General features: G+C 31.9%; 5 protein-coding genes across 27 annotated transcripts; 2 read left to right on the top strand and 3 right to left on the bottom strand.

The window, feature by feature from the left end:
- Positions 1 to 10,755: 10,755 nt before the first annotated feature.
- On the top strand, positions 10,756 to 17,163 carry LOC139512187 (retinoic acid receptor alpha-like). The gene is made up of 7 exons (XM_071299601.1): positions 10,756 to 10,824; positions 13,062 to 13,274; positions 13,857 to 14,010; positions 14,872 to 15,104; positions 15,564 to 15,786; positions 16,272 to 16,496; positions 16,840 to 17,163. Exons 2-7 carry the CDS (start codon positions 13,068 to 13,070, stop codon positions 17,088 to 17,090), a joined length of 1,293 nt encoding a protein of 430 aa, XP_071155702.1. The 5' UTR covers positions 10,756 to 10,824; positions 13,062 to 13,067; the 3' UTR covers positions 17,091 to 17,163.
- Positions 17,164 to 37,970: 20,807 nt separating this feature from the next.
- On the bottom strand, positions 37,971 to 92,024 carry LOC139512202 (proto-oncogene vav-like). 22 transcript variants are annotated; one of them, XR_011662191.1, is made up of 31 exons: positions 91,818 to 92,024; positions 89,476 to 89,592; positions 89,029 to 89,090; positions 83,747 to 83,842; positions 81,232 to 81,340; positions 78,951 to 79,052; positions 76,785 to 76,853; positions 75,825 to 76,025; positions 74,112 to 74,207; positions 71,577 to 71,648; positions 70,300 to 70,373; positions 69,846 to 69,864; positions 66,474 to 66,565; positions 65,949 to 65,994; positions 63,938 to 63,958; positions 60,372 to 60,464; positions 58,392 to 58,501; positions 57,673 to 57,768; positions 56,562 to 56,593; positions 56,076 to 56,135; positions 52,536 to 52,562; positions 51,848 to 51,877; positions 48,966 to 49,090; positions 48,382 to 48,441; positions 47,274 to 47,428; positions 46,544 to 46,666; positions 43,803 to 43,893; positions 42,431 to 42,533; positions 41,730 to 41,884; positions 40,538 to 41,379; positions 37,971 to 40,483 (listed from the first exon to the last, which is right to left on the bottom strand). XR_011662191.1 is itself a non-coding variant. In XM_071299618.1 (30 exons), exons 1-30 carry the CDS (start codon positions 92,022 to 92,024, stop codon positions 41,332 to 41,334), a joined length of 2,676 nt encoding a protein of 891 aa, XP_071155719.1. In that variant the 3' UTR covers positions 37,971 to 41,331. The 22 variants fall into 22 exon arrangements, 9 of the variants coding, with proteins under 9 accessions (XP_071155719.1, XP_071155716.1, XP_071155718.1 ...); XR_011662192.1 differs by having other exon boundaries at positions 37,971 to 40,285; positions 40,598 to 41,379; XR_011662194.1 differs by lacking the exon at positions 43,803 to 43,893 and adding an exon at positions 43,247 to 43,334.
- Positions 91,932 to 108,518, top strand: LOC139512204 (rab9 effector protein with kelch motifs-like). 2 transcript variants are annotated; one of them, XM_071299627.1, is made up of 4 exons: positions 91,932 to 92,060; positions 101,921 to 103,262; positions 105,964 to 106,284; positions 106,718 to 108,518. In XM_071299627.1, the coding sequence occupies exons 2-4, from the start codon at positions 102,437 to 102,439 to the stop codon at positions 106,927 to 106,929; spliced, it is 1,359 nt and encodes a 452-aa protein (XP_071155728.1). In that variant the 5' UTR covers positions 91,932 to 92,060; positions 101,921 to 102,436; the 3' UTR covers positions 106,930 to 108,518. The 2 variants fall into 2 exon arrangements, with proteins under 2 accessions (XP_071155728.1, XP_071155727.1); XM_071299626.1 differs by lacking the exon at positions 91,932 to 92,060 and adding an exon at positions 92,179 to 92,309.
- Positions 108,519 to 117,458: 8,940 nt separating this feature from the next.
- On the bottom strand, positions 117,459 to 125,596 carry LOC139512201 (potassium voltage-gated channel protein egl-36-like). Its single transcript, XM_071299614.1, has 2 exons — positions 125,032 to 125,596; positions 117,459 to 118,335 (listed from the first exon to the last, which is right to left on the bottom strand). The coding sequence occupies exons 1-2, from the start codon at positions 125,533 to 125,535 to the stop codon at positions 117,481 to 117,483; spliced, it is 1,359 nt and encodes a 452-aa protein (XP_071155715.1). The 5' UTR covers positions 125,536 to 125,596; the 3' UTR covers positions 117,459 to 117,480.
- Positions 125,597 to 130,143: 4,547 nt separating this feature from the next.
- Positions 130,144 to 139,750, bottom strand: LOC139512200 (uncharacterized). Its single transcript, XM_071299613.1, has 4 exons — positions 139,617 to 139,750; positions 138,251 to 138,679; positions 133,876 to 134,041; positions 130,144 to 131,126 (listed from the first exon to the last, which is right to left on the bottom strand). Exons 1-4 carry the CDS (start codon positions 139,617 to 139,619, stop codon positions 130,276 to 130,278), a joined length of 1,449 nt encoding a protein of 482 aa, XP_071155714.1. The 5' UTR covers positions 139,620 to 139,750; the 3' UTR covers positions 130,144 to 130,275.
- Positions 139,751 to 140,752: the final 1,002 nt, after the last annotated feature.

Here is a 140,752-nt window from a genome sequence, read left to right as displayed (position 1 = left end):
TTAACTAATTTCATTGAAAAATACTTATTGAGTGGTTCAGGGTGAATAAAATGCAAACAAATCCTGACAAATTTCAAGTTTTGGCTGTTGGCAAAAAGACATTTGAAAAAAACCCATCTATACATATTCAAAATTCGAACCTCACATGTGAAAAAACAGTAAAATTATCAGGCATTGAAATAGACTACCAGCTAAATTTTGATGTTCATATCAGCTCAATCTGTAGGAAAGCATCACAACAATTAAATGTTTTAAAACGTTTCGGCTCAGTTTTGGATAGACTTAGTAAACTTACTATATTTCATACTTTTATTCTTAGTAATTTTAATTTTTGCCCTCCGGCATGCCATTTTTACACTGAGAAAAATTCCAAAAAACTAGAAAAGGTGCAGGAAAGAGCACTCCGTTTTGTGTATGAGAATTTTACCAGCTCCTACGAGGACCTCTTACTTAAAGCTAAGGTGCCCTCCTTGCAGATCAGACGGATAAGAACAATGGCTCTAGAAACTTTTAAAATTATAAACAACATAGCTCATGTGTGCTTACAAAATTTGGTGAATGTCAAAAAATCTAAATATTCTTTCAGGTATGTAAATATTCTTGAAATTCCACAGGTAAAGTCAACGCGTTACGGTAAAAAATCGTTCAATTTTGCTGCTGCTACTTTATGGAACAGCCTTCCAAACCATTTCAGGACTGAAAACAGTTTTCACATCATTTTAAAAGTCTTGTTCAGTCCTGGAACGGTTTGGAATGTCGCTGTTCTGCTTGCAGATAATTCTAATTTCTTGAGCTGTTTATTATTAATGCTGCTTTAGGTTGCTCTGGTCAAGCATGTTTTTTATTTCATTTGAAAATTTGTTGCTTATTTTTATTGCATGCTATGTATGTGAGATTTCAACTTTGCATTACAGTTTGTTTTTAATTATGTCAAAATGCACAGTTTTTATGTTATTTATATGTTTCTATATTCGGTCAAAAGCTCCTTAGAGCTTGTGTTGCTTATTTTGTACTTATGCCGAATCAAAATAAAGTTTTCTTATCTTATCTTATCTTATCTTATTCATCAACATTTGAGATTGGACAATTAAATCTCACATCAACTTATCTCCACTTTAAACACACTCGCCCCCGTTTTGAAACAACTCGGCTCTACTTGGAAAATGACTTGCTCCGTGTGTTATATAGTAGTCTCAAGTCAGAACGAGTTATTCCGCAGGATGCAAACACTTGAATGTAGCCACAGATTCATATCGCAATCCGGCATAGTTTTTTCTGATGTAGCCTATGTCAATTAATGATACCAGAGACATATAATTGTAATATATATGTCTATGAAAAACCCGTGTACAATGATTTTGTTTAGCATAACACCGTATTATACGGGAGTCTCAATACACATGTATGCAACGTTGCCAGTTTTATATTTAATCAAAATTACTCTTCAGCTATCGTGTTACCAGTATGCTATGAAGATACACCCCTCTTATAAATAAATATACTACATTTTTGATTGTCACTCCAACATCAACAATCTTAATTGTTCGGTTGTCTATAGTAGGAATACCTTACCAGTAATATTCACACTAACAAATTAAATAGTCTTTGCTGGGATTTCGGTTATCATTTGCATTATTATTCATTTATATGTTAGTTATAACGCTCAGGATAAAATTCAAATATCACGGCCCAGGCCATGTGTAAATTTCCAACAATCTATGGCTTCCATGAATTATTTCTTTATTTACAGTTTGTATACCATATACAATATGAATACAAGGCTACATTAGTGTTAGATTATACTAAGAGACTGCAAAATATCAAAACAGAAAACAAGCAAACTTATATCTATAGGTCAACACACAGTATTCAACAGCGGATCGAATCATATTTATAATATTATTATACTAAAGCTCTGTAAAATTGTCACTTCTGACAAATTGTAAAAACAATAGACAATAAGCTAGTATCAAACAACATCAATTTCTCCAAAGAAAAAAAAACACATTTATGTCATTACCTCATTACCATCAAATTTATACGTATGTCGAATTACCGGTATTACAGACAAGGATATCTACTTTAGGTGTCTTGGTTTCTTACAGTATTTTTGTTGCCTTTTTTGTTGCCTTCTCATTAAAGCATATTACACTTCAACACGGATACCACATCGTACCCCAGTTTTTGGCTGGGTTCGTGTTGTTTTTTACTTGTGAGTTTGAAAGTCACTTTAAATTTAGATATATATGTCATTATCATATTATCATAAAATCTGTATACGTATTTCGAATTACCGTTAATTACAGACAATAATATCTGGATCTCTTTGTTCTTACAGCTTTTTTGTTGCCTTCTCATCAACGTAAATGACACTTCAACTCGGACGCCACATGTGGAGCATGCAGGATCTGTTAAATTACCTTTCCAAAGCACCTGAGATAACTCCAGTTTTTTTGGTGGGGTTCGTGTTGCTCAGACTTTAGTTTTCTCTGTTGTGTATTGTGTACTGTTTTTTGTCTTTTGTGTTGTTTTTTTTTTTGCTATGGCGTTGTCAGTTTATTATTTGATCTTCAACACGCGTGCCACATGCATGTGGACCAGCATCTACTTACCCTTCCAAAGCACATGAGATAACATCAGTTTTTGGTCTAGTTCGTGTTGTTCAGACTTTAGTTTTTTGTATTGTGTTTTGTTTTCTGTTGCTTGACCTTTAGTCTTTTTTATTTGCCATTTCCTTGTCAGCTAATTTTTGGCTTATATGTGTTTGAAAGTCACTTTGGTATCTTTCTCCTCTCTGTTTCTCCTTTTTTTCCAAATAGAAGATCGATACAGTTTAGTCATACTTTGATAGTGAAACAAGGGTTGCTCGTGCAGTTTTTATGCATTTTGAGGAAATTTAACTTAGGAGGTGTGAAGTGATTTTGAAATATTCAACTATCCTGCCATGCCAAGACGGAAATGTAATGGGTGCTTCAAGCGGGGATGTATCTACTACATAATATAAAAAAGAAGATGTGGTATGATTGCCAATGAGACAACTGCATGTCCACAAGAGACCAAAATGACACAGACATTAGCAACTATATATAGGTCACCGTACGGCCTTCAACAAAACAATGAGCAAAGCCCATACCGCATAGTCAGCTATAAAAGGCCCCGATATGACAATATAAAACAATTCAAACGAGAAAACTAACGGCCTTATCTATATAAAAAAAGAAAGGAAAAACAAATATGTAACACATAAACAAACGACAACCACTGAATTACAGGCTCCTGACTTGGGACAGGCACATACATAAATAATGTGGCGGAGTTAAACATGTTAGCGGGATCCCAACCCTCCCCCTAACCTGGGACAGTGGTAGAACAGTACAACATGAGAATGCATTTGCATTGATAACCCTACGGCTTTCAGCAATGCGTATTATCTACACTGTATAGTCAGTTATACAAAAGACACCGAAATGTCAAAACGTGTAACACTTCAAATGAGAAAACCAACGATTTGAAGTATGACAAAACAATAAACGAATAACCAATATGACAACACCGAATTATCTTGAATTTGGACAGCCTTACAGAATATGGCGGGGTTCATTATGTTTGTAAGCGCTTAAAACTGCTCTACTGATTGCGGCAAAACATAAGAACACACGTGTACAGTTGGATATGTCTGGACTCATCGGACATTCTGGGAGCACACAGCTCTATCAGCTACTTTTGCTATATATGAGCGTCGCGCGGATATATATATATATATAGTTGGTCGGGGTGAATAACATAATCTGCAATAATGCAAAACGCTAAGTCCACTCGCATTTATTATATAAATTCGTCAGATAAATATGAACATAAAAGTAGAACATTTAAGCGTCATATGTCAGTAAGTAAAGGTTGTATCTAATTAGATTGTGCAAAACGCTAAGTCCACTCGCATTTATTATATAAATTCGTCAGATAAATATGAACATAAAAGTAGAACATTTAAGCGTCATATGTCAGTAAGTAAAGGTTGTCGTCACAAGACAAATATAACTTATAGATAACAGCATATATATAAGGGTAAACAAAGGTTGACTTAGATATTGCAACCTGAAACAGGTTGTGGATTATCCCGAAAATGGGTCATGATATCTCAAACGGTAACCCAAGTGGATATAATATTTGTAACCCGTATGGGATATAATTTTGCTGTACAAAGAGTACACCCCAAAAGATTAAATTGAAACCATTCAGGGCCGTAACTACAGTGAGGCAAATCAGGCAAATGTCTCATGTTGGAAATTTAAAAAAAAAACTGAAACAAAAGATAGTCTACATTCTTCATATAAAATTGTTTTCATGGAAAGTGTCTTTCAAGAATTAAGCAAGTTTTTCTTACTCTCTGATGTCGCCCCTGCATGTTTTTCGTGATCCATGTTTCTATTTTAGTTATAGTTTTCAGAGTTGATGGTCTATTGTTTGTACTTCTGTGTCCCGGGTTTGTCTTTTGTTCATTTATTGTCCTACTTTATGACTATAGCCTGAGTGTTGATTTTCATTGGTAAACCTGTAGTTTTGCAATGTGACATGTCCATCAATGTCCAGACAATGTGTGATAAAATGTTTTAAGAATAAACGATGCTACTGACTACATAAAAAAAATGGTCGTTTCTGCGTGGAGAATTAAACTTGATATCAAAGAATACAAAGCTGGTATCAAATCTTCCATAAAAAAAACATTACATGTAATGTATTGCCATATGACCTTTTACATTGAAGGGTTAAACATGCATTAAGTCGGTAACACGATACCGAATGACGTTACGCCACGAGTTACCGTTCCTGACGTTATCGAATAACGTTCACACATACAAGCCAATGCAGCAGGTTCTGCAATCACAAAGTGATTACATAATAAAGAAAAAATATTTTTGATAATCATAACTATGTGACATTTTTAACGGTTACTTTTTCTAGATGCAGAGTGCTGAGAGTTTTGATGCAATACGTAACGGTTAACTTTTCGACATAGATTGTTTTATCGTTTTCCGGCAATTCTTCTGCTCATTGTTAACCTTTAAAAATGTATTACTTTACTTTTACTTTTAATTCATATTCTGTTTCTTTAATATTTTAGCATCTGCACGATTTATCTATATATGTTCTTATGCAAAATAGTTTTATCACTTTATTTTACTCTTAGTTTATTTTTGCAATAAAAACTTTTTCATGATGCACGCCGTATCCCAATGGAATTTTGTTTTGAAAATAGAAATCTTGTCTATAGAAACTTAATTAGGATGATGTGTAAAAAAACGGGGAATTGTACAACTATTAATTGGTGTTAAAATGGTCGTCAAAAACACCGCTCGGGCAAAATAGAAATAGAAAATTTATCTGGATGAGAATACGGATAGAATAAGGCAAAAAAGCACAATACAAGCAGACTTTGAAACTCATACAGAAAATAGTTTGTTAGTATGGAATGTAGAAAAGTGGTTTAACTTGGTTATTTTGCCGAATAACATTTCCTGTGTCCCAAGTGTAAACATTCTCATTGGCTGTACAGAGTAAATCTGATATAGTTTCGGAAACATTTTAAAAATAAAGTGCTAGCTTAGTAATATCATAGACCAAGTCTACACAGGACAGACAGCAACATCAGAATGAGGCCTGAGAAAGTTAACGTAGGCTGAGAAATACAATGGAACTTGATTCGGCAAAAATTAAAAAAAAATAAAACCAGGTCCCGTTAGAGTCTGATTAAAGCCAGTCCCAAGTATCCACTTGCATCTAGAAATATTTTTGTGTCATTTGAGTTGGAAATGATGTACATGTACAAGTTCGGAGACAAAATGACTGATAGATAATTAACATAGTTGCCTTTTTAGGTCATGGGTGGCATATTGCTCACATGATATACCCTCATTTTCCAGTGTCAGTCCAAATTTTCTCAACCATCTTCCCGGATCGCCTCTATTACAAAACCTATCTATTATTGTATTAATGTTAACTTGTTCTCGTCCTGAACATGCATGACATATTTGCCACTGGACGTTTAAGCAAACAACAATCAATCCTACAATTTACACCCGTCACTTGAAACTTCAGTTGTTAAAATTTAAATCATTGCCTCTATTTTTTTCAAAGAAATCGACAAAGTTTACGAATATTTACGCAAAAAGAAATATCTACGTTTCCGCTTGCTAAGTATGGAAGTGGGGTAACATGAAACTTTATTTGTAAAAGTACAAGTACAAATAAAATAAAAAAATATATGGAACATGTCATTTGTACAAAGAATGATAAATATAGACATGGGATTTGCAATTTATGAGATAGCAAGTATAATTATCACAGTAACATTTCAGTCTCCTAGTACATATGTGTTTAAGTCCTAAAACTTTTGTTCTTCTGGAGAAAATGTACTCGGAATTATTATAGAATGCTTTTTTCTCTCCGCGTCCGTTCTACCGTCAATCCTGCACTTGGTGTATATAGGGTTTACAGTCTTTTTGCTTCAGGTTTAAATTATGTACCTGGTGTTACTACTCATATTAAAAGTGCGCATATCGTCTGGATTTTCTTTATTTTTTGTTCATGACAGGTTGCTGGATTAGGCGTTTTGATAAAATATAAAAGGCACGCAGACTCCGGCTTACATCTCCTACATGTGGAATTTCAAGCTGAAACTTTTATATTTCGCATTTGCAGTTTGTCTCACTTATAAAGAATGCATATATGATCTCAAGATTTGTTTGTAAATAATTTTCCACAAATGACACTGTGAAATTTTGCATACAGTTTGCAAGGTGTGTCCGACTTGTTGAGCAGCCAACTCACACATTTACACCACGCTAAACCAATGTGTGTAGCAAGTCAAGAATATGACGGCTGTTTATCTATCATTCTTTTAATGTATTTGAGCTTATGATTTCGTCATTTGATAAGGGACTTTTAAGTTTTGAATTTTTTCTTGAGTTTTGTTATTTTATTTTTTAGAATGTGCATTTTATCAGGATCATTATTTTCCCTCATAATATTCACAACTAACAGAATGTTAAACCTTTTTTGACTGGTGCATCAAATGTGTCTTTTATTAACAACTGTTTTCAAAATTGTATTGTATCGTCCCGAACATGCATTAATTATTTGCCACTGAACGTTAAAGAACCATCAAAAAACGATCAATTATAAAACTATAAAAAACGATCAATTATAAAACTGTTAACTGAATCAAATTTTTAAAGTACTCTATTTCTGCATGGATGAATCAACGACACCACCATTGTCTTAAATGATGGAGTTAAAAACTCAGTAACTCAAATGAATCCCACGTGAAATTTTTCATGTTATTTTCACGTGAACTTTACAAAAATATGAAGGTATTTTTCATGATTTTAATTAATTTTTTTAATAATCTTATTTTGAAAATTTACGTGAATTCAACGTGTACCTGATTTATGCATGATTCACGTGGAACCAACCAGTTCAAGCAAGTTTCAAGTATACTAGAACACACCCGCGAAATCGCGGGAATTCAGAGCGTAGTTTAAAGTATCAGTATGTAAAGTGTTGTTGGAAGAATTTTGTTAAATACAGAATGACTGGAGAATTTCAGCAAAAGTATCATAAGTCATAGGTTATTGGGGACCCTCCACCTTTATTTCCAAAGTTCCCAATTTTTGGTTTTCTATCAATTTCAATATGAACATACATTTAGTATGTTATGAACATTTATTTAAGTAAGGAGCCTGTAATTCAGTGGTTGTCGTTTGTTTATGTGTTACATATTTGTTTTTCGTTCATTTTTTGTACATAAATAAGTCCGCTAGTTTTCTCGTTTGCATTGTTTTACATTGTCATTTCGGGGCCGTTTGAAGCTGAGTATGCGGTATGGGCTTTGCTTTTTGTTGAAGGCCGTACGGTAACCTATATTTGATAATTTCTGTGTCATTTTGGTCTCTTGTGGAGAGTTGTCTCAACATGGCAATCGTAACACATCTTCTTTTTTTTTTGTAATCAATGAATTTTGTAAAAGATTTAATGACTGGAGAATTCCAGAAAAAGTATCAAAAGTTCACATGAATAATTTTAGCGCTTATCTGTATATTATGAACATTCATTACTATATAAATAAAGCGTATTTACTTTCAATTCTAAGTTTACTAATCGATCCATGGTGATCATTGATATAGTATACAGACCCTCTCTATTTAATAAACTCTGTGACTGCTGTGGATAGTAAACTTGAAAATTATAGCAGATAAAATTCTGAAAATACACTTTATTCGTAGTATATGTATGTTCAAAGTATACAGAAAAACGCAAACCGGAAGTCTAATCTGACTTAAAATTTCGTACAATGACGGGACAATACCCGGATGCCTTTTTTCTCGTTTTTCTCCTAAAATAACTCAATCTGAATAATCATATGAATGGATGACAAATGCGACTATGCACTGTACCTATAGGACACAGAAACGTGTTGATTAATTTATTGTGGAAAGAAGAGAAGCGACACCAAAAATGAGGTCTTCTCGTTTAATAGTATAGAAGTTTACTAATCGATCCATGGTGATTATTGATATAGTATACAGACCCTCTCTCTATTTAATCGCGGGCATTCAGAGCGTAGTTTAAAGATGTAAAGTGTTGTTGGAAGAATTTTTGTGAAATATTGAATGACTGGAGAATTTCAGGAAAATTATCATAAATCATAGGTTATTGGGGACAGGAAAATGTTTTTTTTAATCCCTCCTCCTTTATTTCCAAAATTCCCAATGTGTGGTTTTCTATCAATTTCAATATGAATATATACATTTAGTATGTTATGAACATTTAAGTAAGGAGCCTGTACTTCAGTAGTTGTCGTTTGTTTATGCGTTACATATTTGTTTTTCGTTCATTTTTTGTACATAAATAAGGCCGATAGTTTTTTCGTTTGAATTGTTTTACATTTTCATTTCGGTGCCTTTTAAAGCTGAGTATGCGGTATGGTCTTTGCTCGTTGTTGAAGGCCGTACGATGACCTATAGTTGTTAATTTCTGTGTCATTTTGGTCTCTTGTGGAGAGTTGTCAACATGGCAATCATACCACATCTTCTTTTTTTGTAATCAATGAATTTTGTAAAAGATTTTATGACTGGAGAATTTCAGAAAAGGTATCAAAAGTGCACATGAATAATTTTAGCGCTTATCTGTATATTATGAACATTCACTATATAAATAAAGTGTATTTACTTTCAATTCTAAGTTTTCTAATCGATCCATGGTGGTCATTGATATAGTATACAGACCCTCTCTATTTAATAAACTCTGTGACCACCGTGGATAGTAAACTTGAAAGTGATAGCAGATAGAATTCTGAAAATACACTTTATTCGTAGTATATGTATGTTCAAAGTATACAGAAAAACGCAAACCGGAAGTATAATCTGACTTAAAATTTTGTCCAATGACGGGACAATATCCGGATGCCTTTTTTCTCGATTTTCTCCCAAAATAACTCAATCTGAATAATCATATGAATGGATGACAAATGCGCTTATGCACTGTACCTATAGGACACAGAGGCGTGTTGATTAATTTATTGTAGAAAGAAGAGAAGCGACACCAAAAATGAGGTCTTCTCGTTTAATAGTATAGATGCTCGTTATGAAAATCAGACGAGATTACTGTTAATTCATGTGAGTGAAATTTCCAGGTGCAGAACGAAATAAATTATATCAGCAGAATTGTGTATTTCATTACTAGGAAATTAACGAAACCCGACAGCGGAAATAAAAATGAAAATAAACACCATTCAGATCCCGACACATATTTTGTTTTCAATATCTCTGAGTAGTAATACCGTAACGTTACATTCTGTATTCAATAACGTCACACGTTTTCGGTCCAATTCTAATGGTATCAATCAACTTTGAAGCCATTTATCTCAAAAACAAGGATGGTGACATATGAGTTTCTATACGTGTATGGATTCAGTATGCAATTCTGGATATTATGTTAGTTTTTTGTTTTTCTCCGTATATAAGAACATAGCCATCCATTGGAAAATCTAAAAAGTTATGCCGAAAAAAGGCATTTCCCCTATATACCTAGGTAAATTTGTCGCCAAAATTGACGTTTTCCTATGAAAATACCAAGAAAACAAAAATGGTGACCCCCATTTTTTATTACATATTCCGATGTAACTCAATTCAAAGAACACGTGTGCCAAAAAGTTTGGAAATCGGGAGATATGCCATTCGGTATCGTGTTACCTTAACAGAAATTAAAGGAATATGGAGTAAACGTTCACTGTATCTAATCTCACACAAAGTCAATGCATGGAAAAACAATGATCAATGGTCAAAGTGTTTATTCCTGTTCTTCATATTGATAGTTGCTGGAGGGTCTTCAACAATAACAGAATAGTTATTACCGTAAAACAAGGTCAAGATGGTCCTTAGTGTCGACTTAAGCAGTACTAATACTCAAAGTATTATACTGCACTGTCACTATATTTAAAACTTGTCATAAAAAAAATTCACAGAAGTCATAAGCGCAAATCAATATCCAAAACGAAATTTCGAAAAGTAAGAAAAAAATAAACTAAAAATTGTAACGTTCTATGAAAAAATCAGGAACATATATATATTGATATATTGATATAGATAAACTGTTCCCAGAAAAGATGTACACACCATTTTTTGACAGCAAAATCAATGTATTGACGATCTCATTTGAGAAAATGAACTTGTATGTATTGAAGATCACGTGACAAAACAATATCAGTTTTACCTGGCACCACTGTCACGGTGTATTAATTGGATTTTAGACGTAAATTCGCTAAAGGTAAATTAGAAAAAGGTAAGACAGAAATACTTTCTTAATGTTACTCAATTGAAATGCAGCAATTTAACGTATAAAAATGTGATTTCAGTGAAAAAGTCGTGTTTCAAAAAGACCAAAATGTATTGTATATAACCCGACTACAAAATAACGATGACTAGTTTTAATAGTTCTTTACAAGAAGATACGTAAGTATACAGAAAATAGTGACGTGATAAAAAAATAGTTTTTTTACCTCTCACTAACAATAATATACAAAAACAAAAAAGCTGAAATTACACTTTCAAGACCCTCCCCCTTTTCCATAGCGTCATTTAATAGGACGTTGATTACATAAATAGACAATCTATCTCACGAAGTTTTAAATCCTTGTATTGTTAACTTGACGATTTAATCTATATCGGGGTCGGAAAGACTTACTTGTTAAATATTTAAATGTAAATGTTTACATAAATTATTTAAAAATGTTTAGTCAAGCCAAGCCGTACTGAATGTATTAGTAGAAAGATACGTGCTTATGTGGCTCGTGTTTTACAAAATGGTTGCACAAATAATTGGAAACATCTTTATTCTTTTTCGCAGTTTTTCGAATTATCTGATCTAATCTTCAATTCGCACGTAAGACATGTATATATCTTCTTAAATTCATATAAGACGATTGATATGTCAAACTCATATAAGAAAAACACAACATTACTAAACCCATACTAAGTAGTATATATAACAATATGTTCAAAATTAATGACAGTCAAGACTAAGAAACACCTTGGATATGAAACTAAGGGTTGAATGAAAGGTTAACCATCGAAAAATAGTTGCAAAAGCCGTGTTCCATGACATCGAGTGTCAAAACATGCAGGACTGTTTATGTATCAGCCAGCATTCATTTGCGCTAAATGCCGCTATAAATTACTGCTTTGAAAATATATCAAAAACCCAATTTACATGTAAAAGCGCCAAAATTTAACTATGAAAGCGCAAAGTACGATTAACATTTATTTCTATATGATTTGTAAGTAGTACTGTTAATTTATACTATTTCCTAACTAGCCCAACTATTATTTTACATCATTAAAACGGAAAATTTATCAACAACATATCATATTTAGTAAAAAATCTACATATTTGAAATGAGAGATTTCATAATTTCAAGACAACATTTTTCGCCAATTTCTGTTCTTTCTAACCGGCATTTTGGGAATAGACTATTTGGTTTTCACTTTTTTTTTTTAGTGTTTAAAAAAATTCAGCTGATGTTCTGTCTTATTTCATATAGATTACTTTTACCTTCTTAATGACCCCCCCCCCCCCTTAATGTGTTTTTTTTTTTCTCTTTTACATTATAAATTTTGACACTTATCTATTCATAATAAAATTTTAAAAACAGGGTAGTCCTTTCCCCAATCGCCTGTGAATCGAATCGGAGAATAAGAATTTGACAACTGAATACCCTTTTGATACCATTGTGGATCTCTTATTTTTACTTTTAATCAATCTGACGAAAATACAGTTCCTGTATCCCTGATATTCTTACAAGCCTTTGCTCATTGTTGAAGGCCATACGGTGACCTATAGTTGTTAATTTATGTGTCATGTTGGTCTCTTATGGAGATTTGTCTCATTGGCAATCATACCATATCTTTTATTTTATATTGTAAGCGAATAGTGGTCACATAATTATATATCTGTATTTGTCTTGAACAATTTATCTGATAAATTTTTATTTTCGTTTAAAATTTTTGTAACATCAATGTGATCGAATTCGCGGCTCTTTCGTATACCAATATTTACATTGTAATTTTGATGGAGATCATATTTCGTCGGCTAAATAGTTTATATAACAATTGGTCGACTTAATTCTTTATTTAGTTTTCCAATTAATCCAAACATGTTTCGTCAGAAAACTTATACGTACGTTATTAGAAAATTTAGAAATGTGAGACTAAGTTAGAAATTAATGAAATATAAACAGCAATATCTAAATGTTAGAAGAAAATCAATTAGCCAGGGTTAGTTTAGTACAATAGACTGAATGTAACACTTTTTGTAAATAAAGGGAAAAATTTCTATATATGCGGTTGCCATCCTCACTGACGAATAAACGATAATACGTGATTTTGTTCCTTTATTGTATGGTGGTAGTGTCATATTGACCTGTTGTCATTGTCTTACTGCATTCATAATATATTTGTATTGAACCTATTGACACGCATTCACACATATCATAACTACAATTGTAGATTACGATGGATTATCTAGATTATTCCGGATTTGAACCTGATTCCACAACATTTTACGATCAGAATTGTGAAAATTATGAAATAGAACCATGCGATAAAATTGAAGGAGAGCCTGAGTCAACATCTTCGCCAGCACTTTTACCCCCATGTAGAATTTGTACGAGGAAAGCTTCCGGGTTTCACTATGGCGTTAATACATGTGAAGCTTGCAAGGTACTTAGAAATCTTAAAAGTAAAATAGAACAGCAACATACAAAAGATGGACAATATTTATTTACACAGACGTTTACAATAAATGATTGCAGTTATTACAACATTAATATTACAATAAATAAAATTGATTAACTACATGCAACTACTGTTATCGAAATAAGAAGTTGTAGTACATCATCAACTAAGCATAATTTCTGAATCAAAACCATATATGCAAAGGTACAATAATATTAAACATTATGGTCTTGCATGCGATTGCGGTGGCAGAATGCAAACAAAAAGAGTATGTCCAGGCGACGGCGACAGCAATTTGCGCATACAGTATTTGTATAAAGCCTCACATTTGAGAAGGCAGAAGTCCTGGATGCCTAATTTACTAATACCTTGCATGCAGATGCCTTATGAAACGAATTTTTCGCTTGCCATATGTTCATTGTCTTTGACCTCATTTTCATGGTTCAGCGGCTGCATGCTTGAAAACAATATGTATGTTGTTTTGTCAGATTAGATTGAGAGTTGTTTCATTGGCATCACATCTTCTGATTGATATTACATTTGTTACTCATACGACTTTCTCTACAGGGATTTTATAGAAGGACAGTACAGAAACTGACTAGAGGGCTAACTCTGCCATATAAATGTGATCAGGACCAGAATTGTCCAATAGAAAAGGAAAGAAACATGTGTTCATACTGTAGATACCAAAGATGTGTAGACGTTGGCATGTCAAAACAAGGTAACAGATATATTTTATATAACCTCACAGTACACACATGTAGCTCAAATACTATAATTTTGGGCTTTTTGGATACATTTGACATAGTGTGAGATATGTTTCATATTAGAATTAGATTGTTAATTTCTTAAATCTTCTGTTTGAGTCATGCCACATCTTATTTCTGTATCTAAAATTCTCTTATGACACAAAATATGTTTAAAAATGTTGTAATTTGGTAGTGTTAGGGACGACACCAAAAGCTCAATGTAGGATGAGAAACTTAATACAAATAGTTGTGCTTATCTTACATCGATTTTCTGAATGCAACATATAGATTTGAGTTCGGCCATTTTACAATAAAAACAAAATATAAAACTTTCTTTGAATGGTGTTAATGCAAACTGAAATATAAATTAAAATCAAAATTTGAAAGTTCATATAGAGAATTTTGTATTTAGTTTAAAGCAATTATATATGAAACAATGAAATTTTATGTATTCCATTTGAGAAAAGAAACAAAAACATGCATTCAAAACCATAAACCCACTATTTATCCATGCCAATAGTGGGCGGATGAAAAACTCAAGAATCCATTTTTTGAGGCATACTTTAAATACTCATAACTTTTTCCCAATATTTTTTTAAAGTGATGTCCAAGTCAATATACAGAACAAACATATATTGTTGAGGAAAACCGGACCCATAGGTTGAAAAAAACTATATGAATTAACTTTTTATCCTACATTGAACTTTTAATGTCCCTTAAATAATTCTATGTTCTCAATGAAATTGAAAAGCATTTCAAAACTTTAATAATAATTGTGATAGTCATTTTTTAATTTACTTAAATTCTATGTTGGATATATTTTTTTTATTTAGCAATAAAACAAGGACGATATACTCATGCCCGTAGAGCCCAATATACCAAAGAGATCAAAGGGATACCGCTGGCAGATGTAAAAACAGAAGCAGTAGATTGTATACGAGTTGACGAAGGCCAACTCAATTGTTTGTTAAACAAATTAACGGAGGTCCAAGAAAAGTATATTCCTGGCCTTAGAAAACGATTTCCGAATCCTGAAGTATTCCATGCCACACATAAAGAAATTTACGTAAGTGTTTAAAGTTGTTCAATATCTTAATAGAAAACTGAAAGCTTCAATAATAAAAGCTTTGAAAACTCGGCATTTCAAAACCTAAGTTATGTATGCATTAGCACACGATGGGTGCCATATGTGGAACAGGATCTACATAACCCGGAGATCATAAGAGCACCCCCTGTTTTTGATAGGGGTTCGTGTTGCTCAGTCTTTAGTTTTTGTTTGTGGTGTTTTGTGCATGCACTGTTGTTTGTTAATTGTTTTTTTTTTACATGGCGTTGTCAGCTTAGTTTTGACTTATGATTTTGAATACTAGCAACCCTTTGATATCTTTCGCTTTTCTTTTTGTATGCAGAACATAACTGTGTATATATCTTTTTCACTCCCTCCATGTGCTTCTTAATTATGATTTTTTTCCCGATCTGCAAAATTTGTACTTGAATACGATTAGAATTGTGGTTTTTTTTCCAGGACAATCAATGTATATTTCGTGTTGACACAAATCTACCTTGTCAATTACCAAAATGTCTACCTTGTGAAAAGGTTGATTCAATAAATGAAGACGAAAAGAACATCATTAGTGAAATTATTACATCAGGACTTGATTCGTTAATACGTTTCCAGGTAGAATTTGTAAAATGCATTCCAGGATTTAAAGAGTTGTGCCTGGCTGATCAATCAGAACTCCTTAAAGGTATGTTAATGAAATCATTGCAGGGATGCTGAGTTCCAAATTTTTTGAACAGAAAGTCAAGATCCCAAAATTATAAAACGATTGCTGATGTGAATGGTCTCCCTTAAATAACGATTTTAAGCCAATTATAGCAAGTTTTCTTTTGTCTTTACACAAAAATCACAATAGATGTCTCGGACTTATGAACGTGTATGTATTTGTCAGACATTATCTTTGATATCTAAAAGAAACTGAGATGCTTTCGAATTGACGTTTTGGCAATTACCTATTTGTTTTTATATTGTTAGCCTCAGACACATGCAAAACATTGTTTCGAGTACAAATCATTTAACACAGTTCTCACACAAAGCCTTCTTTCCATGTATACCTACTAATATATTTGAAAATGATCATACGAATGCTGATGTTCTACTGGTATTCCTACATTGTATTAGAACAGTCCACAGAATCAATTCTCTTCCTTATACATTCTGCTTTTCTTGCAGCATCTTTTTGTGAATTCGGATATATTGGAGATACATGTATGTTTAATCCTGATATGAAAGTAATGCTTGGTCTTATTAATATGCCTGCTGACAAACTTCAAATGCATGACATGTGTGAACCAGAATTTATTGACAGCATGATGGAGTATGCTAGAAAAATGCAGAACATGAGATTGACTTTTGAAGAAATGACAATTTTAAGAGGAATTATAGTATTATCTACAGGTAATAGAGATTTATTAAATATTTAAGAAAGAACCAATATTTTGTGATAATTTGTTGATTGTCGATCATAGCCATGGTTACCAATAGAAGCATCAACAATAAGCATGTATACCTAAAGACCAGACCGGTTTTCAAAATAATTTTATGTAAAATGAGATGGCATGTCAGAGTTTACTATACAAAATTATGAATATGGTTATGCAGAAGAAGGGGGTCTCAAAGTCATAAGTCGAATTTGGACCGGCAAATAAAACACTTGAAAATATGTGAACTATTTGAATTAAGTTTTAAGTTAATAAAAAACTTGAACAATGTTTGGACGTAATTGATATTCAAATTTCAGATCGGTGTGAGTTGCAGAATCCAACCAAGGTCGAGGAAATACAGTGGACTCTTGTTCAATATCTACAATTTATGACACGGCATTCTAAAAGTAGATTGTGGACCCTTATTGGCCAGCTAACATCTCTACGCAGTTTAAGATTAGAACAAGTGGTAGGAAAACTACTAAACAACTTTAAACAAACTAGTCCATTTATGAATAGTTTTCCTGTTATAAAAGAAGTTATAGCAAGTGTAGACCCAAATTCCTAGTAGTGAATTGTCTAATAAATTCCTACATTTTTTACCGTATTGTTACTTTATATATATTAAATCCTTTTTTGTATCTTGTTGACTTTATCTTGCCTGACATACAGAATAAATACATTGCTGTGTATAATACTAGTATAATTAAGAATTGAATGCTGCTTTTTGTAAATTTATTGGGGTGTAAAAGCGTTGACCGAAGTACATTTTGTATGAAGCGCGGAAGCGCTTCATACTAAAAATGTGCGCACGGTCAACGCTTTTACAATCCTATAAAGTTACAAAAAGAAGCATTCAATACTTATAATTACATTTTTTAGCTAGTATCATGAAAACACGATTTTTATCAAGTTTTCATTTAATTTACCTGTGCACTTTATTGTGGGACCTCGTGTCATCATGACTGATAAATGTTATTGTCTAGTACAATTGTGTCAGGAATAGCACGTGATGTGCAGTTAGCCAATCAGAATAACGTATTATTATGAAACATACATCTAATGTAATTATGGAGTTATAAAATAGCAAAAAGAATAATACCATGTTATCGGTTAGTTTAAGGATAAGAAGATGTGATATGATTGCCATTGAGAAACAAGGCAACAAGAGAATCAGCAGTTTCACAGGCTAATCACCAGAGATATAAAATATAAAAAAAGAAGATGTGGTATGATTTTCAATGAGACAACTCTCCACCAGAGACCAAAATGACACAGAAAATTAACAACTACAGGTCACCGTACAGCCTTCAACAATGAGCAAAGCCCATACCGCATAGTCAGGCCCCGAAATGACAATGTAAAACAATTCAAACGAGAAAACTAACGGCCTAATTTATGTACAAAAAATGAACGAAAAACAAACATGTAACACATAAACAAACGACACCACTGAAATACAGACTCATAACTAGGGACAGACGCATACATACAGAATATGGCGGGTTAAACATGTTAGCAGGATCACAACCCTCCCCCTAACCTTGGACAGGGGTATACCAGTACAAAATAAGAACGAACTATAAAAATCAGTTGAAAAAGGCATAACTCATCAGATGGATGTGGACGGTTACTTGTACATCCCAACAACAAAAAGACACTTGGTACAGATCTGAGAGTACTCGCAGTTAACTGAAAGCTAAGACAATTTCACAGACATGGAGAGGCTATTTGTTGTTTGCGCGACATTTCAATGATCTAACATGTATATATATATATATAGGTATGCTAATTTTCTAACTGCTCCAAGGTCTTGCGTATTGTGTGCGTAATGAGAGTACAGATTGGTACATTTTGATGAAACGAAAGGAGAGCTTACAATGCGTATTTGCGATCAGACATTTTACAAATACAATGCAAATGACTTAGTTTACCACGATTTAACCAGCCTGATCAAACTGTTGTGTACTCGTCACATTCACACGAAGCAGAAAAAATGGTACCGTTTATGTAATCATTATCCCTTTCAAAGCTTCAGATAAGAAAATGGAGAATGTGTCAAAGAGACAACAACCCGATCAGAGAGCAGACAACAGCCGAAGGCCACCAATGTTTTTTCAATGTAGCCAGAAACTCCCGCACCGGAGGCGTGCTTAAGCTGGCCCCTAAACAAAAATGTATACCTATAATAGTTCAGCGATAATGTGACGATATACGGAATCTCCAAAGCGAACAAAAACGTTATCAAGTAAAAATATAGTCCAATTGACATATTTCTTACAAAATGACATAAAAGAACATCTGGGGGCGGGGGTTGTGTTTCCCCCCCCCCAAAAAAAATAAAATAAATATGATCCCCAATTTGATGAAAGAAAAGAAATTCTGTTCAAGCAGATGACAAAAAAATATATTCTGAAATAGAATATAAATGAATCCAGATTTTCTCTGTACCAATTTAAAAAAAAAAAAAAATTGATTGATAACGATGTAAAATTAAATAAGAAATGTCTAACTCAGACAGAACACCATACCCCTTTGAAGTTAAATGTTTTAAAAGTTTAAAATTTCCCTTTTGTTAATAAAGCACTCGGTGCTATCAACATGGGCAATATCCTTACTTTAAAAAACAGTCAGTAACTATATAGTTTCTATATATATATATATATATATATATATATACAAACCAATTGCAACGATTTTTTTTAATTACAACCAAGTGTTGCAGAATCTCAATATTGATGACTAAACTTACGCACCTATGCTTGCTAGAAGTCTGACGTTACGCACGGTACTCGGTATAAATGGATTTCGATAAAATTTGTACAGATGGGATATGATATGATCATATTTATTATGTTAAACGGTCACGATAAATATTCTGTCAATTCGCAATCTAGCAGCCATTTTCGAAATTTCATATAGCTGTAAGATTTGAAAATTCGAGTACACAAAAATGAAAGCTAACACTTCAATATTATAATATTTTCATATAAATAATAGGAAAAGTTCGCCACTTCTACATAAAAATGTGATTTTATTGAATTTTACAAAAATATTTTTATTTTTAACATAGCTTCTCCCATTTTATTTTTTTTCAGTATTTTCCGTGTCTCCGGCCGTAAATGTTACCATAAGGCCATTGTTCAAGATTTTTGAGTACGATGATAATTTAGGGTATTTTAGATTTGTGACAGACAAATGAACTATGCAAACAAATGTTATTACTGAAATGTGATTTTTTTTAAAGATTTGTTTAAGCCTTCAATGTTAAGGACACGCCAAATTTTTCACCAATTTCCATCAAGTTGTCCGCGTCTCCCGTAAATGTTACCACGTCCAAATTGAACGATTTTTGCACGGTACGTGAATGTAACGTTATCTTTATAATATATTATTGCATTTCCCATTTACTGAAAGTGTAGCATGTTGTCTCTTTAGCATTTGACACGTTATATGTTATGATATTATTTTGGGTATATTATTTGTTTTAATAATTATTTAAATCAACAAGAAAATTTGACTTCCATCAAAAATGTTAAGCCATTTGCTGATCGTAAAAGCGTCGGATAAATAAAAGTATCATGCAAAAGATTAGGTATTTTAATGCAAAAGAATTGCATTTTAAACCATGTGACACAGAAATTAACAACTGTAGGTCACCGTACGGCCTTCAACAATGAGCAAAGCGTAGACAGCTCTATTTAAGATAATGATAATACGAATAAAAAGACCCTGAAATTATATTCGCGAACTGTAGTTAGAAAACTAGTTGAAGGTGGGTTAATAACATTTATACTCTTGAAGCACAAAAAGCTTTGGTACTGGCTGTTTCCAATCGATATAAATGCCTAGTCCTAGATACTTGGGATGACGGAATTCTGAGAATCATAGAGGATATATAAATGCATTTTGCAACAATTGACATGCTTGGGCAGTGACAAATATTTGAAATATACACTTTCATATTGTTAAGAATATGATGTCAAAATATATACTAGTAATCAGTCATGTTAACATGTTGTTTTTTTAAAATAAATAGTTAAACATCAAAATGCAAGCCGTTTTATAAAAAGCTGCAAAGCTTTGACGTTTGGTACAGAAGTAGGATGAAATAATTGAAAAAAAAACGACGTCAACTAACGTTACCATTACTAAACCGAACACCGTGCGTAACGTCAATCGTTAAGCACGTTATTGCGTCAATGCCGTGAAATGCGACAGAGCAATTTGAAAAATAGCTCTTCTATGCAAACTAAATAGTTCAGCTTTATGAAATTTATATCCATAGATTAGGCAGGTATTACTGTTTCAAAAAATATAAAAAAAATATTCTTTAACTTTTCATAATAGTTTCAAATAATGATACAAATATTACCAAAACGTCAAAAATGTGCGTGTCAGACGTAACAAATTCTTTGCAAAATAACTTTTGCGGGAATTTTTGTGGTCTAATAAAAAGTTTAAAATCCGCGAAAATTCGCATGAATGATAAACGTCTAATATAATTTATGACGCCATTGCTGTTTTTTGTGTTGATCGAACGATAAAAGCTGATTTTTTTCAAAAATGAATAATCCTCGACATGGTCAGGTTTCTGAAAATGGTAAGTTATCAAAATTTATCGCTTTTTTAAATATCAGATGATATAAAATTTGTTTTCATAAATTATTCCTACAAATGTGCTTAGATAGACCATTTCAAATCCGGAATTTTACAGCACTCTCACCACAAATAAAAACGCATTGGCTTCGGAAAATGTCTTGCAAGATTGTCCAATGTCGAATTTCGCCGTTTTTTACAAAAAAAACTGTCAGTTTCAACGTCATTATATTAAGTACAGCTCTTTGTAAGAACCAGGCAGAGTGCGATACATGATGGTTTCAGATTTTTTCTATAATTGGCCTAGTAGTAGCAATAAATGAATCCTGCTAAAAAAAAAAATTTGAGTGGGAAAATATGAGTGGTTGCCATGGTAACGGACACACAATTTTTTGGTTGTTAAGCGCAGTAAAATCTTTCAAAAATCAGCTAAATCACCACAATTCAGAGCCTGATTATGAATAGAACCATGCATGTTTCATTAATTTTCATATGTAACATTGATAGAACATGGTTTAAGCTTCATTTTAGTGAAGATTGCATGTCAACCAAATTTGTAAATTTTTTGAAAATTTTTTTGTGAAAAAATGCATATTTTCAACTTTTCTGAAATTTGAATTTTTGCTGAATTATCAAATTTTCTCAGGTGTTTTTTTAGAAAAGTGCAAATGTGTACAGAATAGTTAGCACTGTAGTTATGAAGTTTGGATACTTCTTTATCAAATTAAATAGTGAAATGCGTGGGATTTTTTTTTAGTTTTGTCACCATAGCAACTGATTTTTTCCTTGGAAACGGAGTTTTCATTTGCAGAATATTGCAGTTTAAGAGCAAAAATGTCCTGAATTGTTTTATAACCGATAAGAAAAATACATAAAAGCTAACGCAAACTTTAAATTACAATCGTCAAGTGTTGTTGACTTCAATTGTTACCACGGAAACACATATTATCCATAGCAACATCCACTCTGAAATTGGATAAATAGAAATTTATGTAAAAAAATACATAAATAGAGGGTTTTTATTTTCAAATTGGAATATGACTGCATGCTTTGCTTCACTTACAGTCCATCCTGTTCTTTTCATAAGGCTCAACAAATGTAATATATAATGTAATATTGGGGTTGGAAGGTTAGAAAAAAGGGAGGGTAGGTTTTTTTTTTAAATATCATACATGTAGATTCTTGAACAGATTATGTTTGGTCGGAGAGCCTGATTATAAATAGAATCATTTTTTTTTTCAGAAATTTCATATATACGATTGATAATCTATTACTTGGTTTTAGCTTCAAATCTTAGTTAAGGTACTTTGTAGTTCGCTTGTCATTTTAGGGGATTTTTGTCAGATTTTTCAGAAACCTCAGGTTTTATTCATTTGAATGCCTTAAAAATAAATGGCATTGACCCCCATTTATCTTTTTTATAAATCTTTTACATGTATATTGATAAGCCATCGGTAAAAGTCTTATAAAATTTAAATTATTCCTTGATAGTTTTTGAGAATGTAAACTTATCAATGATAAAGCTATGAAAAGTCAAGAGAGAATGTTTTCCCGCCAAAATTTCAATGGCTAATATCTCGAAAACAAGCACATTGATCTGTATATTTGTTTACTCTTTTGATTCCTTTATTAATCCGCTATCGATATTCACTTATATTTAAATTGAAATATCCAAAATAATGTCATACAATTGTGAAACTCCAAGTCAAATTATCTCTCTGCTTTAAAATGAATTTTTAATAAGGAAACAATTTTTTTAAATCTCATAATATGATCAAGATTCTTTGATAGAAAGTCATTGAATTTTCATTTCAATATAATAAAGTATTAAGATGCTTGGGTAGCAATTTGAATAGATAGAACATGATTTTATTAATAAAAACATCTTCATTCTATATATTTATTGCAAAACTGCTTTACACAGTTCTCAAACAAGAGCTTACTTTGGAAGTATATTTATATTCGGTTATAGTTATATTAGCAGGGTTGATTTTTGTTCTTCCGTATAACCTCAATTTACTCAATTTTCTTTATAGTATATATACTAGTAGTAACAAGGATATTGTTTCTGGGGGCCTTTATAGTTTCTTGTTCAGTGTAAGCTAATGCTCCGTGTTGAAGACCGTACTTTGGCCTATGATGGTTTACTTTTAGGAATAGTGACTTAGATAGAGAGTTTTCTTATTGGCATTCATACCACATTTTCTTATATAATTCTGCTCACTATTGAAGTCAATGATATATGATCTAATTATTCAAGGATTTTACTTTGCAATCTATTAATAACTACTGTTTCCTTTGAATCTTAAATAAGAAATAAGCTAAAACAAAGGTTTGCGTTATTTCGCAAAGGTTTGCGTTGTAACGCAAACATTGGAAGAAAAAATTAAAAAAATTGTTTGTCGCTAATACGCTTCGGTAGATTTTAAGAAAGGTAGTGCATATATTACTTAAGAATCGGTGCTCACCCATTATACATTAAGAATTGAAAAATGTACAGCTGATAGAGTTGAGGATGAGCGTCATTTTCAATCGAATGCTTACTTCATAATGATTTGAGGGAGGAACTCTTTCAGCACATTTCTAGCACATCACGAATAACACAAAAAACCTTTACTATTATGGGGGATACTGACGATTGTATTGTTAAACAAGAGTTCTTTTGAATAATGTAGTGCATGTCTTGATACTGACTGTTATTTGATATATATATAGTTGTTTTTTTTCTATTTTGATTTTGCTCCGATTATGACTGAGGCTTATGGTGCTATGAAGGTTTATATTATATCATATTATTATTGTTGTAAAGTCTTTATGTTGATCCAATCATTATACCGCCTCTTAAAAAAGTGGGGTATACTGGTTTACCTCCGTTCATCCGCCAGTCTGTCCGTCAGTTCATCCCTCCGGCCCATGAATATTTTCGTTGCATTTTTTTCATGAACTTTATTATAAGGATTTCTAAAAGGTTTATTGAAGTCGGTTATATCTTGTGATAAGTTTTCAGATTCATTACTCAACCACTTCCTGTTTACCGAAAACTTTTCACATGACTGCTAAGTTAAAAAAAAAAAATTCTGAGGGACTACAATACAATGATTTCTGAAATTTGGTTTCAGGGTTTATATTAGTCAGCTATACTGCGTGATGATTTTCAGATTCACAACTTAACAACGAAATATTTGGGTGGAGTACATTGTATCATCAGTAGTTCGCACCACCACTGGTTGTTAATATGCTCTTTATAGACCCTTTAATTTGGAAAAATGAAATATTCTGTTCTGTTTTATTCTATATACAGATTTCGAATTGAGTATATAGAAAGTATTCGAACTACCTAAGCCTTATGTTATATATACAGAGTTTTTTCTTTAAAAACATGTTACTTTATCGTATATCTAAACGTAATAATATAGACAGACAATTTTCTTTTATCCTGTTACCCTTATGCTTGACTTGATAAGTGTTGGACTAATGGGTTGTTGGAGTATTGGGCTGTCGGAGCAATTGATTGTCGGACTATTGGGTTGTTGGACTAATGGGTTGTCGGACCAATGGGCTGTTGGACCAATGGGTTGTCGGACTAATGGGTTGTCAGACTACATGTAATGGGCTGTCGGAATAATGGCGTGTAACCATCTCATTAACAATTATACCACATCTTCTTTTTTAAATTAACAGAAAAGATAAAAAAAAATCTACATGAAAGTCGAAAAATATAATAATGTATGTATGACAAAAAGAGGGCTCCAAAAAGGTTCTCAGTCCTAAGATCAAATGGTCACTTTTAGAAATTTATTTAGTTAACCAGGCCATATTAGGCAAATTATACAGTTAACACTTACAGTGACACCAACAAAATTCAAACTTGATCTCTCTGTGTATACATGTTTCATAAGATTTGATTGAGGCAAACTAAAATTATAAAATGGAAACCAACTTTGTGACGACTAATTTACTGACAAACATGGGTTAAAGCTACTACAAACCCCCCTCCCCTTCCCCCTCAAAAACAAAAAAATTGCGGCACGGTCATAAAAGTGTTTATTTAGTTTTTGCCCGGCCTTGTACCTTGAATCGATCAAATGTGTGCACAAAGAGTGGGACATTGGAAATTTATTCTTTTATTTCACAGGGGACACTAAAGTCTTGTATTCATGAATGTTTACAAGTTGTTGGGATTAAAAAGCATTGAAAATTACAAAGAAAAATAAGATTGGTATGTACTGCACTGTTTCTAGTGTTGCAGTTTATTGAATGTGTGGAATTTGTCTTCAAATTATTACTGTTTTTAATCTTGTATTTATGCAGACATTCTCAGCTTAGTGGTTTCATTCCAAATCTCGGGATTAATGCAGTCTTTTGTAAAGGTTACAGAGACAGATACAGAAAATGAGGACGTAATTCATGTAAAGGTTAAAAAAAACGTTGAGAATAGCAAAACAATTTTTTTGAAGATTTATCCTAAAATATGATACCTCAATTTACAGGTCTCTTAAAGGAGAGGAGGGGGATTTCAGAAGGATTAGAAGTGTGCTTCAGCTGAATCTCCCTCCCCAACACACACACCCACATACACAAAACAAGATATTATGATATTGGAATCATGAACTTAAAAAATGTGAGATATATGTAGAACGACGCATAGTAAGAAATGATTCATTATTGATACAATTATATTGCTTGATAATTTTGATTTCATAGTTTTGCCGGTAATAGCATAATTATTTTACTGGGATTAGCACAATTCTAACTTATCAGATGTATTATATTTGTCTATCTCGGAGATCCTGAATTCCAATTGCGGGATAGTAGTACAACAAAGCAGTTATTAATGATATGTTAATAGCTACATGTATATATTAAGAGGATTCCATTATACTGGACTTCCGATATTAGCTATCACCCATTGACTATTATTATTTTTTAAATCACCACCAACTTAAAATATGTTCAATTTGCCTGTCCGTCTATCCGCCCGTCCATCACACTTCAGTTTCAGTTTAGAAATGCTTTGACCAAATTATTGGTTTGTTAATATTATGTTACGGGTGAATTTTGTGATTTATGCTGGTGGAATAACATCTCAGACGGATGTGTGCCATAAGAAATTAAGAATTGTCTTACAATTGTTAGTGCCATATCTATCTTGCCTTTCCATAAGCCAGGTTGGCACGGCTATTGGAATCCCATGAAGTTCATCATCTGTTAACCTTAAACCAGATGCTCCACAGGGCGCAGCTTTATACGACCACAGAGTTCGAACCCTGAACAGTTGGGGCAAGTATGGACACAACATTCAAGCATGATACAGCTCTGAATTTGGATTGCGATTAAATAGTTGACACAACATAGTTTTCTGACACAGAATGAATGTAGTCTAAGAACTTAAACTTAAAAACTTAAACATTGGAGATTTACCTATTATGGTCCAATATCCAAAATCTAAATACATGGTTAAATTCAGCATATCAAAGAACCCCAAGAATTCATTTTTTGTTAAAATCAAACTAAAAAGTTTAATTTTGGACCCTTTCGACCTTAATGTAAAACAATTTAAAAACTGGACCAAAAATTTACATTTACAGTAAGATTCGGCATATCAAAAAACCCCAATTATTCAATTTTTGATGAAATCAAACAAAGTTTAGTTTTAACCCTTTGGGTCCTTAATTACTAAACTGTTGGGACCAAAACTCCCAAAATCAATCCCAACCTTCCTTTTATGGTAATAAACCTTGTATTTAAATTTCATAGATTTCTATTTACTTATACTAAACTTATGGTGCGAAAACCAAGAAAATACTTAATTGGGCCCCTTTTTGGCCCCTAATTTCTAAACTGTTGAGACCAAAACTCTCAAAATCAATCCCAACTTTCTTTTGTGTTCATAAACCTTGTGTTTGAATTTCATAGATTTCTATTAACTTGTACTAAAATTATTGTGTGAAAACCACGAAAAATGCCTAAATGAGCCCCTTTTTGGCCCCTAATTCCTAACCTGTTGGTACCAAAACTCTCAAATCAATCCCAACCTTCCTTTTGTGGTAATTAACCTTGTGTTTAAATTTAATAGATTTCTATTAACTTAAACTAAAGTTAAAGTGCAAAAACCAATGTGTCTTCGGACGACATAACGCAATTCTCTTTTTCTCAAGTATCTACTTGTATGCAACATTTTAAAAAATCAACATACCCCTCCCCCCTTTTTCCAAGCCCCCCCCCAACCCCAATGTTTCGTTACATAGTAAATTTATTGAACCATCTGAAGAAAAAAATTAGACAAGACTGTGAGTGAAGCAAAGAAGGAAGTCATATTCCAATTGGAAAATTAACACCCTTTATTTATGTATTTTTTTACATAAATTTCTATTTATGCAGTTTTTTAATGGATGTTGCTATGGATAATATGTCTTTCCGTGGTAACAATTGAAGTCAGCAACACTTGACGATAGTAATTTAAAGTCTGCGTTAGCTTTATGTATTTTCTTATCGGTTATAAAACAATTCAGGACATTTAAGCTCTTAAACTGCAATATTCTGCAAATGAAAACTCCGTTTCCAAGGAAAAAATCGGTTGCTATGGTGACAAAACTAAAAAAAAATCCCACGCATTTTTCTATTAAATTTGGTAAAGTAGTATCCAAACTTCATAACTACAGTGCTAACTATTCTGTACACATTTGCACTTTTCTGTAAAACACCAGAGAATATTTGATAGTATCCCAAAAATCCAAATTTCAGAAAAGTTGAAAATATGCATTTTTTCGCAAAATTTTTCAAAAAATTTACAAATTTGGTTGACATGCAATCTTCACTAAAATGAAGCTTAAACCATGTTCTATCAATGTTACATATGAAAATTAATGAAACATGCATGGTTCTGTTCATAATCAGGCTCTGAATTGTGGTGATTTAGCTGATTTTTGAAAGATTTTACTACGCTTAACAACCAAAAAATTGTGTGTCTGTTACCATGGCAACCACTCATATTTTCCCACTCAAAATTATTTTTTGAGCAGGATTCATTTATTGCTTCTACTAGGCCAATTATAGATAAAATCTGAAACCCCCCATGTATCACATGTATATGGCACTCTGCCTGGTTCTTATAAAGAGCTGTACTTAAATATTCAATTTGTAGCATATAAAACAGTGCTTATTCGTAATTGTGCTTTCACCCCACAATACGATGACATACTTTTTGATAAGCTGTTAAGTCGAAATAACTTCGTTTTTTAACACATCAAATGTCTTGCAAGTTTGTCCACTGAGCAATTTTCTTACGTTTTGAACGTTTTCGATTCGGAACGCTATACATATATGTGTTTTCAAATTATTTCTAAAAGTTTGTTCTTTGTTTTGATGTTAAACACAACTACATGTATAAGCGACATTTGTTGTATTTTATTGACCTGTCATCAAAGGTAGGAGAAGCCGGACATCAGGCGACCTTAAGTAAAAATAGTTGCAATAACTGTCGATTAGGATCGGAGTCGAACAAATCTCGCCACGAGCGTATCTTAAAATTACCATGCTTTTTATCACTTAATATGAACTCATTAGGCCAATCATTCCCTAGGCCATGAATTTGAAAGCAGTTCGTATTATCATATGATATATGAACGATATTTTCTTGTTTTTGAATAACAAGTACGGTTCGATTTCGTGTTTTAAGATCAGAGGACAAAACAAAATAACCAAATTACAAATTTCGAAAATAGATAAAATCATAGAAACCACGATAAGAACTGCAATATATAAAAGTAGTTATAATCAAATAGAAAATGAATAATTATCTAATAAGAAAAAGAAAAAACAACATATGGTAATTTGTTAATAAATAGGTAAAATATTAATTACAGAAAAGAAGAATTTCAAATCCGAGACAGAGAGAATTAAATAGTGTAAAGAGATAAAGAAACTAAAAAGAAAAGAGCAAAAAAATAAAAGTTACAATAAATATAAAGAAAAATACAACACATGCCGAATCAGAAGTCCGAAAAGTTCATTTGCTTGCGTATCTACCAGTAGCAAATATTTCATACATATTCAAGACTTTGAAGTATCCATATCGATCAAAAATGATTACAAACAAAACGAACAAAGTATACTCGATTACCGACATAAAACGTCAAATTTTGTCAATATCGTGCGTAACGTCTCAGCTACTATTTATATACTAATCCGACTGGCCAAGTTATTACTGGTAGATTCAGTCGATAATTATGCCAGTCAATAGTTTAAAAGCGAGAAAGGACACGTAGGTACTTCTTTCGAATGGATAAAAAATGCGAGGTCGTTGATGCAAATCAGAATTTAAAAAAAAAACCTGAATGGATCTATGAATACACGTTATATCGAATGGTGAAAGGAACACGTGCTACTACCGTGAAAAATATGCTGTTGTTCCTGCAGTTAAAGCCCCCAAACATTACACAAACTGCTCGGTAAATTGATAGGGTTTTGCCAATTCACCTGAAAACTCAATATATACCCTAATATATGTTCCTTTGTAATTTCAAACAAATATATGAAGAACTTGATCTAACTAAATAACATAATTGTCCTTACACACAACGTTATAATTAGGCGAGTGTAATATTTGAAAAAGACGTCTAGTTAAGGACTTTAATGCACCCACCTAACACACGGCTAATTTTTTTTTAAATGAAAGAATAATGATTAAACTTTGATTTTTGCCCGGTCGTCACAAAATCGTACGGTGCAGTTTTTGTAAAATTGACGTTTTTTTCAGAAATTAGTTGAAAATTATATAATTACGACTTGTTTTTCAAGCAAAGGAAATTAGTCGTATCTCTTCTTTTAGACAGAATAATTAAGTGAATTAGATTCTTAAAATAATGAAAAACAATATTTACAACTGTAAGTCCGCATGCTTTTGCATTCCTTCTAAATATTTGACATTTTGTACGAAAATTTTCATAATCCCGACCTTTTCGGATCTACAATTAAATTTTTATTAAATGTTTTTGCAATCTATCCGTTTTAGATCACACCAAATTACTCATCAGTTATCGTTTTTTCATTCAAGATCAAGACTTTATCTCAACATTTCTTAAAATAACGAATTTCTGTAATTTTATGATGTTGGGTAAAATCACTATAATTTCCGGAATCCCTTATCTATTTCGTTATCGTTTTTTACTGAATATATTAGTCGATTTCCGTGTACTTAATAGTGCTATTAGAGTACGATAAATCATATTTAAACGGTTCTATTTCTATCTTTAACTTCAGTGTAGCTTAAATAGATATAAAATCGTCCAAAATAAAGATCAAATCAAAGTAAAACATAGTTTTTGAGTTCTGTAGAATTCATCCCTTTCTAAATAAGGAATCGTATCGGAAAATTGTAGAAAATCTTCCGAGTCGTGTCAAATTTTCACAGTCCAGTTCACAATGAAACCCTTCATTTGCTAAAAAGCAAAAAACTGTCCATTTATTGACACAGATATGCATAGTCTGTCATATATTTACTACATAGAAACTATGTAGTTAACACTTAAATGAAGATACAGTTGTATTGCCGCAGTGGGAAAACGAAAAGATGAAATTTACAGAAGACTGGTCGATGAATATGAAAAAAATGAAAACATCCCATTTGAAAATACAAAATATCATAAGAGTTGCTATAAATATTTCAAAAGTAAGCACAACCTATCAACTTCTGTTTTGTCTGTACAAAGACTTTGTACTACATGTACCAATTCTACCGACCAGTAGATCTTCTCATATATCAACGAGGACAGTAGATCTACAACTCATTCTGTTTTGTCTGTTTGTATATTTTGCAAATGTATAAAGCCTATAAGCAAGTTACACAACTTCATAAGGTATCCTCTGAGGAGCAAACTCAAGCTGTATTGAGTGTTACTACATATATCTCCTTCAATGATCTGATTTACAAAATAACTCATGATAATTTTTACTATTAAATCTTTATACCATCGAGCTTGCATCGCTAAATATTTGCTACAAAATTTGAAATCAGAAATTAAAGAGCTATTTAGTTCTTAACATAAAACAGCTTTTACTAACATTTCGACGATTAAAGATGACGTGCCTGTACACAAGGAAGTATTCTGGTTAACAACTTTAATTACTTGATCAGTTAACCGGGCTTAATTTCTGCCCGAGGATCGCCGCCGAGAAAACTACACAACATATTATCAGCTTCAACAAAAACTAAAAAACCATGGTCAATTTATAGTTACATGTATACAGCTTCAACAAGGCCAAGGTACATCCAATATTGTATACAGTAGCTCTATAATTTTGTCTTATGCCGTAATGACGGAAAATTACCCGTTTAAAATGACTGTGATATTCGGTCTGTAAAATTTAAAGATCTGAGCAGTGACTGCGAAACTGGTTGCAAGCACTTAGTGCAGCTACTTTACGGAAGCAGATATAGGGTAAAGTTGTAATCCAATCAGATGAATATCCATTATCTAAAAACATTTCACTGGATTATTCAATTGAAATTATGCCACCTGCTTTAAAAACATTTCTGTGTTGTCTTTTGGATGATGGCACATCTGCGGCAGTTAATAAAGCGTACGATATTCCTATTGACAAAGTTCTTAGATGTATGGCTTTAGTAGAATGTATATTATCTATAAATATTTTTTTTACTCTTTTTCATTTAGGTTTATCACTACCAATGCACCATATTTATGGACACACCTTTGATAACTATTAACAAGTTTGACTGATCAGGAGATTAGAAACAATGAAAATGGGGCATACATTCTACATGGCATTATTTTTCTTCTGGGGCAATTTTGCGCCTGTCCCAAGTCAGGAGCATCGTGCCTTTCTTAGTTTTGTATGATTTTTTATTTTAACTTCTTGAGTATATTTCGAAGCTTAGTATGACGTCCATTATCATTTCAAAGTAGTACATTTTTGTTTAAGGGCCAGCTGAAGAACGCCTCCGGGCTTGGGAGTTTCTTGCTGCATTGACGACCAATTGGTGGTTTTTGGCCGTTGCCTGCTTTTTAGCGGGTTGGTGTCTCTTTGACAAATCCCTCATGTCTATTCCAATTTTTTAATTCAATCTGTATCTAGTAGATCTTGTGTCCGCTTTGAGCAAAACCTCTGTTGTACTGATATATGCCCATGCCAAGGAAGTTGTCTTTGTATGGATATGTTGACCGATAAGAATGATGAGATTACAAGTTAAAATGAAGCTATAATATTTCCATATCGCAATATTCCGACACCTAAATGGTCCAACATCCTATTGGTCCGACGTTTCGATCACGGGATTTTAACATTAGAAAGCCAAATAAAAGGTTCAATATTAGGATAGCCTTGTCCTCCGTTTGAAGCGGCGAAACAAGATAAAAAAACGTAATACTTAGTGCCAAAGTAGCCGAACGTCATCACTAGTGTAATATTTAAAAAGAGTACAAACTACTTTGTCAAGTGTTGTTTGATTAATTATATATCTCAAGATACACGGCGGCCGACTGAAGTAAAATCAAACACATTTTGACGTACAATGAGTGATCATATTTTCCTTGTGATGTTTTATATTAAAATTATCAATTTGTTGATATAAATATACCAATAGCACTTTACTCATTTTAGTTATGTTTGTTAGTACTCTTATCATTTCTGATTTAGTGATGCATGATTTGTTAATGTCTGTGTCATTTTGGTCTTTTGTGGATAGTTGTCTCATTGGCAATCATACCACATCTTCTTTTTTATATATCAACATATTGCAACATATATAAAAGAAAATCTGCTCTATGGTTGTCAGGCTTTCAAACTAACAGGAGACCATACGCTTCCTCAATTTTAATAAACAGCTCATCATGGTACTTTTCTAAACAATTAAAAATACGTCATATGTTATATTTCCCCTTGCTTCAAATATTTTGTTTCGGATTATTTATATCAAATTTGCAGATATATATGTTTGTAAATAAGTGCAATCAAATGATATGGAGGTATTATATAATTTTAATTTTAGATAATGCAAGGGCGACTACAGATACATTTGTGTGACTTAAATGTTGATTTTCAAAGACTCCGAGAGAAAACGTTATCATCACGGTAACATGCGTTTCCGTTAAAATCAACCAAAGTTAATTAATATTATGATAGAAATATATTTTCCCAACAGTAATACAGCATTCCTATAAAATTGTTTCGTTTTTGCATTTGTTTTGACTCGATTTTACAACTGGAAGTATCCGTGAATTGAAATTGCACCCATGACCTTTGACCTCGATTTAAAAAAAAATACACCATAATTTCTTTTGACGACCGGGATATTTAGAAAGTACACATTCTTAGCTTTCTAGTGATATATAATTTAGCCGTGTGTTAGGTAGGTGCATTAAAAATGTAAATTTGGCTCTCATATCACTCGCCTAAATGCCTGGACTGGTCTTCAAATGTGCGGCGTAAAACTACTTTCATAATTATCAACATCAATTTTATCAGCCGGGTATCACTATTATTGTGAAACTACCTATTCTAGGTGTAGTCAAGGATTTGTATATGTCACTATACAAATCCTTGGTGTAGTGTAAATCAAATGTGGCTATTTAAGTATTTAAAATTCCAAAGATCTGTTTGAGTACATACCATCTTCAAGACTCTCTCGTCTTTCAATAGTTTAAAACATTTTATGTTTTTATTTTCTGTACACAAGTATTCCTCATTTCAAACTCGAAGACACATTACAAGAAATGGTTCTGCTTTTGTTTCCAAAAAAAAAAAATGGAATGGTTGACGTATACACAAGTATCTTGTCTAATTGAGGAACAAGTCGTTATTTGTAAACATTCACTCGTATTATAAAACAAAGATTCTCTGAATTGACTTTATCAAGATTCTTGGTTTCTAGATTACTAACAAAATTCGTAATGTTTCTTTTACGTGTTTTTATCAACAAAAATCGGCAGTCCCACATGGGAACCAAGTATGCTCCTATTCTTGTCGATTTGTTCCTTTAATTGAGGCTGATTTCATACAGGAGCTTTTTAGGAAGAACGGGAAGAAGCTAGCATTATACTATAACTTCATTCTTCGCTCTATATAGCTGCTTACTATTTAGTTTAGAATGAGGAATAAATCAATTTTTGGTGACTATATACTAGTATGCATCTATCCCATTGATTAAAGTTCAACTTGAAATGAGGGATACAACAGATAGTCATACAGTAAAATATGTCTCATATTCTGACTTACATCTAGAAATTGACAATGAAGGTCGATTGAAAACAAAACTTTACAACAAAAGAGAGACATTCAGCTTCCTAATAACAAACTTTCCATTTCTAAGTAGTAACATTCCAGGGCATGCACTGCCACATTGAATATATATCTCCAGTTTATAGGAGATTCCAGAGCTTGCATTTCCTATCATGATTTCGATGATAAATAGTTTGTGGTTACAAGGAAGCTATTGAACAAACAGATCAAAGTGATGAAGTTTAAATCATCCCTTCAAACATTTTACGGACACCTTCACGAGTTGATTATGAAATATGTGTTTCACAGATGCCTACGATAGGTTCCAACTTTCGTTACCACATGACTTCATCTTTTTCTTGAATGTGACCTACCGAATTAGACTTGTCACATGGTGTGTACTTTCACGAGCAACAGGACGGTGCCACGTGTGGAGCAGGACCTGTTTGTATAATATTAATGGAATTATCAAAGATTGTATATATAGCGTATTTTCTATCGAATAATGGGGGTTCGTTATCATTCTTTAAAAAACATACAATACTGTTAACAAAGCAATTTAATGGGAGATACACACGCACACATTTTATTGCATTTTGCTCAGGTTAATGTTATTCATTTATTTCAAGCTTAATTGTCACTTATTTTATCAACCAGAGGTAATTATAGCACTAATTGTATATGTTATATAAGATCTACTAGCAAGGGGGGGGGGGGGGGTCTTTTCAATGAAAAAAACACAAAGTTTTTAAAATTCTTTGAGACATACTTTACAGAACAAATGTATATGGATTAGTCTCAAAAGAAAATCTAAGTTATAGTTATTGACCAAGCAAGTCGGTATATGCCATTTAATCTGCACAGCACGAGATGACCCAATAACCCGAACGACGTAGGAGTTCGGGTTATTGGGTCATCTCGTGCTGTGCAGATTAAATTACATATACCGATTTGATTGGCCAATAACTGTTTTAACACATGACGCAATCAATTTACGTGAACGTTTTAGAAATGTGGACGTTATTCCGCAATCCACTGATCCAAGGAAAGTTTCTTGTAGGGGAAATACGACTTTGGTAAGTTTAAAATTAATATTTTTTTTGATATTTAGACTCATTCTAAAATTGCGATTTAATGGTGTATTTATTTTTATCGTTTCCGTTTGACAAATTGTATACTTTCAAATTGGTGTATGAAAAGAAAAATAACTGCAAGGGTTATTGAGTTTAAATTAGATTAATTGCTTTTTAATTTCTTTCCCTCAATGAAATGCTTAGAGAAAAAAAGAACCGAGGAAGATGTTATATTACCTACATTTTAAATGTTAAATAAACAGAAAATACATTTCTCTTTTAAAACTTCCCCCCCCCCCCCCCCAACCCAATTTCCTTTTTATCTACTGTATTACTTTTTAAGACACGTCCATCTAAATAAAGTCTGATTGATATCCAGCTAACCAGCTAATCCCCGTTTTGAAACTAACTTAAATATGATCCTCATTAAATTCGATCCAAAAATAGTCCTTTTATAGGAATAGCTATCCAAAAAGTCATTATAATTCCATTGAGTCTGAAACTAATCCAAATCAGATTTCTTTTATTCGGATATTCTAAGATACATTTCTGTTTTGGCAGAAATTACCAAAAATTGTTTTAACTATCTTTCTAACTTTAAAACACTGATTTAGATTTACGTTGTACACAAAATATAATAAAATAGTTTATGTCCCAGCTTAGATAAAAAAAAAAAAAAGGAATGAGAAACCTTTCGTTTTCCTATTTTGAAACTACGATGTTTGTACGAAGTTCAACTTTGTCGTAATTTCAAGGCAGATAGCGGATTCGGGGGTGGGTGCGAACAGGTCTTTAACCCTTGGATTGGACAAAGTATCGTGTTTTAGCTTAAACTCGTCAATTTTGTCTTTAGTCTCGCTACACTCGGTGATATTTTTTTTTAATTTCATAGAATAACGCCCCTTTTAAAATCGAGGAACCGCCCCTTAAGATAAAAATAGATTTGAACTGTGCAGTATATCTGAGGTAGTTAATGCACACCTTTGCTGTGCATTATCCAGATTACAACACAGTAAGAACAAAGAGATTTTACTCTTGCCATGTGTTAATTGATAAAATCTACCATCCCTATATAGCAAACATCTGATATACTATTGTGGTCAACAAGTGTGTAGTGAATTGTGTAATAAAGTGCAAGACAAAAGTCAAGTGATTCGGTCTGTTAAGATTGTCATGTAGAGGATGTTCCATAAAAACTTCATATTTTGTCTATAAGTGTTTGATGACAGTTGACAAAATTACTGGTACTCTTACTTGATAGACAAGAGGTTATCTTTAGTACAGGTGGGCTAAAGTGATAAACAAATTAAAAACGTATTTACACTAAATTCATTGACTGTTGAATGTGTGCTGATTGATATATTAGTCTTATATAGATTTTTATTATTAGTTAATATTTGTGGGTTTGGACTAGCTGTCAGCTGGGAACTGGGATATACTATCTACATATATCTTACTGCTGTCAGTAACTACTCTCATATCTGTACTGCACGTCATTCTGTTGTTGGGGATGTATAAATACCCTTACACGGCCATTCTTGAGTTTTTGTTACAATGTTTTTCTACTTTGTATTGATCTGATGAGTTAAGCCTTTTGCAACTATGTTTGCTGTAACACCACTGTCCTAGGTAAGGGAAACTGGCTTGTCATGTTTTGAATTTTTTGTCAGATGTTCGGAATCCTCTGGTTTTATCTATTTGAATGCCTTGAAAAAGTATGCCCGGTGAATCCCATTTTCCTTTTTGTAAATCGTTTACATGTATAATGATAAGCCATCTGTGTAATGATGAAGCTATGAAAAGTCAAGAGAGAATAGTTTCCAGCCAAAATTTCAATGGCTAATATCTCGAAGGCAAGCACGGTGGCCTATATTTTTTTATGCTCTTTGGATCCCTTTATTTATCACCTATCAATAAGAACAAGTGTTTTGAAAAGTTAATTATTTTGAAAGTGAGAAGCGAACTCCCTTAAGGGAGGGTTGAGCACTCACAAATATGTTTTACTCCACCGCATTCTGTATGTACCTCTCTCAAGCCAGGGACCTGTAATTTAGTGGTTGTCAGTTGTTCATGGTTGTCATATTTTTTTTGGTGAATTGTTTTGTTATAAATTAGGCTGTTAGTTTTCTCAATTGAATTGTTTAATATGTTCCTGATCTTTTATAGCCCTCTATACAGTTCATGTTTTTCTCATTGTTGTAGACTGTACAGTTGCCTTTGACTGCTTACTACTACTTCATTGGACTATGCTGTTGAGGGGACTTGGGACTTCCAACTAAACTACCTTGGCCAAAAACTTTCAACTTGAAGCAGGACTTGAAATGGACAGACAAACAGAACAAATAAATGAACCCATGCAGGGACTGAAAAAACATAATGCCCCACATGGGGCATAAAAATCACCTTCCTCTCTCAACACAACTAATATTGATTTATTTAGGTTTATCAGCTAAACTATTTTTGATTAACCTGGGACACCTTTTAACATGCATATGGCCAATAAGATGGATTTCAACTTGTGAAAAGTAATTTCAAACAAGTTAGTGGTTTCTTTTTTATTATGCACAAATAGTACATTATATATACAAATTAATTCAATTCTGTACAACTTTCAATATATTCACATTTAAAACTCATAAAATTTTATAATAGTACATGTATGTTATAAGTTATTATTTCTATGTGCTTACAAAAGCTACCATTTGCTTACAACATAAATAGTCAATTGTTTAAAAGGTTACTGAAACAAGTCATAAAAAAGTTATCCAATAGATAGTTTCCTTATCATGCTCTATTTTTCAACAGTAACAATTGCATGAATGAAGGTAAACATCAGACTAAACACTATCATTTTCTATGTTCAGTAGACCGTGAAATTAAGGTCAAGACTCTAATTTGGCATTAAAATTAGAAAGATCATATAATAGGGAACATATGTACTAAATTTCAAGTTGTTTGGACTCCAACTTCATCAAAAACTACCATGACTAAAAACTTTAGCCTGGAGAAGAATAGGCAGACCAATGAAAGGACCCAAAGACTGAAATCATAATGTCCCTAAGTGGGGCATGAAAATCAGGCCTAAAGGATTCACTTTAGGCCAAAGAACAGCCTGATGATTCAGCTTTATCAATATATATCAAAATGGCATTAATTTGGTTCTTAAAAGGATCTATTTCAAAAGCCTAGGTTCAACAAATCTTTTCATTAGAGTACATTCTCGGTTTCAAAGTCAGCACATTTTTGATTTTTACTGACACTACCAAGGTTCTGCATCAGGTTGCAATATGTTTGGAGTGTGGCAACAATGCAATCTTATATCTATCAATCTATTGCTTCATTCTGATTCTGTATTTTTTTTTAAACAAAACTAATTTATGACTTGTAGTATTTCCCTCTAAAAATCACAGCATTAATTTGGCAAAATGGAATATATACATTAAATTTTGTTTGAAATCTTCAGAAGTAATTCGTACTACATACCAACTGGCAGAAAATTTTAGATAATTGAAGTTCACATGGCTTGTTTCACATATTTTAGAATACAAAATTCTGTAAAATAATTTCATTTCAGCTTACAGGTAAGCAAAATCAATTGCAAAATTATTTTCTGAAGAAGGTGCGTTTATATACTAGCTATATGGAAAGACAATATCATAAGTACAAACACAAGCGACAACACTATTTACTTCATCATACAAAGGCTTTTTTCTTTTCAAGATTTCTTTTGAAACATATAGAGTGTTTTATTTTGAATGGACTTTCTAAAAAAAATGGCTTTTTTAATAGAAACATGTTAAAGATGTATAGGTAATTTTTAAAACAGTACATAAAACGGCTATAAATAATAATTTTTTCTCTTCTTTTGTAAGGAAAGGGAACTTTCAAAGGTAAACTGACCTAAAAAGCCAATCACTTATGCAATATTATACTGGGAATAATCATGATTTTGTGATTTCATAAAAATAAGGGAAGAATTGTTTATGTGAGGGAGTGGACGGTAAGACCGTGAATGCCTGGTATTTCTATGTCACCTTCACTGCATAGGGAGAGACACAACAAGGTTACTGTAACAGATTTTAAGTTGCCTTCATGACAATCTATTTAAGTCTATCTAAGAACATGTTAAGACCTTTTTAAAAAAAACTTAATATAAAAAGAAATAAAAAAACAAAATGAATGACTTTTTCGATAACATAAAACTGATCAGGTTAAACATAACCAATGTACATCATAAAATTATTTAAAAAAAACATTTGAGTCCATCCTCACTCATGCAGGGGAAAAAAAACAATAAAATTCTACATACTGTCCATTAAATTAATATTGTAATATTTGAATATGTATATATATAAATTAATGAGTAATCATAAACATGATATTAACCAAATATTTTTTTTTATAATACTGATTCTTTATCTTAAATTAATGAGAGTATACATATATAAACATTATATAAATATAATACAGAATTCACAAGTTTTTGTCACGTTAAATCTGATACTTAGGTTTTACTTTATGACTTGTAGTATTCACATTTATGGTGAGTAGCATTAAAACTAATGCCAAAAAGTAGGAAGCATTAAATAATTTATTTATATTAAGTTTAAACAGGCCATCTACTAGTTTGCTGTTTCCTTTTTACTGATGATAAAAGAAAAGCTAACCAGTTAAAGTTTAGGCTACTAAAGTGCTGTCACCTAGTGATAGTTTGAAAGCCTTTTTTAAAGCATAAGATAAATGCTTAATGAGAAACTTGATTGAATAATATGCAAATCCAAAATTTTGTGTACATGTATTGTTGTGTACTAACATATAATTACATTAGATGTATGTTTCATTATAATATTTTATTCTGATTGGCTAACTGCACATCACATGTTATTCCGTAAGCAGTTGCATTGCTCAATACAACTTTTCATTCATGATAACACGTTTCAACAATAAAGTGCACAGGTGAATTAAATAATAAAATATATAAAATTTGTGTTTTCATAATCAGAGCTAAAAAATGTAATTATAAGTATTGAATGCTTCTTTTTGTAACTTTATACTGTTGTAAAAGCGTTGACCGTGCGTACATTTTTGGAATGAAGCGCTTCTGCGCTTCATACAAAATGTACTTCGGTCAACGTTTTTACACCCCAATAAATTTACAAAAAGAAGCATTCAATTCTTAATTAAATACCTATATGAGGCAGATACATATGGGCCAATTTTTTGGTAATACCGTTAAAATTTTTTTACGTGATATTTTTAATAATGAAACTAAAATGGAGGAGTAATGATCATAGTTATAAGTTGGCCCATTAAGTATGGTTTTTGAGATCCTTTACAAATTAACTTAATTTTACTTCTAAAAATTAATTCAACAAAATAGTCAGTTAAAAAATATACACATGATGTGGTTTTGTTATAAGAATTAAGACAACAGACACAGGAACACACAAAGAAAAAGTTGTGGCCTTAATTATAATACTTTTATGTCCTTATATTAAAATTAATTATAATCGCTTGTATTCTTTATCTTTCATCTAGATAGCACTTTACACTTCTAGGGTTATTTCACCTAAATTCACTAACATTTTTCTAAAAATAAAAGTGCTCAAGACATTTCTAGTTGTCATTTTGATTAGATTGGATTTGACAATAAGGTAAATGTTCTTCTTTAAAATAAAATTTTAACAAAACAACCCTAACATATACCAGTAGTCATATATGTCCTTAATTAAGTGTTATTCGCTTGTAATAAAAACCGGTACTCAAGCATAAAGCTTTGCAGTACAATCACAGATATTCAGTCATGCATGACACAGTTGTCTTCCCATTTTATGGGGGGACAGCACTGTCTCTATGTCACACCTGATTGACTTTTTGTTTGGAATGACTTTTTAGCACTTATTATTCTTCATCGTCTTCTCTAACATATGCTAAGGGGAAGTAACCAACCTGTAAAATTAAAATATATTAAGTTTAAATCAAGTTTATTAAAATTGTCTTATATAGGTTATATTGTTACTTTTTTATGTAAATTCCAAAACATACATATAGCTTTAATCGCATTTCCAATAAGATAATGCTTACATTGCTTTTAATGTAGGTACATTTCAACATTTTCATATTTTCTGCGTAATACAGTGTCCACTTTAATTTTTGTTCTTGGTTGATTTTGTGTACATGCAATTGTATTATCTGTACATTTTATACATATGTGCATGTACATATCTAAATCATTTATCTTTATGCTGTTACTCATTCTAGTCTTATATTCGGAAATCTGACAGCTTCTATAAATTTACCTTGCCAGTAGTACAGTGCTCTCCCTTCCACCAGCCTTTATCACTTCCTGTTTTACTGAGTATTGCAACACGATCTCCACGACATAAAGATAATTGTGATGTAGCATTTGCAGCATAATCATAAACAGCAACTGCATAGCCAAGAATTCTGGAAGCTATAATGGAAAATAATATTTGTATAGTCAATTGTCCTGTACAGTTTCCTGAAAGCTAATATACAGAATGAAAAATATGTTATAGGATATATTAACTACTGTAAATTCAGAAATTATTGCAATGATTTTATTATTGCGAAAAATGCGATAGAGTTATAATCACAATAATTCAAAATCATACTTGGCAATTTTCTATATGAATTTTTATTTAAAAACAGGATTTTTCTCAATATCACATAAATCAAAATTTTGTTTTAGTTTAAATAACAAAATCACAATAATAAATGTACACAATAATTTCTGAATTTACAGTATCATTTTCATTATAACTTAATGAAGATGGATGCACATTAACGTCCAGTGTCCAATTAAATTTTCAGGACTATAACATGTTAAAGCAATATAAATATCAACCCTGCTTAAACAAGACAGACATGCTGAGTTAGATTTTTAACAATGGTACACACATTTCTCCTTACAGACAACCCTACTCTAAACTCTGACCAAAAGTTTACTTTTATCTTATAACAGTTATACTGTACTTACTTGCACCAAATCCAGCCTGACTTTTGATTGGATACAATAATGTGGTTTTGACACCAGGGAAACATTCTTTTAAACTGTTCTGTTGATAAAATTCTACTAGTTCCTGTAAGTGTAACATAGAAAAGAGAATAGAAATGGGTACAACCTGATCATATAGCAGAAAACATCCAAATGACCATCAGGAAGAAAGGTTTTGTGAACTCTAAAAACTATACTGAAGTGGCAGTTTTATTACACGCAAGGGATTACAAAACAAAAAGTGCAAAATGGGGATTAAGAAATTTGATTTAAATGAAATAACCGAAATTCTTTCTGTAAAATAAAATTTGTCCTTTATCCCAATTTTTCATTTAGGACATATAGCTTTTAGCTTAGGTCATGATCTGCAAATATGACTGTTTTCAGACCCTTGATTATGACCACAAATTAATAAGGGATCTTTCATCAGATATATGCAATGATATCTCAATTTGATTCTGATTTAACCTAAGATACCAGATTTGACATCTTGAAACCTTAAATGTGACCTGATTTGGGTCTAGGTCAAGTATCTGTGACCTTGAACTTCAACATATTGACCTTATAATCAAAGTGATCTTTCTACTATCACATGTATATGTTTTTGAAAAATAATATTTTTGAATATTAACAGCTAAATTCTCAAGCAGAGACAGCAGAAACTTCACTAAGTTTACTTACAATAACTGAGGTAAATCTCTTTTCACTAAGTTTACTTACAATAACTGAGGTAAATCTCTTTTCACTAAGTTTACTTACAATAACTGAGGTAAATCTCTTTTCATTAAGTTTACTTACAATAACGGAGATAAATCTCTTTTCACTAGACAGGAAGTAGAACCCTGGTTCTTGATGAACTTTCATGTGTTTAAAATTAAAATCCATTCTACAAGATATATACTGTCTAAACTGACAAATTTATATAAAATCATGAAATTTTATTAACATGCTTACATTATTTTTTTATTATTTTTTATACCTGATAATATGGTGTTGCCTTTGATAGCTATGTCTGGCATCATTGACAAAAGACGCAAAGTGCCAAAACACCCAAATTGCACAAAGAATGTTATCATACATAAGGCAAAAAGTTGGCAATTAGAAGAAAAGCTTCAAGAGAGGTCTTTCAGAGCAGAGTGGTCATAAAACTGTCAAAATATCATTTAGTAGCAGTTAATACAGTTTTTGCAATTATTTTTTTTAAGGAGAAAACATCAATTATTTGAGAATGAAAAAGAAACATGCTTTATCATATCAAGAAACCAAACACACAAGTTCAGATAGCGATGCATCTTTTCTTAGTAAATGCCAACCTTTGACCTCATGTGTCAATCAACTTGAGACTGGTACTTACTGGAACAGTTTGGAAGTATTTGGTATCACCTAAATAGTAATAGTTTTCAGCACTTTTTTCTACACGGATATGCCGCACCTGGTTTTCATATCTAGAAGGAAAAGTTAACAGAATCCAGTTACAGATTATTAAGGTCATGCAATACTGAAATTAACATTCAAAGGTTAAAAACAAGTCACAGTCAAAAGGTCAAAAGGTTAATTAAAGAATTTTCAGACAGAATGTATAATAAAAACAATTGCATTCAATTGAAGTATTTTTTCACATTATCTCGCAAATCTATGGAAATTCCACACTCTGAGAAAATAGAATGATGCCAATTTTCATGATTAATGGAAAAGTTCATTGTAACTTAAGATTCTAATCAACAGAACAGCTGTACATAAGGAACAATAAATACACTTGTAGCCTCATTGAAAGAAAAGTTAAGCACAAAATTTGCAAATTCATAGATAAAACATGAAGTTGTAAAATACGGTATTAGGAATTAGTAAAAACATGCATCTGTGTCATGTATGGTTTGTTCCACAACAATTTAATTCAACATTATATGCATCAATCAATTATTCAATTGAATTTGTTCATCATCATATTGCGTTGCTGTGGTTTTTATAACTAGAGGCTCTAAAGAGCCTGTGTCGCTCACCTTGGTCTATGTGAATATTCAACAAAGGACACAGATGGATTCATGACATAATTGTGTTTTGGTGATGGCGATGTGTTTGTAGATCTTACTTTACTGAACATTCTTGCTGCTTACAATTATCTCTATCTATAATGATTGGCCCAGTAGTTTCAGTGGAAAATGTTAGTAAAATTTACAAAGTTTATGAAAATTGTTAAAAATTGACTATAAAGTACAATAACTCCTTAGGGGTCAATTGACCATTTCAATCATGTTGACTTATTTGTAAATCTTACTTTGCTGAACATTATTGCTGTTTACAGTTTATCTCTAACCATAAAAATATTCAAGATAATAACCAAAAACAGCAAAATTTCCTTAAAGTCATAAGAAACCTCAAATCCAAAAAAAATAGTGCATATGTTTTTTATAACTCAATGGATAGTTTTCATTGTAAAACTTATGTACATATACTTTTTTCTGAAGAAAATTCTTTAATTTATTCATATTTAGAAGAAGTTTACTTTATTTGAATTGCTTCCTTCCAGCAAGCTATTCCCCCGATATATTTTCCGTATGCAAGATGACCTCAGTGTGACCCATCTCGTAAAAATCCGGTGACCACAATACGCATGGATGTCCTTAAAATAAACTATTATCTGAATTTACATGTTAAACACGTGCTCAATTTCCATGCTTTTTTGTTTATTTTTCGTCAATTGTTGACAAACAGGTGACAATCGTTAAACTTCGGCTTTAAAACACGAACTTTAATTACCTGCCATATTTTCACAACAACACTGACCGATTGAAAAAAAAAATTGACGATTATACGATATTTACACGAAAAAAATGATAAATTCGAGCACAGAAGACTAAGTTTATGATGTTTGTATGCATTGGTTTAAGAATTGGAAGAACAATATTTTTCACCGGTCACTCGTTTCTTATTACTTTAAAATTACCAATTCAGGGGCAGCAACCCAACAATGGGTTGTCCAATTCATCTGAAAATTTCAGGGCAGATAAATGTTGACCTGATTAACAATTTTACCCCATGTCAGATTTGCTCTAAATGCTTTGGTTTTTGAGTTATAAGCCAAAAACTGCATTTTACCCCTATGTTCTATTTTGAGCCATGGCAGCCATCTTGGTTGGATGGCCAGGTCACCGGGCACATTTTTCAAACTAGATACCCCACAGATGATTGTGGCCAAGTTTGGATTAATTTGGCCCAGTAGTTTCAGAGGAGAAGATTTTTGTAAAAGATTACTAAGATTTACGAAAAATGGTTAAAATTGACTATAAAGGGAAATAGCTCCTAAAGGGGTCAACTGACCATTTTGGTCATTTTGACTTATTTTTAAATCTTACTTTGCTGAACATTATTGCTGTTTACAGTTTATCTCTATCTATAATATATTCAAGATAATAAACAAAAACATAAAAATTTCCATAAAATTACCAATTCAGGGGCAGCAACCCAACAACGGGTTGCCCGATTCATCTGAAAATTTCAGGGCAGATAGATCTTGACCTGATGAACAATTTAACCCCATGTCAGATTTGCTCTAAATGCTTTGGTTTTTTTTTTTAAACTAGATACCCCAATGATGATTGTGGCCAAATTTGGTTAAATTTGGCCCAGTAGTTTTAGAGGAGAAGATTTTTGTAAAAGTTAACGCCGGACAACGGACGCAGGACGCCGCCGGACGCCAAGTAATGGGAAAAGCTCACCTGGAACATAATGTAATTTTTTTTCTACCTTCAGAGATTTCTATGATTGTCTGTCTCATGCATCTCTCCCCATTTCTATGAATGAAGTGTCGAATAAATAATTTATCATCACACCCCTGTGATTTTTATTTTCAAATCTTCAAATTGGTAGTTTTCAGAATCTAAAGCATCATGGGTAATTTCATTGTTACAATGTCATTGGTTAAATTTCAATTGTTTGGGACAATGTTAGCCAATTACAAACATTTAACATTTGGGTATGTGCATTTGAAAAAATTATCTAGAATGCATTAGATTCTGAACAGGTAAATTATTTCATTTTTCAGTCTGGTAAATTCTCAAAAGCAAGTGAAATCAGAAAATAAGAAAGTAAACGTACTTTAAACTAAGTGAAAGTTCTCCTCGTCGTCCTGGATTTTCACTAACACGTATTAAAAAGGTTCCATTTGGCAAGGAAGTTAATCTTCTGACTGCTGTATCCCTGTCCATGGGACCAACAAACCTAATTTAAAAGGAGAGTATTTTTAAAATTTTAACTGATTTTAAGAATTGGATATACATGATTTGTAATGATTGTTGACAATGCTATTTGTTTCCTGGCAATGTCATTTTAGCAGAGGTAACAAAATTAACATTTTATTTAATTAAAATATTTTGAAAGTAATTTATAATTTGGGATATTTGAACTGTTAAAAAATCTAAAATTTCAGGACGAAATTTACTATTCATCATTCTAGTATTCAGAAGTGTTCACTTCTTTAGATATGCTTAAAATCACTCTGTAAATTTGTTGTGTTTGCAAGGAAGATTAAACAAGTAATTATTGGTGAAATTTGACATCTTCATTTCAACAACATTTAGAGCAGTGCTTAAAAAACTTTATAATCATGATAATGAAAGTCAAATAGGTGATTTGCTATAATAAACATAGTGTTGAAAGTTCAATTTCAATGAAAAGGGCACGGCTTTGTAAGAATGTGGTGGAAAAATGAAATAAAATTGAAATTTTTACTAATATTTTGGCACTCTATAAATATCAATCTGTAAAAGCACTGAACATATTTTGTTTTTAATAATCTAAAGTAAAAATAGACCACAAACATACATACCATTTATACACATTTAAATGACTGGACATTTCATTATCATTAGGGACATTCACATAACCAACAAGAGGCGAGTGTGGGCGAGGCGCAGGTGTCACACCATTCGGTGTTGAAGGATACCGAATTTTCACATCCACATAGGATTCTTTGCGTATAATCTAATCACAAAACAAAGAAAGCAGCAATTAGTCATACACAAATTTATTAATTCAATTTGAGGATTTAAGAATGCTGAAAGCTTGTGGAATGGCCAATAAATTCAATAAAAATTCCAAGGTCATACATACATTTATAATAGTAATCAAGTTCAAAACTTCAAAAATTATGCAGAAAACCATATGATCTTTAGCTGTTGTGACTTTAGGAAAACTTTTGCATGCAAACATACCAAATACATCTACAAAGTTTCTGACATTTTTCTAAAGCTTTTAGTATCTCTCTTGGGATAATCCATATTCTTAGCTGCAGAAAAATTCAATTGAAGAATGCAATTACATCAAGACCAGGACTCTTCATCAACTTCTTTTAAAATCTACTATAAAAGTTCGTTGTTTATCAAACAACTTAAGGTGGTACCCCTTTAACTAAAATTAATTTGGCTCGTTCAATTTTCATAAAATTTTGATAAAGTATTTACTTTGACCCTTTAACTAAAAAATATAAAAATTTAAAAAATTTGAACCAACCGTTTTATCAGAAAAATTACACTGGTTATATAGCAGTTTGACAAACACTTATTTTGATCTTTGAGAAGCTTAATATTCCCTTAACAACATAACATAATTAAAACGTTTAGCTGTTTTACAGAGTTACCTCCCTGTAGTGTTAGGTACCACCTTAATAAACAGGTGATCACACCATGTGTTTTTGATACAGATTACATACTTTCTATATCAATCTTTACCAAGCATTGGCAGTACGACCTACACTTTTTGCATGTGTGTCCAGATATAATCAATTGCCTTTATATTAACTGCATTACATGCATTTTGTCTTATTAGGGTAAGTTTTAATTTCTTTAATCACTTCTACATATACCAAAGTTACGAAGTTTTTATTAGTCATAAAAATTCCTAGCTTTTTATTTTTAAGTTGAAGACTGTTTTCCTACCTTATGTTCTTCTTTGACTAAATGTTGTGGAAACCAACCTTCTTCATTGCCCATAGTACCCTGTAAAAAAGTTATATATATGTACTCTAAATGCAAATATACCAACTAAATTATGACAAATTATGACAAATTATGACCTGTAAAATTGACAGCAAACTGTGTTTCTGTATTTTGATTAGAGCTTTCAGCCTGTTTGACATGCCACATTCTATGCTTATTTTTCGATCTATCAAGGAGCATAACTCTTAAAAGGCAAAAATGAAATATTTGATATAGAAATACCACTTTTTCTTCAGTTTTTTTATTTTAAAAATCAGCAGTTAATCTATGGAAATGAAATAAAGCTGTATTTTTGTACCATTGCTTGTTTTACCACTTTTTAGAAATTGGTGGTGTCCCTTTTATTCACTGTCAAATTTAATTGAAAATTCCTATTAACTGTACTCTTTATAAACTCCTTTATTCTTTTTATTGAATCCCTCAACCTGTTGGTATCTTCAGATAAAATACCAATATTTATAAAAAAAAGATTAATTAATTCATGTTTATGGAAACAGGTCCAAGAACTTGTAACTTGTACCTACCTTCCACCACTGAGGATCTGAATTATTTAAAATTTTAATTGTTTGATCTTTTCTGAAATGTAAGGGTCTCTTGCCAGCTGGTGGTGCTGGACTCCCAACATAGTCTACTATTGCTTTCACATGACCTGTAGGAATAAAATATAAAACATTTGTAAATGATTGTCATCAATGTAAATATATATTTAAAAGAAAATAATTTCTTTCTAAAATGACTGAAATCCGTTATTAAAAAAATTCTATCATGTTATATTGCTTTGCAAAAGCATTTGATTATTTCTAAAGTTAACATCATATAAAATAATCATTTTTATGCTAAATAAAGTTGAATTTGAATGACAATATACACTGTAATTAAGATTTTTATTAAAAAAAAACTTCTGCTTGCAAATTTTTTGAAGAAAGTTTTTTTCAACAATGATTTTTGTACATCATGCCATTTTGGATCTAAAGAATAGACACATTATGGACTGTCACAAGGTAGGACCGCTAGCCACTAAACCAAGGGAAGTTATAATCAGAACATCATTTGAATAACAACAAGTATGGGTTCTACAGTGCATTTAGGAACTTGTCTCACTAGCTTATATATGCTGATTTATATAATAAGTGGAAGCAACGGACCTCTGATAGAATACTTTGAAATGGCCTTACATTTCCTGCATCGTCTGGATCCTAACACAAAATAATAATTAGAAATTTTTAAATGCAAATTTTAATAATAACTTTCAGAACTCTCTCATTAAAAAAAGAATAAGCTATTTACATCTATTACCTTTGAGTACTGTAAATTTATAAATTATAGCATGCATTTATAGATGCGATTTTCGAAGAATGGACAAAATAGTGAGGTTTATTATTGCAATTTCAGGAAATCTGTTTACAGATGTTTGTATCAGATATGAAGATGCAAGTTCTAATTATTTGGGTACTTACCCAGTTGCATTATTCACATTAAAAACCCATCAATAATTTCTGAATTTACAGTATGTCAAATTACAATAAAGTTAATTTCTCTTGTTTAATAGGTCAACCATGACATTAACACTTTAAACCAACTTATTTTAAACTTAAGTTCTTCTGACATCGTAAACTTTGCTGCAACTTATTTTTGTGATTTTTCAAACTTGTCCATGTATACATATGAGAAATTGATCTAAGTTTGACAAATTGGCAACAATTTATACTTCCAAATTATTTTTCACAAAAAAAAATTGCTTGCAAAAAATTAGTTGGTTTATAGTATAACCTCCAGATAGATAACACATGTTAACTATATATAGTGAATTGAACCATAGAAAAGTAAAAGAAGGAGTACTTTTACAACCAACATGTAGATGAAAATGCAACAAAATGCTTCCACAGCCTTGTGAAGACTAGATATTTTTGTGATGTATATGTCAGTTACCAATACAATTTAATAGACTATCTGTGACATATCAAAGATATAATTCATGGTTTATCAAAAAGCTTGTGAAATATTATGTCTATTTAGCCAAACAATTGTTACAAGGCAATATATATGTATGCATGATCAAACTAAATAACACTGGAAAAATACCATTGACTTATCATAAGTAGTTCCCTTCAAACAAACCTAAACACAAACTAGTACATGTAAACTAAGCAAAATTTCAAAGTCAATAAACCATATCTGAGGGGGTAGGGTTAAGTAATCTCCATGGTAATGAGAAATGTCAATGCTAATACAACTGTATACCAAATATTATTGACCTACCACTAGTGGTTCCCCATAAACCAACCTAATCACAATCTAATAAATGAAAACTAAGCAAAAGTTTCAAAGTCAATAGACCATGACTGAGGGGGTGGTTCCAAATAATCACCATGGAAATGAGATATGTCAATGCTTATACAACTGTATCCAATGATCATTAACTTACCACTAGTGGTTCACTTTAAACTGACCTAATCACAAACTAATACATGAAAACTAAGCAAAAGTTTCAAAGTGAATAGACCATAATTGAGGGGGTGGGGTCAAATAATCTCCATGGTAATGAGATGTGCCAATACTAATACAAATGCATACCAAATATCTTTGACTTACCACTAGTGGTTCACCATAAACTAGACCTAATAACAAACTAATACCATCGCCGCCCATGCCAGAAGCAGCATACCTGCCTCGCTTTTTGACTCAGTCAAGTGAGACAAAAAATAGACATCAAGAGGTGAACATAACATCTTCCAACAACAAATAGAAACATTGTCAAACTGGGAAGTAAATAAAACTATTTGTTTGTGTGAGTGAAAGGTTTGAAGTCATTTTCTAAACATTCATAGAATATCATGGCAGTCAGTATTATTGATGAAATACTAGGTATCTAAAAGTTGAAAACTACAAAAATTTAGAACAATCTTATAGACTGACTGAATATTGACATTTTACATATATTTTAGTGAACAATACAAGAAGTTTAATAGTCTAGGTTAGTAAACGTATAAACATAAAAAAAAATGATCAAAGTCTACAACCAGTATGACGTTACGTTAAAACAAGAAAAGGAAAGAAAAAAATTGAATAAAAACTAAACTAGTGAAAGATACAGAACTACACCACTACAACATTTGATTAGTTATTTTACTGACACTACAAACTTTGATTGACTAAATATTGAAGATAATATTTAGTAACAATAAAAAACCATGACAAAAAAATTGAAAAATGGACACCTTTCATAATGCTAATAAGACATGACATCCCATCATGCAATCATCTCTATCACTGGTTCATACAAGAGATTTTCAAGGTCAAACTGCTGGAATAATAAGCTAAGTTATGGTAGTATGTTAAGCTTATGAAAGAAGCAGAAAAAGCAGCAGCAGTCTTATTGAAAAAGTAGGTCACTGTGACAACTTACTGATTTTAGCAGATGCTTCTGACTTAGCACCTAAAATTAATTACACATCTTAATAAAAACTGCATATCTTTTATTGATACATCAAGTGTTTGTAATCCCTTTTTATGTCTTCCATACAATACTAAACTTTTTTTATTCAAAATCTGAATGACTTGTCCAATCTAAATTATCAGGCAATTTCAACTTCAAAAAAAGAAATGAATTTGAATCAAACAAATTGAAATGTCATCTGAATCTAATACATGTATATCAACTTCAAAGATACTTTGACCAACATATAAATGGGATTGGAATTTTACAAAAATATATATTAAGAGTATAATTTTCATATAGAAATTAGATTACTAGGTTTAAATCTGTTTCTGTATATAAACTTCCATAATATAGCAAAGAGTTAAAAAAACTTTTTAAAACATATTTCTCACAATAGAATTAGAATTTGTTTTATCTGATTATAATATTAACTTAAGAGCCTATTAAGTACAGCATCTTTGCTTCAGATTGACAATCTGCACTTTTTTTTACACAACACCTAGAGCAAGTAAACTGAACTCAAGCTCATGAACAAATACAGCTCAACAATAATGTGAAGCAAAATACTGCCAACAGTTAACCCCCTTACATGATACCCAATCACAGACAGCCTAACTAAGTCCAAAAAATATTTTATAGAATATTTAGGACTTACCAACAACTCTTGGCGGTACAGGTGGCACTGAAAAAATAAGTTTAGAAGTTAACATAACTTTATGAAAGATGATGAGCAGTAATATAGATAATACACCTCCTAAGAATTATAACTGGAATCTCAGTCTCTGAAATAGCATGTTTATATTTAATGCAATGTATACAATTACTGTGGTTTCATTAATTTTCGTGGGAACCAATTTTCATAGATTTGGGAAACTTTGTATTTTCGTCGTTATTTGATTTTGTGGTTAAACAAAGGTCTTCGTACAATCCTATGGAAAATGTGTACTTCGATGAGCATTTAGATTTGTGATTCACCTGTAACCACGAAATCAATGAAAATTGGTATCCCATGAATCCACAGTGATTATCAATTCAGTATCTTTACCTCAGATGGACAATCTGTATTTTTGGTCTATAGATATGTTGTTTATTATTCAGAAAAAAAACAAAACATAAGGAGCAAATGAACTTAATCTGAGCTCATGAACAAATACAACTCAACAATAGTGTGAAGCATAAAAGAGAAAAAATATTGACCATTGTATTGTAATAAAAACTCTTCAGTGGCAATAGTGTTTTCTTTCAGCATTTTTATATAAATTTTCACTATACAACCCCAGTTGAGCAAATATTCCTAACTCACTTTAATTTTTTTTTAAAAGAAATCTTTTAAAATGATGTTTTTCAATTTTTCCCTTACTGGAAAATATGTGCAAATTTTTTTTTTCACACTAACTGTTCAACAGGAAGTAACAAGTATGTAATCAATGATATAACATATTAATATTAACTGCTGTGTTATTGAAGTTAAAATAGCAAAAGAATGTAACTTATTTCATTGGTTAACAAAAATTTGAATCCTGTGAATAAAATCAATAAAACATATATTATTAGTCAACTTTTACCCTTTTTAAATTCATCACTCTCAGTAATTGCTTTTTACAATTCATACTCTGTTGTCAAAAGACCTCTCAATATAAATTAAATCCAAGACAAACGCAATTTGGTGTTGCACTTTTCCATAATGTCCCAAAAGACATGAAAAGTAGACTTTAATGAGCAATGCTATGGAAGGTACAAAAGATACCAGCATTTTTTTAAAAACATTTAAGTGTTGCTATATCTTTACAGCAAGCCTTGTCCTGTACAACTAGTAAATGATTTATCTACATGATATAATGACTACAAGGAGGATTAGGAGATAGAAGAAGTGTGGCTATATATGGAATAAATTAATGAGTGAAACACACATTTAAAATCCTACATACAATATATGTCGGTTATACCGATATCTTAAATAAGTAACTATTGTTAGTCTTGTATGTGTTTTTTTTAAATGTTAGTTGTTTTATATGTTTTGGAGTTAAGTGTGATATCCTGCTGAATCCAGCCTCTGGATATGGGATTTTCTTGCTGTGTTTAAAATCATTAGTGGCTTTGGGATGTTTTCTGCTCTTTGGTAGGGTTGTCTCTTGAACACATTGCCCATTTGATTTCCATTCACAATTTTATTATATAACTAATTGTTCAAGAAAAGAAATGGTTGAACAAGAAAAAAAAAAGATAAAATTTAATGATATTTTTAATATTTTAATATTAAAAATACCATACACATAGATAACAAATGTAGGACACCTATATTAACAGGTTGATAAAATTAATGTCTGCAGAGGCTAAAACCACTATGCCACTATACTACATTGTATCACTATGAGCAGAAAAGAAATTTGTGGTAAATGCCAATGCCACAGAAACTCAACCACACAATTTCACTCAAATAGCCATCAAAAGTTCATCATACTACACAATGTACAAGTGCTAACAAATCTACAAAAGGATGTGATGTGAATAAACTTCTACTGAGACAATGAAGTATCTACAGTTAATAATAATTGTCAACAAATAAAAACAGGAGGAAACAAGGGACAAGAACTTAACTCAAGACATAGACATAGACCATTATATCTACATTCCTTTTATTTCCTACATCAGTGGTAAAACAAAAGATATGGTGCCGTAAAACTGTAACTGTTACTGTGATTACAAATGTGTAAGCCAAAGATGAAACCAGGTACCATGAAGCAACTAAATGTTTGCAATAGCTGAAAGCAGGCTCAAAGTACTTTTAAATCTATTGTTTAAAATAAGATGTGGGCAGATTGTCATTGAGATAACTCTCCACCGTAGAACAAATGGTGTAAAAGTTAACAACTATAGATCATTGTAAGGCCTTCAACAATAAGCAAAACCCATGTCACATTGTAAGCGTTAAAAGGCCTCTAAATGACAAATGTAAAACAGTTTAAACAAGTAAAGGCCTATATGCATTTGGTCACTGAAACTAACAAAACTGTTTGATTCATAATAGTATCTGTTCTAATTTGAAATAAGCTAGATCACTGGTATCTATTACGTTCTTTGATTTTTTTTATTGTTAATCTTAATCTAATATAAATACAGAATATATTTCTGGTTAATATCATTATATATTTTTTGTTAATATTTGTGAACATAAGCACTACAAGTTTTGGGTTATTACTCACTATGATGCCCTGGACAAAGAAACAAACAATATATTATGATTCATATGCATACAAAAATACGGAGATGTGGCAGAATTGCCAATGAGACAACTATCCACCAGAGTGTAAATGAAGAAGATTTGAAATTATAGAAGAAAAGTTAAAACCTTTTAATTGGAATCATCAAATGTTTTTTTACTGTTACAGTTAGAAGATTAATGCTATCTATATAAAAAAAATATCTTAAAAAATTCTATTGAGTTTGAATCAATATTTGTACGAATAAAAAATTTGTAGGAAAATATTTCTTTTTAGTCAATTTAAAAAGCTATTTAGAACAAGACATACAAATTGAAAGATTTAACATGCAGATGCTTTTAACTTAAATCTAGTAACCTGTTTAGTACATTTTTCCTTCCACGATCTTTCATGCATTGCATTTTAAAGAAGAAAGAAACCCAAATTAAAATGTTTGTTAAATACAAACAAAGGTTTGCATAAAAAGTGTCAGTGGTTTCTTTTTTAATAAATATTTCATAGGATAGTTGTTCATATAAAGAAAAGTGATCAATTTTAAACCTAAGACCATTCCTTGGTTGTCAACATTTACCAACAATTTTTACATCTCATTATTCTTCCAAAATTAGACAGAATTAGGTGTTGACTGGTGCTGTCTTGGCTATAGAACTACCACATACAATGTTCCAAATTAACTTTTATTTATCTAAACTTGCTTGTTCTACTGGTTGAAAATGTGAGTTGTCTTTAATCTTAGGCTGAATAGAACAGGCATCGTAGTATGAGACTTATGGCAGCTGACTTTGAGGTGGGAAATTAAAAAGGATTTAGTCAAATATACCAAATACATCCCTTTCTAACATTTTTTAAATCTGGAGAGTTTGTTATTTTTTTTTTTTAGTAAGTACAAAAATGTAATTGATTCTGTAAATAATAACATTATGATTGGGTTTCCTTCTTTTTTAAATTTCCTTAAAAGTTTAACATTGACTTACCTCCCTTATTTTGTGTTGGCGACTTCCCTATACATTCTTTATGTACACACTGCTTATTGTCTGAAAAATAGGGTAAAATTGTTTGTTCATGCAGAATAAGTTGCTCGTACCAGTCTACAGAACCCTTTGCCATAATACTGCAATAAATGCTATTGTGAAAACGAAAAAATTAAATCATGTAAAGATTTATTTTTTACAGTTATGCCCCCTCTTTATTACTGTGGATTCATTATTATTCGTTGGATACCAATTTTGTGGCTTTCATGGGTACATGCAAACCACGAATTTTAACGTTCAACAAATAAGATATTTTCTATAGGCTTATATGCAGACAATGGCAAAACCTTAAAATTAAATATATGAAAGTTTTCTGTTATCCACGAAAATTGGTACACACAAAAATAAATGAATGCACAGTAATCCATGTTTATAGCTTAATATTGTTGATGGTCATATGCATTGCCGATGGTAATATAACCGACTTACCTTCACATAAATATCCTTGGAAGAATACACCTCTGAAATATAAAAGAAGAAAAATGTAAATGCCATAAAAGAAATGGACCAACATAAACAGTATAAATATAGATACTTCCACTGAATCAAGCATGATACAATATTTCCTTTTTGGTTACGGTTACATTTTCAAATTTAAAAAGCAAAATGTATTGCATTCAGTGGTGCATTCTGTTTCTCTAATACTTTAGAAGATATGGAGTCAAACTCAATCTTTCTTTAAAATGATCTGTAAAAATATCATATGTGATGTCATTTTGGCATGATAAACTATAATGCAACATTACAATAGCAAATTTGGGAGAAATCAAAAGATATCTGAGGTGAGTGAGGTCGTCATAGAATTTTGAACAATGAAGATCAATAGAACAACACATTGATCATATAAATCTGCTAAGAATTAGAGAAATTCTATAACTTTCTTAGAATGATGACAAATTACATCATCAGAATAAAATTGAGAATGGAAAAGGGGAATGTGTCACTGAGACAACAACCTGACTAACTATAGAGCCGATCACAGCCGAAGGACACCAATGGGTCTTCAATGCAGCGAGAAACTCCCGCAAATAGAGGTGTCCTTCAGCTGGCCCTAAAAATTATAACTTTTACTAACATTATAACCCTGTAAGTTAGATTATTGCACACTATATAGGACTCCAGATACAAACTGTTCTGATCAACCTATTCCTAAGGGATATTTTATGATAAAATATCATATATAAACCTTGCAAAATTGATTAACAATTGAATATAAATGTGTCATCATTGTATGCAGGTTTATCTTTAATCTTGGTTTTTAGACAGATCCTTAAACTGTGTAATAGATGACAGACACTATCATAAGAAAAAGATTAACAGATTACCAATTTTTGATCTGATAATTTCAATTTTCACCTTGACATGAATGTACATATCGCCTCCATGTGCAGGAGTTTCTCGCTGCATTGAAGACCCATTGGTGACCTTCGGCTGTTGTCTGCTCTATGGTTGGGTTGTTGTCTCTTTGACACATTCCCCATTTCCATTCTCAATTTTATTATGTATTCTTAAGGTCTCTCTTTAACAACCAACAACTTACCTCAATAATTTACCACAGGCATAACATTCTGTTGGAGTATCAAATGTATTCATTTTATAATTAGCACCAGCAGGAGCAGGAGGCTGGGTATTATCTCTGAAATAAACAGAAAACATAATAGAGACTACTCAATCACTTAAAATAATGTTCACACAACAATTTTTAATGTATTTTAACTGTACCTATTTAGATGGAGTAACTATGGAGCACAAACTTGGAATTAGAACTCTTATAGTCTTTGGTTGCAACTTGGAATGGAATTCTCATAAAAATTTTTGGAAAAGATTTCTAAAGTGCTTTTAACTTTCTCAGGATGGAATTCTAAAAGGGCTTGTAGAATATGAGTAAGATATCATTAATTATTCCAAATTTACTAAAATTGATAATATGTCCAAACAACCAAAAATATATACATGTATATCAAAAGGCTACATGGTGTACACTAGATGTTTATAGCTTCTTTTAATATGTTTTTTATTTTCACTAAAAATCATGAAAGGTGGATTTTTTCATCACATACTTTAAAAGAAAAAAGAAAATAGAAAAATATGTATCAAAATACACATTTCTCAACTCTTCATAAGTTAAGAGTAAATATAAAGTTTGTAGGATGAAAACAACTTCACTGTTTCAAACTCATATAAATTTTCATAATAAGCAAAGGAAACATACCTTTTTATTTCAATAGTAAGACAAACTGAAGGGAAAGAAAAACTTACAAAGATAATTTTATTGCCTCTATCCACTTTATTCTCATATCATCTGTTTTGGCAAAAAATGTATAAGCTATCTGTTCATCTTTCTTTGCAAGGATAAAGCCACTGTTCCACTGAAAGATAATAAGAATAAGACAAAATTAAATTAAACTTATAATCATCATCAACAGGGTATATCATTTGACAAAATAAAATCTAATATCCAGCATCTGAAGCCCCATATGGATGGAGAAGGATCTGCATTCTCTTTTGGAGTACATGATTTTCTTTCAGAACAATGAATTGTCTAGTTAAATTGAAAACATGGACACGTTTTTTTTATACCTATGAAAATATATGTTTGGATTTTTTATATTTGACATCTGCCTTATAATATAAGTACTTATATTATCGCTTACCATTTGGAACTCATGCATAGTTTTCATGTAGATCATTAATATACAACCATCTTGAATACTTTCATTTCCATTTTTATCTGCCTTTCTACACTATTGAAAATATCATGTGTATTTTTACCCACCTTTCCACACTATTGAAATATCATGTGTATTTTTATCTGCCTTTCTACACTACTGAAATATCATGTATATTTTTACAAATCATTCCTTCAGTGGTAATGAACCTTCTTATTAAATTTCATAAAGATCCATTCATTTAAACTAAAGTTATTGTGTGGAAACAAGATGTGTCTTCGGACAACGATGAAGACGAGGATGACATACGACATCATACCATTATACGAACCCCAATTTTTTTTGCGGTCGTATAAAAACCGTAAGTTTGACAGACAAATGGACACAACTCTTGCTAAGCTTGGTACAGCTAAAATAAATCTGGAAGAATATGGGAAGGGGATCAATATTCTGGTATCAGATTGATGTATTTGTATGTGGTGGTCTTTCATAACTATAATAAGATTATTTTTGTATGTGGTCGTCTTTCATTACTATAATAACATTATTTTTACTCATTCAATTGTTTCAGTTACAATTTTTTTTATGGCTTTTATTGAGAGAGGAATTTCAAATCGATCTTAGCGTTATTTAGATCATTTAAAGTTGACGAAATTGTTTATTCTCGGATACAAGAGATTTTAGAAAATTTAGATTTCTCTTCATTATCTTCATCTCACTCTTCCTTTTCATAAGAAAATACAACAAGATCAAAGACGCTGATTGAGTAGTTTTTAGGTGATCACAAACAGAAGTTTAATCCCCACTTTATACACATTCAAGCTCATCAGTGTAAATTACAATAAATTGTTTTTGTAAACATTTTAAATACTTTTTCATAAACATTAACAATGAATCTCTCATTATTAAAAAAAAAAAATATAGAAATAAATCTTATGTAAACACTCATGGAAATAAAAAGTCATTAATCAATACAGTGGTCAGTGACCACAATATGTGTATTAGTTCAAGATAAATAATGAATTTTGAATGCTTTTGTTAACCTTGGGACCGTAAATTTAGTTTGACTCAACCAAAATTTTGACTCATCAGGAGTCAAAAAACATACATTTATATGGAACAAAGATCAGGGCCATGTGAAAACTTCAACTCATCGGAAATTTCGATTCAACCAAGTTCGAGACAACAAGAGTTAACTGTATCTTGTGTATTTTTACTTGTCTTTCTTCACTATTGAAATATCATCTGTATTTTAACCTGCCTTTTTACACTATTGAAATATTAAAATGACAGTAAAATTGAGAATGGAAATGGGGAATGTACCAAAGAGACAACAACCCAACCATAGAGCAGACAACAGCAGAAGGTCACCAAAAGGTCTTCAATGCAACGAGAAATTCCCGCACCCGGAGGCATCCTTCAGCTGGCCCCTAAACAAATATATACTAGTTCAGTCAAAAATGCGGCGGGGTTAAACATGTTTGTGAGATCTCAACCCTCCCCCTATACCTCTAGCCAATGCAGAAAAGTAAACCCATAACAATACGCACATTAAAATTCAGTTACTTACATTTCCTTTTTTCTGTCCTTCTTTAATAGATGGCATATCTTCTACTCTAAAGGCTGCTAAGATAATGGCTTCTTTAAAATTATATGTTTCACCCTACAACAAAAAACAAAATATGCCAAAAAATATGCCAATAAACAATATAAAATCTAAACTGATCCGTAAAAAAAATGTCAGTTAAATACAGAAAAGTGCAAAATATAGTAATCCTTGAGTTTCTAGAAAATCAATTCCTTTTATTTACTAAATAAAGAAACATGGATTTGAATAGCTATCATTAAAATGTGATTTCACTGGTGAACTTTTGAAAGAAATGAATGCAATCTTATGTAAAACGTATTATACAATTGAATATTTATACAAGTGATTTTTTGTGAGTGTAATCTAGAGTGAGTTGAAAATATAACAAAACTCTTGGTCCAAACAATAAAATTTCATGATTTTCAAACTGAATTAATTGCCTAACAAATTGTTTTTTATAACTAATACTTTTTGCTCCTAGTATACAAAGACACAAGGGAGAGTAATTTAAATTTTGTATGAGACCATATTTCACTCAAGTACAAAACAATGTATATATTTAAATAGATAGTGTATACAATTTTCTTGACAATTTATAGAATTTTATTCCACCAATATGTTATATTATCTTGTACATTTAATTCTTTGCTATCCAAACTTTAATAAAGGTTTCATTTTCAAAATTAAGTTCGTATTAATTATGGAAATAAAAAAATAAGGATACTGCAAAATATGAATACCTTTAATTAAATTAGTGAACATTGTACACAGCTGATATACATATAAATTCACAAATTTCTAAATTTTTTTCTGTAATCAGAAGTAACTGGCCTAGCATAATAAATGCATACTTCTAAGTGTCTTATTTTAGTTATGTGCCAGTAAATAGGCATCTGTTTAAAACATACCACTGCATAAACTGAAATGAAGCAACCAGAGTGTGAAGGGGAAAATAAAATTGTGTAGACATATAAAGCAAACATTGAGCCTCTATGCAAACAACAAAGATAAAAGTGGTTCTTCATCTGTATAATCAAATATGTTACTGTGGATTCCTTGATTTCATGGGTAACAATTTTAATCAATTGAGGAAAAATTGCATTGTTCACGCATAGGTGACAATATAAGGGAATTTGATGCAACTGTCATACAAGTGGTTTAGCTAGCTATAAAACCAGGTTCAATCCACCACTTTCTACACAAGAAAATGCCTGTACCAAGTCAGGAATATGACAGTTGTTATCCATTCGTTAGATGTGTTTGAACTTTTGATTTTGCCATTTGATTGGAGACTTTCCTTTTTGAATTTTCCTTGGGAGTTCAGTATTTTTGTGATTTTACTTTTTTATATACTGTTATTTGATTTTCATGGATTTGTCAAAGTCTCCACACAAGTCTAGAATTTTTTTACTTTTTTAAACATTTAAATTTGTGGTTTAACCTGTACCCATGAAAAAATAATGAATCCTCAGCATATTCCTGTAAAATATGGTAGAAATACTCTAAGTTAACCTCATTACTTCATTCAAATTCTGATTTGTTTTGAAAGCAGTTTACCAATTTGAAAGGACTTTATAGTGAAACCTTAATTTGGGTTCGGAAAAATATTATGTTTAAACTCATCTCATGTAATATCTTTTTTTAAATAATGGTTTTGTATTTGTAAAACGTGCATTTCTTCTGCAAATCTATAAACCTATAAGTAATCTAGCTAAAGATGCATCAATTTCTAAATAATTTATACTAAATATAAAAAAAAAAAAAAAAATGTTGAACACAGACTCTTAACTTAGTTTTGGTAATTCATATTTAAAAAACCCTAGAAACACAATATACTTTTTATAAATGGAACTTAGTGATAAGGTTCTTAACAAGATACCACAGAGATATAACACTATGCATAAAACTAAATTTCCTCAATCTTTTTTTTAAAAGAAATCTAAATTTAATAGTTTTATTGACTAAGACAAAGAATTAGGGATAATATATAACCCAAAGCCCTGAAGGAGAAAGCTACATATAGGACATTCAATACATCTAACACCTCATACATATATGTCCCTAACAAATGTATCTATTATCATCCTTAGTCAAGCAAGTACGGCCGACCAATGTATTAAGTCAGAGCATACTGTAAGATTTACAAGCTTTTTAGAAAAGCATTAGACTTGCTCCAAGAATCTTTCTATATGTCATTTTATTTATTTCTATTTAACTGCTATAAGAGATGCATACTGTATCAACACCTTTATATTGATAACTATAGAAGAAAGGGATTTGCTATGTGTATTTCATTGACTTACTTGACTTAATCCACTTCCTCCCAAGGGAGACATAGGGCGACTACAGTTTGTGTATTTTATTATTATACAATAAAGATTTATTTAACTTATCCCTGATGTCAATTCTTACATTAGAGGTCATTTTCATCTAACAAAAATAATATGTTGTCTCTCTTATAGCAATTGCATTGGATAACGAACATATAGGTAAGACTGTGCACCAAGTCTAAAAGCAGCATTGAATGATAATTTCTGGTTCACATATTGGACTAATATCATTATTCATTATCTAAATCATTATATAAACAATCTTTATTATTGATCTTTTGCAAGGCTCTCTTTGTGTAAATATTGGTATCAAATAATTGGCAACATAATATAATTTGCCCATTTGGACTTCTATAGTTAAGGACATGTGTTTTCTTTCTCGTCATGCTTAATGAAATTTTTGTAATTTCACAATATGCTCTCGTCCACGTTTTAGTCAAGAAACAGACACAAAAAAAAATCCAACATAAATGTGAAGTATGAGATAAACAAGTATTCTCTAGTGTGCTTGCAATGAATTATATATGTAACGTCTTAAAAAACTTGGAATATTTTTACAAAGTGATCATCTCATAATAATGCCATACCCAAAACTCACATCCCCTGTCTGAATTTAAATACTGTTGATTCATATATTTCTTGGATACTGTACCAATTTGTGTTGATTTTTTTTTTTTTTTTTTTTTTTATATTGAATTTTGTGGTTTTGTCATATTCTACATACAAGTTTAAACAAAATTAATTACCTTCGAAATGATTTTTTTAATTTGTATATAACAGTTCCATGCAAATTGATTTCCCAAGAATAAAACTGAATCCACAGTATTCTCTTTGCTCCAATGACAATTAGATAATAATAGAAAGAGTAAACTATAAAATATATGATCAGAATAGAACATGTAACTTTTTCTTAGATAATATATTCATAAATATTACATTCCTATGATAAGAAAATAGAAAAGTTGAAGTTGGATTTGGGAAATCAAACAATATTTTATTTCAGACCCGATATTGTTTTTTTAAGAGATAACAATGTATATATTTCTCTCATTTGAATAATCAATGTTCTGATCACTGTTATGAATTTAGTGACCAGTTAAACCAAAACAAATGCAAGAATGAAGTAACATAAAATGAAATGCACAAATGGAAGATATGAGGAATACAAATAAGCTTTTACAACGCAGTGTCCAACATTCCTTTGTTTATGTGTCTTACCGAGAAAAACTTATCCACTGTCTATGATGCAAAAAAGAAACATGAATTAATGATATGATTGGTGATAAATATGATGACATGATGAAATGCTGCCTTCTGAGTGGTCAATAAAATGAGTACATGAATATCTTTCTATAAACCAACTGATTTTTTTAACAATTTTCTGTTATTTTTTATTGATCCACTTAGAATTACAATTGAAATCAGTTGGTTTACAAAACATATTCAGATTCTTCCACACTACTGAATCACTTCTAAAAGACACATAAAAATTAATAATAAGTTGTGTGATGATACTGATATAAAGAAAAATATTACAATAAACAGGCTATTATTTGAACTTGGAATTATTTTTAATTATGGAATTTGCTTGATTTCTTGTTATTGAAATTTTTAATAAATTCCATGTTTATTCTGTACTGAAATGTTCTGTGCTGCGCACAACACTTTCTATTACAAAGAAAATAGTATATTTTCAATAGAATGTACTGTGCCGCGCACAACACTATCTAACCAAAATAATTTGTATGGAAAGTGTTATTAACCGCTCAAAAGATTATAATACCAAATAAACATGAAATTTATTAAAAATTTTAAACACAAGAAATTATACAAATTCCATAATTAAAAATAATTCCAAGTTCAAATAATAGCCTGTTAATAGTAAATAGTGCTATAAGACTATACCAAAGAATACACTCGAAATAAACTACTCTTAATATATATTTGCAGAAACTAATCTCAAGATACACTCGAATTATCTACTCTTCAGATAGACTATCTATTATTAGAATATGGTAATTTCCACCTATTGATGAAAGGGGAAGTGAATTGTGAAATCACAGCAAATTGTCAAAGTGAAACTAACAGTGTCCTTCTGTTATAGATATACAAATCTTAACCAATCTATTGTCTTAAACATCCAATGGAAATGTAATGACTTAAAATCAATCAAAATTAACTACATCCCTCCCTGCCAAAAAAAATAATTGACAAATGCATAGAAAAATAATCAACTATTTGTATTCAAATGACATCTTTTTTAAAGAAGAAATATGGCTGCTGGAAAAATACTACCAAAAAAAATTAATGGAATTATGAAATTTGGAATTTTGTTAATTTTATTTCAAGGATAGAAAAAGAAAGCATTAGAGCTGTCAGAACGGCATTGTGTTTTATTCTGTAGCAGAAAATAAATTCAAAATTTAATCTGCCACTAACTTCCCAATGGATGTGTGTGTTAAGATTTAGCCTACAACTATTCCATTCCAAACAAAGTAGTATTGAGTAAAATTCAACAAAAATATATTAAGAAGGAAGATAATTGCTAATGCTTTTCTTGAAAATAAACCTTTAATTCAATAAATTTTAGACTACTCTTAAAATCTTAATTTTCTTAAATAAGTCACGGTCTCCTATATACAGAACTAAAAATGTTTGAATCTAGATTGACAAGAATTTCTACAGAATTTCTAATTACTAGCACGCCAACTACATTTAACGTTGAATTTGTCTCTTCAACAAGAACATTTGAATCAGAATAAATTTGGATCAACACAAATTTTCTAAATTCTATTTCAAAATAGATTGTTCTTGTTTTCACCCCTATTTGATCAGAATGGAATAGCCCATATAAGAACTTTTGCAAACATATACCTGATGATGCTGAAGCTGGATATAAAAACATCGGTATAACTTATATGTACATTTTTTGCATAAATTGCTATAAAATAGTGTAGCACACAAATTACGACACAACAAATGCTGCAGAAGAACAATATTAAAACACAATACAAATCAACAATGTGCTTAAAAATGATTTTTCCCTAAAAAAAATGTCTTCTTAAAAAATAACAACATTTGTAACAACAATATTACAAATACTAGCAGGAGCTAAATTTTTAACAAATTGAAAACAGGTAAAACTGCCAAGATCATGAAAATCTATGGTTAACAACATTCAGGAAAAGATAACTCTGAGATTACTATAATTTATTAAAATAATACATACCCGCGATTTACACATTAACATAACTTTGTCAAACAAGAAAATGTATCTGAAAAATAAAGGATATATATATAAACCTAAGAACATATTTATAAAGGCATGTACAGTATCGTTTATTTTTTCAAGGCAACCAAAATAAAATATACAGATATACAATACAACAATTAGTTGATGATTGAGGCTCCACTGTCTATGTATTTTAATCACAAATGTTTAGCAAATTGTTGATGCTTCTGTAGCCACAAAAGCACACAAAAGAATTGATTACAAAAATTTGTCAAGGAGAGACAATAACTGGTCAAGGCGAGACAAAAATTCGTCAAATCATTAATTTTAACAAGAATGCTGTAAGGATTACACAGGCCAAATTTGGAAATAAAGAATCTTTAGTGAATGAGAAGAAATCTAATATTTTGCAGATTAATGTAAAGAATCAATTGATTTTAGCAGCTAAGTCTTAAGATACAAATCTGACTTTTAATTTTATAATTGTTTGGCATTGTATTTTCTAATGTTTAAGATACAAACCTGACTCTAGTTTTATTATCTACATGATTTTTTACTTTCAGTTCGCCGTCTTTCTGTAACCTCCCATAATCCTTTAATGTGGTGTTAGGAGGCTGAAAAATAAATACAGTAATATAAGCAATGACTGTGGTAGATCTATATTACTTTGTTCTTAATTTTGATCTCAACAAACAAATTTGGATACAGACTTCCAGCAGGGGTTCAACCCCTTTTCATCTATTCATATCTATTGATTTTTGAGAAAATCCATACCCATACATATTTTTCCTGCCTTTCAGATAGACATACAATCTATATGTGACATCTTAATTAGATGTTCACCACACGGGATCATTAAGATTAACAAGAAGTAATTGTAACAGGATGCTGTTACGAAGTCTCCCAAACAAAGCCCCCATAACTCGCCATTCATATATATGGTCCCACGTTCATTTGATTTGATTTTTTGTCCCATACAAGAATATATATGGCTTACGAGTAGGGATCTCCACCATTTACAAGTATTCAAACAGGAAGGGGTGGTGATGACCCCCAGGAAATTTACCTACATTTCATTTGATTTGTTTTATTGTCCCCTACAAGAATGTATATGGTTTAAGGGTGGGGATCTGGACCGTTTACAAGATAATAGCACATTCTCAAATTGAACGGGGTGGGGTTACCCCCAGGAACTTCCCTTCAATTTTATTTGATTAGCTTAATTGTCCCATACAAGAATATATATGGTTTATGGGTGGGGATGTTGACCGTTAACAAGTTTTCAAACAAGAGGGGGTGGGGTGACCCCCTTTGGACTTCCCTCTTATTTCATTTCATTTGTTTTATTGTCCCCTACAAGAATATATATGGTTTAGGGGTGGGGATGTTGACCATTTACAAGTTTTCAAACAAGAGGGGGTAGGGTAACCCCCTCCTGACTTCCCTTTTATTTCATTTCATTTGTTTTATTGTTCCCTACAAGAATATATATGGTTTAGGGGTGGGGATGTTGACCGTTTACAAGTTTTCAAATAAGAGGGGGTGGGGTGACCCCCTAGGGACTTCCCTTTAATTTAATTTCATTTGTTTTATTGTCCCCTACAAGAATATATATGGTTTAGGGGTGGGGATCTGGACCGTTTACACGATAATAGCACATTCTCAAATTGAACGGGGTGGGGATGACCCCTGGGGACCTCCCTTTAATTTCATTTGATTTGTTTCATCGTCCCATTTAAGAATATATATGGTTTAGGGGTGGGGATCTGGACCATTTACAAGATATAAGCATATTCTCAAATTGAAGGGGGTGGGGATGAACTCCCAGGGACTCCCCCTATATTTCATGTGATTTGTTTAATTGTCCTATAATCAATTCTGAAGACTGCATGCATCTATCACTTACAGTTTTCAAGTTATATTCATTTGAAAATTTTAGAAAATAAAATCCCATAGGGTTCTATAGTTAACCCCTCCCTCCTTTCTACCCCCCAAAATACCCCTTAATAGACCCCAATGCACAAACGAAAGATTGATGACTCACCTAGACATATTAGTCTAGCATTTTATGAAATTCTAGGTCAATCTGACAAGCGGTTTTGGAGAAACGCTGCGGACAAGTTCATTTTTTAAAGTGGCGGAAGAAGAGGAAGAAGAAGAATAACTAGAATTGCCATTGCAAGCAATAGCGGATGTCACCCTTCCCCCTATTGCCACTAAGCGGCAGCCATTTCAAACTTGTTGAGCAGTAAATGCACAAATATGCATGGCTATTCATCTTTTTGTAAATTCCCAGTATACTGAGAGCATTTTAAAGTATTTCACATTTATACCGTTTCCATGGCAACGGCAGCCATTTTGAAAATTTCAAAGTCAGAAGTCTCATCTTTACTTGTCAGTTACCATTAATATCAAATTTCATTAAGTTAAAACCATTTTGAAAATTTTTGACATTTTTGCAGTTTCCATGGCAACCGTGGCCATTTTGGAAATTCCAACTTCAAAAGTCATATGTAGACACGACAGTTAACAATCATATCAAGTTTCATCAATTTTGAAGCATTCTGAAATTTTTGCTCCTGTATCCATGGTAACAGTAGTTCCAATGATTGTCAAAATCATACAAAACCTGTATATAGTGGACAACTATATTGTATAAAAATTTCATGATTTTAAGTTCAAGCATACCAAAGTTATTCACCAAACCTGGAAGTTTTTAGAGCATTTTGACCTGCAGTTTCCATGGCAATGGTGGCCATTTTGGAAATTCCAACTTCAAAAGTCTTATGTTGACTTGACAGTCAACAAATATAGTAAGTTTCATCAATTTTGGAGCATTTTGAAATTTTTGAAATTTTTGACATTTTGGCTGGTTTCTATGGTAACAGATACCATTCCAAATTTCTAATGGCAGATACCACATTGGTACATGGGAGGGAACATACCATCAAAGTTTCAATGGATTTGACCTACCATTTTAAGAAAGTAAATGCCACTTTAAGGTTTTTGAAGCATTTTCACCATTTTTTACTTGTTTCCATGGTAACGGCAGACATTTTTGAAATTCTAACGCCAAATTGCACATCTTCCAATGTTGCTCATCGTTACTGTGGAGTTTTATTAAATTTGGAGCATTTTGATATTTTGGAAATTTTTGGTGTAGTTTCCATGGCAACATGATAGTTCCAATGATTGCCAAAATCATCCAAAACCAGTATATGCCCGGCACCTACATTGTATTAAAATATAATGATTCTAAGTTAAAGCAACTCCAAATAATTCATTAAAACCCAAAACTGGAATTTTTCACAATTGTTCCGTTTCCATGGTAACGGTAGCCATTTTTATGGTCTTAAGACCTTCTGCAACCCGGAATTTTGTGTTCCTCATTATAGTTAACTATCATTAAGATTGGTTCCATTGGCTCCGAGAAAACTGCCGGACAAAATAGGTGGAAGAAAAATAATAATAATACAGAAAAAGAAACAGAGGAAAAGCAATATGTCACCCGACATTGTCGATCGGGTGACATAATAAAAATAATAAGAACTGAGCAAAAACAATAAGTCTCCAAACTTTGTTTGGGAGACTTAATTACACACAAAATTGTGTTCAACTGATATAGTACAGCGATTTTACAGGTATCTTTGCAGAAGATGAACATTAGTGACCCATTGACAAATAAATTGCTACCCATTGTTATATAACATCATTGAAATTGCAACCCATTGCTAGGTTCCAAAAAAAAATAACCTATACCAGTCTCACATCAGTGTATACCTTTATTTTGACAATCATTTTTTTTTCAATTCTTGGAGACATTGAGCATGTTTTTCTATTACATTCATAAATAAAAGTAGTAATAGATTTTTACTGCTTACTTAAAATACTTACCATTTGAAGATCACCAATACTGAAATAGACATGAACTGCTATTACATATTTTTTAACATAAATTTCTATTAAAAATCATAGTTTTTTAAAAATCTTTTTCCATACAAATTGTGTGGGTAATTTGGGATGCTATTAAATAATTAGTTAACCACAATGGGCTGGTTTTGGGATGCTTTTAAAATAACAAGAAAACTACAATGTGCTATCCATTTTTTTCACAAGATAACATTAATACATAAAGTTCCCTTTAACAAAATGAACAATGGACAATGCATGATTAAGACATCACATACTTGCCACTATTTCTACTTCAGGGATTTTAATTTCCGTTTACCTTGTTCTGAAGACATAGATCTAATTAGCAAAAGATGTCAACTAATAAAACTTCAAGTTGACTTAAATGTTGTTTTCAAATTAGCAATTTTGTTCAAGTAAAAGCCATTAATTTACTAACCTGTTTTGAATTTCTTGTATTAATTGTAAGGTTTCGTTGTCACGTTTCACCTCATTTACATATAAGGAGAGATCCTAAAATATTCAAGTTAAAATAAGAAAATATTTATTACAAGTTTAGGGTATTAAAGAATGCAGTGGTGGATCTGCAAAATTTCATAAGGAGGGGCCAACTGACTGCCAAAGAGGGGGACTGTTTCAGTCATGCTTCAGTGATTCCCTATATAAACAACCAATTTTTTCCCAGAAAAGGGGGGGGGGGGGCCCTTTAAATCTGCCTGTCCACTTTACATGTTTTAATCAATCAACAGCTTTTTCCTAGACTATTCATTCATGACAATACAAATTCTATAAAAAATAATTTGAAAATTTTCACAATTATACATTACTTTCACATGAAAAGTCTAAAAATAACTATTTTTGACAAAAAGGTCTTCTCATTGAAATGTCGTACAGACACTGAGCTGGATTTGTTTAAATGATTTGATAAATCAAACATTTCTTGAAAAGTTGCCATTTAAAAAAAATGCTATTTCATTTTTTTTTTATATATACAATGGACAACATCTGAAATGAAGTAGGAAATACTATTGTGACAACAATGAGTACCTTCAATAAATTCTAATGAGAATTAAAAGCAAATCAAGTGCTAGGGCCATATAACCAATGAGTTAGCTATAAAATGTTTACTACTGTTTAGCCCTGCTAATACTATATCCCTGTAGTTCATATCATATATAGAACTTGGTCCAATTCACCAAGCAATTATAAGACATATATTCTGTACACCAAAATACCTTTTTAAACATAGTATCAAAGTTTTCAAGTTAGTTGTTCATGATTTATTTCATAATCAAATGATTAAGTTTATAATTAAAAAGTGTGAGTTGCATATATAAACCTAACCCCCCCCCCCCCCAAAAAAAAAAATTAATATATCTATATACACATATAAAAGTTTTGAAAAGATTCAAACATTTAAAAAGTTGATATAACTTACATACCTCATAGAAAAATATATCAAACAATCTAGAGATTATGTTAATACACAAATATTCTCACTTGAATCATTTCAATTTTTTTATGCTGGGCCCTTTTATTGCGGACTATACAGTATGGGTTTTTCTCATTGTTGAAGGCTGTACAATGGACTATCATTGCTTTTAATACCACTTCATTTCAACACTGGTGGATAGCTGTCTCATTGGAAATAATACCAGATCTCCTCATTTTGAAAATGATATATTACAAAAAATAATTTTGATGAAAACGTTTTACCATCATTGCTTCTAAAGCTCTTTCCAGTCGTTCCTTCTCTTCAGAACCTTTCTCTGTACTTTTTATTAGTTCCTGTAACATAAAATTGTTTATTAAAAAAAAACCAGTTTATTTACATACAAAGGATTTACTTATATAATGTTGACTATTATATACAGCCATTTTTTGGACAATTCTTACTGAAAATATGGTTAACCAGATGCTCCGCAGGGCGTAGCTTTATACGACCGCAGAGGTTGAACCCTGAACGGTTGGGGCAAGTATGGACACAACATTCAAGCTGGATTCAGCTCTAAATTTGGATTGTGATTAAATAGTTGACACAGCATAGGTTTCTGACACAGAATGAATGTGTTCTAATGAACTTAAAATTTTTGTTTTCTCTTAGAGCAATTCACTATGCTGTTGAATATTAATCCTCTCAAAAAAATGTTTGAAGAAATTTTCTTTTTTATTTATGATATTTCAAATGAGAAAAATTGAACCCAATTTTTTTAATCACATCCCCCTTTCCCTTATTCCAAAACTAATCTCAATTAAAATTTCTAATGGAGTTTGCAACAATAACTACTCATTTAAATACATCATAAAATATTAAGATGTAAAAAAACTGCTTGTTATCACTGAATGGTAAAGATTATTTTAATTTATCAGTTGGTAGTAAAAAGTGAATATACATTGTATATTGTATATAACAAAGATTTAAGTTGATTCTGGACAAAGAAAGATAACTCTAATTAAAAAAAATTTGCTATTTCACAATATTGTGCAATTAGATATTTCTTGCCATTGCGCAATACTGTGCAATTGAAAAGACTTGCTATTGCACAATACTTAATATAATAATTTTAGATCCTGATTTGGACCAACTTGAAAACTGGGCCCATAATAAAAAATCTAAGTACATTTTTGGATTCAGCATATCAAAGAACCCCAAGATTTCAATTTTTGTTAAAATCAGACTAAGTTTAATTTTGGACCCTTTGGACTTTAGTGTAGACCAATTTGAAAACAGGACCAAAAATGAAGAATCTACATACACAGTTAGATTTGGTATATCAAAGAACCCCATTTATTCAATTTTTGATGAAATCAAACAAAGTTTAATTTTGGACCCCGATTTGGACCAACTTGAAAACTGGGCCAATAATCAAGAATCTAAGTACATTTTTAGATTCAGCATATCAAAGAACCTAACTGATTCATTTTTTGTCAAAATCAAACTAAGTTTAATTTTGGGACCCTTTGGACCTTAATGTACCGTAGACCAATTTGAAAACGGGACCAAAATTTAAGAATCTACATACACAGTCATGACAGTTAGATTCGGCATATCAAAGAACCCCAATTATTCAATTTTGATGAAATCAAACAAAGTTTAATTTTGGACCCTTTGGGCCCCTTATTATGTTGGGACCAAAACTCCCAAAATCAATCCCAACCGTTCTTTTGTGGTCATTTACTTATACTAACGTTATGGTGCGAAAACCAAGAAAAATGCTTATTTGGGTCCCTTTTTGGCCCCTAATTCCTAAACTGTTGGGACCTAAACTCCCAAAATCAATAACAACCTTCCTTTTGTAGTCATTAACATTGTGTTTAAATTTCATTGATTTCTATTTACTTAAACTAAAGTTATTGTGCGAAAACCAAGAATAATGCTTATTTGGGCCCTTTTTTGGCCCCTAATTCCTAAACTGTTGAAACAAAAACTCCCAAAATCAATCCCAACCGTTCTTTTGTGGTCATAAACCTTGTGTCAAAATTTCATAGATTTCTATTAACTTAAACTAAAGTTATAGTGCGAAAACCAAGAAATGCTTATTTGGGCCCTTTTTGGCCCCTAATTCCTAAAATGTTGGGACCAAAACTCCCAAAATCAATACCAACCTTCCTTTTGTAGTCATTAACATTGTGTTTAAATTTCATTGATTTCTATTTACTTAAACTAATGTTATTGTGCGAAAACCAAGAATAATGCTTATTTGGGCCCTTTTTTGGCCCCTAATTCCTAAACTGTTGAGACCAAAACTCCCAAAATCAATCCCAACCGTTCTTTTGTGGTCATAAACCTTGTGTCAAAATTTCATAGATTTCTATTAACTTAAACTAAAGTTATAGTGCGAAAACCAAGAATAATGCTTATTTGGGCCTTTTTTTGGCCCCTAATTCCTAAACTGTTGAGACCAAAACTCCCAAAATCAATCCCAACCGTTCTTTTGTGGTCATAAACCTTGTGTTAAAATTTCATAGATTTCCATTCACTTTTACTAAAGTTAGAGTGCGAAAACTAAAAGTATTCGGACGACGACGACGCAGACGACGACGCCAACGTGATAGCAATATACGACGAAAATTTTTTCAAATTTTGCGGTCGTATAAAAATTAATAAAATATAATACTTTTGAAGCTATCAACATTGTCTTAAACAAAAAGAAGACAGAATGGTTGTCAAGTTCTAAATATTGGTTATATCATATATTACAAAGTCTACTTTTAAGGGCCAAATTAATAACAATTTTTTTTTTAAATTACCCGTAATAATAGATGATATTTGAGAACTCTCTGCATTGGTACATGTAGAAGATCACGTAATCTAAATTTCCCTTCATTTGCTCTTTTTTCACAGGCCTGAAAAATAAAATGAAAATAGTCACATATTTTATACTTCAAGAGAAATGGTTCATGTAGACAAATCTTACTTAATACTGCAAACAATTCTTTCCAAGACTTTTCATGCTTAACATTATTGCTATAAAGGAACTTTTTGTGAACCGCATGCTACACTGCTACCATGGATCTGTTATCACAGAGCATATTCCAAGTCATCAACACTCTTCTCATTGTATTGCGAACACAGAATAAGATGCTAGAGAAGTTAAAAGTTTATTAACAGTTTAAACATCCAATTGTTTCATTGGCAGATTGTATGTATATTTTAACAATTAGTTTTCTCGTTGTTAACACAGAATAAGATGCTGATAATGTTAACAGTTTATTAAGAGCTGTTTCATTGACAGATTGTATGTATATTTTTGTTATTACCCCACCTGGGTAATACTTTGCCAACCCTTGGCAGATTGTATGTATATTTCTATTATTACCCCACCTGGGTAATACTTTGCCAACCCTTGGCAGATTGTATGTATATTTCTATTATTACCCCACCTGGGTAATACTTTGCCAACCCTTGGCAGATTGTATGTATATTTCTATTATTACCCCACCTGGGTAATACTTTGCCAACCCTTGGCAGATTGTTTATATATTTCTATTATTACCCCACCTGGGTAATACTTTGCCAACCCTTGGCAGATTGTATGTATATTTCTATTATTACCCCACCTGGGTAATACTTTGCCAACCCTTGGCAGATTGTATGTATATTTCTATTATTACCCCACCTGGGTAATACTTTGCCAACCCTTGGCAGATTGTTTATATATTTCTATTATTACCCCACCTGGGTAATACTTTGCCAACCCTTGGCAGATTGTATGTATATTTCTATTATTACCCCACCTGGGTAATACTTTGCCAACCATTGGCAGATTGTATGTATATTTTGACAATTAGTTCCTGTTGTATTATAAACAAAGAATAAGTTGCCTGAAATGCTATGTTTATCAACAGTTAATATATCCAATTATCATATTGGCAGATGTTTTGTATATTTTGACAATTGGGTTCTTTTGTATTGTAAACAAAGAGTAAGATGCTAACCAGGTGCTCTTGAAACTAGAAAAATGCTTGTTTTGACCCCTTCTTGGCCCTTAATTCCTAAACTTTGGCCCCATAACCCCTAAAATGAATCTAAACCTTCTACTTGTGGTTTAAAACATTGCGGTATGATTTCAGAGCAATTGAAATACTTCTACACAAGTTATTATCCTGAAACTAGAAAAATGCTTGTTTTGGGCCCCTAATTCATAATTGGTTTGGACCATCATCCCCAAAATCAATCCCAACCTTCCTTTTGTGGTATTGAACCTTCTGAAAAAATGTCATGAAGATCTATTTACTTAAACTAAAGTTATTATTCGGAAACCAATGTGTCTTCAGACGACGACGCAGACGACGACATCATACCATTATACGATCCCAAAATTTTTTTGGGGTCGTATAAAAATGCTAACAGTTTATTTATCTAATTATATCATTGCACATTGTAAACAAAAGATTTTTACAATTAGTTCTCTCGTTGACAGATTTGTTACAGCAATCCTTTTCGGGGAGGAATAGACTTACCTCTACCTGTAGTCGTATTGATTCTGATCGTTTTAACACATCGTCAATCCTTTCTTGTGCCTTTGGTAAATTAGAACAATAATCACCATATACTAAGAGTTTTGTTTTGTATTTACAAAAAACGTCCTCCAACCTTGGTTTTCCAAGTAATATAGCATTTTGTATCTCTTTTTGAAACACTTCATGAACTCGTAATAATTTCTGAAAAAGATCAATGTATATATGTTAAATATTAAATATGATAATGAAAGCACTTCTGAAATACTTTTGTATTTACAACACAAACAGCAAAACTGACCATTTTTAATCAAGCCTTACAATAATTTTGTATTCATAAAACGCATGAGTAAATAGGAACAGCATCTTTAGCTAAATAGTAATTCACTGTTTTATTGTACAATCATTTACATAAATAAATACAATATATATATTCACAATTTTCATTATTGTACTAGAATATTTCAGATCATATATTTATATATGCTGCTCAAGTTTAAAAAATCTAAATATTTAAGAAAATAAGATTGTATAAATTGTGTATCATTTGATTGATAGATTTTTTGTGTTTTAAAGTCACTTTCAACATTTCAGCTATTTAATGGCAACCAGATTTTATGGTTTGAGGAAGCCAGAGTGCAGTGTGAGAACAGCGACCTTGGGAAGGAAAACTGGCAATCCTGATTAATTATGATTGAAATCAAATGCACCTGCTATGTGCAAGGCTCAAACTCCAAACCTAGTGGTACCAATAAGATGGTGGCAGTTGTGTATCATGCATGTTTGTTAAGGTATATAATAAATTTAACTTTTTGTTTTTTTGTTTTTTTATCAAGTCAAAGTATGTTCTTCCTTTGTTTATTATGAAGATAAGGAAGTAACATACTTTGAAACAAGTCCAGTCTTTTACTTATCCCTAAATTACATTTACAATTAGAGTATTCAGTAGATAGTAATTCTTACCTCTATATGGTTAAATATAATATTTCTGTCATCAGGTGGTATTACATCTTTTAAAGGTTTTATAAAATGCTGAAAAGACACAATTTAACATGAAGATATCATTTGGTATAAAAAAAACAATACAAAAAGATTAAAAAAGATGTAATAATGTACAATTAAAAAAAAAATAGGCCACACTCTTTATCTTCTATATCAAAAATGAAGTATGGGAGGTTATCCCAATCTGTGTATCAAATAGACTCATTGGATATTCACCATTATCTTTTCTACTCATAAAAATCTTGAAAATTAGTTGCTTGACATGCAGTAGTTGTTTTTTGTCATTCATTTTCAATACAAATTTTTTTTTTATGTTTTTCACTTTTAATATAGTTGTTTTTTTGTCATCCATTGTCAACATAGTTGTATTTTTGTTATCCATTGTCAACATAGGGACAATTGTAAGAGAGTTACAAATCTTTATTTCAAAATTAACTGGTTTCAGATTCTCGGCTTTGTGTCATTTACCTCATACCATTTTTGCATCAACCACAACAACTACTTGTATTGAGACATAAACAACTGTAATCTCTATAGTAATCAAGCTTGTTATGTCTTGAACAAACTTGGACAAAAATATAGAGAACAATTCCTGTCCATTTAACCTTGCCAACACAACCAAGCCTAACTGTGCTTACTATATTGCCAAGGCAACAATGGATGAGTTGTCATGATGTCAAACAAATATGGCTGTCATGAGATATAAAACCTTTTACTTTTTCATCACTAACCAGACTGGTAAATTTTTAAAGACAACACAGCGGACAAAACAAATTTCATTTTTTTTTACCTTATATCATCAAGAACAGCCAATAGAGACTGCCTGTTTGGTATATGTAATTGAATAAAAAATTTGCACCACTTCTTCTAATGGATTTTTTCCTCGCTCAAGTCCCGAATGGATAGATGATGATAAATATTGGATAAAGCACATATATGATACTATAACCAAGAATGTGTTCATACACGGATGCCCTACTTTGACTATCTATGTTCAGTGGACCATGAAAACTCCATTTTGGCATTTAAGGAGGCTCGCGGGTATAAGATTTTCAGAAAAAATTTGAACATTAATTTTTCATTACAAATTTAATTATTACCTTTAGCAGTTGTTACTTTATCATATGGTACAAAAATCATTCCAAAAAATCAATTCGTGTAGGCCCCAGGTGACTTTTAAAATGTAGATACAATTGAAAAGGCTCCAAATTATCTCCCTTTGGTGAAAAAATGCCATTTTTTGGCATTCAAATTGAAATATCTTTTTTAACTCATCGGTGATCTATATTTTTTATTGTTGTTTCAAATAAGCTGTACGTAAACTAAATAAATGTAAAAGTTAAGCGATTTCTGTAATTCAGTTCTTTTTTTATTTCGATATTACCGCTTTTTCTTGTATTAGTTCAACAGAAAAAAGGACATTAACAAAAATGTATGCTTCTATCGAAGACGGATTGTGAGCGTAAATGAACGGTGATCCCATTTTTTATTTCATTTTTCTGTTAAGTATAAGATAAAGTTCTTTTATAGAAAAATATAAAGAAATCCTATATTAAATTTTAAAAAAAATTATTTAGACCCGCGAGCCCCGTTAAATTAGAAAGATCATATCATAGGGAACATGTGTACTAAGTTTCAAGTTGATTGGACTTCAACTTCTTTAAAAACTACCTTGACCAAAAACTTTAACCTGAAGTGGGACAGATGGATGGACGAACGAACAGACCCACAGACCAGAAAACATAAAATATAATGCCCCTCTACTATCGTAGATTGAGCATAAAAAATAATGCCCCTCTACTATCATAGGTGGGGCATAAAAAACAAACAATGATGGATTGATTTTTGGTGTTTTAACATTCTATCAACACTGTTGGTTATTTCGTGGTGGCAGAAAGAGTACCAAGAGGGAACTACTGATCTTCAGATTCAATTCTAGTCAATGAAGATTAGAGTCAAAGGCAACCTGCCACTGGCTGGGACTAGAACTCACAACCTCAGGGACATCAGGCTAGTGGTACAGTAGTTAAACAAATTAGACCACTCTGCCAACAAGGCCCAATAAATAAACAAGATCTAAACACTGTTTCCATAAGTTTTACATTAATTAAATTAAAAAGAATTTACCTGGTACATCATGCGTAGTGCATCAACGTAATTCTTTTCTGTGTCATATAATTCTTTGATGCAGAAATCTCTTTTTGTGGTTGGAGGAGGCAATTCTGAAACCTGAAGCAAATCAATATAACAATTGAGGAATTTCCAAAATTATTATTAGTTTATGTGCCTTCATATGTTGTCAATGGTTCTTTTACTCAGGTTTTAAAACAAGAATGTGTCCTAAGTACACGGATGCCCCACTCACACTATCATTTTCCATGTTCAATGGACCATGAAATTGGATAAAAAATATAATTAGGCATTAAAATTAGAAAGATAATATCATAGGGAACATGTGTACTAAGTATCAAGTTGATTGGACTTCAACTTCATCAAAAACTACCTTGACCAAAAACTTTAACCTGAAACATGCACTTTCATTTTCTATGTTCAGTGGACCGTGAAATTGGGGTCAAAAGTTTAATTTGGCTTTAAAATTAGAAAGATCATATCATAAGGAACATGTGTACTAAGTTTCAAGTTGATTGGACTTCAACTTCATCAAAAACTACCTTGACCAAAAACTTTAACCTGAAACATGCACTTTCATTTTCTATGTTCAGTGGACCGTGAAATTGGGGTCAAAAGTTTAATTTGGCTTTAAAATTAGAAAGATCATATCATAAGGAACATGTGTACTAAGTTTCAAGTTGATTGGACTTCAACTTCATCAAAAACTACCTTGACCAAAAACTTTAACCTGAAAAACTTTAACCTGAAACATGCACTTTCATTTTCTATGTTCAGTGGACCGTGAAATTGGGGTCAAAAGTTTAATTTGGCTTTAAAATTAGAAAGATCATATCATAAGGAACATGTGTACTAAGTTTCAAGTTGATTGGACTTCAACTTCATCAAAAACTACCTTGACCAAAAACTTTAACCTGAAAAACTTTAACCTGAAACATGCACTTTCATTTTCTATGTTCAGTGGACCGTGAAAATGGGGTTAAATCTCTAATTTGGAATTAAAATTAGAAAGATCATATCATACAGAACATATATACTAAGTTTCAAGTTGATTAGACTCCAACTTCATCAAAAACTACCTCGACCAAAAACTTTAACCTGAAGCGGGACAGACGGACGAACGGACGAACGAACGGACGAACGAACAGACGGACGAACGGACGCACAGACCAGAAAACATAATACCCATAAATGGGGCATAATTACTCAAAATTAACAAGTTTGAGGTTTACTTAACAGAATTAAATATACACTCCTAATATTAAACTTTTTTTTTTAAAATTTTATTCAAAGATGAAGCTGTTTTTATGTATCATTTATTGGACTTTGCTAATTTGCTTTGCAGATTGCATTTCAAATTTGCTGAATCTTTACCATGATATCTGACATATGAAAATAATTAAAAGTAGCTTATTATAAAATATTATAATCAGACAACATAAACTTAATAGAAACTAATACATGTAGCATTTCTACTATATTTTCTTCCAGTAGTAAAAATATTAACACAAGCAAAAAAGACGAAAATTAACATGCATAAAACTATTTACATTTTTGTTATTAACCAGTCAACATATTTTGCATTACCTCTAGGATGCAGTGTTTACCTTTAAGTTTAATGTTATTGTAGTAAAATATAATCCTGGGTTATATTTTTGTTTCTGACCTGGTTTTATCAATTGTTTTTTTTTTCAAATTGAGGTAAATCAAGGTTAAATTAGAATCCTTTAACCAAGGATTTAACAATAGGTTAAATTTTAACCATTGGTGACAAAATGAAACCTTAAGGTTAACAAAAAGGTCCATGTGTTTAAATGAAAACTGTATTTTACACTTTATCTCTGCTTACCTGTAATAGCAATATTCAAATGCCTAGTCTATCAACAATTTTCAAAGAAATTATTTTTATTACTCTTATAATAACATTACAAGTATGTTACATTTGAAAACATAATTCTAATTTGTAAACCACAATGGTGACACACTCCAATATCAAATCTTATTTCTGTATATAAAAAACAAAGCAAATTAAAACAAACAAAAAGCTTGATATAACTCTTTGATCTATATATGTATGTAGCATATAAATTTAATAATAAGAATTGAATGCTTCTTTTCATAATTTTAGAAAGGTTGTCAAGAGTTGATCATGCAGACATTTTGAGTGTGAACCGCTTCCACAATTCATTCAAATGCGATCCTGTCAACGCCGTATAAAAAGAAGCATTTGATTCTTAACCAATTTGCGATTTTTAAAAATTGCTTGATCAGTGCTTACTCTAGATTCTCTGTGCTTTTTTCTAGAACAAAGATCTTCGTAAATTTCTTCGTCATCCTCTTGATAAACTTTATCATATATTTCTTCATTGTCATCCAAATCATTTTCACTATATAATAATAAAACAAAAAAACATGCTTCAACTAAAGGATAAATCACAACATACAAATAAAATGACAACACACAAATACTGATATTGTTTGTACAACACAAGGGAGACAATTATGTTCTTGCTAAGGGTAGATAATATCTGTCTGGGTTAAGACAAACACATTGGGCACTTTTCTGTTTGCATCTGTATAGCATGAAACATGGTGTATGTAAGTGTTAAGTTAAACATACATTTTCAACTTATTTTGCCAAATAAATAATTGAAACATAATTTTGATGTTCTAAATTTTAAATTTTAAGTTTTTTAGCACTTCTTAAAGACTTATTAAGAAAAAATATTTTAGAAAACATTTATTTAAATTTTGAGAAAATTGTTGTCATCAGTTTTGCTCAAAAAATTATTAGGATTTCATTTTGGAAAATAAGAGGCTGTGTCATAAACATTGCTTTGCAAATCTGCTATAAAATGCACTCTAGTGTTGTTTGAGATTTAGTTTACTCTCCTGTGGGATAAAACAGACAGAAATCATCTCCCAAAATTTCTTGTCATATTTTCTTTCTTATATATATATATATATCCCTGTTTTCAAAAACATTTAATTACTAAAATCTGTTCATACACATCTAAACAGCATGCTCTGTAAGAAAAACTATTAAGATGCAAACTGAAACTAAAAAACTTCATATCACATAAACTTAAAAATTTCCATCTGACAAATCAAATCATAACTATAGCTATTCAGGTTTTGCTTGATTAACATGCTTTTAGTTTATGGCCATAGTTTAATTAACTAAAATAATCAAGCTCCCCCTACAAAAAAAGAATAAAAGGGGCTTGAAATTACAATTTTTAAAAAGATTTAATGAAAAATACAAGTACACAGAAAGGCAAAAACATCATGTTGTCTAAATATTGGGTCCATGTCCTCTCATGGAAAAATCCATCAAACACAAATAGTCAGCAAAACCTGAAGAACTGTTGAAAGTATCTTTAAAGCTTATCTTTGAAAATGGTTCAAATATACAAAGCAATTTTTAGATCAAAACATGTGCACTTGAAAACTACTTTTCTCTCAGCTGATTTTTTTTAATTTGTATTTTACTTAGTTCTTTTTTAAAATTTGTTCAGCAGCGCAATAAATATTGCTCAGGTGAAAATTTTTGGTTCAGGTGACTTTGATTTAACCAAAGTTCTGTCAACAAAATTTTGGTTTTAATACCTAATATAACAGCAGCTCTTCTTGAAATTAAATAGATTTAACCATCTCTTAAATTTGGTTTGGAATCATTTCACACAAATAACACATGGTAAACCTAAAGAACATTTCCTCCTATTTCCAAAAGATAAACTCTCTAATGATACAAATTAAATAAAACTAGATAAAACTACAACAACAAATCTGTCTTTCTGGGTACAACTAAATCCATGCTTTCAACAACATCTATCATCAGCAGTCACATGACTACCACATGACCAATACCTGTGAAGAATGTTTAACAGAACAGATTTCAACATATATTTTTTCTTCCTGGTCGCCCGTTTGGAATTCTGCTTCATCTGGCATGTCATGATCCCTGTAACAGGCACACATTCAATTTTACTCTCAATAGAGAAAAACATTTTAACTCCCCCTTTTTTGGCCTAGACTTTTAAACTACTATGGTCTTGTTAGGTTGCGGTCACTCTATAACTCTATGGTTTGTATTCTGACTCAAATGGAGATACTCATTGCAGTTATAATGCAGGGAAATGTAGGTAAAGATGATTTTACTTAATTATAAAGAAGTGTCTTATGCAAAATGTTTCATCCAACCCAAAATGGAATTATGCCATCAACATGAAAAAAATGCAGGTCATTTCTAAAATTTAAGATGGAGAAAATACTATGCATCTACTGACTTTCTTATACAAACCCTTTATAACTGGTACAATAATTGGATCTAGACTTAACAGATCATTCATGTATGAAATGTAGGGCCAAAAGACTTAATTTTTAATGCATATGATGTGTAACTGAAAAAAAAATATGATCATTAAGAAATAAACTTGAAATCAATTAAACACTTGCTATTTCCTATTTCCATCTCTTCAGAATGAGGAACAGGACATTTAATAAAGAAAGAAAAAAAAGGATTAAGGATGACAAAATTCAAAATGGAATCATTGAAACTACACTAATAATGTATTTTGTCACTAAGGCACTAATCAACTGATAATTTTTTTTTATCAAAGGATGAAATTTGTGAAGTTGAATGAAACGACATCTTGTCAATCAATGAATATATATCTTGTATATATAGGCTGATTCTAATTATAAATACACTTGTTATGGTATTTTCTTTCAAAAACTAATTTTACTGAAATAAAGTCACTAAAATGATGTAAAAACAGTGAGAAACTTACATTGCCATTTCTGGTAAATGGCCGTAAATATCATCATCGTCATCTGGAACTCTTCTTGTTGACTGTCTGTGACTGGGAGCATCTGTTGGAAAACCACTACAAAAGCAAAAAAAAACATTTTTTTAAAATGAATGTCTATCCTACTCAATTTACACAATTTCCTACTGCTAATTTAAGTTATTTTTTTTTAAGTATACAATATAGATAAATAGTGCCTTCAAATAAATACAGGCATATGTTTTGGTAGAAACAAATATTATTCAAAGACAATAGTGCACATGCTGAAATGTCTCACCTGCTTCACTTTTTATCATTGCACTTTTGTTGGAGGTCTATTATACACTGTATGAAGGTTTTAACACATTTCACAGAAAGCTTATACACAGAAACAAGGAAAACACCAGGAAAAAACTATTTTTAGAATGAACAAAACAACAAAAAATAATTCATACATAGGTAATCTGATTGCCAAGACCCTTATTAGTCTTTTATAATTACATTTATATTTAGTTACGTGACCATCAGCAGTCTTCTGAGGTCATCTTGATGGATAATTAGATGGATTTCATTCATAAATATGCTCAACATGCTGATTCATGGTGAGACTCTAATCAAAGAGCAGATTGCTCTGAGGGATACGATTGCCAAATGTACGTTGATAGTGGGTCTTCCAATGGATAGAAACAAGTGCCTGTGAGCTGGATAATATTATTTTCAAAACTAGTTCAACTGCACATGTAAAATAGTTACAAAATAGCCAATCCCGGATAAAAGCGTATGAACAATGTAATAAGGCCTATTGTGTTTTATTTTTTTACTATCAATTCCAAGTTTACTTTCCACAGCAGTCACTGAGACTCAGAGTGAGAGAAGGTATTTCACTTTGTATCTTATCACCTATTTTCCTACGTTAATTCTAGGAGGAACCCCATTCCTAACTCTTTAAATATTTTAATTTCCTTTGGGTCAGTGATCATGACTCCTTTCCGTACACATTTATCGGTTTAAAATTGCGATCCTTTTTAATATAATACACTTTATTGACAGAATGAGCTAATACTCGACGTATTGTTTTGATTCAGAATTCACGGAAGTTACTTCCGAAAGGGAGACAACTCGAAATGATAATATGGAAGACTCTATTTCGCCTGAATGGGTGTTCTACGATGTGGCCTATATTCATTTTAATTTAAATGATGCATATGATTTAAAATTATGCAACAACAATAACCTTCAATAGCAGACATACATAGAAAAGATCCCATGAGTTAAAAATTAATCAATTGAGTGGGGAATCAAGAGCAACCATTCAATCGAAAACCCCTTGAAGTCAAGAAAACTTTACGCATGCACATAATTTCCAATACGAACCCTGGAGCAAGAACGTATATTAAATGTTTATTAAACGACCTAGATGTTTCTCTATTTCTTTATGGAAGTAAAATCTCAAATATCAGTTTCATAACGGTAAAATATAAGAAAAACTCCACTTCAGTTCTTATATGACAGAAATAGATTTATCGGAATTCAGAGAACTCTCGCATTTTATCAAAACTGGGAATTCCCTCTGACGTGTTTCTAAATTTGTAAAAACACAAAATATAAATACTGCTTAATTCTGATTTTCCGTGTTGTTAAAAACACATATATAAGTCAAGGGAATTATCAAACATGAAGATTATGAAAAGAACATTATAGGAAAGTTGTTAAAGTTCAATCCCTTTGTTTGTTTTTACCTTTTAAAGCAAGACAATCATAAGAATCTGATATGTTCCTTAATGTTTAGAATAAAACGATTGATGTGAGGACAATGCTCTGAGCCACCGGTATAAGTCTACAGATTGCTTGAAAGCAATCGTATCCCAATAAAAAATACATAACAGTAAGCCAATGCATTGGTAATTGTTTCATTTGGACTTTTTGTATATGTACATGTTCATACCCAACTACTTATATGATAAAATGACACTGTACTTAAATGGTAGCTCAGTAGGTCAAACATCTGAACAAAATTACAGTACAGGGAGTATGTCTATGATGTAACTAGTATTTACATAAGCTAGACTGCACCACTACTTTAAATGCGTTTATAACAAAAATTCAATAAAATCATCAAAGGATAGGTCTACTGTCTGCCAGTAAATATGCATTTTTGCAATTCTTGAGATAAAACAAAAATTACTGGTAATTAATATCTTTCACTAAAAATAGATTGGCAGTTTGAAGGAAAATACAAAATGTTAATCAACAACTTAAAGACCTTGTTTGAACTTTACAGGAACTAAATTATACAGGAAATTAACAACTTGTTCTGCAATCTATTTTAAGTCTCCTACAGGCTATGAGATAATTTGAAGACAACCTATAATTTTGAATGGGTAATAAACTTTGGCAGACTGTTAAGCCTAGGATAAACAGCTGATGTGCATAAAAGATGAAAGCATTTAAAAGAACTCTTTAAAGACAGAGCTGACACACTGAAAAAGCCTACATGTATCTAAGAATATGTGGGAATATAGAGCATAGCAATAAGGTTTATCTAAAAAAGAAAATGTGGTATGATTGCCAATGAGACAACTGTTTAAAAGAGACCAAATGACACAGGTAATTAATATTACAACTGATACTCCCAAAATGAACGTTTATCAATTAAGAGTTCAAAATACATGTATGTTTGGAGGGAGTACTAGTCTTAAGCTTAGTCAAATAAACTATCTGAAAGACTTAAATTTAAGCATTATAAAATAAACTTTATACTTCTTGTAGGTTTTCGTAACACTGAATATTTACAAGGGCTGCTTTTATTAAGCGTGTATGAATGGGTCTAGTAAGTCTCTCCCTAAACTTCGTCTAGCAGTTAAAAATAAATAAATTCTGAAGGGATTTTTTATATATAGAGAGAGCAGCTCACTTTAAATGACATTAACAAATAAATAATCAATAAAACTACCAACAACCTGTTACTTTTTAATATATATACCATTCCATAACTGTCATTAGTTTTAATTCTAGCACTGTCATAACTTCATCAATTTCTTTCAGAAAATTATGAACGATAATGGCTTTAACACAAGATGATACTAACAGTCAGTACAGCAAACATGCATGTAACACTTAGTTTAAATGGAGCATAGATTTCATCACAGTGTGAAATCTGTAATCATAATCATCATGTTAAACTGAAACTAGTAGTAGTATAATAGAAATAACAGATGGTTTTTATCTGCTTAGTGCATAACGAGTACAGCTTATACAGAAACCAAAAACTGAAAGGATATGCCCAAGAAAACACTAGGAACTGATAGTTCATTGATGGAGGGGAGTTTTTTTTTTTTAATTAATAAATTGATTTTAATAAAACAAAATGAAAAAGATAGTGAAAACTATTGTTTGCTTCAATTTGAAATTAGTAAAAGTTGAAATAAAGATGACTCAAAACTTGACAATATTCTTGTTCTTGTACATCATTGAAATATTGTATACATAAACATGAACTTATGTTCTGTTAAAAAAGCATGGATATAAAATAGTGTTATATAGAATTCCATAAACAACAAAAAACAGTATGCTATATGACAAAAGACAACTGTGGATTTCATCATAATCTATAGTTATTTTAACACTTTGAAGAATATGTTTGTAGTTGTCTCATTGGCAATAATACATGTATGGTATGTTGTAACATTACATGGTAACACTAATGTCCCTGGATAGCAGCATTGTAACGTTGTCATGATAACATTCCTATGCACCTGGTCCAAGCCAGGATCCTGTAATCCAGTATATATGGTGCGGTACTGTCTGCCATGCATACATATATATACTAAGTTTCACAATAAACCTTTGCAGTCACAGGCCTGAGGCGTATTTGTAATTAAAAATTTAAGATTCTATTGGCTAAGGTCTGCAGTAAATATTTTTACAGGCCAAAATGATGACATTTTACAAGCTGGGACAAGTAGGTCTGTGACAAGCACAATGAATGCGATGTATTTGTTTTAGTTTAGGCCTTTGATTTTCTATTTTGAATTATTTCACATGTTTGCCATACCTGATGTTTTTATGAATTACTTGACAAAATTGTAATTTGCATTTTGGTATAGAAGTTTTTTGAAATACTATTGCCCAGTATTGCCAAGTATTACCCATTTCTGGGAGTATTGCCCAGCCTGGGAAAACCCGGGTTTTCCCAGGTGGGTAATACTTTGCCAACCCTGGTTTAATGTGGCTTACTTATCATGTTGACTGCAGCAAACATAAAGTGTAAACATCACTGTGTCTTTTAAGACAAAGAAATAAGTAAATAAATAGGGAATGTGGACACAGATGATGCCCCACTTGCATATAAAGTTATAACATGACAAAACTCAAGAACTTTGAACCTAACCAAATTCATACTTGATCTGAGTTTTGGATGATAAGATAAAAGTGTATACTTTTCATAACAATTAGTTAATATTCAGTAATTTTCAATTTGTAGAGGGGCATAACTCTAGGACGGTAAAAATGATGCCACCAATATTCAAACTTGATCTGTGCTATGCCCCTGTGGTAATTAGCATTGTGTATGAGATTCATAACATTTAGTTGAGGAAAACTAAATACAGATAAAGGAAACCAATTCCGTAGGTACAGATATACAGACTGCCGGACAAGGGTAAAACTTAATGCCCCCTCCACTCTGGTAGGGGGATAAAAATTATCATTTTAGCTGGATAAGGGGATTTCAGAACCTGCTACTATCTTTAACCACACATAGTTTCCATAAAATTAAGCATTAAGCATAATTTTCAGCAACAAAGTAAAGCTCATCTGCATTTAACTGCATATCTTTGTAAACAAAAAACAATTTGCTATTCTATGAATACAAAAGCTCAATATTTTCAATATGGTTAGGTGTTCAATAAGTTATGTCAAGGACTGTTGGGCTTGCTTTACAGGACAAAATACTTGGCTCATATTATTTCATTTGTACACAGACTTGTCACTCAATAGCATTAGTAACTGTTGCAAGACACAAAACTGGAAATACAAAAGTACACTCATTTGGAATTTGGAATAGACTGTATACATGTACAATGTATTAAATTGTGATTTAGTTCAGTCATGTTAGAAAATTTTCAGTAAAACAGAGAATGCTTACATGAATAAAACATAAGAAATCATAAACTAATGAAAAGTTGAGTTTTTGAGTAACATGAAAAGGTTTAGATATTACATAGTATGTAATTGCATGTCTTCTCAAATCAAATTCAGGTACATGTATATAAGAAGTGACTTACAGTACTTTTGAACTCCTTTGTGCAATATCTGTCTTTGACAACTTTGATAGTGTGTGCAAAACCTAAAATCAAAGAAAGTTTTTTTTAGATGTCAGAACATAACTCAAAACATTTGGTTAATATTTATAACAATGGAACAGCAAAAGCCAATAGTGATTTGTAATTGAACCCAATGCATAACCAGCTTCAAATGTTAAGTATTAAAATTCATCCAAAATATTCTGGTCTAGTAACCAGTAAAAAATACCTTGTAAATCCTTTCAGTTTCAATATAATATATAGTTATCTTAAATGCCATGTGTGTAGACATGGTAGAACTACATGTAAATTCTGGTTAATACAAGTAAAAATACAAAAAAAATGACAAAAGCAGTACATGTATATCTATCATTGTCTATTATAAGAAATAACATGCAAGAAATAAAAGACAAGAAAATAAATACAAACCTTTCTGAAATCTTTCACATCAAACAAATCTGGTGGATCAAATAAATCCTGGTCCCTTAATCCAAATGCATTCTTACATGTCGCAAGGAATGTACGAATATTCTTTAGACATAAAAACTAAAAAAATAAAATATGTAGCAATGATTATTGCGTGAAAGCATGAAATGGTAAAATATTGTGAAAAAAACATTCACTAATAAATAAAATGGAATAATTAGAATGGAATTATTAGAATGGAATTATTAGAATGGAATTATTTTACCAACTCAAGGCTTATATCTTGTTATTTATAAGCAAAAGTTTAGCAAGAACTTTCAATAACAATAGCTTTAACAGAATCATTAGTTAGTACCGTATTTCCATGATTGCCTTAAACCCTTTAAGACTAACTGGGAAAACAAGAGGTTCCCAGCATCCTTTCATAAATAAGTTTCATAAAAATCTAATGAGTAAACAATTTGTGTTTACCAGGTAGATTTTACTGTCTTGTAAAATTGAGAATGGAAATGGGGAATGTGCCAAAGAGACAACAACCCGACCATAGAAAAAAAAAAACAGCAGAAGGTCACCAACAGGTCTTCAATGTAGCGAAAAATTCTGTCTTGTAGTGTACATGTCATCTCCATATTAACATGAATTAAGCTAAATTTTCTTTGATGATTTGTTTCCATTTCTAATATTTACTGGCTTTTTTAATTCATGTGTAACTAAATTGTTTGCTCCCAAACCAAGCAATGCTTATAAGTTTAACAATTTTACATAATATACTATACAGGCATGACAGGGGTGATAATTGACTTGGAATACCCATAAAAGTTTCTTGCAGTCACTGAAAAGGGCACTACTGTGGTTGTGTTATTGAAAATGACTTCATATGAGGGATATATACTACATGTACTAAGGAAGTAAATAAATGTCATATCAATTTTTAATATAAGAAGTACATGTGTATATAGATCAATAATTCTCACATTCATGCACTTTTTAAAACTCTTTATCTACCACTGACGGATATATATACGCGGTAATTAACACTGTTTAGTTCGTAGTGACTGATAAATCTGCTTGCCAGTTCACCTGTGTATTCGCAGTGAGTGATCTATCCGCTGTAAACAATGCATGCGCAGTAATGTTGACGGATATTCTCTTAAAATATACCACTGTTAAAACTCTTTAGATTGGACAATACTTAGGGGGAATCCGGAAATGAACCAATCAAATTCGGTTTTACAAATGAATAAACTTTCAACTCGTATATTCCTTTCCATTGAAAGGTAATATGTTTACATTAAAATACATTGTTTTTAACACGTGTTTTTGTTTGCGAAATGGGATTGAAACAATGGCCGTTAAATGGGCTTCATTCTTCGAATCGAAGGAAGAAGATGAAGAGTTTGAGGGTTTTAAGCAGTCTGATATAGATGAAAGTGAAGTTAAAAGTATCGGCAGTTATATCAGTTAATCGGAAATAGTAAGCGAGGAACCGGAGTTGGATAACGACATTTGGACAAATAATTTGTTTTTCAACATAGTTTATTGACTTAATTAGTGTACATAATTGGATCAAAATCAGAAATATAAAAATTCAAACAATTGTGAATTAAATGCATTTTTTATTTTTAATTTCTATACTGTAATTGCTTAATAATTTCATATTTAATTGTACCGCCGTAAAAATTATCACACTGCAAAATATCTCTGGTAGTTAACCTACAAATCAGCTGCAGTAGCTAACTAATAAGCTGTGTGTAGTAGTAAACTGTATGATCGCCTGTGGTAGATAAGAAGTTAAATAATTCCCCCTACATCATGTACATTTCCAATGTCACAAAGTGTATGTTATAACATAAGGAATTGACTGATTAGTCAAATGACATCCTTTAGCCCAATTGACCCTGTGTCAATTGCCTCAACTCACTCATAAAAGGAACTCAAGAGTCAAAAATTGGTTTATGGAACAGAAAATAGGTACATGTATAGATACATCATGTATATGTACATTGTACTATAGGAAAATCAATATTTGCCATGTCTGCATTGTGAATTTGAATGGGGGGATTCAGATTAATATTGCTGATATGCACCTATTAATAAACCCTGTAAAAATTGGATAAAAGATCACGAGTGCATGGTTTCTATATTTGTTTATTTACAGCAATTTACATCAGGAAGTGAAAATAGATCCGATTGGCCTCTTTCCAAATCCTTATCTCTTGGTTTACTTTTTGATTTTTTATTATGCAAATTCAGGAGAAATATTTCAATACGTCTTATATTCAATTACATTTAAATCATTTTTTCTTATTTTAATAAAAACTGATCGAAACGAAAACAAAACAAACCTGGGAAAGTTGAGGTCTTGGGCTGAAATCCTTCAGGTCAACCACATTTGGACTAAGATTATTCAGTAAATGACAAATCAAAACACCATCACGTAAAGCCTGTGCTAAGTCGAATGCTGAAGCATCTGGTCCTGTCGTTTTGTGGTCATCTGGCAAAATGTGACAGCGAACCAACCAGTTCGCACACTGTCGCCACTCGTCCGCCATTTTATCTTCACGGATTCCTTGACCCGGAACTTAACTGTATATGATTATACATTCATAAATGTATTTCAGTAGAACTGTCTCAATTAAAAAAGTCAAATTATGTTGGTTTATACTACATAAAAATCGTTAAAAAATTAGCTATTCCATCAACAATTTTTTATACGAAAATATAAACCTTAGCTTTACATGCAGGTGCCCTTACTGAGCACACTGCTTCTTGTTTCTAAGGCCTTCCTGCTTCACAAGAAATATCTCTTCAAAGATCATAGCAGAAACTATTTCCAGGTAATTAGGCTTGTTTATTCCTTATGAATTTGTTCAGCAGACAATTACCTACAAAACTATATGGTATCAAATAGAACTAAAATACAAAGTCTAACTGTTTACCCAAAAGATCATGCATCACCATCAGCTCAACTTGAATGATGTATAAATTAATAGTCACTAAAATGACTATAAATGCATTCTATAAGAACCTGTTCACACTAGGACATTTTAATTGATTAAAAACGGTTCACTTTAGATTGGTTTAAGGGCCAATGAAAATAAATTCAGATCGGGGTGACGTCGCGCTATAAGCAGCATGAAAATGTAAATTTCTGTTACTTTCACTATGCTACTATTCCTCGTTACACTTCTTCAGCGATCCCGCTACGATTATACCACGTTCTCACTGCGCTTATTCTGCGACCTCACTACGCTTATCAAAATCTTTCTACGCTCATCACGTTCTCACTACTACCATACAACGAGTTATCAAGACGATCTTACACGCTTCTACTGCGATTATAGCACATTTTTACTACGATTATACTACGTTCATACCGCGATCTTACTACGTTCTCAGCAAAAGCGTGTTCCATATAAATACAGTTCCGTTCCTTCTATTTCTGATTAATACGTAGATTTAGTGGAATCAATACAGTCATGCCACCAAAATATACTAGAACAAGTGGGCATGGTGGTAGGGGTTGATGTAGAGGCAGAGGGAGCTCTGATAGTAACGAATCCTGATCAAGCAGAGATGTCGCACCGACCAATCCAACCTAAATTACAACCTATTGTTGGTCCTTAAAGCTCAAATGACTATATTTTAGTGAATGACAGCAGAGATGACACAGATGTGTCAATAGATATAGGAAGATGTGGTATGAGTGCCAATGAGACAACTCTCCATCCAAGTACTAGTAACAATTCATAAAAACAAACCATTATAGGCCAAGGTACGGCCTTCAACACAGAGCCTTGGCTCACACCGAAACAGCAAGCTATAAAGGGCCAAAAAAATTACCTGTGTAAAACCATTCAAACGGGAAAACCAACAGTCTAATCTATATAAAAACAAGTAGCATGGTTGTGCCGAAAGAGAAAATGCCTTAATGGACAAGAAGTCTAATTACATATAGACAAACAAAACCTGGAGAGATTTTATACATTTTATGTGAAAATGACAATTAGAATGATGGTTGACGTATGAATCAAATGTAGTCAGGTCATAAGAAGGTCATGATGAGGACGGAAAGGGCATGGTAGAATCATAATATGGTCTTGAACAGCATGGTGTTAACATGGTTTAGTCATAGTGGATGCGTAGTTGGATCGCTGTGAGAACGGGATGGTCGTAGTGAGGTCATAATAACGTGGCTGTGAGATCGTAGTGCAGTCTCTTCGACTAGAATCATGCTTTCGATACGCTCTCGCTAGGATGGTACAGCAACCTTTGCGATTTTAATATGACCTAACTGCGCTCTCACTACGCTTCTACTATGACCTGATTTTGCCACGACCGCACCACAGTGGTTTGAACATGTTCAAAGTTGGCCACGCTCATCACAATCTTGAAGACCTCACCACGACCTTGAAACGACCTTACTGCAATCTACTTGATCGTACTATGAACATCAAAATTTGCATTTTTTTATATGACCGCAAAAATTTTGCGGTAGAATATTGGTAATACGTCTTCGTCATCAGCGTCTTCCGAAGACGATTGGTTTCCGGATAATAACTTTAGTATAAGTAAATAGAAATCAATAAAATTGTAACACAATGTTTATAACCACAAAAGGAAGGTTGGGATTGATTTTAGGGGTTATGGTCCCATTGGTTTAGGAATTAGGGGCCCATATGGGGCAGAAAACATACATTTATCTAGTTTCAGGACAATAAGTTGTGTATAAGTATTTCAATAACTCTGAAATTGTACCACAATGTTTATACCATTAAGTAGAAGGTTGGGATTTATTTTAAGGGTTATCGTCTAGGAATTAAGGGCCAAAAACAAGCATTTTTGAAGTTTCAGGACAATTACTTATGTTTGACTGTATGGATCTCTCTGACATTGTACCACAAGGTTCCATATAGTGAAGGGAAGGCTGGGTGTCAGTTTGGAGTTTATATCCCTGAACATTTAGGAATAAGGGGCAAAAAAAGATCCAAAAAGAAGCATTTTTCAAGTTTACAGACAATAACTTGTGTTTAAGTGTATGGATCTCTCTGAAATTATACTACAAGGTTTCTTACTACAAATGAAAGAATGGAATTGAGTTTTGGGGTTCTTGCTCCAAGGGGGGTTTCAACAATCATTTCAAGTGAGCGGCCAAAAAAGGGCCCAAATAAGCATTTTTGTAGTTTTCAGTCAATAACTTGTGTTTAAGTGTATAAATCTTTCTGAAATTATACCATAAGATCCCATACTACAAAGGGATGGTCATAGGGGTTATGGATCAAATCAATAAGCAATTATGGTGCAAAAAGGGGGGGACAAGGGTTTTTCTGGTTAAAGGACAATTTAGACAATTTAAAAGCAGTGTAAGGGAGGTAATCCATTTCCAATCAAAATTTAAAGAATACTGTTTTATATATGTTTGATTACTTGATTACCTCCCTTACACTGCTTGAAAATTATGTTAAAGGAAGTGATAATTGTCTTGAGATGTGTAGCTGTAAATTTATTTTTAGAAGTTACTGTTGATAATATTAATTTTAACCATGACTAAGTTATTTTAAAAATGGGGAGGGTAGGGGGATAAAAAATTTCACATTTCAGATTTCAGAAATTAAAAAGAATTTTTCTTCAAATATTTTTTTGGAGGGGATTTATATTCAACAGCATAGTCATGATAGTGTATTGCTCAAAAGCAAAACAAAAAATAATTTAAGTTCATTAGACCACATTAATTCTGTGTCAGAAACCTTTGCTGTGTTAACTATTTAATCACAATCCAAATTCAGAGCTGTATCAAGCTTGAATGTTGTGTCCATACTTGCCCCAACTGTTCGGGGTTCGACCCTCTGCGGTCGTATAAAGCTGCGTCCTGCAGAGCATCTGGTTCACAGATTGTAGTGCGATCATGGCCTAGTGGGACTGCAGTATTAAATGAACTGAATTATATATAATTATTTTGTACATGATCATCGGTCATCTGTACATGTAAACTGAACACCTCAAGTGAGGCATGCTAATGAGTTAAAAGGGTATACCGGTAATAAGTTTTTATGGTTTTGTTAGTTTATCACATACATGTAATATTAGCAAATTAAAGGTCAATAACATTTGGTGTATGGAATGATTGTAAGGTGTTCATGTCTATCTGGATTCTAGCACTCATGGTTCATATCTGACATTGTTTATCTGACCTTGACTTCATTTTCATTGATCATTGCAATTGGTAATGTTAAGTGTATGTGACAATTATAGTAGTACAAGTTTAGTTAAAAATTCGTATTACAGACTTTCAACAAAAATTTAATCATCAAATGATGATAGTTTGATGTGTGAGCAAGACATTTCAGCATGTTCTCTCTTGTTTTACATGTGCACCTTATAACAGACTATTGATAATCACATACATGATATAGCAGGTAACAATAGGATCTCTGTTCCTGATTTCTACAATGTAGTAAATTTTTTGAATATGGTGTACAGCACATTTTAACTTCATTTTGTATAAGTTTTTTTCTTAAAACATTTTGTTTAACAAAACCAAGTAGAGAAAGTTCTTTTATATCGATGAAATCTCACTCCAACCAAAGAATTCAACAGATTGAAGATAAAAAATGCAAAAGTATGTCGTGCAGACAGTATGTGTAACATATTTATAAAAGGTGGGGCCTGTAAAGGAATGAAATGTTATCCAGAATATTTAAGTCGGTACATCATAGCATGCATGATTGATCTAGATAAATACTTCAATAGAATTGACTTACACAAGCTTAAGGTTCTTCACTATTTGGCTGATTTATTGCTTGTATTTCTAATACATGTAATTGAACTATGTTGAAAGTGGGATAATACTGTTTTATTTAAAGTTTCGATAAAAACAGTTTATTTATAATTTTAATTTAAAATCTCTTACACTGAATTTTAAAATTCAATTAAGCATAAAGTTAAGCACCAAAATGGGAAGCTTGTGTATAAATATGGTATAACGTATGTATGTGTCTTTAACATATTACCCTTTTCCATTCTCATTTCTAAGTTTAATGTGTTTATTTTCAGATTGCTGTCTCATTGACAAAACTCCATATCTCCCTTACTCATATTTTCATTCATTTTTTGTTGGCACCAAATTCTCATGGATTTTGTTAGATTCTTGGATTTTGTTAGATTCTTCAATTCATGGTTTCTCAAACTGTGGTCGCCCTATGTCCCCAATGGGACGAAGTGGATTAAGTCAAGTAGGTCATGGTTTCTCAAAGTCTGTATACAAGTCTATAGTAGACTTATACATTGTTGATCATTTAGATTTGTGGTTGACCTTCACCCATTAACTCCACAATAATTGGTATTCTATGGATAATAATGAAATCCACAGGATAACAAGTAAAGATCAAGGAGGTATGTGAATATAAAAAAGAAGATGTGGTATGATTGCCAATGAGACAACTATCCACAAAAGACCAAAATGACACAGACATTAACAACTATAGGTAACCGTACGGCCTTCAACAATGAGCAAAGCCCATACTGCATAGTCAGCTATAAAAGACCCCGATAAGACAATGTAAAACAATTGAAACGAGAAAACTAACAACCTTATTTATGTAAAAAAAAATGAACAAAAAACAAATATGTAACACATAAACAAATGACAACCAATGAATTACAGGCTCCTCACTTGGGACAGGCACATACATAAATATGTGGCGGGGTTAAACATGTTAGCGGGATTCCAACCCTACATGTATACAACACTTTGTTTATCTTGTACTCTTCAAAATTTTCAATCCTATTTTTTGGAGTGAAGCTATTTTGGATTACATATTATATTTTTGTATTTCTGATTCAATTTAGTGTAGGTAAATGTAGGTTGGAGCTAATCGAGTGTAACAACAATTTTACTACAATTGCTATCTATTATTTATGTTAATAGCCATGGTTATCAAAATTATGAAATCATTATTTATTTCCTGTTAGTATTTTAAATTATATAAAGGTTATGTTTTACAAACTACAAAGAAGGTTTATCTCCAGTATCCACTGATGAGATAAACACAATCTTTTTTAAACCACCTACATACTATTAAATTGTTAAAAAAGAAATTAATTAGAAAATACTGCATGTACTGGTACAAGTTAATCTCAGCAAACAAAATTTAACAATTTTCATGATTTTATGGTAAGCTTTTTCGTTATTTTATTTTGATGCATGTAGTAACATGTTAATGATTTAGTAATATTTATCGTTATTATACCCCTGCTCCTAAGGGGGTGGGGGATACTGTTTTATCCTGTCTATCCATCTGTCAATCCATCAGCTTGTACATATATGTCTGACCGTCCAATTTAAAATTTCATCACATTTTTCTAAGGAACTGAAATTTGTTATCAGGCTTCCATGTCAGGTTGATATCTACTGTTTGACATGTTTCCAGATTTGTTGCTCATCAACTTCTTGTTTTCCAAAAACTTATATATTCTAGACATAATACCAATACTTTATTTTTTTTCTATGCAGAGGCACTCCTGCTTCCTCCAAAAACCAAAACTCACTGCCACGAAATCATGCTGATTGTGGTCATGTGGTGACACTAAAAACTAATTAATCAATCAGTTCTAGAAAACTACAAATAACTGTTTCCTGAAATTTGTTATCGGGCTTCATGTCAGCATATTTATCAGTGTGACAAGATTTCAGATTCATCTCTCGTCAATTTCCTGTTTACCTAATATGTATGTATTGTTCTTTCACATTTTGAAACATTACAATTAAGAAAAGGACATTAAACAATAGGAAAGGAAAAGTAATTTCTTTTGACATGGATTTTAGAAAGATAATTTCTTTTGACATGGATTTTAGAAAGATGATTAATTTTGATAGAGGAAAAGGATTGTTTCTTTGATTATCCTACTGGTACCACCTACACATATTTACATAAAAATGTAATGAATATCGGTAGTCCAATATCATTTCAAATTGTCTAAGTGATGAAATCTTAGGCAAATTGATAGATCACATAATAGTGATTTATATCATGATCTTCATCCTCAGGGACAGGTTATATATATATAATTTAAAACAGAAGTAAAAATGGGAATTGTCATATTTGAACCATATTGAGAGGGTTTTTTTTTTTTTTTTACTACAATTCAAGATTTAAGTTGATTCTTTAGGAAATTTTAGGAATTCTGCATAGTTTAGAATACTTACATTGGAAATGGTTTCAATTTTTCAGTTTCTTAGGAACACTAGGAAAAATCTATGCAAGGAAATTGAAAATGCACAATTTGATGAAACAAAATATTGATTGTGTAAGACTCATCATTGTATTCTATTTATTGTTCCATAATTTAATATTGATTCCCAGTATCTGTCAATGATAACAAAATTCTGTCTCTTCTACTGTGACTCATAAATAAATGTGTGAAAATGTGTCAGCTTTTGTCTTAGAAAGGGATAGAAATGATTAGATACATTACGATAATTTCGACAACACCATTTAGGAGGGTAAAGATAGTGGTCTAACATTTCTTTATTCTTTTTTTAGACCACATTTTTCTATTCTATATTTTTTTGCCCATTATTCTCTATTATTCTCTATTCTTTATATGTAAAGGGGCACTAGCTGACAAATTCATGTTCACCGATTCTAAGTAAATTTTCATATTTAATTTATAACAATGTAAAACATTTATCCAAACTATTAAAAGTCTAAATAAAACAATAAACAAGGCACAGACATGAAAATACGTAGCTTTGTTTCGTGTGTATTTGAGTCTAGACACCATCTAATTATTTATAGAGTTGACCTCTATAGTCATCCGATGACCATATAAGCGATGTAAACATAAATATAGACATGCTGTTGAATTATTCTAGGTCTGTTTAATTTCATATTACAGATAAAAAATAAATGTTTATCATTATTTTTAGCTCACCTGGCCCGAAGGGCCAAGTGAGCTTTTCCCATCACTTTGCGTCCATCGTCCGTCGTCCGTCGTCGTTAACTTTTACAAAAATCTTCTCCTCTGAAACTACTGGGCCAAATGAAACCAAACTTAGCCACAATCATCATTGGGGTATCTAGTTTAAAAAATGTGTGGCGTGACCCCGCCAACCAACCAAGATGGCCGCCATGGCTAAAAATAGAACATAGGGGTAAAAAGCAGTTTTTGGCTTCTAACTCAAAAACCAAAGCATTTAGAGCAAATCTTACTGGGGAAGAATTGTTAAACAGGTGAAGATCTATCTGCCCTGAAATTTTCAGATGAATCGAATAACCCGTTGTTGGGTTGCTGCCCCTGAATTAGTAATTTTAAGGAAATTTTGCTCTTTTTGGTTATTATCTTGAATATTATTATAGATAGAGATAAACAGTAAACAGCAATAATGTTCAGCAAAGTAAGATTTACAAATAAGTCAACATGACTGAAATGGTCAGTTGACCCCTTTAGGAGTTATTGCCCTTTATAGTCAATTTTTAACCATTTTTCGTAAATCTTAGTAATCTTTTACAAAAATCTTCTCCTCTGAAACTACTGGGCAAAATTAATCCAAACTTGGCCACAATCTTCTTTTGGGTTAATAGTTTGAAAAATGTGTCTGGTGACCCGGCCATCAAACCAAGATGGCCGCCATGGCTAAAAATAGAACATGGGGTAAAATGCAGTTTTTGGCTTATAACTCAAAACCCAAAGCATTTAGAGCAAATCTGACGTTGGGGTAAAATTGTTTATCAGTTCAAGATCTATCTGCCCTAAAATTTTCAGATGAATCGGACAACCCATTGTTGGGTTGCTGGCCCTGAATTAGTCATTTTAAGGAAATTTTGCTCTTTTTGGTTATTATCTTGAATATTATTATAGATAGAGATAAACTATAAACAGCAATAATGTTCAGCAAAGTAAGGTTTACAAATAAGTCAACATGACTGAAATGGTCAGTTGACCACTTTAGGAGTTATTGCCCTTTATAGTCAATTTTTAACCATTTTTCGTAAATCTTAGTAATCTTTTACAAAAATCTTCTCCTCTGAAACTACTTGGCCAAATTAATCCAAACTTGGCCACAATCATCTTTTGGGTTAGTAGTTTAAAAAATGTGTCCGGTGACCCAGCCATCCAACCAAGATGGCCACCATGGCTAAAAATAGAACATGGGGTAAAATGCAGTTTTTGGCTTATAACTAAAAACCCAAAGCATTTAGAGCAAATCTGACATGGGGTAAAATTGTTTATCAGGTCAACATTTATCTGCTCAGAAATTTTTAGATCAATCGGACAACCTGTTGTTGGGTTGCTGACCCTGAATTGTTAGTTTTAAGGAAATTTTGCTGTTTTTGGTCATTATCTTGAATATTATTATTGATAGAGATAAACTGTAAACAACAATAATGTTCAGCAAAGTAAGATTTACAAATAAGTCAACATGACCGAAATGGTCAATTGACCCCCTTAGGAGTTATTGTTCTTTATAGTCAATTTTTAACAATTTTCATAAAATTTGTAAATTTTTCCTAACATTTCCCACTGAAACTGATGGGCCAAGTTCATTATAGATAGAGATCATTTTAAGCAGCAAGAATGTTCGGTAAAGTAAGATGTACAAACACATCACCATCACCAAAACACAATTTTGTCATGAATCCATCTGCTTTCTTTAATATTCACATAGACCAAGGTGAGCGACACATGCTCTTTAGAGCCTCTAGTTACCTGTATTAGAATGTTTATTTGTGGATCGAATCAGTCAATGATTAACCGTACCTTTGTTTCACTTTCAATGTTGACATCCTTCCTTTAAATAACTTTACACATACAATTCACATGTTATCCATCTGAAGCTAAGGGGTTAAATTAAAGTTCACATGAATACAGATTCAATGAGGTCAAATTATTCACTTGCAAGTGAATAATTCATAATCAATATTTTTTTGCTTATTTTGACAAAATTGAACCTTATTGGCTACTTAAAAGGAATTATTAATTCACTATTTGTATTTTATTACTGATTGAGCCAAAAAAATAATATATTAGGTTTTTCATATATCTTGTAGCTAGTGCCCCTTTAAGCACCCCATATTCTCTATACTTTTTTTGCCCTTTATTTTTCACATTTTGCATATTATTTTCTATCGTGTACCTTAGAAGCATAAAATTCATTATTTGATCAATTGAATTTGATGCTTTTGCATATTAAGATGTCATTCACAATATGCTAATTAAACTAAAATGAAGAAAAGAAGGAAATATAATTTTGTAATCTTACAGAAACCAATATTATACTTCAAGGATTTTGTATCTCCTTCCAAGTTCTTATTCAGATATGACTATTTAACTGAATAACAATATTTGACAATAAGAACCCAAATCCTGATATGCATGTATGCTTTTCAGTGTATACATGTATATGAATTTTGATGATCTATTTTACATGTAAATTTTTTTTTTTTAGGTGAAAAAAGGATGAAAGTTTATTACCAATGAGTAAGACACCATCTTATTATGACTCCTCCTATTTTGTGCATCAAAGATACGAAGATACATCGCTGATGATATTTCAACAGCAACAACGAAAAAAGCGTGATTCTCAACTTGAATTAAAGAGACGTAGTTTTACAGATCATTCTGCTTCAGGTGGCCAAGCACATGTTGATTTCAGTCACTATGGGAACTCTGGAGTGGTTGCTAAGAAAAAAACTATACAGAATTTAAAAACTGATACAACACCAGTCCAATCAACCATATGTAGTATAGTTTGATGTAATTTCTGCCTAGCTGTATATATATTTTTAGCTTTGCTATCATTAATTTCAAACATTTATCATTTCTGTACTAACTTTAATAGTGGTCAGTCCTTTGCTTGAACTGCATGCTCAAGTTTTGATATTGTCTCATCAAGGAATCTCTAGCTCAGTTTATTAAATTTTCTAATTGAACAAAAAAACTCAAACATCTAATCAAATCTACCATGGAGCTTCACCCATTTTTAGAACCAGATACAATTCCAAATCATGATCTTTGGTATGTTTTGTCCACATTTGGAGATTGTCCATCAATACGTGTTGGACACACTTGCACCTATATCAGAGGAAATGGTGAGAATGACAATGGAAAACTTTATGTCATAGGTGGTGCTAATCCCAGTGGAGCATTCTGTGATACGTTTGTACTTGATCTCAACACAATGCAGTGGGATATTATGGATTTACCTGGATTTAGGGCACGGTATGAACATGCAGCATTTATTCCACCGAGTAGTCCCGAAAAAATATTTATTTTTGGTGGTGCTGATAACACTGGCAATATGAATGACGTTCAGATTTTTGACACTGTGAAAAACACATGGTCCACTGCCGAGGTATCCGGGAACCCTCCAACTCCACGAACTTTTCATACAAATTCACTAGTGGGTGATAAATTAGTTGTGTATAGTGGAGGACATTCACAAGCTGAACCAGTTCAAGATCGTCAAGTTCATTTTTTCGATACAATCTCATTAACCTGGTCCACCAAGATCATTAAAGGAGATGCACCCAAGTCAAGACATGGTCATGTGATGGTTGGTGTTGGTGGAAATCAGATTTATTTACACGGAGGAATGGCACGATCTTCTTTCTTTGATGACTTCCATTGTTTAGACCTGACCAAAAATTCTTGGTCCCATATCAAAAATAAAAAAGTGTACCCCACAGCAAGAGCTGGACACAGTGGAACTTCTGTTGGTAGCATGTTGTTTATTTGTGGTGGAATGAACAGAGATGGTGCTTTAGATGATCTGTACAGATTTGATACAAGTAAGTTTTTTACTGTAGATTCATTTGTTTTTGCAGATTGAAGACATTGAAGAAAAAAACTGCCTGTATTTTTCAGGATATTTGATTTTCAAGTTTTTACTAAGTGGGCAAACAAGCATATAGGAAAGAAAATTTGTACTTAGTTGGACATATAAATTCTGGCTCACTTTTACCCATTTTATCACAGAAATTGGTATTCGACTAATGATAATGAATTCACAGGAATAGATGTTAAGTGTAGGATGAACTTCCTGAATTTTATCAGATTTTGTCGATAAAAACATTTTATCTTGTAAATCTTTTTAAAAATAAACAAAAAAAGGACAGTAAGAAATTTCAGATATTTAACAGACTTGTTACTGCTTTCAATTACTATTAGAATACCACAGAAATCAATAAATGTCTTTCTTGATCTATTTTTAGCACAAGGTAATTTGTTCTCAGTTACTTAACAGACCCCTTTCTGTCATGTTCTATTTTTGGAATATGGTTCTATTACAAAAATCAATAGATATCTTCCTGGTTGAAGTATGTTCTATTTTTAACCACTCAATGGAATAATTTGTCTTCTTCCTTGTTATTTCATTCAATGATAAAATTTTGTAAAAATGCACTTATATCATGTATATAGCATAGATATACTAGTTATTAGTTAATACCATTTTAGATAGAACTGAAATTTTTCAGTTTCGTTAATTTTCTGTTTCATTAGTTTAGATAAGTTGTTTAGTTTGCCATAAATATCCTTTCAATGATAACTAATAAAATTGAGAAAGGAAATGGGGAATGTGTCAAAGCGACAACAACCCGACCATAGAGTAGACAACAGCCGAAGGCCACCAATGGGTCTTTAATGTAGCGAGAAACTCCTGTACTCGTAGGCTTCCTTCAGCTTGCCCCTTAAAAAAATTGTATACTAGTATAGTAATAATGGATGTCATACTAAACCTATATAGTATAGGTTATAGATATATTACTTTAGTAAAACCCTTGCCAAAGTTTGGCATCCCTTTTCCTTTTCAAGCTGTGTAAATAAGCAACTTTCCTTTCGGAATGGTGACGTTTGCAGGGAGAGTGCAACACTCTCTCTGCATCTTAAAGATCACTTGCAACTCAGTTAAAAGAAATTTAATTAAAATTGTTCAGAGAACAACTTTTCTAAATTCTAGCAATCAGTATAAGTTGAATTTGACTGATTTATGAAGGAATTTATGCATATAGACCTCCAACATAGTGACAAAAAGGAAATTATTCTTTCTCAAATTATGTCAATCAAAACATATTCATTATCAACATACAATCTATATTGTATGTGACCAAAGTCACCAAATTGATTTTATAGGATCAAATGAAACACATACTCATAGCATACTGGGGGAAAAGAACCATATGAAACACATAGCATACTCAGGCATGACTGGGGGAAAGAAGCCTATAATACATGTAGTGTTTTTTTTAGATGAATGATAACCTAGATTTGAAATTATTTTTACTTGGTATAAGTGTGTCCCCAATAACAGTAGAAAATTCAATAAAAAATAAAAAAAAAAAAATAGGGAAAATTTTCACGAAATTTTCATTGTACTAATGAACTCAAAATCGTTCAAACTTTTTTATGTCATGTTTTGAATTCCCACATCTGCGCAGAAATCTACAATGTTCTTCCTTTTCCCGGTCTCGTTTGCATGAAACTTTGAGTAAAATATATATTTATCAGTCTAGTATAAAATAGGAAGGAACGCAATATCAATTTCATTTTTAATAAGGGATGACATCAAAAGTTCAATGTAGGATAAAAAACTTAATTCACATAGTTTTTTCACTGACACCCCCTCCCCCCCAAACTATTTGATTTAAGTTTTTTATCCTACATCGATCTTTTGATGTCGTCCCTAATTCCTTGATATGAAATAACGTTACCTAATGATAGCGTTTCTTTGTTAACATTGCATATGACGTCATAACTTAAATAACGTCACAACTAAAATCCCTTACAACAGAACCAAAATCAGAAACTTTACGGTATTTCCGTTTTGAAATTCAGATATGTTTGAATTAAAAAATAATCATATGACTTCGTCCCCTTTCACAGGTAATGCCTGCCTGTTATAGATACAAAATGTATACAGAGTATAAGACATAAAATTGGTTTATATAATTTGATGGATAATGCTATTCTGATCATGAGCTTTTAAAATTTGAAGAAAAAAAAAAAATAGAAATTGACAGATTTTGGAATAAGCCACTTGTGTTACCTTTTAAATAAAATTCCAAACATTTTAGATGATAATTTATAACCATGCATAACATGTCAAATTTAAATTTTTAGCCTTGCAGCTGTTTTGGTTCAGGTGTTACAGTATGTACACACAAGTTGATTCAGTTCAAAATTATCATGTGAGGTGAACTGTTTTGCAGTGATTCACGTAATATTTTATGCCAGCAAGAGAAATAAACTGAATCACCTTGTAAAGTATTGTATACATGTACTTAAAAAGATTGAAAATTGGGAAATCTGCAAATTTGAAAAAAATAACCAGATCTTTCCTTAGTATTGATAAAAAAATCTTCGAGATAAAATTTAATCAACCTTAAGCTTAACTCAAAATTATATAACACTAACAGAAGCATGACTAAATCAGCAAATTCTGCAATGTCATGATTAATAAAGTGTCAGTCACTGTTATCGTTCATATTCCAGGCTGTAAAACTTGGTGTAAGATAGAATTAGCTGGACCAACACCAACATGTCGTCTCGACTTTGGTATGTGTACTATAGAACTATCAAGAGATCTTCCATCAACTACTAGTGAAAATACAGATGTTTTGGAGACCTCAAAACATGCACAAGAAATTCTAGAACTTGCTATGAAGCCTGGAAGTGCCAGTTCTAGGAGCAGTAGTACTATTGGCAGTGCAAGTTCTAGAGATCGACAGTTACCAGAAAGTGCAAGTTCTAGACCAGGAAGTCGACAAGTTGGCAGTGCTGGCTCCAGAGAAAGCTATCATGAATATAATTATGGTTTGTATTACAGTTTTCATTGCATGACTAGAACCTCTTATTAGTTTTACTATTTTTGCTGTATCTGTAAAAGACAAAAATAGCATTGTAAGTTTTTAACCTATCGAAATTGAACCCCTTCATGACTAAATACTTTGTTCAGTTGGTGGTGTTATATTGCCTTTCCTTGGTCCCATGTATATTTTTATGGAATAACTTTAACGAAAAAAGATTGAGTATAACACACAAAATGTACCGATGAGGATTTCAACTTGAAACAGGCACATGAAAATTAAATCTACAGTTTAGTATCATATGCTTTCTGACACATTTATATTCCCTGTTAAAATTGATCCCCTTTTATATTATTTCATGATTTAAAGTGTTCAGATTGAAAAAGAAGTTTTAAAGCATACAAGTTGTTAAATAAACATGATTCTTTAAATTATTTCAGAAAGTTCCAGTACAGGCAATGATATACAAACTCTTGAGGAAGGAGAAAATCTATCTGACGAGGAAGAAACTCCAAGAGCTGAAGGTGCTACTTCAAGTGTATTTAATGACTTCATTAAATCTAAACATACAATGAAGATGGTGCTTATACATGGTGGAATGGATACAGAAGGAGAAATCTTTGATGATACCCTGGTGTATTTGGTGGAATGAAACTACTTGTCCAATGAGCAATATGAACAAACAAGTTTTATGACATGAGTGTTTGATTAGTAGAGATATATGAATAATGATGTATATTTTTTTTAATTTCTGAATTTATAGAGATTATAGAACAATTGCATGTAAGACAAATGTGTCAAATGAGCAGATCCAGGACAAATATTTATTTTACTTTGCTATATGGTTCATCTGGCCCATACAGCCAAGTGAGTTATTCTCATCAATATGCATCCATCATTTGTGATCTTTTTCAAAAATCTTCTTTTCTGGAACTAATGGGCGAAATTTAACCACAGTTGATCACAAACATCATTGGGTACAAATATGATGGATGCATCTTGTTAACAAAAATTTATAAACAATACAAGATGACAAAAGAACAGATTTCAGCCTAGAATCAATTTAAAGTCTTCAATGTTGGAGAGTCACAGAGTTAAAGTTGTTCTTGGATCTAAATGAACGGCACAGGCTCTTTTGTAATATGATTTAGAAATCAAAATGAACTTGTCAGAGTATTAAGTAGAGCCTTACCTTAAATTTGAAACTGACTATCAACAAATATGTTGTACATTTAATAAATAGAATTAAAAAAGGATCACTGATTCTAATGATTATATATATCTAATGCTAATGTTCAAAATAAGGTACCAAATTCTTTATATAGATTTTCTAATAGTTTAGGACAGGCCAAATCTCTGTTTTTTGCCAAAATATTTGCTTGGGTTCTGCATACATGGATTAATTAGCTATGAAACAAATTGACTTTTTTTTCATTTTCATAAAGTTAAATCCTGTTGTGACACTGCTGTCAAGAATATAATCTGTAATAGAAAAAAAATGCTATTTTACATTTGCTCAAACAAAAGACTAGTCAATTTTTCTAGGTTTAACTCTTTGCTATCTGAAAGTTTTTTTAAAGACATTTACTCTGCAAGGACTTTTGGTATCAATGTATTGCAATTTTATTTGCACCTTCAAAACTGTTTAAAATATGATATAAAAATAAAACAGAAACACTGTAATTACTGACAGATTAATAACATATATACACGAGTTATAGTGTAGGAATCTGTTTCTCTAATGATTTTTATCCTTCTTTTTCAAAGATTTTCAGAAATTTGTGTTCTTTATATGCGACGTCATCAGGCATGGTCGCCTTTTTTCATGACGTCACAATAGAAAAATTCAGAGGAAAACAAAACATTTAGACGTCATAATCAAATTTCGACCAATTATTTGCCGAGAACAGATTTTTCACTAGTGAGGAGAAATATTTTTCTCACACCGGTCAGGAAATGTGAAAATAGCACAAAAATTAGAGAATTTTTTTTTTAAAATCATATCTAAATCATAATTATCGAATGTATGGTGTAAAAAGTTGTCTTGTGTCAAAACCAGTTTCTGTAAGTGTAGCTTTCAATTTGATGGTTTTAACCATTGAGATTTAGAATGTATGACTATATTGATGCAACATGTGTTCTGCCTGTAATTTAACTTTACCTGCATGCGTCTCAAGAATTTTCATCAGATCTGTAGTAAAATTATAATAGATTTAAACCATTAAAAGTAACGAGAAATGATTTACAAAATTCTTTATTCACAATAAATTGTGTATAATTGTAAAAAACGTTATCAACAATACAAGGCTTATAATTTAGAATATGGTACATGTGTTTTTCAACACAAGATTTATTAGGTGCACTCAAATCACTTGGAAGGCCATATCAGTATGAAATTAAAGAGCATTGACAACCAAAAAATTATTCAACTTGAACCAAATCTAGCTAATGTCCTTTAAGCCTGAGGAAAGAAAAAAAAAAACAACAGTTTTTTAGCTCACCTGGCCCTTTCTCATCACTTGGCGTCCGTCCTCCGTCGTCGTAGTTAACTTTTACAAAAATCTTCTCGTCTGAAACTATTAGGCCAAATCAAATAAAACTTGGCCACAATCCTCCTTGGGGTATCTAGTTCAAAAAATGTGTCTGGTGACCCAACCAACCAACCAACCAAGATGTCCACCATGGCTAAAAATAGAACATAGGGGTAAAATGAAGATTTTGGCTTATAACTCTGAAAAAAAGTATTTAGAGCAAATCTGACAAGGGGTTAAGTTAAATTGTTTATCAAGTCAATATCTATCTGCCCTGAAATTTTCAGATGAATTGGACAACCAGTTGTTGGGTTGCTGTCAAAACACAATCATGTCATGAATCCATCTGTGTCCTTAGTTTAATATGCACATGTACCAAGGTGAGCAACACAGGATCTTAAGAGCCTCTAGTTTACATTTGTATTAACATTGATTTTAAATAAAAACTGTTACAAAATACAAAAACACCTAATTTAAATGCATTCATATTTGATTTTTCTGATATCACAAATTTAAATGTAACAAAAAAAGTAGGCAAAAATTACCAATGTAAACATAATGTATTAAACTTTTATTAGTTATGGTGCATCAGAACATATGTCCTACACAGAAAATTTGATATAGTTAAGTAATGAAATATAATAATTGACTCATGTGAACTGATAGAATGTAAACTCTAGGCTATTGTACTAAATTAGTAATAAAATGGAAAATGGAAATGGTGAATGTGTCAAAGAGACAACAACTTGACAACAGCCAAAGGTCACCAATTGGTCTTCAATGTAGCGAGAAACTCGCGTACCCGGAGGCGTCCTTCAGCTGACCCCTAAACAAATATATACTAGTTCAGTGAAAATGGACGTCAAACTAAACTCCAAATTATACAAGTAACTAAAATAAAAATGGTAAGCTGGATTCTGCAGGTGAGATAAGATTTTTATCAGTGTATCACATTTTTTGCTTTATTTGGAATGCATTTATAAATATAAAAATATCCATGCTGGAGAGACACCTAATTTGCAGATTTTCTATATGTCCAATAATTCATGTACTGTAAACTTAGAAATTATTGTGATGTTTTTATTAATGCTAAAAATGCGGCTGAAAGAGTATTGCAATAAGAAGAACTCACATTCTTATATCTGATACATATAACTGTAGTATGCAGATTTTCCTGAAATCACAATAATAAATGCATGTAATAATTTGGGAATTACAGTACATATTTTAGTTACTAAAAACCACGAACTTTATGAGCTTGATGATTTGTCAGGAAAATTTAATCAGCAATCAATGAAATTCTAAAGAATTATTGCAAGATAACAGGTGTTTTTTTGCCACCTAAGCATTAAGACTTGGATTTCATTTAAAATAATTTTGAATTATCTCCCTTTCCATAAACATTTATTTGAATTTTGGTAACCTTCTGCCTAACTATCAACATTGTAAATCTGCATATGAATTTCTTTTTACTATTTACCTTTGAAATAAAATAAATAATATAGAAACATGAAATAGCAAGTTGATAAACAAATGAATTGAGATCTACAAATCACTTCATTGATGAAAGTATTATTATGACTGTTTAGGGCAGAGCTATATAATTTTATTTTCAAATATATTTTTCACCCAACTGAATGTGTTACATATAAACTGAGACTACTATAACACATGTTATAGTAGTCTCAGATATAAAAAAGATTTGGTATGATTTCCAATGAGAAAACTCTTCACATGAGACCAAAAGACACAGAAATTAACAATTATAGGTCATTGTACAGCCTTCACCAATGAGCAAAGCCCATACAACATAGTCCGCTATAAAAGGCCCCGAATTCACAAATGTAAAATAACGCAAATGAGAAAACTAACGGCCTAATTAATGTTCAAAAATATGAACGAAAACCAAATATGTAACACAGCAAAAAATGACTACCACTGAATAACATGTTACAGGCACATACATACACTCAAAATGTGACAGGTTTAAACATGTTACCATGATCCAATACCTAACCTGGAACAGTTGTGTAATAGTACAACATAAAAACAAACTACAAAAATCAGTTGAAAAAGGCTTAACTCTGACATCAGATGGATACAAATAGAAATACATCTCACAAAAAAGTAGACATGGCCAGGTACCACAAAATGACACTAAGTACAGATTTGAGAGTACTGTATTCGCAGTGACTGACAGCTAGTTCAAAGCAAATAACAACTAATAAAAAAATCATGCATTGTATAATTAATTATCAACCAGTACATATCCAACTTCAAATGGATTTTGTTTAAAGACATCATAAACAGAGAGAAAACTGACCTTGTGCAATGCCAAGATATAGTTGATTAAAGTTTACCTACCTATAGATTCAAATCTAACACACTGCATTATTTCCATTTACTTATCTTTACTCAACCTGAATGAAGGTGTAACGTGGCTGCACTTCAAAATTCGAAATTGTTTCTTACAAGATTTCTAGATGATTTTGAAGACGCCATGCTTGATGGCAAAACATGTAGACCAGAATGAACTCTTCCCATATACCCTCTTCCCTTTTGTATGGGGATTACATATCTCATGTTCGTGCATGTTCACACTATACGGACTTTATATACAGGAGTGTACTCCTTACGCAGAAACTGGTCCAACTAAGTTATGAGGAGGAAAGATTAAAAATGACACTCCTTACATTTTATGGACACCCTCAAGAGTTGGTAAAGAGACGGGCTGAAAATGTACGTCTGTGATGTCCAGTGTCTTTGTCTAAACTAACTAAGGACATTCCCGAATGTGACTGTTTTGCTGAGTATGAATTCGCATGGTTAGAAGACGTGTCACGGTATTATCCAATATTCATGTATTTAGTTATGATATTGTATTTGTTATATTGTTCAATGTCGTTTTAATTGTAATTCTATTTTTTTTAAATTTTCTATTCGTATGTTAAAGCATTACTTTTATGGTTAAAGTAAACATAATAAACCACCCAGTTCATTTATAAGATTTTGGTTTGGAGCAACACAACGTACACGACATATTTGTTTTTGTTTGATTTAGAAGATATACCGAAAAAGCTAGATAATACAATTAATCATCTATAAATTACTAACACTTTAGTAGGGTGTCCAACATCGAAAAAAGACGTCTAGTTAACGAGCTTAAGTTAACAGATAACACACGGCTATATTTATATGCAAACTATTGTAAACTCATTATATTTTCCAGTCATGAATGTCGTCGAAAGCTCCCGTGGCCACGTTTTTCAAAATTTTGTGGTTTCATAGGCGGATTCAGGGGGGGGGGGGGGAGCCCCCCATTCGTGGGAAAAATTTGGTTGATTATATAGGGAATCATTGAAGCATGACTGGAGCGGGCCTCCCCCCTTAGGGAAAGTTCTGGATCCGCCACTGGGTTTCTTAGGATACCCAAAGATACCTCATTTTACAGGCCATCTTCAACACGAAAAATAAAATTATTGCTTTCTGTGTTATTTGTTCAATTTATACTTATCATTTAGCTTAAAAATTATTTAAATTTATCAATAACGAAAGCTGTAAAGATTTATATAATTTAAGTATAAGTATTTCATGATTTCTAGCTGAAATTTACCACATTTTGAACAAAAGAAAATTATTGCGTGTTACTTTCACGGGATTTTTACTCTGATTACATCAATAATACATGGTTCATATGTGTGTCAAATATCTTTCGTGTAATGTTAATCGGTGAGAAGAAAGGCAATTTAAAACATAAATTTAGTGATAATTCTGCCTTGATTCAAACACACCTTTTATCGTGCCTTTAATCGTTTTGTAGCTTACACTATCAGGTCATTAACTAGGACAATTGTCACTTATTTCATTTCTCTTTTTTCCTTGTTGTATGGTCGATTTGTATGTTTTGAATAGCCCAATTAGTTTGAAGATCGTTGTTTTGTCTTAGGAAATATTTTTTTTGTAGATTTTTATAATTTTAATGGTTTTTTTAATTGATAGTTTTGTTATAATTGTAATATACAAATCAAATCCTTCGGTCACGTTTCAGACCCGTAATATGGCACAGATTCACAGTCCTGTTAAGCCCTAAACGAAGTAGGAATGACATAAAATGGATAAGTGGGCTATATGTCAGGGTTCTTCTTCTGAATTGCTTATTAATATGCGAGGAAATAGCAAAAACAAACCCTTTATCGACGCTCTTGGAGCACGGAAAGATCATATATATTTTAGAATATTGCATGATGCTTCAGACCAAGACCATCTTCGTACCGATGATAACAAAATATTGTTCCACCGTTCTTGCTATAAATTTTACACTAGCAGACACAACTACAGTTATTTAAAAGCTGAATCAAGTTTTTGTTTGTCTGTAAAAGTGTTTCAGGTCATATAAAGAAGGTCATTAAATTCCTGACCTGATCATGACTTCCTCATTTATCTAGCTAGCACTTCCAAGGACCCTTAATCTGCTCAGGAGTATTAAGGTTTTAAAAATAATTTTTACGCCCGATGAAGTAGATACTCGCATGATTAATTTTTACATGCTATTCATGTAGACAAAGAGTTCGGTGTGAAAGGAATCAAGGGTAGAATAATAATATAGTCACAAGATAGAGATGTTCTGATCTTATGCGTTCATTATTTTCCTTCCATGCAGCATACGCATGAGCTATGGCTTCAAACAGGCACTATAACTTGCATACAAGATATGCGCCACTATATACCTGTCCACGAAATATGTAAAAGTCTCGGGTTTGCCATCTGTGACATTCTACCAGCCGCACATGCTGTAACATAATGCGATACAACGTCATCCCTGTTTAGGATCTGTAAGCGCGCTGGTTTTTAGTCTTGAAGGACAATCAGATGATTTTGCCGATTAGTCAAACCTTTCTTATTGTGACATCGATGAATCTATAGATGCAGCTCGAGTTCTTGTTGTTAGGTTTAATGATCTAAAGTCAAAACTCAAAATAGATCATTGTGACCTAAACAAATTGAGCGTAAAATTGGCTTCAATTTAAAATGTGTGCCTTGTCAAACTTCCCTTTTGTGAATCTACTTTTAAACGATATGTAATAAGAGCTTCACTCCAGACAAAAAATTGATATCTTCCCATATAGCAAAACTACTCTATCATTCTCCTCTTCAGTTCGGATAGGAAAAGAAGAATGACTTGTTCCTGTCTATATCGAAGGTCAGATGTTATATGAAATTCTGCAACATTTAGATTGTACTTGTAAGGGGAAATCTGTGTTTTCAAAGGGTTGCATTTGCTTCGAACAAAATCAATCATTTACAGAGTTTTGCCCATGCATATGTCAAAATGTAAATTACTCGTCTGGTTGCAGTTAGAAACATTAATGACGACGATGGTGACGATGTATAAGATTTCATATTTCTGTTTGTACCTTATGCATCATTGTTAGCTATCGAATGAAAATTAAGCAGTCCATAATATTTGCTAAGCAATAAATAAAACATTTACTCAATTAAGAAATCGTGGGAAATATAGTATATGTAGTAATAATCTATCTAGTGGGAAAAGATATGTAAAAAACACACAAAAAAACTGTCATATGGTCTCTGACCTTGACGTGGTTGGTGGGATTTAACTACTGTAGACTATAGAACGAAGTATGCAATACTTGCTTCGATCTTAATTTTCTATTTGCATTTGTTCTTTTTTCGTGTTTTTGCTATGCTGTTGTCAGCTTGTCTTCATTTTATAAGTTTTTAATGTCCCTTTGGTTTCTCACGACTTTTTAGTTTGCAATTGTTTGTTAAATACATCGGTACTGTACATAAGCCTCTCTCTTATTATATTTTATAAATACTTGTAAACATTACAGCCAATTGTTGCTCATTTAGTCATCTGTATATGTTAGATGGGGTGTTTTACATGTTTCTAATAGAGGTTTTGTTTTCATAACTTTAACCCCCTTTTTAATCTGTTTGCCGTAATTTTTACTGCTGTAAAGCAAAGCTATACATAGAGCTTTATATTCAATCAAGTTTGTCTTTAATGTTATACAAATTTCAAAACATATCATTTATATATACTCTTTCGCACCCAATTACAGAAATTTGATATTTACCTAGAAATTGACGTGTATACACCTTACTATCAAAAGACGTGAAAAACACATTTTTATTTTCGACAAATTATTAAAGTTAAGATCTAAAAAACATCTTTAAATCTTACTTGTAATGAATTGAATACAAAAATTTCAAATTTAGAAATTGAATTAGGTCAAGGTCATTGTTATTTAACAGCTTTCTGAAAATTTAAAATTTGCACCTTATATGCAAAAAAGTCAATCTTAAGTCATGTTTAGCGATAGAAATAGAAATTAAGTTCTAACTGTAGATAGAAAAGATATTTTTCTATAAATTCGTTGATTTCATTTTGCTCCAAACGCATATATGTAGGAGAAACAAGCTATCTAAATGTGAATGTGCATTTTTCTGGAATTTTTGCTTTGACCTATGACCCCGATTAAAAAAAAAACGTGACCACGGCAGTCAACGACGACAACGGTATTTCGATGAGGCTTGTTCTCCTCTTTCCAATGATATAAAATATAGCTGTGTGTTATTCCGTTAAGGCAAATCGATATTTGTTAATCGGGCACCCTACTAAATACTTTAACAGTATTGTAATTGTTATTGTTATTAAACCTAATCTTGAACTATATCTAAATTAATTTTAGAAATTTACCTGTGACGTCACTTTTGTGCGTCAATCCAGTCGTGTGACAGACAATACGTGTTTCTGTTTGGCTGTTCGTGTTTTTATTTTGTGGTTATAGTCACCACTACGGTTTTGACATGTATATCAATTATATGGTCATTTTCATAAATTTACTGTTTTCAAAAGTCTAAATTATTCTAAATATACTAAGGATTTTCTTATCCCAGACAGATAACCGTAGTCGTATTTGGCGCTACTTTTTGGAATTTAGGGTCATCAATGCTCTTCGTCTTTGTTTGACTTTCTTTACTATTTTTTTACCTTAGCGTCACTGAGGAGTATTTTGTAGACGAAATACGAGTCTGGCGTATTACATTATAAGCCTGATACCTTTAATAACTATTAGCATGTCTATTGTATTGTTAACTTATTTGTGTATTTCTCTGTCCTGAATGCTGTTCAATTTATTTGTACTGCAGTCCTGTCATGTCATGTTGTCATTTTAGTGTCATAACAAATATTGCCATAAAAGCGCGAGGTTTGGCTAGCCACAAAACCCAGTTCAACCCACCATTTTTTCTTTAAAATGTCCTGTACCAAGTCAGGAAAACGGCAGTTGTTATCTTATAGTTCGTTTCTGTGTGTGTTGCATTGTCGTTTGGTTTGTTGTTGCACTTCAGTGTTTCTGTTGTTTCATTGTTTTCCTCTTATAATTGATGTGTTGCCCTCAGTTTTAGCTTGTAACACGGATTTGTTTTCTCTAAATCTATTTATGAATTTCAAATATCGGTATACTACTGTTGCCGTTATTTATAGGACGAGTGAAGCACTTTCTGTATCTTTCGGCAACTTTCTTGGGGTCCGTTGTCACTTTGGCAATCAATTAAACAATCAACCAACATCGATTTCGAGCCATTGCAACAGATGTATTACTACATTCCCGGGAAAGGAGTTCACTGCACGTTAACTATCTCTTGCAAACATTGACGTTGTCACCCTGACAATCAATGAACAATTGTATGGCCTCAGTTGCAATCAATGAAAGAGAAAAATGATGATTGATAGATTAACAGGACTCACGATAAACGGATTAGTTTAGTAGCCGGCTACAAATGTATATGTATATGTTACAGGCATTTTCTAAAATTACGCTCTTACTTGTGCCGTTATCACATAGTAAGCAATAATCACATTACGCAAATTTATTTGATATATGCTTATTGTTCTTATTTTGGTGTAAATTCAATTATATGAGGCTGAATACTTCCATCCTTTTTTCGTCATCAATATCTTCCTGAATATGCATGAAATATTTCAGTGATCCTGAACCGTCTGCAGAATATGCAAAGAACAATGTACCTAAATAGCTAAGAGTCCTGTTTTGGTCAAGATTATCAACTTTAATGCTTACCAGGACAGCATATAATTTCTAACCCCGCTGTGATTTTGGATCAACACATTGTAACTATAGATTTCAATTTCATTCCAATCTGCGCATATGATAGCGTGATCACATCAAATATTATTAAATGTCTTTCTGATTTCATTTTGATATTTCGGGACATTATGATTATCCATCTTAATTTCAAGTTTAATAAATTTGGTTCGAATTCTTTTTATCACACGCTCTCAATAATATAATTTGAATTATGTTTTATATTTTGTGTAATTTCATTTTGTTTTTTGTTCTTTTGTGTGAGAAATTATTTTTGTTGAGAACTATAAACACAGAAGCGTAATTGACCAATCATTGGTAATTCATCTATGGCTAATCTAAATTCAAGATATAGGGTATTCGTACGCATGTTTATATTCTTGGCACGAAACAGCAACTTTGAAAATATTATGTAAACCCACGAAAAGATCGTTCGATTTGTTACAATTCATCATAGGAAGATAACACAAGTTTTGAATACAATTTAATATAATTCAAACAAATCACGAAAAACACAATGAAAGTACAATAGAATTTCGTTTATATTGAAATTATAGTTTTCTTCTTCTCAATAATCTTAAGCCTCATAAATTGTTGACGATCTCTATTTCTCTGATAATACTCGTTGAAATTTGCAACAATCATTGCAACTGGCATTGCTAAAACAATTATTCCACATATAGCGCAAAATGATCCTATGACCTGACCAATCGGTGACTTTGGCACATGATCGCCATAACCAACGGTCGTCAAGGTAATTATAGCCCACCAAAGACCGTATAGCAAGTTAGGAAAGGTTGTCGATTCCTGCATTTCTGCATAAAAAATACAATTAGCAAACAAAAGTGCAAATAGTAAAATCGTGAAGAAAAACAGCATTAATTCTTTCCAGCTAGCCTTAAGTGCTAAAACTAAAACATAAAGACCGCTAAATTGTTTTGCCAAACGAAGAAATCGGAATATTCTGAACACAGTGATGCAATTACATATTTTGTACAACGGTAAAATAATGTTTGAATTTTGTGATAAAAACCATCCCGGGTTTCTGTCCACCATGACGCGAACCATTATAGCGGTGAAAAGTAAAGCATCCAAAATATTCAGCCAATCCTTGAAAAACAACCTTTTATCAGGACAAAAACAGACGCGAAATAAAAATTCGATGGCGAAGTAAAACGCCAAAAATAGATCGAACAGCATCAACCATTCGGGTATCTCCCTTGTTTCGAGTATCATTTGTTTTGTGTTATTTTCATCCAGTTTTAGAAACCTGATAACATCAGAGATGTTGTAAGTTGGGAATTTCCTGTTATCTGATCGTAGTTCTGGCATGGTTATCAATAAGGTGGACAAAGCTGACAAAAATACCACTGTGAAGTAGAAACCATTATAAATCTGAAAGAAACAATCCAAATATATGAACAGTATGTCTATAAAGCATTACTAGCCAATACTAGAGAACATGGAAGTATTCAATTCTCCCTTAAGACTTACCTGTACTAGTGCTTATGTTTGTCGGAAAACTTAGTGTATGCTTTACTGGTTACCAACATATGAAACCTAAAAATCCAAAACCCGACCTTATCTAGCGTAACTTGAAGAAATGGCAAAGTGTACAACAATAGGATAAATGGTTAGTCGAGTTAAATCTTTCCAACGATTTAGATGAGAAAAAATACTACGGTATTCATCTGGATTAAAAACCGTTTCGGGCTCGATATTTTACAACTTCATTTATCTGTAATTCCATGTATTAAACTTTATTGAAATATATTATGCAATGTATTGTCTCGAGGAGGAAACTTCCACTAGCTGTGGCATCGGCAAAGAGCATGGTTGTAAAATAGTGATTTTGAATCTGTTCAAAGTTTTGATTTTTATACTCTATATACCACTTTGCCTCATATACTTATCAAGAAAAAATTACCATACCTAATTAAATGGGAATTTAAAAAGTCAGATAACAAGTACATATGTTCAAACTATTTAAGGTATTTTTTAAGTAACAACAAACAAAAGAACTATGTTAATTGGACCTGCTTTGATACTTTAACTGCCCTTGAATTTTTTAGTTAACATTTTGTTTGCTTTGGAGATTCCGTATATCGTCAAGTTATCGGAATTCCAATAAAGACTTACGGTGCACAATTCTTTGCGGACCTGTTTGTTATGAGTTACAATTTATGACCAAAATCAGCAAAGACCCATCTACACAACATATTATACGAACATTTAATACTACTTTTAGATATTTGGATGATATGTGAGCTCTGAATAATAACGACTTCAGTATGTACACTAAGCGATTCAACCTTTTGAACTAACTTTAAATAAAGCTAATACTAACAATGCACACTACCCTTTCCTTGATCTATAACATTAACGGGAAGCTGAATTAATACCAAAATTTATTTTTCATTTTCTATTCATTTTAAGATGGTAACGTTCCCTTGTCATCATCTTATGTTATTTATGTATCTCAACTTGTTCGTGTATGTAACAACGTTAGATTTTAACGAAAGACGTCTGTATTTACTAAAAAAAATATTACACCATGGTTTTAGATATTATGATCAAGTCAAAACATTTACTAAATCTTGTCATCGGTACATGGACATCATTCGTAAATATAAATCAACATGCAGACATCTTTTACGTTCGGGTATTTAACATCCAATATTTTATGGGGACATTCCTCACAAAGCACAAAAATGTCGCCATTAACCTCAAAAGCTAACCAAACCTTTTAACAGACTTATTAAGAAGGGATATAGTTACGATACTGTTGTCAGGTCATTAAAGATTGCATATGTTAGCTTTAATATTGATTCCCTTTTAGGGTATATGCATCGCAAATACACACATTTATTCTAAAACCAGTTGTTGGCATGATACATGTACTGTTCTTCCCATATATTTTATGATGGTATGATACTAAACTTCTAACGGGATGGATATGCTTGATATTTATATGATGAAAACATAATATTTCAATCAATTTAATTGAGGTTTGGAGCTGGCATGTCAGTAAATGCTAGTAGTCCTTTGTTAATGTATCATTGTCATTTAGCTTTACTTTTGTATTCTATCGACATCGGATTTTGACTTCTTTTAAACTGTGTTTTGCTATTGCTGTGTTTGTATTTTGTACATTGGCTAGATGTATCTGAGATGTCATAATACATGTTTAACCACGCAGTTTTTTTGCCAGCGCCTGTCTCAAGTCAGGAGCCTCTGGCCTTTGTTAATCTTGTATGATTTTTTTTTTTTATTTTTGTTCATTTATATATTCCGGAGTTAAGTATGACGTCCAGTACTTTTTGTTTATGGGCTAGCTAAAGCACGTCTTCAATTGCGGGATTTTCTCGCTTGTTGAAGATTCATTGGTGGCCTTCGGCTGTTTTATTCTCTTTGGTCGTTCCCAATTTCCATTCTTAATTTTATTAATCATAGGTACAAGGCTTAAATTGTGTTACACGAGACTTTCGTTTACTAAAGGCAAGTATGAATGTAATAAATTTACCAAAATGTGTCATTTGAATGAGACAATGTAACACTACTCCCGGCCACACCCTTGAGGTTAAGACATTGCAGTTCTAGTATTACTATTTTCTTCGTTTATTATCTGCAATGTTAATCTCTATCACAAAAAAACATATGAATACATTTGTATATATGTCTGGCAATAAAAAAAGTCAAGAAAGGGTCATCTCTTGCTTCTTGCGAAAATACAGAATAAAGCAGGGAGCAGGAGATAATTTGTCCAGATTTAGCAATTTGTGCTTTACAAAAAAGTACTCTTGGTGCCTTTAATTATGACTTAGCCCATTTCCGAAATTCCGACAATAAAAATGAACAGAAAGCGAATCGATCAGAAATGAAATTAGAAATAGAACATACAATGACTTTGCTTCATATTCATTTTATATACTAATAATCCCATTGTAAAAGGATTTATAATTGATCGAAAGCAATCAAAGATAAACACGAAATACAATACATTATAGAACTCATTCATTATCACACCGTCCTCACTTAACAAAATAACATATGCCATGTTATATATCAACAACTATAACAAATTTATCCGTAATTGAATTCCAATGCTGTATCTAAAATTATTTATTTCAGTGAAACTTGATTTTGCCTTTTAAAATTTCTTGTAAAGAATGGCAAATTGCTGTTCTTTGGGTTTTTTTTTGTGATGTAGTAAATGTTGAAAAATCATTTACAAAATTTCGTTCCTAGCCTGCTGACAGGTGAACTGAATTAAATTCATTCTAGGAAGTAAATAATTATGATTGAAAAAAAGGCCAAATTGACTCTTACAAAAATATATTTGACACTGACAGCACTAAATAAAGACAACAGTAGTATACCGCTGATCAATAGTCATGAATGGATTGAAAGAAAACAAATTCTGTTTACAAACTAAAACCAGGGGAAACAAATCAACTATATGAGGAAAACAACGAAACGGCAGAAACACGGAAGTGCAACAAAACCCAAACGACAATGCAACAAAAAAAAAAAGAGACCAACTTTAATCCTCTTCAACTTTGTCCTTTATTTTGCCTTTTTACTTTTTCGATTCGAGCGTCACTGATGAATTTTTTGTAGACGAAACGCACGTTTGGCGCAAATACACATTTTCAATACTGGTATATATAATGAGTTTATTTAGATAACAACTGTCATATTCCTGACTTGATACAGGACATTTCGTTTTGTTGCTAGTCACAATTTTAGAATAGTAAAACTTTACTTACGATTATGCAAATGAAATCAAATTTGACGAATAATATAAAACAATGCTTAATGAGAGTTCATTTTGATTGTAAATGTTCAGTTTTATAGATTAAGCAATTGAACATAAACCAAGGTTGCGATTCCATCGGTTATGTGGACGTTTTGCCAGTTTTTGGTTATATCTTATTGATGCCTCCAAATGGTTTGTATCTATTTACAAAGCTTTTCACCTTGAGCTTATTCCAGACAAAATAAGTGTAAGGTGAATTATATCAAACCCTTGTTTTACATCTTATATGAAATTTTTGTTCAATACAGAGAACGATTTTATGCACTGATATGTTATGTTGTGTAAAAAGATTATGTTAACTCAAAAACAATACAGAGTAATTCATTTGTATTTTAATTTTGAATATAAAACTAGCAGAGTAATGGAACATTTTAGACAACTCGATGGGAAATTCACTTCGTGTTTTTCCTCTTTACGTTTACCCTAATGCATCTTGCATTTATTGATATGATTCTATACAAATAAGTGTTAACTGATGCCGGATTCCTAGAGATGTTCGGTTATTACCTCTCTATGGACAGGATGGCAATGAGCCGAGTCTTGTTAACATGGTTAATGGATAGATGATTTGTGATTACCTATCGACACTAGTTTTAATAATTCATTTTCTAATTTTACGGCATCAAAGAAACGCATCAATTTGCCAATCAGTGTGTTTATGGCTATATATTTGTTGAGAAATGACAATTTTGTATTATGAAATAAAATATTATCAATAATATAGGAATATTTGAAGAAGAAACAAATGATCGCCTTAATTTGAATACCCTGCATTTGTAGTGTATGACATTTTTTTTCAAAGAAGCTAATGTATTATAGATCTTTGATTTTTGCTTTAAGAGAACATGAAAACCCTGGTTATTTTCCTTCTTTTTTTCGGTAATGTACAACAGATTATACATGCTTCGCATATGAGTTGAGAAAAATACGCAATTTATTCTTTTAATTCCATAGGATGATACAAGACCAAGGCAATACAAATCTAATGGTTTAATCTTGTTGATAATATGGTCGCCTCAGTGCAGAAATGCTTCTTCCTCGTAGATAAATTGAAATTTGACAACGTAGAATGAAGTTTGTATATACAGTATTTGGACAGAATTGGATAAAAGCTTTGCCCAAATAACCATCATACATACCCTAAATAACATCAAGTAGCAAAACATCTTTTTTGAGATGGGTCTAAACAAATCTCAATATGAGACAATTTGGCAGTTTGGCACAAAGTGCAAGAATTTTGAATCTCTAAAGCAAATTTGTAAGACACAATTTAGAAATATGAAATATTTCATTTAGTGGTCTTGTCAACATCGGATAGATTAAAGTAATGTAGATAAATAAATTTTCATGTAAAAATTCAGGGTGCAAAAGTTTTCCTCCTTAAATTGTATCGCCCTATATATACAACACAAACGTTGATGTTTTTTAGAACGTTTTGTTTTGCTGGCTTACAATTGTGTGTTTTTTAGAACGTTTTGTTTTGCTGGCTTACAATTGTGTGTTTTTTTTAATCTGTGACAGTGCATTTTACGGTATTTTTAACAAATCGTACTTTGCTCGTAACTCAGGTTTTTGACTTAAATAAACAGAATTGTTTCGAAGTTAAGTGAACTTTTAAACAAATCGAATACCGTATAGCGGGTTATTTGCTCGGGTGTAAAATTTCGTGAAGGTAAACGAAATATTTTGGCGGTTATAATTGCCAATTCAAAACTTTTATCAATGACTTTGCAATTTTAAATTGGCGGAATTTATTTTGCCGATTTTGTTATATCCGCGAAAGTAAGCGAAAATTTACACCCCTCGGTACTAGTACTATTCAAACCTGTTAGATAATCAATGAAAACGAAACATTTGAGGAAGTGTTGAATAGTGTCCGTGGAAAAAATATTGAGATTGAAATATAATATATAATAACTACGATCGGTGTTCTGTCATACCGTTGTCGCAAATGACGGATCAGACGTCACCAGTTAATGAAAGAAATGAGTTGTATTTTATCACCATACAGTTGTCAACAATTTGTATGTATGCAAAATAGTAGAGCCGTTTTCCATGAACAAATCTCGTTTCTGCTGAAATACACTTACTCAGGCTCTCGGTACTTGCATACCATAGATATGCGAGTCGTGATCCATCGACGAAGTAGTTGTCCCAAGCTTGAAATACTAGTAACCCTCATATGAGACGCCGAAAGCGTAATGTTAAATACAAAGTTAAGTCAATAAAAATTCAATTACAAGGTATGAGTTGCTCACTCAATATTTAGTTTTCTATTTTGTGTTTTGTAGACTCTTGTTTGTCGTTTGGTCGTTTTACGTTTCAGTTTTGACATTGCATTGCCTTATGTTTCTACTTATGAGTTTGATTTTTCCTTTGGTATTTATCTTTTCTCTTTTAATATATTAATTACTAAATAGAAATACTCAGTGTTTCTTTTCTAGAATGAGTTGTTCATATTTAGATAATGTTCTAGATACTTACGAGGAATTCGTCCTATTTTGTTAAAACACAAAAAAATGCCTTCAACTGTGAATCGAATAACATAATTGTAACAACATTAATTCTCAAATGATTTCCTGTTTTATATAAAAAATAAAAAAACATCCTATCAATGATTAATTATATTGATTATTAACCTTTCATGTAGTATAATGACAATGCAATATTGTATTAGGCATGACATAAGAGAATAAAACCCACTTTAACACCTGCATTGAATTTGACTGTACCATTGAAACCATTCTTTGTGTCTGAAATTTTTATGTACAGTGTATTCTATTTATTATGTGATAGATCTTGCTTCAAGAAAAACAAATTACGATTTACATAAATATATTGAAAAAATTATCGAAAAAGAATGAACGGAAAGTCTATATTTTGGAAGTAAATATGCTAACACTAATTTTACACACTATTGATAGATTATAATACTCTATTTTCGCTTCATCGTTTTCAAAACTAAAATTGATAAGCTTTTATCTTCAGGGAACTTTCCAATGTATTTCATATCCTTTAGGGCTTTTTTAATTAATTAATTTTATTATACTATGTATTTCATCTCGATTTAAGACTGCGAAAGCAGAACAATGTGTATTTCAATTTCCAGACCAAATGGGGATATATTTTTACAGATAAAAAAGATTTGATAACGCATCATATAAACCTGCCTCTGACTTGGGATATGAAATAGAAAACATGAATAAAAGGTTAATGTTAATCCTGGTATCTAAGATTAGTTAATTAATATCTTTCACAATAATTAACATTACCTTAGCTTGAGTTGATGACCTAGGTTCGGATAAGAAGTTCCACATACGAACTCTAATTCCCTTTACATATTCGGTTGAAATGTATTCTTCACTACTGCTTAAATTTTCTAAATCCCAGCCATCTAATTCTTCAGTCGAACCCGTGTCTAATGCCTTCCGTAAATTTTGAATGATAGTGTCGTTTTTGCAGTACTTTACATACGTTGAATAACAACATTCTGATATAGTACTTCTAATAGATAAACCCCAATATCTTAATTCCTGATGCCAAAGTCCACTGCAAAGATGATTTGGAAAATGCAACGTGTCGTTACGATAAAAGTCTAATATAGTATTGAATAGCTCTGGATTTCGATCAAAGAAATAAATATGCTTATCCTTTCGATAATGTGGAGAATCTTCTGTTAAGGATCCCAATTTTGTGTTTGGATATTTTTGTAAAGTTTCCCAGAATGTAATGAACACTGTACCTCCAACATTTAAAATGATCTCGTCTTCATCCATTGTTAAAACATTGAAATCAACACTTCATTATAATTGATTTTGGTAAACGGAACGTAAACTAGTTACAGCATTGACACTACATTTTATAGCCATGAATACTAGACAAATTAAAAATTAATATTTGGTATTTTATTTATTGACAAATTAGTGCAATTTCAATATAAGAGTATGACTCTTGAAAATATTGCTGTGCAAACATATATGGAGGACACAAATGATTCCTTTCAATTAAAAGATGTCCCATGGGAGTTCATGGTGAAAAACCTGATCGCTTAATAGGAATAATTCATATATTATTAAACCGATACATATACATTTTAAAGCTGACATTTAATTTACTATTCTCTACGTTTCAAAATAGATTTATCCCGATAGCGGAGAGTGTATCTCTGTTAACAGAGGGCGACAAAAAAACAATTGGGTATTCTACCTCGAAAACAAATTTACAACGACATGGAAAAACACGAACGAAAAAAGATTTATAAAGGAAGACAAAAAACAGTACAAAACACAACATAGAAAAACTTCAGATTGAGCAACAATAACTCCACCAAAAAACCGGGATTAATCCAAAGTGCACCGAAAGAGTAAACAGAACCTGCTCCATATGCGACACCCTTACTAAATTATACATGTATTCATTTATAAAAGGTAATAATCTATAAAAAAAATAATGCCTCAAGATACAAGAGGATATAACTTCGTTATGTTGTATATCTAAATATAACATATCAATTTCACATAAACCCAGAAAAAATACATAAAATGAAAACGAGATTTTTTAGATATTGGTAAAAAGGAAAATCACAACAACTCTGAGGAAAATTCAAAACAGAAAATCGCTAATCAAACGGTAAAATCAAATGATAAAACACATCAAACAGTCATATTCCTGACGTGGTACAGGTATTTTCAAATGTAGAAAATGGTGGATTGAACCTGGTTTTATAGCGCTAAACCTCTCACTTGTATGACAGTCGCATCAAATTCCATTATCTCTACAACGATGCGGGATCAAAACAGACATAAAAGGTGAAATTGTCAAAATAGGGGTACAGCAGTCATCACTGTGTCACAATCTCAATTAGTACAAAAACAAACAAATATTTAACGAAGAAATACAAAAAGCATCTATCATATTTAACAACAACATTCATTGCTTACTTATATGTGTATTTTAAATCAACCCATAAAGGATTGAAATATTTGATCGACTCAGTGTACAGTCGCGTGTTTGACGTCAGAATGTAAACGCCACACAGGAAGAAATATAAAATAATTTGGTCGTTCAAAGTAATTCAAAAGATGATTTCCTATACGTAAGGAAAATGCCCTTTCCGCAGGAGCTCGCTACTTCTGGTAAGAAATTAAAACAATTAATGTATTTACGCTTATAAATTGTTAAACATTTTTATAGTTATAAAAGATACCAGGATTATAATTTAGTACGCCAGACGCGCGTTTCGTCTTCATAAGACTCATCAGTGACTCATATCAAAATATTTATAAAGCCAAACAAGTACAAAGTTGAAGAGCATTGAGGATCCAAAATTCTAAAACGTTGTGCGTTTAGGAAGTTATGCAAATTTCACCTTACAATGAAACGAAAACCAACACTCGTTGAACAGTCGTTAAAATAATTCTAAATCAATCCAATTTCCTATAAAAAGTCATATGAAACGAGTTTCATGTAATTTGATGAATCGAAATTATTGAACCAATGCATTTTTATATACTTAGTATTGATGCAAGTTTATTAGAATTATTACGAATCTGTAACGTAGCATCTACTTTAATATTTCATTCAGTGGTCGGGGGCGAGAACAAATCAACAAAACAATATGTCATTCGTACATCAATTTTAATCCAGGTACCTTTGATGATTCTGTATAGGTTCTGTAATAGACCGTGAAATTTGGCAGTGAATTAAAAACTGAAGTATGCAAGTGAGGGACTGAAGAAAATGTTTTTCACTCAAATCTAGATCAACACTCTATGTAAAAGAGGGACAAAAGATACCAAAGGGACAGTCAAACTCATAAATCTAAAATAAACTGACAACGCCATGGCTAAAAATGAAAAAGACAAACAGACGTCGTGTTGCTTATGTGATAACAAATCCGGTAAATAGTCTAATTCGGTAGGTCACATTCATGAAAGGGAAGGGGATTGTAGTTACGACGTAAGGAACATATCTGATATCATTTGTGAAACGGTTATTCCATAACGGTCAACCAACTCGTGATGGCGTCCGTAAAATTTACTAAGGGATGATTTCAACTTCACCATTTGGAACTCTTGGTTTAATAGCTTCCTTGTGATCAGCAACCCTCTATCATGAAATCATGTAAAAAGATATTTTAAACGTTTTTTTTTATTTGTGTTGGTCCTTTATTTGAAAGTAAAACAAAAAGGTTAGGTATTTCTGTTCATATGGTAGAAATAAAAATAAAAAAGAAAAAAATTTGAGTAAATATCTAAAATATCTAAATGGTTAATAAAAAGTAGCACACAAAGCTTTTTCATTTAATTACATGTCTTCATTGATCAGGTAAAAATAGCTTTGATGCAAATTTTCGTCGGATTTAACGTCCACATTTTGACCGGACCGGACGTGATTGCGAATTTATACATCGTTTCGTACAGGCGACCGGACGCCCATTTTTGCTGATTGGTAAAGATCAAAAGCGGGTTTAACAGTAAAAGAACAAACTTAAGTTATCAAAACCAATTATTAAAACCCGAAAATATGTTATGTTTAGCTTTTTGTAGCAATATATGTAATTGTTATTCTACCTCAAGACTTAAATGCAAACAAAATTTGTATTCTTAGTGTGAATGTTCAGTCTCCCGCTTTAAAGAGACATATTTATAAACACTTATTGATATCACTCTGACTCAAAAACAGATAAAACAACACTATAGTGAATTGAATTGAAGATTTTGCCGTTTTATAGATAAAGACAACAGTAGTACCGGTATATCGCTATTTGATAGTGATAAATCGATTAACTGAACACAATCAAATTTACAAACTAAAACCAAGAGAAACACATCAACTGTCAGAGGAAAACAAATAACGGAACAACAAAACCATTGAACAGCAACAAATATTATGACCATACCAATGTATTAATTCTTGAAATTGACCCAGACCGTGACTTTAAACTATGATGATGAATTAAGTTTTCCCATTGTCAAGTTCTTATTCCCAAGTAGCAGCATACCATCTGTGCAATCGTATAGTGCATGCATATCACGTTACGGAGGTGCATGTTCATATTATACGGACGTTTTTTTTAAAGGTGTGTGCTCTTATTTGAAACAAAACACTCTCATAGCAAAGTTATGAGAAATTAACGCAACACGAGATTTACGGTTACCATCATAAATAGGTTGACCGATGATGTGTGCATGTGTGTCTTAAGTCGCAAAAAACATATAGTTCGCGATCTTACAGTTTAGAAACTAAAATATATTGATTGTGTCTTATTTCTTGTCGTATTAAACATGTTTGATGAATCAAGAATCGCATGTCAGATGGTGTATATATTGCAAAAAGTAAAATAACAAAAATTCCGAACTGCAAGCGAAATACCCAACGAAAAGTCCTTTATAAAATGGAAAAATCAAAAGCTAAATAATCTTAATCACTAAAAAAACAAATAACTGTTTCATCTAAGAAAAACAAAATGGCTTATTGGTAAAATACATAGAGCAAAAGTGAAAGACAATAATTCAAAATGAACCATAGCACAATAACACATTGGCGGGATGGGTACAAGCACCGAGCCACGTCATGGCTAGGTATATAATTCTTTTTAAACAGGCGGTTACCTTCTCGATACAACCAGCTTCGCTCCGTTTAAAACTGATGCGATATCCACACGATTTTTCTATTGGTTTGTACATGAAAAATAGATTTTTTTAATTTCGGTAAACTACTATGCCTTTTACACAACTCCGAAACACATGTATGTTCCTGAGTCGAGTCATCAGGGGTTTTCTTCAGTTATAGCTTAATTTGTTTTTGTCATTTAGGGATTTTATTATCATAGCAGATCTGTTGAAATCTCTATGATATTTCAAAATCTTTTTTTAACAACTAGGGGACAATAACGAACTGTAGATAACAGTGACCGTATGTTGACCTCTATTTGTAATGTTATGTCGTAAGTGTTCGACATTGACGTATACCAGTTACTATTACTCCTAAGTATGAAAATTTATTTTATTTGATGTCAGAAGAAAATATGACTTACAAGGGTTAATAAATTATTTGATAAGATTTAAAGAACTTTTTTTATCCCAAGCTACAACATTTTCAATCTTCGAAACTCATATCTTTATCCGTTACAATTAAAAAATTTGAGATACGTTCTATTGAAAATTAGATTTAAATATAAGTCTTTAAAATCACTGATATAAAGTGTCGAACAAAATACAAAATAGAAAATTAAAACAAAATAGATAAATTTGAGGCTAAGATATTCTGCTTCAAATGAAATCTTTGCACATTTGTGATACTGTGAATGAAGCCGTTTCCATTTTATGGCTATTTTCCTTACTCCCACTGGTCATAATTTTTATTGTAACTACTTTCTTCAACAGGATTGATTTTTTCAGTGCGTAACATCCCGAATAAAACTGAGTTTTCACATACAGTATGTTACTTGTTTATTGTTGACCTCTTCCAATCAAAATGTTTGCCATTGTTGAGAATTTTAAACTTTATTTTTTTCAGTCCTCAAAATGAACACTGTTTTTCTCACCACTGCTTTCTTTTTCATCGTCAGACTTTTCACAATCGTCATTCTCAGGTTTAGTTTCCTCGCATCCGGAATAAGACAGTAAAGATTCGGGGCTATTTTTTATGCAAATAATCAAACGTTTGATTTCGTCCTTGTTAAACTTTAATATTTGAGGGTCGCTTTCCATAAAAATGTTCTGTTTTTGTAAAAAGAAATTCGGGAACGTATTCAGATTTAGTTGTGTCTGTATTGTTTTAAGCACTGCTAAAAACCAATCCTGCTTTTGTTGGAATTTCCCAAGATTTTTTCGGTACTGAAAAAATACAGCATGGTTTATGACTCGATTCGTCACTGCATGAAGGCAAACGACGTGTTCATCTTTTATCGCATTGATTAGCACAATGATATCTTCAAATAGTCTTTTTGGTTTTAAAGTATTTAAGAAACCAAATGATCTATCTTCCAGTTGTCCAATGTGTACTCCCCAGCTTATTTCTATGGATGGACTACATCTCGATTTGCTGCACCATTTTTCTAGTCTTGCTTCTAGAAACAAGATCTCCTCGCCTTCCTTTATTCCATTATGCACCTCCTGAATGAATTTTGATTGGTCGTCATTGTATGGTCGTCTGCTCGGGATTGGTGCATTTATATATAACTGTTTCGGTACTTCTGTTAGGGAAAAACAAGGAACCAGATTAATTTTGTAATTTTCTTGAGGATCAAAACCAATGATATGCACCCAAACGGTACCGTCATCAGCCAAACTGGTTTCCAGGAACGCAAGTTTCTGTGTTCTTTTGTTTTCCACTTCAAGTTTTTCGCAAGATTTTATCAACCCTGGAATATCAAATATAGACTACTAAGATATAACAAAAAATAAATATCTAAAAATCATGAAATTGAGAATGGAAATTGGGCATTTGTCAAAGAGACATTAACTCGACTAAAGAGCAGGAAACAGCCAACACAGCAAGAGAATTCCGAACCCGGAGGCAGTCTTCAGCTAGCATCTAAACAAAAATGTGTACTAGTTCATACAAAATGGACGTCCACTCGGAAGCGGGCTTCAGCAGACCCCTAAACAAAAATGTGTACTTCTTTAGAGAACATGCACGTCATACTAAACTCAAGATGAAATGAAAAAAATATACTAACAAAGGCCAGAGGTTCCTGTCAAGATACAGGTGCTAACAAAAGCGACGGGGTTGCACATATTTTGTAAGATCTCAGCCCTCCCCCTATACCTATAGCCAAAGTAGAGTAAGCAATAACACAACAGAACGCACAGTAAAACTCAGTTGAAAAGAAGTCTGAGTCCGATGTTAGAATATAGTTAACAGAAGTATAACTCATAAACATGACAATGATTAACATAAATTAACAAAGGAAATCAAGCACAATACCTCCCATTAGGGATTTAGTATCATAAGATATACGAGAAGAAAATAACCCGTATGTCTTAATTTCCAATGCAAAGAAGACCCTATGAGCGAGTCAATATTAATTTTAAAGAATGTCATCTTTAATGAGCTTACGACAGTATTGTAACTTAAGGTTTGGTTCGCTTTTGAGGCAAGTTATTGACAATTTTGTGCTTTGTATAGAATATTATCATAAAAGAATGGATGTGAAATATCTGAACGTATAATATGTCTGCACTTTAATTTATATTTAGGAATGATGTCCTGATGATGGAATTAAGTAAATGTTTGCATAACAAAACCTTGGTGTAATAATTGTTTAGCGATACATCAATTTATGTTGTTAAAATCAAATACGTTGTTACATACACGAGCGAATTGAACAAGTTGTAATAAATAAACACCATAAGATGGTGATATGTTAATGTCACCATCTGAAAATGGATAGTTAACAATAGGAAATGAATATAGCATCTCTTTTATCGTAAATTTTGGTATTTAGCTTCTCATTAAAAATATAGATATCAAGACCAAGAAAGGGTAGTGTTAATTGTTAGCTTTATCTTTGCTTTATTTAAAGTCAGCTCAAGACTAGCCCTTATTCGACATCTGTTTTGACTTTGCAGGATTTATAAATACACAGCCCCGACGTTAGATCACTTGCCCCGTAATACGAGAGCGCCAAACTTTATACTTGAAAAGGGATATACTTGAAAATGTCTCTTCGAAGGACGTACTAGCTGACATATTACCAATTTAGTCTAAAACTCACATATATATTATTATGGTTGCAAACTTCATAAGTGACAAGAGAAAAAATACCACATTTCTATAATCTTATAGTCTAGCAGTTAGCAATTGTGTCCACCTTAATCATTGTATATTGTTAATAGTTTGTTTTTTTGGCAAAAATGTGTGTGTGTGTGTGTGTGTGTGAGACTTGTTTTCATGCTCAAATCCCCCTTTAGTACTTTAAAAATCAAAGTGGTAATATTCAACGCTCCATTATTTGTGTAAAAAACATTTTTGTATAGTATTGGAAAGACAAATAAAGTCATCATAGGTACTAACATTTGTACGCCAGACGCGCGTTTCTTTTACAAAAGACTTATCTGTGACGATCAAATCAATAAAGTTAAACAGGTCAAATAAAGTACGATAAAGTTCATGTGAACAAAGAAGTGCTCACTACTGGGCTAGTGAATTCCTCGGAGAGGAAACTCCACCAGCTGTGGCATCTACGCAGTGGTTGTAAATACACTCGTCATTGTTAAGAGTATCTTTCGTCTACATGCATAATACTTATCAGTGACACTCGAATCAAAGAAATTAAAAACTTTATTGCCAATTAGAGTATGAAGTTGAAGAGCATTGAGAACCAAAAATTCCGAAAGGTTTTGACAAATACTACCAAGTTCATAATTAGTCTATCTATTCTTTGAGTAGTAAATTCTTAGTATTTTGAAAAAAGATTTGTAAAGTTAATTCATAATGTCAGAAGTGCTGACATATATACTGAGCTGGTGAAACCCGGACAGGAAACCTAGCTTCACCAGTAATAACTTAATTCAACCCAGTGGTTGTAAATAAACTCATTATAAGTACTAGTACCTGGATACAAATTTTGTAAGCCAGACATAGCTTAATTTCCAACATAACTTTTCATTTACAAAACAAAACAAGGTCATTCTTATATTTGTTCTGGACAAATCTCAATATTAGCCAAAATCTGTCAAAATTGCGGTTTTAAACTATCTGCAGTCCTTTATAATTGTGTGTGATCTGTTTCAAAATAAGACATAGAAGCTATTGATAGCTTCTTCAAATACACACAGTTTTCTGTGATAAATTGAATTGAAATAATCAAATGGCCCTGATGTGAAATAAATTAAAGAGAAATTCGTCCGATCTCCATTCGTTTGTATGTGCAACTGTTGCTTTAAAATTATGATTATTAATAAGCATAATTTGACTTTTATATCATAAGTAACTTTCTGCTTATTTCAAATTTTTTACACTTAATTAAAGTCATCATATACAATGGTAAAGGAACAATCTTGTCTTTGGTCTCTTTGGTCGGGTTGTTGTCTCTTAGCAACATAATCTCCAAGGACATTTTATAAGGTAAAGAAGTCGAAAGAATTATATACCAACTCGCTTCTTACCTCTGTTAAACCATTGAAGCACAAAGTCAGGTCGTAAAATTCCATTGGCGTCGAGACAATGTCCCCATTCATTAACAATATTCAACCGTTCTTCTTTTGTAGTTTTCTTGTTTATTTGAACCAGCATTCGATGAGAAGGCAAATCTCCCGGTGATTTGTATGCTACCTTTAAAGAGATATGGAAACATTTTTTTTCTGTGAATAAATAAGTTACTACGAGCAGAGTCGGCAAATATGAAAATTAATTTGTTCGAGCTTTAAATAACTAGAGGCTCTAAAGAGCCTGTGTCGCTCACCTTGGTCTATGTGCATATTAAACAAAGGACACAAATGGATTCATGACAAAATTGTATTTTGGTGATGGTGATGTGTTTGAAGTTCTTACTTTACTGAACGATTTTGCTTCTTACAATTATATCTATAATGAACTTTGCCCATTAGTAACAGAGAACTATATTTGGTAAAAATTTACAAAAATTTACCAAATTAATGAAAATTGTTAAAAATTGACTATAAAGGGCAATAACTCCTTAAGGGGTCAATTGACCATTTAGGTCATGTTGACTTATTTGTAGATCTTACTTTGCTGAACATTATTGCTGTTTACAGTTTATCGCTATCTATAATAGTATTCAAGATAACCAAAAACGGCAAAATTTCTTTAAAAATTACCAATTGGAGGGCAGCAACCCAACAACCAGTTGTCCAATTCATCTGAAAAATTCAGAGCAGATAGATATTGACTTGATTAACAATTTAACTTCTTGTCAGATTTGCTCTAGATGCTTTGGTTTCATAGTTATAAGCCAAAAACTGCATTTTACCCCTATGTTCTATTTTTAGCCGTGGCGGCCATCTTGGTTGAATGGCCAGGTCATCGGACACATTTTTCAAACTAGATACCCCAAAGATGATTGTGGCCTAGTAGTTTCAGTGGAGATTTTGTAAAAGATTACTTAGATTTATGAAAAATGGTTAAAGATTGACTATAAAGGGCAATAACTCCTAAAGGAGTCAACTGACCATTTTGGTCATGTTGACTTATTTGTAGATCTTACTTTGCTGAACATTATTGCTGTTCACAATTTATCTCTATCTATAATAATATTCAAGATAATAACAAAAAACAGCAAAATTTCCTCAAAATTACCAATTCAGGGGCAGTAAGGGACGACATCAAAAGATCAATGTAAGATAAAAAAACTTAATTCAAATAGTTTGGGGGTGGGGGGGGGGGGGGGGGGGGGGGGGTTGAACGGCTGCAAGATTTGGTTATCCGACATTGATATTTACGTATATCTATATGGGTCAATCAATTTTTCCCAAATTAAGTTAAGAGGGGGGTGGGGGGATCAGTGAAAAAACTATGTGAATTAAGTTTTTTATCCTTCATTGAACTTTTGATGTCGTCCCTAACCCAACAACCGATTGACCGATTCATCTGAAAATTTCAGGGCAGACAGATCTTGACCTGATAAACATTTTTATCCCATATCAGATTTCCTCAAAATGCTTTGGTTTTTGAGTTATAAGCCAAAAACTGCATTTTACCCCTATGTTCTATTTTTAGCGGTGGCGGCCATCTTGGTTGGTTGACCAGGTCACGCCACACATTTTTTAAACTAGATACCCCAAAGATGATTGTGGCCAAGTTTGGATTAATTTGGCCAAGTAGTTTCAGAGGAGAAGATTTTTGTAAAAGATTACTTTAATTTACGAAAAATGGTTAAAAATTGACTATAAAGGGCAATAACTCCTAAACGGGTCAACTGACCATTTTGATCATGTTGACTTATTTGTAGATCTTACTTTGCTGAACATTATTGCTGTTTAAAGTTTATCTCTATCTATAATAATATTCAAGATAATAACCAAAAACAGCAAAATTTCCTCAAAATTACCAATTCAGGGGCAGTAACCCAACAACCGATTGACCGATTCATCTGAAAATTTCAGGGCAGATAAATCTTGACCTGATAAACATTTTTATCCCGTCAGATTTCCTCAAAATGCTTTGGTTTTTGAGTTATAAGCCAAAAACTGCATTTTACCCCTTTGTTCTATTTTTAGCCGTGGCGGCCATCTTGGTTGGTTGACCAGGTCACGCCACACATTTTTTAAACTAGATACCCCAAAGATGATTGTGGCCAAGTTTGGATTAATTTGGCCCAGTAGTTTCAGAGGAGAAGATTTTTGTAAAAGATTACTTTAATTAACGAAAAATGGTTAAAAATTGACTATAAAGGGCAATAATTCCTAAACGGGTCAACTGACCATTTTGGTCATGTTGACTTATTTGTAGATCTTACTTTGCTGAACATTATTGCTGTTTATAGTTTATCTCTATCTATAATAATATTCAAGATAATAACCAAAAACAGCAAAATTTCCTCAAAATTACCAATTCAGGGGCAGCAACCCAACAACCGATTGACCGATTCATCTGAAAATTTCAGGGCAGATAGATCTTGACCTGATAAACATTTTTATAAGCCAAAAACTGCATTTTACCCCTATGTTCTATTTTTAGCCGTGGCGGCCATCTTGGTTGGTTGACCGGGTCACGCCCCACATTTTTTAAACTAGATACCCCAATGATGATTGTGGCCAAGTTTGGTTTGATTTGGCCCAGTAGTTTCAGAGGAGAAGATTTTTGTAAAAGCTAACGCCGGACGACGGACGCCGGACGCCGGACGCAAAGTGATGAGAAAAGCTCACTTGGCCCTTTGGGCCAGGTGAGCTAAAAAGAGAGGAATCGCGTGGCGTATAATGAATTAAAATACACATAGTTGGTTTATAATAATTTTAAGTTTTTGATGCCAATCCCAATCCATGATTCAGGCAAGGTGAACCATATTTCAGGATAAGTCCCTGCGATAGACACGTGCTTACGTCTTTACACTAAGTCCACTGGATGTTGGATGTGTACTGATTGATATTTCAATAGTTGATAATTGGCTTTGAACTAGCTGTCAGTAGCTACGAATTCTTACAGCTCTTTACTTACTGTTTTTTTGTTTCGGTGATGTATAAGTACCCATCCACGCTTACTCTGTTTTTGAGTACTTCTATTTGTATCCATCTGATCAGTTAAGCTTTTTTCAACTGATTTTTTATTATTAGTTCTTTGTTGTACTGTTACACCACTGTCCAAGGTTAGGGGAGGGTTTGTGCCTTCAAACTTGTTTACCCCCCTCCGCATTCTATATGTGTCTGTCAGAAGTCTCTTGTGTAGAGTTGTCTCATTGGCATTCATACTACATCTTCTTTTTAAGACATATGTTCTTCTCAGAAACCGTCTGAAACACAGTAAACCCAAATCCTGCACAAACGAATAGAGGGTGCGTTTACTCCTTGTTTAACTAAAGAAGAAAAAATACATTGTAAAAAGATACAAAGAGATTTTTCTGAAAAACGCTCCTCTTCCATTTTTTGTTTGCGATCTGAAATCTTAAATACGATGGCTGCTAAATATAACGTAAAACACATATTGACATAAGGCCCTGTGTTTAACTCGGGTAAAAGTGATTAAATTTGAGTATGCTGGCCAACCATTGGCTGCCACATCATTAAATCGCATAGAGAAGTACATGAAGGCTTCTCATTTTAAAGAAAGACACGTTAAATTAATATTCGTCAGAATGACACGCGTTTCTGGAATTTTCACCAGGTTGGCTCGTACCAATATAAGTCCACAGAATAAACTTCTAAGAGCCTTACAGCAAAAGGGAATAAACAGCACCACTAAACCATCTATAGGTTGCACTTTGTAAATACAGCTGTTTCTCAAACCACGCCTCTTTTGGGGAGATTTAGAATATTCATAGAAAATTAATTTTGTTTACATACTGGTTCCCAGTTATGCTCTCTGTGTTCCATCTCATAGAGACATATCTTGGGAATGTTACCAGTAAATATACGTGTGCATATTGTTTACATTGAAATCTGTGGTAACCCTTCATTCGAGGTAGGGGTAGTTAAGAAAATTAGTGTTAGCTTAAACTCTGAAAAGTTCAGTGCATATAAACGTTGAAAATATGCCGCACAGCCCTATATTTTGACCTTTGAAAAAAATTGTAGTGCATATGAACTATCAATTCTAGAATAAGATTTTTTCAAAACTTCACAGTAAAGGTGGTACAGTTTTAATAGCCATAAAAGGAGTTCCTATGGGAAATTGCATTGTCAATATTTACAGAAATGCAACCTATATATGATCAATTTTGCTTAGAGCTGCATCATGTGTTTAATAAAAAAAAATATAATTATTTCATTTGGTTGTAAATTGAAATCGATGTGACGTCTTAAAAAACACTGTTACGTAAATTAGAAAAAAAAAAATGTTTCATTTGCGGATATTATATATTATATTTACCATGAATGCGTTCATTCTGATAGGTTTTCTGAGAGGAACCAATCCAACATAAACATTTTTATCTACCGCTCTGAAATCACAGAGATCGGCTTCTCTCTCTGTGTTGCGGATATACATTGGATACAGCCATTCATTTTCAAAAGCTACAGCTACAATGTTTGTTGCTAGGTAGAGAGCGCTTTTATATGCCTTTTCTTTTGTTCGAGTGATCGAATTTCTCTTGGTTTGCAAAACTTTTTGTATAAAATCATCGAGTTGTGGTTCTGGACTTTTTGATCGATCCTTTCCTTCTATATCGTTGAGATCGATGTCATCTTCCAACCAGGACATCGTTGATGGCGGGTTTCGATAACGATATTTCGGCGCCAAATACCCACTACTTCTCACATGTTTGTAAGAGTTGATACTAGTTTCTGATGAGTGGTTATTCTGCAAAATATTGTGGTCATAGAATAACATTTTAAAAGTCCTAAGACAATAAGCAAAGACAAATGCAAACATCAGTATTTGAAGTCCAGACACAATTATGTTTTAATAGTTAAACATATACTGACAGTACAATTAAGATTAAACTTAAACTGTTAAGACATAGATAAATTTTGTCTAAAAAACGCCCAAAGAACGAAAGATGAAATTGTATAATTCTCCGATTATTTGTACAAATTCACAAATTCAATATTTTTCAATACCCCGACATTTGGATTTCTCCTCGACTACCTCGATTCATTCTAGGTTTAAATTAATTACTAAATGGATAAGTGATAAACGTCCAGTGGCAAATAGTATCACGTACGGTGATTAGCACATATGTTATTATGCCGAGAACATCTAAATGAAATAAGAATATGAATCCTGTTGATCTTAATTTTGAGCTGACTCTGAGCTTGATTTTCAACGTGTTAGGTCGTTATCATTATCATTATCAGAACCGATTAGCTTTTTGCAAATACGGATACACTAATGTATGTCGTTTGTGTCGCCGGGAGAAGGGAAATAACTCGGAGACTTTCACATTTATAACTTCGAGAAATATCTGGTACAAAAGAAATAGCAATATTCAGATAAAAACAGATTTTGGCATCTCTCAAATACGTGGCCAGTCTACTACTATAATCAGTTTTAAAAATCTTCATCATTTTATTATATAAGAGCGTTTAATATAATGTTTTTTCTTACCTGAAAGTCTGTATGTAAAAGCAGTCAATTTGGGACTAACTTAAATCTTTGAAAACCAATATACTTCAATGCAAAGCAATAATTGTTTAAGTCAAGTTGCAATATTTATACTTCTAAGACTCTTTTATCAGAAAATCGATTGAAGTTGCCAATTTAAAAAAATATGTAAATTTCGTATTCAAGCACTTACCATTATTAAATATCTTTCCAATACTTGATCAATAGTTAATTGAAAAATTAAATATTTGCTGCTCCATAATGAATATACATGAATGTTTGTTTGCGCGATGGTTCAATTTACATAAAACAGAAGCTCGGTTAGTGGGCCGGATCATTGGTCAACTATAAGTATTGTTGTCTCATTATTTAGTTGATTTAAATATTTTCAACGACAATGTACATTGAAGTAATTAAAAAATAGTAATAGAAAAGATTGTAAAGGCTCCAATATACTTTAACTAAAGGACAAATTTGATGTATCGAATGGTACAAGAAGAATACACAGTAATAAATAAACAATTTAAAGACTATAAACTTATAGGATTCGAGAAGTACATGTATATATCCTATCTCTTATTTATTACATAACAATAATTTATGTTGAATTTAAATGCAATATACTTTCCTTCTCAAATTTAAAAAAAAATCAATTTAAAAATATTGACAATTATATATCTTAAATTTAACTCCCCCTAACTGGTTCACGCATAATAAATATTACACGTCAAATATCAATTGAAGCACCGAGCACCGAGTCTAAAAAAGAAATACACATGCATGTACTTTAAAACAACGGATGAACAAATTGTAAAATATTCTGATTTCAGATAGAGGTTAAACTTGGTCAAAGTAGTCCGGACAGACATGTAAAATTGTGGCAGGATTTTCGAAACTTTGAAATTACTTAAGTTTCAACAATTTACAATTCGGGTTTCAAGAAGTTTGTATTGCTGAACTGAGTCAAATTATTTTATATTTATTTTATAATCGATTGATCGCTGTCAGATTAATGACAATGGTAAATTCTTCTTTTAGAATACTCTTTTAATCTTTTTTAATTTACTCATGAAAAATTCTTTTTATTATTACACAGACAAGGTTCAGAAGCGGATTTAGAGGGGGGGGGGGGGATAGTCGGGCGGCCCCCTTTTGTGGGAAAAATTTGGTTGCTTATTTAATGAATCACGGTAGTGGGTCCCTTCTTATGGCAGTCAGTCCCCCCCCTTTTTATGAAAAAGTTTGAATCCGCCACTGAGGTAAGGTGATTTTTTTGGAGAAAGCTCTGATCAGGAATAGCACAAGACTAAGGTAATTCAGCTTTGTTTG

The sequence above is a fragment of the Mytilus edulis genome, chromosome 2 (assembly GCF_963676685.1).
Source record: "Mytilus edulis chromosome 2, xbMytEdul2.2, whole genome shotgun sequence".
Classification (NCBI taxonomy): domain Eukaryota; kingdom Metazoa; phylum Mollusca; class Bivalvia; order Mytilida; family Mytilidae; genus Mytilus; species Mytilus edulis.
Note: the sequence above shows the minus strand (reverse complement) of the source record. Positions and strands in the feature narration are given on the sequence as shown.

What these genes read in the sequence shown, in the direction of transcription:
- LOC139512200 (XM_071299613.1), bottom strand. An exon ending in TCAGAATGAACGCATTCATG is followed by an intron (nt 134,042 to 138,250) that starts GTAAATATAATA and finishes ATCTCTTTAAAG; the next exon opens with GTAGCATACAAATCACCGGG. An exon ending in GCTTCAATGGTTTAACAGAG is followed by an intron (nt 131,127 to 133,875) that starts GTAAGAAGCGAG and finishes TTGATATTCCAG; the next exon opens with GGTTGATAAAATCTTGCGAA.
- LOC139512204 (XM_071299627.1), top strand. Translation starts at nt 102,437, where the DNA reads ATGGAGCTTCACCCATTTTTAGAACCAGATACAATTCCAAATCATGAT. An exon ending in TCTGTACAGATTTGATACAA is followed by an intron (nt 103,263 to 105,963) that starts GTAAGTTTTTTA and finishes TTCATATTCCAG; the next exon opens with GCTGTAAAACTTGGTGTAAG. An exon ending in CTATCATGAATATAATTATG is followed by an intron (nt 106,285 to 106,717) that starts GTTTGTATTACA and finishes AAATTATTTCAG; the next exon opens with AAAGTTCCAGTACAGGCAAT.
- LOC139512201 (XM_071299614.1), bottom strand. Translation starts at nt 125,535, where the DNA reads ATGGATGAAGACGAGATCATTTTAAATGTTGGAGGTACAGTGTTCATT. An exon ending in GGTCATCAACTCAAGCTAAG is followed by an intron (nt 118,336 to 125,031) that starts GTAATGTTAATT and finishes TGTTTCTTTCAG; the next exon opens with ATTTATAATGGTTTCTACTT.
- LOC139512202 (XM_071299615.1), bottom strand. Translation starts at nt 92,024, where the DNA reads ATGGCGGACGAGTGGCGACAGTGTGCGAACTGGTTGGTTCGCTGTCAC. An exon ending in CAATACGACTACAGGTAGAG is followed by an intron (nt 74,208 to 75,824) that starts GTAAGTCTATTC and finishes TTTATTTTTCAG; the next exon opens with GCCTGTGAAAAAAGAGCAAA. An exon ending in AATACTTCCAAACTGTTCCA is followed by an intron (nt 42,534 to 43,802) that starts GTAAGTACCAGT and finishes TTACACTTACAG; the next exon opens with GAACTAGTAGAATTTTATCA.
- LOC139512187 (XM_071299601.1), top strand. Translation starts at nt 13,068, where the DNA reads ATGGATTATCTAGATTATTCCGGATTTGAACCTGATTCCACAACATTT. An exon ending in CGTTGGCATGTCAAAACAAG is followed by an intron (nt 14,011 to 14,871) that starts GTAACAGATATA and finishes TTTTTTATTTAG; the next exon opens with CAATAAAACAAGGACGATAT. An exon ending in AATTATAGTATTATCTACAG is followed by an intron (nt 16,497 to 16,839) that starts GTAATAGAGATT and finishes TTCAAATTTCAG; the next exon opens with ATCGGTGTGAGTTGCAGAAT.